Here is a 120,325-nt window from a genome sequence, read left to right on the forward strand (position 1 = left end):
ATCAGCTGCAGCTTTCTAATATATATTTTTTTGTGAGACCTGTGAAGACACCATTGCAGTGTCCAGTCTACTGAAGATAAAGGCATGGACAAGTTTTTTTTTTTTTTTTTTTCAAATCCTGCTGTGACATTAGTCTTTCAATCCTAGATATATTCTTTAGGTGATAGTAGGCTGATTTAGTAACTCTAAATCACTTACACGTGTGTGTGTGTGTGTGTGTGTGTGTGTGTGTGTGTGTGTGTGTGTGTGTGTGTGTGTGTGTGTGTGTGTGTGTGTGTGTGTGTGTGTGTGTGTGTGTGTGTGTGTGTGTGTGTGTGTGTGTGTGTGTTGTGTGTGTGTGTGTGTGTGTTTGTTTGGTTGGGGGTAGCCAGATGTTCCTCTTTGTGCCTTTAGGCCATAAAACCCCCAATGGTCGCTCTGTGGTCTTGCTCAGATTCTCTGCCCCTCCAAAGGTCACGCCTGTGATTGACCTCGGGTGCAGGATTTTAGGAGCAGAGGAAAGGGGAGATTCCGTCCAAAATGCAAACCTCTCCATGACTTGTCTTTAAAACGTTCTTTAAGTCCTGTATTAAGTCTTCTGTTATGTAGCGGAAAATCCCATTTAAAAATGAAGAGCAAAATAGTTTAGTTTACTTCTCTGTCTGTTCGGATTTGGAAATGTTTATGATTTATTTTGTGTGCTCGTGAACGAGAGAAGGAGAAAACAACATCTACCTTTGAACTGCAATTACTTATCTTAAAAATTGCAACATTATACTCCTTAAAAAATTGCTCAATTCGTTTAAACACATTTATTATGTGCACAATAAAACCTCAACAAGTATATTGATCCTGGCTTAACCAGCGCCCTTTACTCTATTGTTCATAAGCTCAGTATTTGACAACTATTAGGATTGTAGTAATGTCTGTATAGACCAATTGTACTAGAAATAATTTGAAACAGTTTAATAAAGAACGTTAAACTATATTTAAACTGTAATTGAACTTCAACGTATATCAATTATCTGATTCCAGTGGCCAGTTGGAAACAGACAATCAACAAGGTTTTCATTTTGCAGCAACAGCGCAAAAGTTTCAATTACTGTCTGACTACATTGCATTTAGCTGACGCTTTTATCCAAAGCGACTTACCTTAAGTACATTCGACTAGGAAGACACAACCTTGAAGAAAACAGAACCCTATAAGTACATCAGGCCTCACAGAGCCAAGCACCTCAAGTGCTTCTCAACTGGCTATAGATAAGCCAGTCCTCATGTCTGAGTCTGGTTCTGTCTTATCTTCTTTGTTTTGGAATGTGTTCAATACATTACGTTTTTTTTTATTATTCATTATTACCATATAATACATAGATTTAAGAATAAATGAAACAAATAATACAACATTGAGCTGTTTGAGCTTTTCATCTTTACATTATTGTTTTATTTCTCTAAAGTCATTTAATTTTGGTGAAATAACTGAAGTTTTAGTTCATTTTACCCTGGCTGTGGACTGATTCATTATGAGTTGTTACAACGCATGCACAAGACGGCGGGTAGACAAACAAACACGAAACCATTATACAAACAAACACTGCAGTTAGACAAACAAACATAAAAACTCTCAACAACTCAGCCTGACAAAAACTCTTCCAGCCTATTTTAATCCGAATTAGGGAGACTTTCAGAGGGGCCACTAATTATGAGCCCTCTATCCTCATAATTCTCGTGTATCTGCAAACACAGCCAAATTCAGCAATTCATACAACATTCTCAAACCACACATTGGGCACTTTCTTTAGTTCAAAAGCGTCAATAATCGCGGATAATGCTGTATGCTCCTTTTTTCTGCATGCAGCTCTCCCCAGGGGGCGGAGAATCGGCACCTCAGCAGAAATGCTATTTATCCTCTGAAAACTCCTAAATTCGGCGATTTGTTTAAATACAAATCTTGCGCAAACACAGCCAAATTCAGCAATTCATACAACATTCTCAAACCACACATTGAGCACTTTCTTTAGTTCAAAAGTGTCAATAATCGCGGATAATGCTGTATGCTCCTTTTTTCTACGTGCAGCTCTCCCCAGGGGGCGGAGAATCGGCACCTCAGCAGAAATGCCTAAATTCGGCGATTTGTTTAAATACAAATCTTGCGACATTGCTTCTAATTCAGAAAATCCACTTTGCTGGTGCATCTCTCAAAAGTTTCTCTGAATATTTGTTGTGTGTAATTGCCTGGTGAGTTAATTCCAAGAAGCACACACAGAGGAGATCGATGAAATTCGATATTCCTAGGTTATCATTAGCCCCAAATATTCTCATAGTTTTCACATAAACCGTGTTTGCTCGTAGACACCTGTCCCAGCAACAAACACGGGGAAATCGGCCAGGACAATATCCCCTTGACACCGATTCCTGAGGTTATAGATTAGCCTCCAGATGTAAATGAGTAGAGAAACCCAAAAAAAAATGCAGCAGCTCAGTTCTCTCAGGTAATTTTAATACACCGTTGATCTCAAACGCTGGCGAGTCAATAAATGTACTCACCAATGTCTGAAAGATCTGAAGGTGCCTGTTCCGTGACGCCAATCTGTGAGAGAGATTTTCTTTTCAGCAATGTAGATGGAAGGAATGGAGGCTGAAGTCCGCTTTATATCAAACACCTGAGTTTATTGAGAGCCACGGCCGGGAGCATTGGCAGGGTTCTCACACGTCTTCATCATGTGATTCCCCAGCCAACACTGAAGATTACACAGAAACACAGCGCAAATCTACACAGATAATCAAGGAGGAGCCTCTATTTCGCGCGTCTTCTGATCGATAATCACAAGAACCTGGATTCAGAGACAAAGACAGTCTGTTAAAGTCCTCTGGCAGTTAGTCACAGTCCCCCAACAGGAAAGCGGAACCTTTAACCCTTTAACCTTTAACCTCTTAAACCCCTGCTCTAAGTTATAGCAGACCTATGTGAAACACAAAATTCTTTTTGGTACAAACACATAAACAAAAATATTTCCTTCACAATTTGAACTGCTAATGTTTCTGGTAAAGAAACACACTAATGTTATGGATTCAAAAACAACCAAAATCACGATACTAACAAAGTGAATGGCTTCCTGGTGATACTGCTTTTACCCGTCAGTTCTTAGATATTATCCTACTGAAAAAATGAATACAGAATTCCCACAAACTGTCCTCAAATGTCTTTCTATTATGAATTTAGATGAAATGTATATCCCCATAATGACCTAAACAATAAAGTCTATGGCTTTTACTTCTTTACCAGGCTAGTTACATGATGTTGTCCAAATTACATTGTGTCTCATTACATTACTATGTTTTAGCTTAACTGTAAATATGTTCTTTCTACATTTCAAACCTCAGTTACTTTAATACCTGTTGAAACATTAGTTGACACATTACTCACAGGTCAGCTTCTTCAGTATTCCATTCTGGACTTACATCTCTCTGGTAGCCCCTTGGCCACTGATTCTTTATCTGTGTTACCTGCTATAACTCAATCAATATTAGAGACATGTCAACATTCATCAAACAGTGTGTTATCCCCAAATATGGAGCAGGTCAATTCTAAAACTGTCAATCAATGGTCAGATTGAACAATCGAGTTGGGGCAGCAGGTTCCTTTCAGTCCCTAAATGAAAAAAAAATGTACATTGTGAAGTTTACACTCCCCCTTTTTTACACATTAACTCATGTGTAAACAAAATCCTGTATGGGAAGAAAACCTTCAGGTCATAATGGATTATAAGACAATACCAAACATTTTTCCCAAATGTACATCCATTATTTCCACAGTAAACACTTCAGTAAGTGTTTCTCTCCATCTTTCAGTCCTAAAAGAAACAGAATCTTCAAATGTCATAGTTTGAGTTTCACATTCTGCAAACCGCCACCTCCTGTGGGAGTGAAATATCAAGTAGGTTAGAAACGGTTTCCCCTTTTGTGCAATGTTAGGAAACCTCTCATTTCACACATTATTATCACACAGAAATAATGTGTTAGTCCAAAACATGCTTGATTAGTCATTGTTTTAAATCATGCAGTTGCACTGATCAGATGCAAACATACACTCACTCACACTGTCAGGTTGTAAAGTCAAGTTTGGTCAGGTACACCTCAGAGTCAGTCATTGACAGTGCCTTCCCAAGTTACCCTGTCGGTCAGGGTCAAAGGTCAGTTGGTCTCAGTCTTTTTGGCCATGTGTCGTGCTCTGCAGAGACTCCGATGTTCCAGCACAGGCCAGCATCCTCCGTCTATAAAAATCTGTATATATGGAGCGCCATCATTTATTAATTCACAATTACAACTATAATGTTCAAGATATCTCTGTTTTCCCAAATTCCCTGAAAAGTGTTAGCCAAAAAATGTCACTTCCTTATTGTACTACTACTGCAGTTAATTTACACCTAATCAATATCAACACGTCTAATAGATGTAATTCAGAAACTTGTGTACATCACTATTATCTTGTGTCAAAACATTATCAGGATCTGTAAAACTCTGCTATGTATTCCATAACTCATTCTATTAATTTATCTTCAATTCTGGTGCACTTAAAGAACAATGTTACCCTCTTTAACAGTGCGTGGAACCCTGGGTGTCCTGAACATGTAACAATCACTCCTTCCTTTATCAAGGACCTAAAAACAGAAGTAATTTCATCAATGGTTTGTAGCTGAACTTAGGAATCATCCCTCATGGTAGGTATGTTTTTACTTTTTAACATCTCTAAATGTCAGTTAATTACTAACTAAATGAATGTCCATTAGGAGGTGGTGCCGCTAGTCCTCTAAACTCATAATCTGGTGCTGTGCGCTTCCTGTGAAGCTGCAAGTGAGATTTTAAAAACCACTGCAGGGTGGGTCGAGTGACCCCTCCTCCCTATTGGTCGTCAATAATATGCATCCTTCTAATGGGTGATTGAAGGCCCCACATCATTTCCCATGTCAGCATCAGCCCTCTTTACTCTAAAATTACTTTTTAAATAGGAATATGTAGAAATGGAACAAATATTCAATCTTCAGAAAAGTTCTTAACCAATGTCTATCTAGTGGATAGCCAACATATTTTAAAATGTCAGATGTATAAAAATAAGACTAAATACTCCCTTACCATCAAAGTCCAAATCTAGACACAAGGTGAACCGTTTTGGTAACGGACAATTTAATCTAAAAACAAAACAAAATTGGACTTGTGTCCTTGTTTTTTGTTCTTCAAAATACATTAGCAAATACCCTGCGAAGTATTCGCAACCTAACTAACCCTCCCTAGGATATGAAATCCATTAATCCCTTTACTCATAGTTAGTTTATATGTCTAAATTACTATGTGTGACCTAATAATCAGATGTCTTGTTTGTCAACCAAGAATATTAAACTTTAATCTTTTCAGTATTCCAGACCATCGTTTAAACAATCAGCCTCCCTTCTCAAACACTAATGTTATTGTTGTACACCACCCTCTGGAATACTCTTGCACAGTTATGCTGTCAAATCATCGCATATTTTCCTCAGAGTCTGAACCGTCTGAGACCAGCCTGTCTCAAGATCTTGTCACAATGTGAACAGTCAGTAATGCGTTGTCCTCTGCAGCTGTAGCCAATAGGATCAATGAAACTCTTGCACTGGGATGTCCTGAGGGGGAAGGCACCTCTGGATCAATGTGCTACAATCCGCAGACACACGTTGTCCTCTGCACAGCAGGAATCCCCCAAAACTGCTGTTCCTCTTCCCACCACTGTTGCCTTGGCAACGAGGTACACGCAAAATGTCAAACCCTCCTCAGATGCGTTCTTTGCACAGTTCTTCTGTTTCTGTAGTGAGCAACTCTTCACCAACACACTGATTCAGAGTACAACCCAAAGGTGGCGCACAACTTTCCAGTGCCGCTGTAAATCACAGTAAATCAGCAACTGGAGATAAACTCAATTTAAATCTCTCCCCCAAAGGGTTACAACATAAAACGGCTGAGTGTCTATATGGTCAGGAATGCTGAAACATGTGAATGTTAAAACAAATCAATGGCAGTAGTCTACCCAGATTCTTTACTCCATTAACAGTAGTAAAACCACATTGTAAAATCTCTTTTGTCTAGTTGAAGTCCTGCTTACTTCATCTTTAAAATCTTCTTTAATTTGAAACCACAAAAGGTCTTTAATGGTATCAATTGTAGACTTCCTTAATATGAATTGTAAATGCAACATATGTTCTCTTTAGAACACAGATATGACAGTAGCTGCTGAAACTGGTTAATAGCAGTTTTCTGTCAACCTAGTTAAGCCTGTTGTTGTTGTTATATCTAGTAAATATATTTTTATTTCATGTTTACTCACAAAACAATATGGCATTATTTAGAAACAAGTTTTACTCTCTTACCAATAGAGTTGTTCATCAGTGAGTTCAACAGATGCAGCCACCCCCGCTTGTCCCATAAATAAATTGGTTGTGGTTACGTCCCACATGGACATAGCCACCTCTGCGTCATATGCATATGCATAACTTTGGTAGTCTTTTCTATCATAATTTAGCGTTAGATGGGGAGGGTCTGGAGGGGAACCATAAGGCCTGAGGAGGTTAATCCACGGCTTCCATTGTTGAAAAATGGAAAATAGTCCTGGCGTGTTGTCCTGGGGCCGGTCGAGCAACCCCCAGTATATAGTGGCATACTGAGTTGCATCTGAGATTGACCCAACAACCTCTGAGAAGCTGCGGCCATCGCATTGGGTGCAACGGGCTGCACAAACTGGCCATAGGGGGCGGCCATCGCATTGGGTGCAACGTGACCCTGGACTTGGTGTTGGGCCTGTGGGGCTGCCTCATGGGGTTTCTGGACATGCTGCACTTCTGCTGTGTACCCTTGTCCATGCCCTCTCTGTCCCCCTTGTCCCCGCCCTCTCTGTCCCCCTTGTCCCCGCCCTCTCTGTCCCCCTTGTCCCCGCCCTCTCTGTGGTGGGGGCCCATGTGGGCATTGCCTGTACCAGTGGTCGGCCTGTCCACAGGTGAAGCACCCCTGCTGTGGATTTTGGTTCTCTCCTGGAGCTGCTACAAACCCTCCTCTACCTCTAGCTCTGCCTCTGAACCCGCCCCTCTGTTGCTGAAAACCATTATTGTAGCCATATTGGGGCTGGTTATAGGACGGACCTTGGTTGGGAAAACCCCCTTTTTGGTTTGGCTGCCTCGGTGCCTGCTCTGCTGGCTCCAAGGGATGAACAATCAACTGTTTGGCACTCTTCATACTCTCATAAGCCCTGACACCTTCTGCAATTAAGTGAAGTATTTCTTCCTGTGTAGGTGGTTGTGCTGGCACGTGCGTCCCTATACTGTCACTAGAGCGTTGAAACTCCTCTCCCTGGGTCGGGGTTTGGACTGCGACCAGGACTGGGGGAGTTTTGGCCGTGAAGGGGGTAACAGCTACTCCGTTCATGGCGAGTGCTGCATTATGACAAAGCCTCCGTATTTTATCTAACTCCTCCTTTTCTTTGTTTAGTTTCCTCCGGCTTACTAATCCGTGCTTTTTTTGGTTTAGGTCACCCAGTTTTTTACAAGTTGTCGTTCATAAACATTTAGAGCTGAGCTTAAATTTCCTAGAGCTTCATCTCCTCCCACTCTGTCTTCTTCTATCATTTTTTTTTTTTTTTGGAGGAACCCAAGGTCGGCACAAGCCTTTTTCTTGTCTCTCTGTTTGAGTCCACTGAGAATCAATCTCTCAGTCTGTCCCCATTTGCTCTCGGAAACTTCCGGGAATTGGGACGTGTAAATCTTTATTTTTAAACTGTCCCTCCATGGTGATTATATCTTATTTATCTGACTAGGTTGCTATGTGTTCAGTGTTATTTATTAATATATTGGACAATACTCGTCGTTACTCCTAACGTAGTTAATGTATTTATTTAACTGTCCTGCCCTTAATTCAAATGTGTAACTATTTTGAGTGTAAAAAACTGAAGTATTACACCCCCACTTTGAATGATGTATATTTATATATATATATATATATTATATTAATCAAGAAGTACTACCAGAAGCACTTATAATGCTATTAACGGACTGGCTTACCGAAAGGCAGTTGAGTAGTACTTGAAATGTTTTGGCTCTATTAACCCAGATATATATTTCAATTATCCTGTGTTCTTATTTTTTATTTTCCTAGTCTAACGCACTTATTGTGAGTCGCTTCGGATTAAAGGCGCCAGTCAAATGGAATGTAATAATGCAAGAAGTACTACAAAATACCTCCACCAGATGGCGGCACCTCACCAGTTCCACCTCACTTGAGGGGAAAGATGCTTCTGAGAGCAACCAGCTTAAACTTTGCGTATTTGTCTGACCTTTTCTCCCTTATTTATTAGTAGTTATTCACATAAAATTATTATTATAGTCTATCGAGCTTTTTTGGTGCGATGTTTATTTCAACAGATAATGCGACCTTAGAATGCGCTTCGTCACGGCTTTTCAGCTATGTGACATCCTCATGGAGCCGAAACCCAGGTCAACAGAATCCTTTATCGTCACGTTTAGCTTCTTAGATTAATAACCCCACAGAACAAGAGAACGAGATTCTGTTCGTTTCAAAATGACTTTTTGAAATTTGCGTATCTCCTCTTAGATTTATTACATATAATACACTCCAGCGTCCTATGAGGCTGAAGAAGTATTATTCAGTTTCGCCCTGGATGGATATAATTTCTTATGAAACCCACTGGACTTCCCCGACTGAAATTGCTGACTTGATTTCTGTAAAAACCAACGGGGCCCTGCACCATTTTCTTACATTTCTCGTCGCTTCATGTGTAGCATATCCCCTAGGTCCTTAACCTTTGCTTTATCATCATGAGTAGTCCATAGTTACCTACTTTATTCTATATGTATTGCATAATTATATTACATTTATAGTCCGTCGTTACCTATCTATGCTAATGTATGCATTACACTATCTTATAAGATCAGTAGTCCGTCGTTACCTACCTATACTAATATATGCATTGCATTATTTTATCATAAAGTCTATGACACTGAGAAATATTCCTGACAACTCTAAAAAATTGGAATATATCCAAATCACAGATTTCGAATGTAACGGGTATCCGTGCTTACCTGTGTTTTTGTATAGAGCTCTGTTTTTAGTTGTCAGAAGTATTTCGAGGTGCCCCCCTGGACTGCTTCGTCCGCTGGCTCCTGATGTGACTCCCTGTGAACTCCCACTCGCTAACGTCGGGGTAGTGTTGTCACGATACCAACATTTTCGATACTTTTCTTAAAAAAAGGGAAACATGGAATATCGGCTTTAAAATTAGGAATAACAGATGATTTTAGCAGTCAGAACAACTAAAGCAGCAGTGTTACTAAGAACAGAAACGCCAAAGAGTCACATCTAATATAAATATATATAAAAGCATTTATTTTAATTGTGTAGCAGTGAGTTTAACATTTTGGCAGCACTGTTGAGCATTTTGAAAATGTATTTTCATGCCTCTGTGCAAGGCTTAGTCTTTCTATCTTTATAGCCACTGGTGTAAAGTAACTAAATTCATAAACTCAAGTACTACTTGGGTACAATTTTGAGATACTTGTACTTTATTTAAGTATTTCAATGTTTCTTTTGCTACTTTGTACTTCTAATCCACTACAGTTCAGAAATAATGGTGTACTTTTCCTCCACTACATGTATTTAATCCCTTTAGTTACTTCACAGATCTGGATGAATGATGTGAAATATAATCAAGTGTTAAATCAGACTTTAGTTCCACCTGGAGTAAATCCACCAGCTACCCTGCAGTCTACAAAGTCATTCAAACTAGCTGCACATTTACCAGCTTTGAGAACACTTTCATGATCAATCATTATAAAACATATCATATATATTATTCTGAAATGGACCAATCTGCACAATGACTACTTTTACTGTCGCTACTTTAATACTTTTACTTGAGCAACATTTTGAATGCAGTACTTTTACTGTAACAGAGTATTCCTACACTCTGGTGCTTCTAGTACAAGACCTGAGCACTTCTACTTTTACTGTCGCTACTTTAACTATACTTTGATGATAATACTTTTGTACTTGTATTTGAGGAACATTTTGATTGCAAGATTGTTCCTACATTCTGGTACTTCTACTTTAACTCAAGTACAAGACCTGGGTACTTCTACTTTTACTCAAGTACAAGATATATAGGCTACTTATACCACCTCCGTTTATAGCCTATGAAAAAAACTAATAGAAAACGAAGGCTAAAGCTAACGTTAGCAGATAGTGATCCTAGTTTGCTAGTTAAGTTTGCTCAACGATAATATTGCGACAGAAAAACTTTTCAGTGCACATCACGCTCTGCTGCTCCGACAGGAAGCTCTGCTCTGAACACCTGAACCGCCCGTTCACAGACTTCTGGCGTCTTTTTTGTCAACAAGCCGAGGCGCAGCGGCAGTTGCACTCCCACTTGCAGCCATGCTTCTCGTTTTCTCACATGCTCTGGCAGCTAGCGCGTGGCCACGTGCAAGAGAGAGGGGAGGGACTTAGAACGTGCTTGAGAGGAGCGGGACAGCAGGCACGGCTGCAGTGCAAGGAGTGGAAGCAGAGCGCTGAACACACACGGCTCTTATTAAACGGCGTTTTTTCACGGGAGTACTTTCCCCCGTCATTCTTAAAGTACCGATACTAATGAAACGGAGGAATCGTACCGTTTTTAACGGCAGGGTATCGCGGTACCTTTCAAGTATCGGTACACCGTGCAACACTTCGTCGGGGTCACCACTTGTTGCGAGGTGTGAGTTTTTACAACCCAACCGCGTGTTGTTTTGACGAGTCCTGCTTGAAATCATAACAGGGAAGGAATTAGAAGACACCAGGATACCAGTTAAACAATAATCCGTTTTAATTAAACAAAGTAGTAATAATGCAATACGATATAATATAATACATTACTATACAATTCAAAGAATCATATAAGCAACGTGTGGAGTACTCCCGCCCTTATTCACGCACTGCGGACATCCTGTCGTCTTGTCAGCGCATGAAGAGAGACCCAACAACCAGAAAAACATTTCCCTAGTGCAAAGAAGGGGTGGCGTTTCATTGGGGAGATACCAAAACGCTATCTCACAGGGAAATCAGCGCCTGGCAGCTTTGAAAGCCACAGGTGTTGGGAAGGCACCTCATTAAAACTCAAGGAAAATGTCCCTCCCCATTTGTAAAACCTATCGATGGTTTAACCCAGAAAACATTATCAGGGATAATCTTTACACTCCAAACAGAAACCTTAATTCTGCATCTTCCTTCTTCACAAATAGCTTAAAACACTATTTTGTTAAACAGGTAAAAAGTCAAAGAAAAAACTATTGTGCTCATCTATTTCTAAGAAAAAGGGAACATTGTTTCAGAAATCTATAAAAAACCTCTCTATATTGGAGAGGAAAAATGTACCTTTTGTTCCTTCAACTATTAACACACAGGAATGTATAAACTCACACATATACTTATTCAAGATACATAGATTTCCTTAAAACCTGGCCTGCCAGAGATCTCAAACAGAATTTCCTCTCCCCACACCACTCACCCTGTGTTGCATACCTCGACATCCCCCACTGCAATAAAACTTATTTTACAGCCCTTTGTCTCTCGCCATTTTAGTCCTCACATTTATGAAAGGATAAAAACAGAGAAATCACTATAAAACACAAACACAGGTATTGCTTGAACAGTATTCACTTAACTGCTACTATTTGATAATTACCAGGGAACTCAACAGACCTCTTTTAATGTCTGGAAATTGCAACAAGACTTTCTGCCATTTCACATGTATCACACTTCTTTGGTACAATATCTCACATCAATTTCCACAGCGTCTGCGCTGCGGCGTTTTTAGCGATTGCGGCCACTCTAGTCAATGGGTGCTATTCCACCAGACCCGCCGCGCCGCGGCTCGAAGCGTCCCAGAAGCTCCTCGCCGCAAGGAATTTCTAAAATATAGGATGAATCCTATTTTTCAGCGCAGCGCTGGAAGTGGAACGTTCATCCAACAACTGCGAGGCTGCACACACGACGCTCCGCTTCCGCAACGTTTTGATGAACACACTAATTTCTTATTTCTGCATATTGTGTGTTATATTTCTTTAACCAGAAATAACATTTGATTGTGTTATATCTGCACATTGTGTGTCAATGACGATTACTGGAAGTACCAGGTGGTGGATATGGTTTTTATTCAAAAATCAAATGCAAGAATACATTCATTGGACATTTATTTACAAGGATTTCATTAGCACAATATCTCATTAAGAAAATAATTTTTAACATTTAAAAACATTAATATTTTTCGAATTCATCAAATGTTGACAGAACAGATAATTCATAAAATCACACCTAAAAAAACCTTGGTTAAAACAAACTTAATCTGCAGCAAACTATTGTTGCATGAACATAATCGTCAAATGTTTAATATCACACTCACTACAAGCAGATGTTATTAAATATTAATATTAAATATACAGTATAGTTTTTATTATGAAAATGCCAAAACATTTTAAGTCTTTGACATTGCGATGTGTTTCCATCCAGCTGTTATCATACAAATATTTAATTTGCACAATATTTCATTAAGAAAGTCATTTAAACATGAGAATTTTAAAACAGATCAGTTTATAAAAGCCCACCTAAAACATCTTATACCTCGGATTCAGATAAAGCTTGTCAGTGCTAAAATCCGAAAGTAGATCAAGAGGTGTAACATCAGCAACATCGCCTAATGTTATCATTTCAAAGTCTTCAGTTTCTTGCATAACGTATGCAAAGAAATGATCATCAAAGGATTGAACTTGCAGTATTCTAATGAGAGAGTGAAATGCCTCACAGTGGGGTATAAGTTGAATCATTTCCCCATAGAAGTTCCCCTTGATGCTGTGTTTGAGGGGGCAGCACAGATCCAGTCCTGTATGTCTGGCCCTGTATGGTCAGCGAATGTGTGACATAAATGATGCTATTCATCGTGACATTTCCATCTAGGGCTGATTTCAGTCCCTCCAGTATAATATCAGCTTTTTTCAGAGAACCAATATTCACAGGGCAGGCATTGTCGACGTTGCACTTATTACTGAACGGGTCACCAAGCTGGAAATGATACATCTGTTGAACCCGATGTTTCTGAGCTAGAGTTTTTGCAATATTTTCCTGAGGACAGGGTTGTGTCTTGCGTCTCTGACGTGTACAATATCATCACAGGATACACCCAGAGACGGAGGGTCCCTGTGAGGCTCCATGTTGAGATTGACCCGCACGTAGAAGGAGTCGACGCCTTTAAAAGAAGGCGAGGAGAGCTGGGAGCACAGCTCGGAGTATCCTGAGGACAGGAATGAGAAACGCAGATGGTTTAGTCTCACAGAACATAAGACTGAGGTTTCAAGAATACAGGAGAACACAGACTCACCCTCTGTGTTGATCCGGTGTTTGAGAGACGGAGGGTCGGCCCACTACTGCAGAGAGAAGTGTGCGGCCTCAGCGGTGCACTGACCCAGCGAGACACTGCCCCAGCCCCCCCCAAACAAAACCCGCTCCAGCTGGACGACAAGAGAGAAAACATGTTATGTTTCAGCCTTACTTTCTTATGTTTAGGTGATTTTATTTCATGCCGTTTACATTTTTGTGAAATCGTCGGAAGGGAAGGCCTGACGTGCGTGACGCTGCGTCTCAACTGCCGTAGCGACAAGAGGCAGATATGATATCTCCCTTCTACACAATATAATATTTGCAAGTATAGAGTAGTGGCTGATGTTTTTAGTCAGAAACAGGTAAACTGTAGTGTACACTTACTACTAATAAATAACTTTAGTGCCGAGTTACAAGAGACTGTATATTAACGCAGCCTCTGTCGGTCTTCTCACTCTCACTTTCCCGCCACATCTGGCCAAACAATGACATCTAGCCAAAGTAGCTAGATAGCATTAAACATATAGCTGCTAATGCTATCAATATAATGCCAAATGAAGAATGATGGTCACAGAAAAGAGAGTAAGCCAAATTAAGTTAAAATAAATATAATAAAAAAAGAAGATGGGCCTAAAGGAAAATAATTGTCATCCAGGCAGCTAAACTCAAACAATATGTAGCTGTTCAACATTGGCAAAACATATTTATTTAAGTTAAAAAATATTTATTTAGACCCCTTGCTCACATTATGACAATATCTGCTCACTTTGTTAAAAACGTTTTGTTTCTGTAATAGCCTACCTAGTGTTACGGAGCGTCCACACTATAGCTTCAAAAAAAGCTTGGAGCTGGGCGTGTCTGTAGCTTGGGGATTTTATTCAAGCAACACGGCCAACAACCAATCACATGAATCTCCCGCCCCCGACATACAAAGCAAAAAACCCCGGGGATTTTATGGGAGCAATATATATATAAACTCCCCAAACAGGCGAAAACCTACCAGTTTCCCCCACTGTCTCTGCCACCTCCCTCCAGGCCTGGTTCCTCCGGTTTGTATCCCGGTAGGTGAAGAGGGTCTGGTCATACAAAACCGGGTGATTTGCTACAGCGATAATTAGTTTCTCCTCCAACTTTTTTTGAAATATAGAAATGAACGGCGGGATATTTCTCCCAGCTTAGACACGGTTTGATTGGCTACGGCTTGAGCTGTCAGATTTTCCAAAACGGGATTTGATTGGCTGGTTCAGCTTCTGACGCCGGAGACGGACCGCTATGCTACCCACAATTCAGTTCGGCGAAAAAGCGAGGCAACGTGACGTCACCCCATTTAAAGTGAATGGGCAGATTGGAGTTGTCGACGCTGTCGACGCTGTAGTGTGGACGGGCCGGACTCTCCTCCGCTGACACATCCATCCTCCACAGCAGCCAGAAGTGAAAAGGGCAGTTTGGATATTTGATGGACAGTTGAAAAATGATACATTTGACATAACTCAACCGTGATTGGGCAGGACAGTGGACACTAATGTGTTGGCTATGTGCATTTTATTTTCCACATGTGTGTGTAAAATGCTTCAGAAATGACACTGAATGTGTTGAATTGCCTTTGACACAGCAGTGTGTTAAAAAAAATGACACATTACTTCTAAGAGTGTAGTTTAGGTAGTTTGAGAGGTGTCTCCGTCCTGTCAGATTAGACTTCACTCACGTTTAGGTCCATATCGAGAGAAAGATAAATAATCTGAATTCAGTGTGCAGTTTACTTTGACACGGGGGTGAGCAGCAGAGGTGGGGAGAGGCGGGGCTATTGCCTCATCATTATCAGAAAATGATCGTAAAGGGCAGGGGTTTTCAACAAAAATTCAACGAAGTCCAGTTAGAGAAAATCTCCCCATGCAAAGGTCCGGAACATCAAAATGTCTAAATTCAGGGTTCTTACACCTTTTCCAAAGTCAAATTCAAGCACTTTTCAAGTTGCATTTTCAAGCTTTTCAAGCAGTTTACAGCTTACACGCGCAGTGCCGGCTGGAGCCGTAAGCGTGACATCTCAGCTGGCTCTAAGGAGCAGCAGGAGATACTCACGACATCCGCCTGGGCTTCTCAAAACAGTTATACTTTATCTGTTCTCACAAACCCAGAGAGAGTCAACCCATATTCTGGAGAGAGAGGTTCTCTCTCTCCTAGAAAGAAGGGTTTTATCTATAATGCCCGCCGAGCAGAGTCAGATTACGCAGACAAATGTCCTCGTAAAGCACCCGCTCAACATGGGTCTCATAATAAAACTAAACCCCGCGCGCCACGGCGTGCGGAGAGTATTGGTTATTATGTAATGCGTAGTGGCACTACACCCGACTTTTCTAGCGCCTACGGGTGCTGTCCTTTCACAGAAGGTGGTCACCACGGACGCATGTCAGACAGGCTGATAGGGTATTTACGAGGGTCGCCCGGTGAGAGGCCTCTAGAGCAGAGGCCTCCAGCGGACGCACGTAAATTACCCGGAGCTTTTAGCGGTGTTCCCCACCCTAAAACGCTTCCTGCCTTCTCTCAGAGGACACCATGTCCTCGTGAGGACAGACAACACGATATCGTGTATGAACCGCAAAGCGAGGTTGCGTTGTCTCCAGTCACACACACTGGCACACAAACTGATCCCTTGGAGCGACAGACGTCTCCTCTCTCTGAGAGCGACACAGGTACCGAGAGGGATGCACCTCGGGACAGAACTACTATCCAGAGGTGCACCACTCTATGCAGACTGGACTCCACATCCAAGGATCGTGAGTCCGCTGTGGGTGCGTTACGGCGGAGCCGCGTTAAATCTGTTCGCATAAAGAAAAAATGCTCAATGACAGCTGTTCTCTTTAATGCACGATTTAAACGCACTGTTAGGCGGGGACGCACTCGTACACGATTGACCTCCGGGTCCTCTGTACGCGTTCCCACGCCTGGCTCTGTTACCCCCAACTCTGGCCAGAGTGAAGGAGCAACGCCACACACTTACTCTGATGTTTCCGCCCTAGCCCTAACGTACGGGCTGGCGGAGATATATCAGCTGTTGTGCGGGCAGCCATGGTGCCATGGCACCACGGGCAGCCGTGGTGGGGGCGGGCAGCCCCCACCACGCAGGGACAGATTGTCTCAGGCGGGGGGGGGGGCAATCCTTCACCCACGCCCAGAGCACGGGGCACTATGGGCCTGACCCGTGAGTGGTACAATCTGAATACAGTGGGACTCCCTCAAAAGGTGATAAACACTATTCAGAGTGCGAGAGCTTCCTCCACCAGGTCTCTTTACGACTGTAAGTGGAGAGTGTTTGAGGAGTGATGCCTTCAAGAAGGACACATCTCTTTTCAATGTCCTGTCGGGGTGATTTTATCATTTCTACAGGACTTGATCGATAAACACAGAGCGTTCTCCACGATCAAGGTGTACCTGGCTGCTATTGCTGCATGCCATGTGGGCTTTGAGGGTAAGACGGCTAGCCAAAATCCTTTGGTTTGCCGTTTTATGAAGGGAGCTCGCAGGCTCCTCTAGGGCTGTAGCGATACACTAATCTCACGATACGATACACGATATTCAGCCAACGATACGATATATATCACGATATTCAGCCAACGATACGATTCGATACGATTCGATATAATTCGGTACACTTATATCATTTTCTGAAAGATTTTAAAGGGACAGTGAGATTTTGGTGACATCTTGTGAGTGTTCCATTGACTTGGATTGAATTAATTCAACTGAAAGCATCAATTATACAATATATGGCTCTGACAGAGAGTCTACAGCTTGCAAATGCTGGACAAAATGAATCAAAAGATGTGGTGAGAAAATTAGTTTCATTTATTGAAACAGTGCAAACTGTAGCTGTAAAGTGCAGTATCACAACGGACAATGGAAAATTAAAAGGTGCAGCAGGTGGCGGAACACGGGGGATTTGAATGGGACTTGTTAGAAATTAAAATCAATGTTTTGATGGCATAAAGTAACATAAACATACCGTCAGTTTAAATGCTGTTTTATACTGAAAAACCAGAAGTTCTTGTGCACAACCAGTTAAGCTTTTATTCTGAAAATCCTTCATCTCCGGTTAGCATTTAGCATGTGGCTAATATACAATTTCCTATAGAGGTGAATTTAGTAGCGATATGACACGGAGTGTTGCACACCGAAACCTACTGATTTCAACACTACAACTATAGACGTCGAGATATTATTATTGCTGAATATTAAATGAAGGTACAGTTTATTTGAATACGTTTGTTTACAGACGTGGGTAGCATGAGACAACATTCGGAACTACCGGAAATGATACCAGCCGTGAGGTATTTTTGGTGTATTGATTACAGCGTTTAAAATGTATTAAATGAAAAGTCATGAAAGAGATAAGGAGGAGAAAAGGCGTGTTTAGTTATATATTTAATGTACAATGTCTGAATCCTCTGTAATGCGCAACAACGAACATTGGAGACGTGGAGGGCCGGCCCCCAGCAGCGCCAACCGGCCCACAGGGAGGAGCCAGCAGAGGATATTTAACAGCTGGAAAGGTGGAGCTCGCTCTCTTCCCTTCGCTCATGAGAGCCAGAACACAGCTGTTTTTCTGACTGAACCATCTTCTTCTTGTAACATTACCGCGCTTTTTATTAATGAAAGTATACATTTGAACATTCTCAGAGACTCAATTAGTCTCCTTTTTAAAGCTTCTCTCCTTGACGCGAGTATAACGAACACAGTATCAGACTTAATGTATCGATACCCGCGGCTGAAATATCGATACTTTCTCGGAAAACTAAATATCGATATATATCGATTAAATTGCACAGCCTTAGGCTCCTCCCTGTCTCCAGGTCGCTGGTGCCCTTATGGAACCTGGCAGTGGTTTTAAATGGGCTCAAAATGACCCCATTTGAACCCCTGGAAGGAGCTGACATGAAACATCTGTCACTCAAGACAGTGCTGTTACTGGCCCTGGCATCCGCCAAGCGGGTCAGCGATATTCATGCACTGTCTGTACATCCCTCATGCACTCAGTTCGCCCCAGGGCAAACGAGAGTGTTGTTGAAACCCAACCCTGCCTTTACACCAAAGGTGGTTGGTTCGTGTACCCCAATTGACATTGAGGCATTTCCTCCGCCGCTGGTTTCCTCCGGGGAGCAGCAGCAGGATCTGTTGTGTCCAGTCCGGGCTTTACACACATATATGGACAGATCAAAAGAGCTTCGTCTTAATGACCAACTCTTCGTGTCCTGGGCTAACCCTCACACGGGTAAGCCTGTTACTAAGCAACGGCTCTCCCACTGGATTGTGGAGGCAATTGCATTGGCCTATACGAGTCAGAATTTGCAAGCACCTTCGGGTCTGCGGGCTCACTCGACTCGGGGCCTGGCTACATCCTGGGCTTTGTTCTGTTTCCATCCAAGACATCTGTGCAGCGGCAAGCTGGTCCTCGCCGCTCACTTTTGTCCGCTTTTACAGGCTAGACGTCTCCGCTCCAAGCGTGGCCCGAGCAGTGCTGGGCACCTTGTTGAGTCGGGACTCCACCTGTTAAATTCTGGTTGATCGGTGATCTTTGAGATAAGCTCGTCTGGCAATACAGGAGCTACAATATCCCATAGTGAGACATCGAACGGAGTGTTATGAATGAGAACTATAGGTTATTTACGTAACCCCAGGCCTCAGAGTAACATGAAGTCAGATGTCTCACCAGACGGCCCTCCTTGCTATGGTGAAGCGAGAAGAGGTGCTTATTTTGAATGACGCATGCGTTGTGGCGCAAGCTACTTATAGGGGGTGATTTCCCCTGACTCTGACGTCAAGATCACCAGCCAATCAGGATTGGCGTAATGAGATTGATGCTTCTGTTTGCTCCGCGATGAGGCGCATCCCATAGTGAGACATCTCACTTCATGTTACTCTGTGGGCTGGGGTTACGTAAGTAACCTATAGATATCTCACCATGACTCACGTATGCATGCATGTGCACGGTGTGGCGTGACCACCAAAACAGAAAGAGATGGACACAAGTTGTGTGCAAATGTATTTAGTATCCTATCTATGTGAACATGATTTAACACTAGAACCGCCAGAGGTCGCTGTATACCTATATCCGCCAACGGGTAAAGTTTACCCGCTATTGATTTCCAAGGTACAATGTACCATACAGAACGGTGAGTTTTGATCGCACAGGGATGACATGTATACCAATATAATCTGTGGACTCTCAGTTTTTCATATTATGTGACCCGCTCTATCAAAATCAGTCGGAAGTCGCAACGGCTCATTTCAGAATAAACGTGGATTTACGTAAACAACTATTTTTTTCAGGGTTCGGGTGTTTTGTTTGATTTTAAACAAACAAAGTCTTGGCTTTCAGAATATGAAACTTTTATTTCCAAAATCACACCATAAATACATTTTTGAAGCTTGTAAAGGGACGAAGACAGGCACCTCTCACTCGCAATCTGCTCTTCCAGCAGCGCCGCAGCGCCGCCCCCTCCCTCCGGCTGAAATTATGAACGTAAGAGTAAAGTAATCATAGATAACACGGCAGGGTCCGTTACAGTTTGTTTTCATCTGATTTAAATTAAACAAAGTCTTGGCTTTCAGAATATTAAACTTGTTTCGGCAAATTCAGATGATAAATATAACTTTGAAGCTTCGGCATAATTACAAGCGGAGAACGGAGTAACTTGACAGCAGGCAGCAGCAGGCACAACAACAGCCGGTGTTTCTCGTGAGGGTTTTCTCTGGGAAACAAACACAATACACACAAACGCAAAAATACACAAACACACACACGTATACACATACACACACACTCGCGAGCTTCCCCTCCAAATGAAAATATCTTCCCTCCGTAGTATTTTGATCATTTTGATCGCAAAATCAATAGCGCGAGGAGCGCTGCATTTCTATGAGGTAAATATTACCCGCTGGCGGAAATAGGTATAAATATCCATTTTTTTGGCGATTTTTTCAATCTGACTTCATATTGACCATTTTTAACAACACAGGGTGTTACATAACACACTTTCAGGAAAAGTCACGGACTGGGAGACTTTAATATTTTATTGAAAAAAAGTTACATACAATAAAAAAACAGCTGCGGGTAAAATTTACCCGTTGGCGGTTCTAGTGTTAAGGGGGTGGGGGGTGGGGGGGGACACCTAACCTCCTCGAGGGGGGTCCGGGGGCATGTTCCCTCGGGAAGATTTCTTTTTAAATATTGAAGTTAAAAGCATCAATCTGGTGCACTTTTTTGTTACTGTCATATAGTATTTTATACCAGTTTTTCATTTAGTCTAATTAATAACTATAATGATCATATCAAGGTGTGCCTTAACCTCACTGAGCTGAGGTTATTTGAGCCTCTTAGGAGAGCTCTCTTCCACCTGGTTGTAGAAAAGCTCTTTAAATTTGTTAGCATAGCTAGCTAACCAGATGCTAATAACAACAGATCGCCACTGTGCTTACAACTAAAGACACAGCCACGCAAACACTGCGGCATGTGTACGGCTCCTTATGGGTACTGCAATATTTGAAGGGCTGGAGCGGCGTTCCGGTGCTCTCTGTCAGCACTCCTTTCAGATGAGACATATACCACGTGAAGACACGTTACGCTCGTGTTGTGTTCAAGTAACCTGTCCTTGGCCAGGAAAATCAGGTACTCGCTTGTTTCATTTCCAAAGCCACCGCGGGGGGGGGGTGCTAGGTGGATCGCCGGAGCTGTATTAGATCAACATTAACATGCATTGTAGTTGTAAGTGCACTGCCTTGCGGCCTGTAGCGCCATCCTTGATGGAGCATGTGTGGGCTGGACCTGTATTTTACAGGAAAGGAGTGAGCAGAGGGTCGAGTTGTCGATTCTTGTTCAGTTTTCTGTGACTATCTCCCTCACTCTCTCAGACTTTCAGTTGCGCGCTACTAAAGAGACGCGCTACCATGGAAACCAAACAATGGTGTAGCTGTATTAAAGTCCGAGTGGAAACAGTCCTGAGTAAATCTGATTTTGTCAGAAATCGGGAGAAATGCGGGAGAAATATGACCCCGGGAGGAAACCGGGAGAGGGCTATGAAATCGGGAGTCTCCCGCGAAAATCGGGGGGTTGGCAAGTATGCTCCACACCCCCCAAAACGAAAACTCTTCGGTTCTCCACGAATTACACAAGTCACCCAAATCAGCGTTAAAAAAGCGGGAGGTGCCGAAAAATCCCCTATTGATGTATTGATTATAGCTCCGGGTCCGTATAGGTCGGCGTCTGGGTCCGGATCCGGACCGCGGTCCGCCTGTTGCCGACCCCTGGTATATGGCGTACACACGGAGCCGTTGGACCCCCCAGAGCGTTGCGTATGCCATTCTATCCACCTTGGGACCCGTTATCGTTTCCGCAGTCGTTTAGTGCCGTATTCGGTCGTCCTCGTGTGGCCGAACAGTCTATATGACACTAAACCAGGGGTGGGGAACCTCCGGCCTGTATACGGCCCGCGAGACAATTTGGTACGGCCCGCGAGGTAATTTAAAAACACACGCAAAAAAGAAAAAAAAATTAAGAAATCTAGACCGCAAAAAAATTAAACAAGCGAGTGCCTGTTTTTCCTGGCCACGGTCAGGGTCCTTGAACACAACACGAGCCTAACGTGTCATCACGTGGTATATGTCTCGACTGACAGGGGTGCAGTTCTGACGGAGAGCACCAGAACGCCACTCCAGCACTTCAGAAATTGCAGTACAGATAAGGAGCCGTACACATACCGCAGTTTCTGCGTGTCTGTGTCTTTAGTTGAAAGCCCAGTGGCGATCTGCTCATCTGTCATACTGATCATACAGTCAATAACTTTGTTGTTATTAGCGTCTGATTAGCTAGCTATGCTAACGAATATAAGAAGCTTTTTTCTACAACCAGTGAGGTAAAGGCACATCTTTATATGATCATTATAGTTGTAAAAAAATAAGAGAATAAAGTAAACAGGTATAAAATACTATATGACAGTAAAAAAGTTGTTATTAATAAAGAAGAATACAGTTTGAAAGGAGAGGGATTTGTCAAATATTCATAAAGAAAAATAAATCTGCTTACAGTTATGTTTCATATGGATGTTGAGAGATGTATCCATAGATCTCCTAATTGTGATCTCAAAGTGCACCAGATTGATGCTTTTAACTTCAACATTTAAAAAAAAATCTTCCCGAGGGAGCATACCCCCCGGACCCCCCTAGAGGAGGTTAGGTCCCCCCCCCCCACTTAAATCATGTTCACATGGATAGGAAACTAAATACATTTGCACACATCTTGTGTCCATATCTTTCTGTTTTGGTGGTCACGCCACACCGTGCATGCATACGCGAGTCATGTTGAGATATCTGGATTAAGAGATTTATTTTTCTTTGCACAGAATGAAATGAATGGGCTGTGATTTTAATTTTTTTAAGCAGAGGTCAATAATTTGTGCGGCCCTCTGAGGATATTGTAAAAATTGAAATGGCCCTTGAGAGGAAAAAGGTTCCCCACCCCTGCACTAAACGTGTGGCTGGGGCCTTAGGAACCTTCCCAAAAGAGTGAAATGACCCGGAAGTCCCTCAGTGACAGCCATGATAAGTGCCGTTCGAATTCTCTAGATAGAATGATAGGAAAGGAGGTTTCAAACTTCCTTTATAACCTCCTTTAACTTAGGAACCACTGGACCTCCCTAACCGAAAGGAGAGGAGAAAATGCTGCCCCACAATTCCTTGCAGCCGCAGCATTTGCGTCACACAACAGTCGGCAGTTCACGGAAACAAACGATTATGACGGAGAAATTATATCATGAAAGTTACGGTGCTTATTAAGCATTTTAAAACGTATGTGGTAAGTTGCCAAAGTGCTTTGTTTTGAACATTCATCAGTATTATAATCAAAAAGAGAAATATGAACGTTAGTTTTTACTGAAATCAGGGTTCTTACACCTTTTCCAAAGTCAAATTCAAGCACTTTTCAAGGTGCATTTTCCAGCTTTTCAAGCAGCTTACAGCTGTTGTAAATTACATAATATACACATACTCAAATGATTATTTCCCTACCTCACATTAAATCAGATGTTCTTTATGCTATAAACAACCAAATGTGTGTTTCGTGATAGCATTCTACACGAGGATGAACAATTAAAGAAAATAAAACTAAGTTTAATATTTCAAAATTAGTGATCTGTACGTAGACTAGGCCTCCCATATAACCTGGCTGAGCCAATAACTTTTCAATACATTATTGATTAATTGTTGAGGTACTTTTAGGTTGGTAGTGAACGCAAGTCAGAGGTACATGGTGTACTTCTACTCCACTGCAGTTCAGAGGTACATGGTGTACTTCTACTCCACTACAGTTCAGAGGTACATGGTGTACTTCTACTCCTCTACAGTTCAGAAGTACATGGTGTACTTCTACTTCTCTACAGTTCAGAGGTACATGGTGTACTTCTACAGTTCAGAGGTACATGGTGTACTTATACTGCACTACATGTATTTAACACCTTTAGTTACTTCACAGATGTAGATGAATGATGTGAAATCTAATCAAATGTTGAATCAGACTTTAGTTCCACCTGGAGTAAATCCACAAGCTGCCCTGCAGTATACTAACTCATTCAAACTAGCTGCACCTTTACCAGCTTTGAGAACACTTTCATGATCAATCATTATAAAACATATCATATATATTATTCTGATATAGACCAATCTGCACAATGACTACTTTTACTGTCGCTACTTTCACTATTTTTTTATTGAGAATACTTTTCTACTTTCACTTGAGGAACATTTTGAATGCAGGACTGTTACTTTAACAGAGTATTCCTACACTCTGGTACTTCTACTTTACTCAAGCACAAGATCTGAGTACTTCTACTTTTACTCAAGTACAAGACCTGAGTACTTCTACTTTTACTCAAGTACAAGACCTGAGTACTTCTACTTTTACTCAAGTACAAGATCTGAGTACTTCTACTTTTACTCAAGTACAATATCTGAGTACTTCTACTTTTACTCAAGTACAAGATCTGAGTACTTCTACTTTTACTCGAGTACAAGATCTGAGTACTTCTACTTTTACTCAAGTACAATATCTGAGTACTTCTACTTTTACTCAAGTACAATATCTGAGTACTTCTACTTTTACTAAGTACAAGATCTGAGTACTTCTACTTTTACTCGAGTACAAGATCTGAGTACTTCTACTTTTACTCAAATACAATATCTGAGTACTTCTACTTTTACTCAAGTACAAGATCTGAGTACTTCTACTTTTACTAAGTACAAGATCTGAGTACTTCTACTTTTACTCGAGTACAAGATCTGAGTACTTCTACTTTTACTCAAGTACAATATCTGAGTACTTCTACTTTTACTCAAGTACAATATCTGAGTACTTATCCAGCTCTGGTAGTGTATTAGCCTGAATTGTAGCCACAAAATCACGCAGAGCTGCATAGAAATAGACTCACAATGGTAACAAGTGGAAAATAATATTTACAAATGTGCACAATGATTTGTAGGTAATTTTTCACCTGACTTATACATCTTCACTGAGATCTAAAGGTTCAAATGGAGCTTTATTCAGTGCGCGTAACACTAAAGCCAAAACCCATTGAGGCGCCAAAGCGCGTGACACATGTCTGAGTCTCTGTGCTCCCCGTAGAAAACGTTATATAAGGCACTTCCTGTCCAGCAACAGCTGGAGGAACAACAGCACAAGGCAGGGGGGCCAACGGGGTCCAGGCTTTTCCCTGCACACCACACGGAACGCTGTCCATTTGGCTGTGTAGGATGTGTGTTCAGCAGCTGCGCTGATCGAACACCTCCCTGGCGATTTATGTAGGCCGCCGCTGCTTTGTTGTCTGTTTGAATCAACATATGTTGATTGTACAGCAACAGGACGAAGTGCTGGAGCACTTTCCATACGGAGAGCAATTCCAGCACGTTTATATGGAGAGACATGTGAGCCAGCCACTGTCCCCCCACTGCCTGCGACATGCACGTTCCTCAGCCTGCGAGAGATGCGTCTGTGAACACTGCGGTGTGTGACGTCACTCTGCTCAGTGGCACCCCCACTGACGTGGACATTTTGCCAGTGGGTCAAATCCAAAACCACGGAAGGAGGAATGTACACCATGCATCTCCTCTGACGCACGGGGTCGATGCACAGGCGAATAAACCACCTGGAGTCTCCTCACTATGAAGGAGACCCAGGGGAATCACCACGTGACCAGCTGATATCATGCCTAACAGCTGCATCACGGAGAGGGCTGTCACCGCACGGCCCTCCGTGAGTTTATTACGACCGTGGGTAGGAGGTACGTCTGAGACGGAGGAAAAATCCATGCTGCCTAAACCCAAAACGTTTAAAGGTAGACGGTATCACGGAGGTGATCTCTGGGCTCATAGATCTCGGCCTCCGTTACGGGTTGTTTAGTTTTTTGTTGTTGAAAAGTGTTCCCCTTTCCCCATGTCTGTCGTTGATTGTGTGCACCTGGTGCCCTGTGTTGTCTCCTCCCCCCTCACCTGTGTCCTGTTGGGTTGGGCATTTAGGCTCTGGGGTTTTGGAGGCAGGGGGTGTGTGTGAGATCCTGGTGGCTGCAGGCTGTGCCCACGTGAACAGCAGCAGCAGGATTGAGGCTATGTGTATTGTGTTCATGCTGCAATAAATGCCCACACCGGGTTATATTTGGGACGTGCTGCCTCTGCCTCCTTGCTTGGTGTGGGCCGCTCAATTGTCAGCTTCACAGACGGATTGAATAGTAAGCCCTGCTGTTTTATTAACCGATAAATTAAAAAACCCAGCCGGCTTAACCGGGGAGCCTTGCTGCTTATTATCTTCCATCTGTCCATTGAACCCACGCGCCGCCACTCTGCGCGCCAACCTGCTCTGGATGTGCTGTGGTTGTCATGGTGACGAGCCACGCCAGAGCCCTCCAGACGCTGCACTTCACACAGGCTCTCATTATGTCCACTGTAACACATTTTCCTGTCAAACAACAGTAAAGCGCCGGCAGTCTCTTCACAGACGCCTGCACTTCACTGCAATACCACTAGGGCTGTGCAATTTAATCGATCCTGCGATATATATATCGATATTTAGTTTTCCGAGAAAGTATCGATATTTCAGCCGCGGGTATCGATACATTAAGTCTGATAACTGTGTTCGTTATTCTCGCGTCCAGGAGAGAAGCTTTAAAAAGGAGACTAATTGAGTCTCTGAGAAGGTTCAAATGTATACTTTAATTAATAAAAAGCGCGGTAATGTTACAAGCAGAAGATGGTTCAGTCAGAAAAACAGCTGTGTTCTGGCTCTCGTGAGCGAAGGGAAGAGAGAGCTCCACCTTTCCAGCTGTTAAATATCCTCTGCTGGCTCCTCCCTGTGGGCCGGTTGGCGCTGCTGGGGGCCGGCCCTCCACGTCTCCAATGTTCGTTGTTGCACATTACAGAGGATTCAGACATTGTACATTAAATATATAACTAAACACGCCTTTTCTCCTCTTTATCTCTTTCATGACTTTTCATTTAATACATTTTAAACGCTGTAATCAATACTCCAAAAATACCTGAAGGCTGGTATCATTTCCGGTAGTTCCGGATGTTGTCTCATGCTACCCACGTCTGTAAACAAACCTTTTCAAATAAACTGTACCTTCATTTAATATTCAGCAATAATAATATCTCGACGTCTATAGTTGTAGTGTTGAAATCAGTAGGTTTCGGTGTGCAACACTCCGTGTCATATCGCTACTAAATTCACCTCTATAGTAAATGGTATATTAGCCACATGCTAAATGCTAACCGGAGATGAAGGATTTTCAGAATAAAAGCTTAACAACTGTTTGTGCACAAGAACTTCTGGTTTTTCAGTATAAAACAGCATTTAAACTGACGGTATGTTTATGGTACTTTATGCCATCAAAACATTGATTTTAATTTCTAACAAGTCCCATTCAAATCCCCCGTGTTCCGCCACCTGCTGCACCTTTTAATTCTCCATTGTCCATTGTGATACTGCACTTTATGTACTTACGTTTCAAAGGCTTGTAAGCTACAGTTTGCACTGTTTCAATAAATGAAACACATTTTCTCACCACATCTTTTGATTCATTTTGTCCAGCATTTGCAAGCTCTAGACTCTCTGTCAGAGCCATATTACATTACATTGCATTTAGCTGACGCTTTTATCCAAAGCGACTTACAATAAGTACATTCGACCAGGAAGACACAACCTTGAAGAAAACAGAATCATATAAGAACATCAAGTTTCAAAGACCCAATCGTTTCAAGTGCTACTCAACTGGCTTTAGATAAGCCAGTCCTTTATTAGTATATAAGTGCTCTGTTAGCAGTTCTTTGTTAGTCATTCTATCGCTCGAAGTGGAGTCGAAAGAGATGAGTTTTCAGTCTGCGCCGGAAGGTGTGTAAGCTTTCTGCGGTCCTGATTTCAATGGGGAGCTCATTCCACCATTTTGGAGCCAGGATAGCAAATCCACGTGTTTTTGCTGATGGGAACTTGGGTCCCCCTCGCAGCGAGGGTGCAGCGAGTCGTTTGGCTGATGCAGAGCGAAGTGCACGTGCTGGGGTGTACGGTTTAACCATGTCCTGGATGTAGGAAGGGCCAGATCCATTCGCAGCATGGTACGCAAGTACCAGTGTCTTGAAGTGGATTCTAGCAGTTACCGGAAGCCAGTGAAGGGAGCGGAGGAGCGGCGTGGTGTGGGAGAATATATTGTATAATTGATGCTTTCACTTTTCAGTTGAATTAATTCAATCCAAGTCAATGGAACACTCACAAGATGTCACCAAAATCACACTGTCCCTTTAAAATCTTTCAGAAAATGATATAAGTGTATCGAATTATATCGAATCATATCGTTGGCTGAATATCGTGATATATATCGTATCGTTGGCTGAATATCGTGTATCGTATCGTATCGTGAGATTAGTGTATCGCTACAGCCCTAAATACCACAGTACTCATACTGTGAAATGATTTTAGCCTTTCTCATTAACAGTAAAATACCGGCAGCAGAGACGCCAGCAATACACTGAAATTATACAGTATTCATACTGTTGGACAATTTCAGTTTATCACTGTAAAAAATTAAATAATTCACAGTAACATTCTGGTTAGGGGGCTGCCAGTAGATTAGTGCCGAAAATCGGCTGGAAAATAACAGTAATTGCTTACAGTGTTAAACTGGATACCGAGGTGCGTTCACACTCAACACCCCTAAGGGATGAGCGGAGCTGTGTGCAGTGCTGTCCTCACTGTAATAATGGCACTCGTGGGCTCATTATAGGGGTGGGCGATATGACGATATATATCGTCGTGACGATATTAGGTCTCCACGATATGCTTTTTCAGAGATATCGTCCTATCGTGATAAAAAAAAACAATAGCGGGAGGGGAAGAGGCTCTCCGTGCGCACCGCAGGGGGCTATGACAGCGGACGGAGAGCCTCTTCCCCTCCCGCTCCCCCAGCCTCACCTACTGATTTTAATTTCACCATATATCAAGCCCGATCGATTTCACAATGTCAGCGCACCTCTGCTTGCGTTCAGTCCGAGTTGTTTGACAGTCTCCCAAAGTCCCCGCCCCCTTTCTTTGCAGCGAGCAACCATAGGGCAGGCATTTCATAAAGGGGCTCCTTATGAAAAGACTAGCAAACGGTGGAAAGACATAACTGACGCTGTGGCGTTTTGTTTTTCCCTTCAGTTATGCTAAAGTCTTTTATTACACTTCAAGTCTACTCTAAAGTTTACATTTTAATTATTTGGCACTGACTTTTCCTCATTGATGTTTTATGTTTTACTTAGTTATGTTTTACCCTCCTTTTCATGTTTATTGATGTTCACTGCTCACTTGTTCATTCAGGGTTTCATTTCTGAAATAAAACCAGCTTGAAATGCTATTTTGGTCTGTTACTCCTTTTTGTTTTAGTTTCTGTTACCTTGTAGGTGCTTGTACTGTTAAGTAACTTGAAAAATAACCATAATAACCGACATGAAAAAATATCGTGATATATATCGTCTATCGTGATACTGCCTGAAAATATCGTGATAACATATTTTTCAATATCGCCCACCCCTAGCTCATTACCGTGTGTAGGAGGTAGGTTTGGGACAGAGGAGAAACACCGAGCTGCCTAAAAACCAATAGGTTTTAAAGACAGCCTATTTATGCAGCGAGCCATGCTGCCTATAACCGACAGGTTAGGGGCAGCCGGCTTACCAGTGCTGCACACGTCCAGTGGGATTACCCAATAGCGATAGCCTTAGAGGGCGAAGCCTCATACGAAATATAACCTGTGGGCTCACGTGCGCCCCCTTCAGTGCGACAGAGGTTATGGCTGCCTCTCCTGGTGCTTTTTTCATTGCCGTTGTATGATGAGACCAGCGGGCCTAAATATCATATACGTGAAATAAGTTATTTAGAGACCATGGATGGCGAGGATAAATGTAATAAAGGGATCTACAAACATTACATTGGTGACATACAGTGAGATGGTGCATGCATGCGCTTAGGGTCCGCTTTCCAGACATTTTCTGTGGGATGACGCATTCTGAGGTGAGGCAGAGCTCATCTGTGCCTCACCTCACCCCACAGTAACTGGCTTGAGCGCGCTCACAAAATAAGTGCCCGCGCTACATTAGTGCCCGCGCTCCAGCCAGTTCTCATGTCTTCCGGTAGTTGCCGGTTTTGAATGACAAATACACACTACCGCCGCCTGCTGGTAAGGAGAGTTATTGCCACTCACGCATGCGCAGTTCGTACGTGCTCGGCGAGTAAAGTAACGAGTTACTTTATGTAGATAGTAACAAAGTAGTGTAATATATTACTTTTTTTTAAAGTAATATATTTTAAAAAATTAGTAACGACCCCATCTCTGGAGTTGGCATTCTCTACTCTGATTTACATGAAGAACAACAGGAGGTCACGGCTCTCTGTTGAACAGGACTTGCGAGTGGCCCTCTCCTCAGTGCCACCAAGGATTAAAACAAATCTGCGCGCCCCAACAGGCACATGTATCTCACTAATTTGTAAATCGGCAACATATTTACAATAGCACATGTTTCAATTCTGATTGCTGAAATGTTACATTTATAATTTGTAGTTCAGGACCATGGACAATGCAGCTTCCTGGCATTGACAGTTCTCTGTGCTGAATTTCTGCTGAGTTTCCTTTGCCTCATTTTTTATTGTGTGACCTGTCTGGTTTAAATGAGTGTGTTGCTGCTTTGATGAAGCCTAATTTGATAACGTTTCAAATACATTTCTGAAATACTTCATTAATAAATATTTCATGAGTAATATAGTTGTCTTTGTCACATTTTATTTGGCATTAGTAAATAATTATGCACATGTACAGATATTTTACATGATATGAGTGATAACACCTGTTATAAGGGCTATTTTGCACAATAGGTGTGCCTTGAGATTTTTACTTGTCCTTTGGTGTGCCTTGGGCACAAAAAGTTTCGGAACCACTGTATTACACACTCCCCTTCAAAACAGATGTCGTCCCGACATTATAATCCACAATATTAGGCCTACATGTCAGCAACATCTATAAACATTTATTAAGCACACTGCTCAGTTTGGCAAAAGTGCACACACTCAATTTACACATTTAAGCCCTTGACTTAGTAGAAAGTCCATCATTGTGTGTGGTGTATATGGTTGTGTCTACCAAGCTGTCCTTCGTCAGTCCATAGGTGTCTGAAGTGTATATGTGTGTATGTGATCACTCTGAATGCTTCTTCAAAAGTCCATGAGTATATCTGGTGTGTATGTGTCTGTGTATAGCAGGGGTGCCCAACCAGTCGATCGCGATCGACCGGTCGATCGCAGCGAGATTCCCAGTCGATCGCGAGATGTGTCTAAAAATAGAACAACAATATTCTGTTTTATCGTTAATGTCCTATAACATAATCTTCCCGTGCCAGAATAATGCACTTGAACGCACCAAAGCTTTGTGATTGGCCGGCGTGACCCCATGTGTGGGGGCGTGGCTGGTGGACAGTGGGCACTATTTCGCTGACGTTCTCCGTGTCAACAGGAGTGACAGTCTGCACACAAATAAGGTCGCAATTATGGCAGAAGCAAAAAAGCCCAACATATATAATTTTCACTCCGAGTGGGAGGATGATCATTTTTGTATCTATTCCAATTCAAAGTCCATCTGTCTCATCTGCAATGCGAGCGTGGCTTTATCGAAGAAGGGTAATTTAGGAGCGGCATTTCAAAACAGTACACAAACGCTACGAGACGGAATTCCCTCTGCCCTACGCTCCAAAAGGGGAGGGGCCTGAGAGGACAGCTAAATGCACAGCAGTCCATTTTCACCAGGCCCAACAACAAGAGCAAGGCTGCTACCATAGCATCTTATCGTGTCAGTCACGTTCTTGCGAAACACATGAAGTCTTTCAAAGACGGCAAAGTTGTGAAAGAAGCTTTCTTGGAGGCTGCCGACGCGCTTTTGGGGAGAGTAAAAATAACAGAAGCATTTCAACAGGTTTTTGATATAATAAAAACTCAAGTTAGATACCATTATTAATCAGCTGTAAGTTTTAATTTGTTTGAACTTATTCATTATAATTATTGTACAAAATGGTATAAGAATGCAAACTTAAATTGATTATAGTCTATTATCAATTCAGTTTAAGAAACTAGTGTTGCTTGCATCCTATTTTAAAAGGCATTTATTTTTATACTCGACTAAAATGCAACAAAAAAAGGGTTTGATTCTATTAATTTTGTCTTTTTTATTGCACTTTGGCAGCAGATTCCTGTGTAGCTTCAGATCTGAGTTGTCTTATTAGTAAGCCTCATTTATACTTTTGTAGCAACACTTTTTTATATAATGGCAAAGAAAGGGTTCAGAGTATTTTCTTTTTTTCCTGTGTCATATGTGGCAGCACTGTTCAATGTTTCTTAAACATTACCCACTGTAGTATGTGTGTGAATAAACTCCAACTCTGTATCAACAACACTGCTGTGTAACTTCAGTTAAATACTTGTATGTGTGTAGATTAGAAAGAGGTAAAATAAAGGATCTGCAGTATTTTATGGAGTATTAAAGGTCAGTTTTATACAAGTAGTGTGTATTTACCTGGCAGTAGGCTGTCAGTAATGGCTACGCCTCTCTATTTGGACTGGTAGATCTCGGCAGACTGGCAACTTTAAAAGTAGCTCTCGGTTCAAAAAAGGTTGGGCACCCCTGGTGTATAGGCATGTCTTTCAGTACCCAGGAACAACAGGCTGGTAGTTAAAACTGCTGTACCGGAGTCATCCATGTACATATGGCTGGCACTGTAACATAGGGCAGTGACGGGTACCAGTATAGGATGCTAGCACTGCAACAAACTGGATTGCCTAGCTGATCGTATGTGAAGAATGTCGTAGGACGTCTGTCTCTCACAGGTCACTGAAATCCAATGTCAGTGTCATTGCGATCTTCATTTTGAACAGGTGAAAGTGGTGCCGGTGTTCTCTTTCCCAAAGCAATTTCCTCTTGAGCCCCTTGGCCTGACATGTCCTCCTCATTTAGAACATCACCTCCGCCCTGAGCCTCTTGTAGCTGGGGTATGCCTTGTTGATGATGCTCTACATCCTGGGATGTTTCTGTAATTTCCATTTCGGGATCCTCTCTGTGGGTATTTACCTGAGGCTGCATTACAGGCAGAGGTTGGACCCTGGGCATGTGATAATATGCACAGTCATCATCGCTGTCACTTCCATCGTCGTCCTGATGTGGTTGTTCTCTGTCCCTACATGTTAGTTGTAATTTCTCTTTTTGAATTTGCAGGTTGTAGCTGTATCTCTAAGGGCAGATGGTCACATGGCAACAGGAGATTACGGTGTAGTATCCGGCTTCCTCTACCCTTCCCTTGCTCCGGCAGAACTTCATAGATGGGCATATCTTTCCCAACCTGACAGATGACTTTGTGGATACAATCTTCCCAGTGGCTCCGCAGTTTACCTGTTCCCCCTCTGGGTGTCAGATTCCTGGCGAGGACACGATCACCCTCGTGTAGTACAGCACTCCTTACTTTGCTGTCGTAGTTTCTCTTTCTCCTCTCAGCACATTTTTTTGCATTTTCTGCTGTGATCTCATATGCCTCTTTCATCTGTTGTTTCCATTTCCTCATATACTCTTGATGGTCTGCATTTCCTGTCTCAGGGGTCAAGCCAAACAATAAGTCAACAGGCAGTCTTGGTGACCTCCCAAACAAGAGATAGAATGGGGAGAAGCCTGTAACATCACAGCGAGTGCTGTTGTATGCATAAATGAGCTTAGGATGTGACTCTTTCCAATTTGACTTCTGCCTTTCAGGAAGAGTCTTTAGCATTTGCAGCAGCGTTCTGTTGAACCTTTCAACTTGACCATTCCCTTCCGGGTGGTAGGGCGTGGTTCTTGAGCCCATCACTCCACAGTTTTTCTTCAGCTGTGCAAATAATTGATTTTCAAATTCACCTCCCTGATCGTGGTGGATTCTCCGAGGAAATCCGAACTTCAGTGCATAATCATTGAACACCTTATCTGCCACTGTCTTGGCGGATTTTGACATTGTGGCGTAGGCTTGTGCAAATCGTGTGTAATGATCGACTATTACCAAGATGTATTCATATCCACCCTTACATTTATCTAAATGCAGAAAGTCAATTGATACCAATTCGAATGGCTGTGTGGTGACAATGGAGGTGAGAGGCGCTCTTGTCTCTCTGTAGGGCTTCTTCTGTTTGAGGCAAGCACAGCTCTGAGACACGTAGTGCTCTATTTCCTGCTGCATATGTGGCCAGAAGAAACGGTCTCGAACAAGGGATGTTGTGCGTTCCCCACCTTGATGCCCCATTTCATCATGGAGTTGTCTCAGAACAGTTTTTTTGTACTTTTCTGGTAGGACCAGTTGTGTCCTGAAAGCAGTCTTTCTGTGAATTATGCCATCTTCATCAAGGCTGAGTTTTTCCCAGTCGCGGAGTAAGCATTTAGTCTGAGCATTAAATGATTTCAGCTCTTGTCCTGCAGGCCTCTTACCTAGCTGTTTAGAGTGTATCACAGGGCCAATGTTTTGATCATCCTGTTGAGCTTGACATATGGTTGACTTTGAAAGAGGTATCAGTGTCCTCTCATCTGTCTCACACTCAATAGCCATCACGGACCACACTGTGTTCGTATCTCTTGCTTCCACTCCTTGCACTGTAGCTTCGATTGAAGGAGACAACATTTCCTCTGTACATTCTTGCATCATCGTTTCAATGTCACAAGGCATTCTTGAAAGGCCATCAGCATCACAATTTTCTCTGCCCGGACGATATCTGAGGGTAAGATGGAAATCTGCTAGCTCAGCGACCCACCTATATCCTGTGGCGTTGAGTTTGGCTGTTGACAACACATAGATAAGGGGATTGTTATCCGTGAACACAGTGCAAGGTGAGCTGATCAGGTAGTCTCGAAATCTCTCAGTGACCGCCCACTTTAAAGCGAGGAATTCTTATTTCCCTGAATGAAGATGGTAGTTTTTCTCAGCTCTGGTCAGTGTGCGAGATGCATAAGCTATTACACATAGCTTCCCCCCCTGTTCTTGATACAACACTGCACCTAACCCTTGGTTTGACGCATCCGTGTGCAAGATAAAAGGTTTGTTGAAGTCCGGGAATCCAAGTATTGGTGGCTCAATCAGACAGTCAATCAATTGTTCCAGTATCTGCTGATGTTTGTCAGTCCACGTTATCAGCTGATGTGAGCTGGCTCCTCCGTTCTTCATTTTTCCTGTCTTTGTTCTTGTGTTGTTGTTTTTTGTAGCCGTTCCAGGGCCTGCTTCAAGTAGGGCATAGAGAGGTCCAGCTGTTTGAGAGAATGTCCTAATATACTGTTGATAGTAACTCAGTAGTCCCATGACTGCCCTCAGCTCTCCCACAATCTTTGGTCTCTTCTCCTTTAAAACGCTCACAGCAAGCGTATCAGCAAGATCCATTTTACTTCCCTCAGCAAGAAACAATTCGCCCAAGGTAGCGAACCTCATTCTTGAACACTTCGCACTTTCTGGGCTTCAGTTTTATCCCATGCTGCCGTAGTCGTTGTAGCACTGTCCTCACATGTTCTACATGGTCGTCGAATGATCTGCTAAAGACTAGGGTGTCATCCAGATACGGGATACATATTTCATCTCTCAGCCCTACCAAATATTCTTCCATGCAGCGCTGGAAGGCAGCTGGGGCGTTCATTAGTCCGAAGGGAATCCTGATCCATTCATAAAGACCCCAGGGAGTCACAAAAGCAGTCATGTATCTGCTCTCTTTGGCCATGAAGCCCTGGTGATAGGCTTTCCCTTGATCCAAAAGCGAAAACCAGGAGTTTCCTCCAAGGCCATTCATGATGTCCTGCACTCTGGGAATAGGTTGGCGGTTGGGGAGAGTTTTTCTGTTCAGTTCCCGGAAGTCAATACAGAGTCTCAAACTCCCATCTTTTTTCCGAATACAAACGACTGGTGATGCATATGGCGAGTTGGACTTCTTAACCCAGCCTTGTGCAATCAGATCATGCAAGTAGTCCTTCATTTCTCTGTATAACGGCTTAGGCACAGCAATGTATCTTTTTGCCACAGCTTCTGTGTCTTTCAGCGATATACATAGTTGCAGGTTCGCGATGCAGCCAATGTCATCATCTGTTTGTGAAAAGGAGGAAGACTCCTCTCTCAACATCTGGTGGACTTTCTCTTGCTCTAGCTCACTAAGGTGGCTCAGCTTCACAGGCGGATCCCATACATCATTAGTAGCTTGGTTCTCTTCAACTCTGATGTGATTAATTGTGCTTGGTGCAGGGCGAAACCCCTCTAGTATTGAGGCTGGGTACACTGCCTGAATTTGCTGGACAGTTCCAATCACAGTTCTACCTGCAAACACTATTTCATGGTCCGTAGGGTTCTGCACACCCACAATAATGGATGGTTTGGTGCCTTTTCTCACCTTTAGGAGCATGTCGCAGAATTCGAGCCCTTCTGCCCAGTGAGGGTTCACATCGGGCTCAAACACTAGCATTATATCATCTTGTGGTGACTGCATCCGCACCTGGCACTGAACTTGGACAGATGTATGTTTTGGTATGCTGATCCTCTGTTTCTTTGTCTTGACAACATATTCACCTGTTTGTTCAGCACTGAACTTTTTCGCAAAGGCTTTTGCTTGAGTTGGCTCCAGGTCAGGGAATACTGCCCTTACTGCATCACCCAGCTGTTCACTGTCAGTAGTGTTTGACTGTTTCAGCTTGCTGCCTATGATGAGCTCAATGTCATTGGAGCCTATTATTGGTCAAACAAGCTTGTTACCTCTCATTACCAGTGTGGGGACAGCAACTTCTAATGAAGGTGCATTCTCTGGAGCTAGTTTAAAGGTGACTTCCACCCAACCTGCATGTGGCATGTTCTCCCCATTTGCTGCCACTATGTCAAGTGTGTCTGCCATATCCAAAATCTCAGAAATGTCTCTTAGTCTCATGTCAGGTAAGTGTACTTCTTTCCACATCTCATCAATAATTGTGACCTCAATCTCGTTTAATTTGGCATATTACTCTCAATGAATATAAGAAAGCACTGCGTAAAGCGAGAGCAGCCTCAGTTTGTACGTGTTAACGATGAATCTTCCACGCAAACCAAAGTTAGCCATGGAGTGCCACAGGGCTCAGTGCTCGGACCTATTTTGTTCACATTATATATGCTTCCGTTAGGCAATATTATAAGGAATCATTCTGTAAACTTTCATTGTTATGCGGATGATACTCAACTATATTTATCAATCAAGCCTGATGAAATTAATCATCTAAATAAAATTCAAGACTGCCTTAAGGACTTAAAAACGTGGATGACCTTAAACTTTTTGATGTTAAACACGACCAAAACTGAAGTTATTGTACTTGGCCGGAAGAATCTACGAAAAAAATTATCTAAAGATATACTAACTATGGATGGCATTAATCTGGCCTCCAGTGACACTGTAAGGAATCTTGGTGTTATATTTGATCAGGATTTATCCTTTAACGCCCACATCAAATCAATTTCAAGGACCGCCTACTTCCATCTACGTAACATTGCAAAAATGAGGCATATCTTGCCTCAAACGATGCAGAGAAACTAGTCCATGCATTTGTTACTCCTAGGCTGGATTATTGTAACTCTTTATTATCAGGGAGTACCAAGAAGTCAGTCAAGTCGCTTCAGCTGATTAAAAATGCTGCAGCTCGTGTACTAACCAGAGTTAGGAAAAGGGACCACATTATTCCTGTTCTGGCTGCCTTACACTGGCTCCCTATAGAACACAGGATAGAATTTAAAATTCTTCTTCTCGCCTACTTCATCTTCCTATTATACACACATGCATTTCCAAACATTTGGACTATCTATGTTGCAAATGTATTATCTTTTCAATGTACACACGGCATCTATTGCACATCTGTCCGTCCTGGAAGAGGGATCCCTCCTCTGTTGCTCTCCCTGAGGTTTCTCCCATTTTCCCCTTTAAACTGTGGGTTTTCTCTGGAAGTTTTTCCTTGTACGATGTGAGGGTCTAAGGACAGAGGGTGTCGTATTGTCATACTGATATTCTGTACACACTGTGAAGACCACTGAGACAAATGTAACATTTGTGATATTGGGCTATATAAATAAACATTGATTGATTGATTGATTGATTGATTGATTGATTGATTGATTGATTGATTGATTGATTGATTGACCTGGGAGCCTGAGTCCCATAAGGCTTGAACCCATTTACCTTGGATGTAGCAGTCGATCAGGTATTTCTTTTCAACTAACGGAACCATTTTAGTCTGTTTTTCTCTTTTAGGGGCTGAGTTCATGGTCATGCAATGGGACGGGGCACATTTTTCTCGATGCACAGCCCAGTCATCCACTTGACATAGTTTAGAACAGTAAAGTACATATTTACATGAGGCACATTGTTTAAATGTAACTTTTTCGTCCTTTTTCCCACAATGTGTGCATTGTTGAGACATTACTGTGTCAGTGGTCACTCCCTGTCCCGTGCGAGTGACCCTTCCCCGTTTAACGGATTATATCCAACCTGTCTCTGCTCTGGAGCTCGACAGCCAGCAAGAAAGTGTTCGCTGCTGCCACATCTGTAACAGTGCGTGCAGTAGTGTTCAGTTCCACGTAGTGTTCAGTTCCACGCTGTTGACAGACAAAACATCTCCTCATATGCCCACGGTTTGGTGGTGGAACGCTGCGCTGTGTGTCAAAGCTCAGATGATATTGCGCATTTTCTTCTCTGTGTCCCGGACCAGGAGTGAACCAATGTCCCTGTGGCAGTCCCTGCCTCTGCTGGCCTGGGAATTACTGAACTGATGTGGGATCTGGCCCTTGTGCTTGTGGCTGTTGCTGTATAGACTCTCTGATTTGAGACACTTCTGCTCTAAGATCTTTCAGTAGAGCCATCTCAGATCTTATCTCTTTAAGCTGCGAGAGTACCATAGGAGGGATTGTATCTATGTTTTTCTGAGCACAATGTTTTTCTATCTTTTCAACAGGAGCATCATTGGACTGAGCTGCATGTATCATGACAGGGCGTTGTTGTCCTAACAATTTTCTTTTACTCTGCGTCTCTTGCTCACAGGCACAAGCTGCATTCATCCGCTCTAGTAACAGTTCATCAGAGATGTCAGTCTGCTCAAGGTATGGTTGGAGATCACGTTTTACATTATCACTCTGGAGACCAGTTAACACAGTGTGAAGGAACATGTTCTGCACTAAGCATGGATCATATTTGAGACCTGACTCAGCTTCTTGGGAGGCAAACAAAATCTTCTGTCTCAGGTCAAAAGCTCGGATAAGGAAGTTCTGTGGGGTTTCCTTGATGCCCTGAACCTCAGAGGTGAGCTGCTTATAGAGGTCTGTTGCACTCTTCTCCTGGTAATGGGAACGGAGTATACGTCTCAATGTTGGTAAGGTCAAGTTAGTTTTCCCCTCCAAATAACTACGGAGCTGCATGACAGGAGAAATGGCTCTTATTACTGCATCCACAATCTCAGGTTCTGGAAACCCTTTACTTAGTCCATGTTCAATTTGGCGAGCTAAACTTGAAAAAGTAAGCTTATCTTTTTGCCCATGCTCACCAATTTGGCCAGATATTTTTAATTCCTTGAACCATGGGGGGTGTGCATGGCTGATGGCTGTGCACTGTGCTGTGTCCTGGCTAGAAGACATATTGTGTGTTTCTTTGTTCACTTTCTTCTCTTTCTCTGTTGTTGTACTTGCTAACTGCAGCTGCAAGGCTTCAATTTCTTTCATTATCTTTTCCCACTCTTGATCCTTCTTAATCTATTCCTCATTTGCCAATCTTTCCTGTACACTTACTTGTGTGTCACTTGTAACAGCTTGGAGTTCTGACATTTTGTCTTGAAAATTAAGGAGTTCAGACATTCCCTTATCCTCAAGCTCATCAAGCTCTTCCCTCTGTATGTGATTTGAAATCAATGTCATGAGAGCTGTTCGACTCCTGCCTGTAACAAACTCAAGCTCTGGACCTGCGATGATTAGAAAGTCACATAACTCTACCAAGGTGTCTCTGGGGAGCACACACAATTTTCCGATTATTTCTAGACTCCATTTCTGCATTAGAACATGGGTTAAACAGTGTGATGTGGTCCCTTTTAACCGTATGTGGGGTTGTTAGCAGCTTTCCTGGTATATAGCAACACCTCAGATTGCATGAACTCCCTCCTCAGGTTGTCAGGACCTGCTCTCAATGTCTGGGTAAATGATGAAGGATGGCGTGACAGTTGGGGACATCTACTTCTTGCAGCAGCCGATCCACAACGCACACACCTAGTGATGGCAAAATGAAGCTTTGAGTGAAGCATCGAACCACTTGGAAAATTGTGTCGGAAATAGGTTCATTTCTCGAAGCTTCAGTTACTGCGACCTCTCCTGGCGAAGTGCAAGGCTGCAGTGGGTTTAACGTATCTTTGCCTTGAAAAATATTTGACACACACACACACACACACACACACACACACACACACACACACAGAATATCATGTTCTATTTGCAATTAAAGATTGATAATTGTGTGTATTGGGTTATTGAGAAGAGACTAGAGTGCTGGAAAAAAATTTGGGCGGAGAGGACCTTTTATCAGTTATTAAAGTATTAAAGTTGAAAAGCAATGATTACAATTGTAACTCTTACGTGCTTTGAACCAGCTGCTCGGAGGACATCGCCACATCCTGGCCGCCGACTCTATCCACTGGGCTATCTATTCCTTAAACTATTGAAGTGTTTTTATATTACTCATAGTCTTTTTGTTCAAAACTTCTCCACATTTCGAAGTGTTTCACGTGCCAGAACGACCTATCTTTCTTCCTGGCTTGCTCTATAATGATCCAATTAAAATGCAATACCAATAACAACTCAACGGCAACAACGCAAACTACGTCAACAACTCACACATTGCGCATTGTTTAGAGCGGTTATAAAGTGTTGAAGCGCTCAAATTTGAAACTGTTTCAACCTGTCACCTGTCAGAATAGAGACGAGGCAGTGCATTGAATCACCTGATTGGACGGCGAACCAGTGAGTTGATTCATTCAGGAAATGAAGCACTTGCTGGTTCGGACGTCACATGTCATGTGATTTGAAGCAGTTGCTGCTTCGGACGTCATATGTCACGTGATTTGAAGCAAGCTTCGAAGCACTGCTTTTATGGAATAGGAAGTCCAGGGTTGAAGCTCCGTTCGAAGCTTCAGTGTCAAACTGCCATCACTACACACACCTCCCAGCAGCGCCTCCAAATGTTGAACCCCTAATTTGGGGGAAATATTAGACAAGGAAACAGAGACGTTTTTAGCTTGCTTCAAGGTCCAATGTATTATGCCAACCAACAACATGGTACACATAGCACTCTGTATAATACAAAACATCGATTCTTGACATAAAACAACTACTAACATCTCGAATTATCAGTAACCGGGCTAGCTTAACGGTCCACAGACTGAACCCAAAGCTAACATTCGGTCGACAGGCGCTTGCCGGTTACTTTTTTGCTTTGCAAGAAGACTGAACAATATTAACACACCAGTTAATATTGTAATCTGCCTCGCCGTTTCTTTCTATCGAAATAACGGTAAGGTTTGATTTTTTTCTTCAAGCTAGTAACATATCTGTTGCTAGTTTTAGCAACAGATGTGTAAAACACACGTGATGACGTCACCAACGAATCGACGACTGAATTAGTTGGCAACTAATTTGGTCGTCGATTAGTTGTTGCACCCCTAGTTGAAAGGTTATCAAAGTGTTGTTGAATGGTTATCAAAGTGTTTATAAATAGTTGTCAAAGCAGTGCTGTAAGGGTGTAATTCTGAATTAAACATAACAGACACTGTTTTTCACATACATAAAATATGTGTTAATGAGATACTTATTAAGCAAACTGTTTTTAAACATTAACAAATGCAATTTCTAAAGATACACTTTGCCGGAAAAAATTATAATTATGCAAGTTCATCACAATCCACTTCCCTTCCGATTTTAATACAAACTAAAATCACACATACTCTATCAGCATGTCCTAAATAACTGGCAGTTTTATGTGCAAAAAGCGTTTCTTTCAAGAGGTCATCGTATAAATATTTTAAAGACATCGACGGACACACTCTTTACTTTCCATGACAACAAAAAAAAGCATCCTTTATTTAAAAATGATTAATCACAGTGAACAGAACGTTTTCTCTGTAACCATGGAGCTCAATGGAAACTATTTTCAAGGTGTTCAGGAGACAGTGAAGCACATGCGTGTCTCTAACATACGCGTCATAACCCGGGAGACTATTTCCATGGAAAAAGTTACATGAACTAATGGAGACCAATATTACGATAGTCCAGTGGCGGTTCTAGAACATTTTACATGGGGGGGCAAAGGGGGGGCAAAGGGGGGGCAAGAGGTCATGCCAGGGTGGCATGGGAGGGCGGACAGTACGTGGTATTTTATACTGTATATAACCTATTTATTGTCAATTCATGCCCGAACACAAGTGTTCTTAATGCACAAGAGAAACAAGGTGTTCAGACAAACAATCGGGTGCCCTTTGAGTCCCCCAAGCTTACTTCAATAATTTTAAATGAAAGGAAACTACAAAATGTATTTTAAAACAATACATTAATGGAACAGGTTGTTTTGCATTACAATGTAAAACTATATATATATATTTTGTTTAAAAAACATTGGTTGTCTTAGACAGACATATTTGCATGTCCTCACTAAAGGCCCTATCACACTGTCCCGAAATTGACACCCGATGGACACACGAATATGGAATTGTGAATTTCGCACGAAGATGGCCCCGAACCACACACGAAGGCAACATTTACATTACATTTAAGACATACAACTGCAATGAAAGTACCAAAAACAATTATGTTACAGTACTATGATACTGTACTGATATCTTCAGACTTTGTTCTTTACTTTATCCGTCTTTATATGTAGAAAATATTACGTTTTCTCCGTAATGTTGTTTCCATAACAACAACAATTTCCTGTCAACTGTCCTTCAAAATAATATATTATATCCTTTTTAGTTTCACAGAACACAAATTGGGTTATTTACATAATATATTTACATGATTTTGTTGTGCAATAAAACAACCAGATGGACACACGATAAAGGAAATGTTCAAATTCGGCTGTGATCGTAGCAACATCGGGCCGTTCGTGAGGGCATCTTAAGCCTTCGTATGACCGCCGGCGGAGTTTCTCAGGCTCCGGCAGCAACTTCGTGAGCGGAGGCAAAATCTTTGGCATGCCAAAAAATTGCCGAAGGACCTTGCGAAGGTTCATTTTCGTGTTGAATTCGTGTGTCAATTTTGCCCTTCGTAAGGCCATCGTGAGGGCATCTTGTTATCCTCGGTGCCATCGGGCATTCGCCCCGATCAGAGTGAATGTGAATGCACCGATAACACGAAGATGACACGATTTGACAAGATGCCCTCACGAGTGCCTTACGAAGTTGCCGCTCACGAAGTTGCTGCCGGAGCCTGAGAAACTCCACCGGCGGTCATACGATGGCTTAGATGCCCTCACGAATGGCCCGATGTTGCTACGATCACAGCCGAATTTGAACATTTCCTTTATCGTGTGTCCATCGGGTGTCAATTTCGGGACAGTGTGACAGGGCCTTTAGCATTACATATTCATTTAATATTAAACAAATCAAAATGGCCAATTATCCCAAAATGTTGCTGCTAATATAATCATATGCTTGTCAACTTTAACTGATCAAAAAGAAATTCTGAAAAAATACTTGAATTATCTATGAAATTGCAATATTGTCCCTCAGTTTGTTTCAACCCCGTCATGCCATACCATTTACCCTCCTATTAAAATAATGGATCAGTCCATGTGTGATCTGCATTGAGGGAATTACATCACAAAAGTGTCAGTTTCTTCTCTTAACTATATTTCAGTTTTTGTATTTTCAGATTAAGATTGACAAACTCAACATTTCAACTCTGTTATATGAATTAATAATAGTAAATAATTGTTTATTACAAAATAAACAATAGTTTTGCAAAATATTACAATTTTGTAATGTCCTTGACTTCAATGTGGTGCCATATCTTTGCTAAACAAGGTCTCATGTCTACTTTTTGTCAAAAACTTCAACCCTGTTACATTTTTTCAAGGAAATTCCAAGTAATTATTTATATGTTGTGCCTGAGGTGGGAACATGTAAGTAGTCCACTACCAGATGTTATGACCAAACATTTTGGTTTCATTTTTCAAAGATATAAAGACCCAAAAGGCACCCGATTCAGAGAATACTCAGAATTCTGCATACTGTAAGTACTTAATTATAATGAAGTACACAAATGACATCACCCATCTCTTCAGAGAGCTAAAGGTGACCTGTGCAGCAAGACATTTCAATCAATATTTGTCAATACTAAGAGCTGCTAGATTGAGCTGCTGTGATGGAATATGTAAGGAGAATAAAAACATACCATGTGGTCCAGCTGGAGTTTCATCTGCCTCCTGATCCTTGCCTCAGTCCCTCTTTCTGATACTTCATCTTTATTCCTCACATATATTTCTTCTTCTTCACTAATGTCTTCATCTCCTCCTCTTCCTCCTGCTCTGACCCTCCTGGTCTCTTCATCTCCTCCTCTTCCTCCTGCTCTGACCCTCCTGGTCTCTTCATCTCTCTTTTCCTTTTCCTCTTTCTGTTCGTCCTGATCACTTCTCATATGTCTTTTTGTTGTTGTTGAATCACTCCTATACTCTGGCCTGCAAGAGTCTACTTGTGAAAAGCACTGGTACAAATGCTTGTATAACTTTACACGTTAGGGCCATGTAGGTAGCTAATATGTAGCATATCATAAATATAACATCAGAAAGTATTTATCAAACGCACACAGGCTCTCTGTTTAGATCCAGTTTTTACGGTAAAGGATGTATCCTGGTTTCATTGATCTGGCCTCGTGGCTGTGATATGTAGTTTACGTGGATTTAACAGTAGGCTACCGCGTAGTTTAGCAAAGTGATCGATCTCCCAGCTAACGCTGTCTGCGTAGTATTTTGTAACGTAACGCCCCAAACAGCGCTCATCTGTTAAACGCTATCGATTCAAACGGCAGCGTTTTATTAATATTTAGTTTCAAGCTCTCGTCCTTAGTAAAAACAAAACTAGTGGAAGGGGAAAAGCTCCCAGGGGAAGCTGATCCATAGGTGCTGGGACAGCTCGCTCCCTCTCTGCAGCTCTGTGAGCCGCGATCTGTGTGAACGCCGCTCCGCGGTTTAATGCAGGGCCGTAGCTGCGTTTTTAACGGGCCTAAAATGATATTTAAAATGATTCACTTTTAACTAATGTAATGCTTGTTTCGTTGCTTGAGAAGCTTGTGGAAATAGTGTAGGTTTGTTTTAGTACAGTTTTAGGGAAACAAAAGTTAGGGGGGCAGCTGGGGGGGCAAGGCTCTACAGTGGGGGGGGGGCAGCTGCCCCCCCTTTCCCCCCCGTAGATCCGCCCCTGCCATAGTCGGCTGAATTAGAGATGATTCATTGACTGACAAAGTCTATTCTTCATATTTCTTTATTTAAATACCTTAACATTATGAAAAACACACTGTAAAAACCACTTGAGAAATATGTAAATTGATTGCAGTGATGTCTGTCATATCAACCCACTCTCTTCAGTCTGCGTACAAATGACACGACTTTACACATTGGAAAATGCGTGCAATAGATACGCTAAATTCCGATTTTGCGTGCCTATCATACGCCAACTATTCCCATTAAGTTCTGAGTCCGAGTTTTGCGTGCATATGAGACGCAAATGGATACAGTCGGGTCTGAGAAGACCGGAAGTTGTGTGGTCCATAAAAACATGTTATTACTCAATATCAAGCCACGATTATTGATTTTATTTTAAATCGTATAATGTCGGACTTTTTTTGCCGTCCGTGGGGAAAAGAAATGGGGCTCAGAGCCTCAGAATACTGAAATCTGTATTTTTTTTAATCTTTTTTTCCTTCGAATTTGTTATCCTTTTCTAAATAACACACTGTTAACTGATTTATATTGTATTGCCTGTGTCTAAGCCAAATTCCTCAGCCTCCAGGGGAAATACATTTTATTTTTCTTTAAGTGTCTCACAAGCAGAGATAATCCAAACATCAGTGTGGGTGTATAAAGTCAGTGATTATATAAAGTGGTACCTCGGGTTTCACTTGAGTGAAATAAAAAGGGATAAGATGTCAAACACTTATTTCTGTTGAAGCACGTTCGGCAACAAAACCTGTACTTCGACATGTAGTACGAACCTTAAATCATTGTTGGATTCCCATTGACCTGCAGAGTGCAGAGATATCTTGTGCAATCCCTTTAAAACTATGTTTAAATAACTAGGGATTAACCATTCAAATGACACATAATATCCAAAAATAGCCCTGAGTACTCCCTCTTCCATTAAAGGCATGGCGGATTTCTAACCGGTAGAACTGTCAGGAGGTGTAAAGGTGACATTTTCTGATAGACCATTTCTATCACCCTCGATCTCCCTGCCTTTTTCTGAGTTTGGGTCTGGCACAGTAGAGTGAAGGTGAGATGAGCCCTCAGCAGCGTAGGAGCCACCTGTGGAGAAACTCACTGGTTGACTGGAATCTATATGATACGGGATTTGTACATTTTGAAGGGTTTTAAGGTTAGGGTAGCTCCCGGACATGGCCATGTCTCGATGCAGATGTTCCCATGTGCTGCTCAGGCTGTGGGGGGCGTCGCTGGCCGCCCGGCACAGTAACTCCGTGTGCTGGCGGAGCTGGGCAATGTTCTGCTCCGTGGCGTTGCTCTGGCGAAGCAGCTCCTTGGTGCGCAGCGTAATGTCCAGCAGACCTGACTGTCGGAGGATTTGTACCGTGTTGAGGAACCTGAGGTGGCGGGTACTGATTGTGCCGTTTTGGTGAGGTCCTCTGGATGTGAGGTTGGACGACGTATGGTGCAAAGTGGACCCAGATGGGGCGCCTTGGCTTGAGGAGACAGTAGTTGGACTGGAGGAGACAGTAGTTGGACTGGAGGAGGATGCACTGGTTGAAGAGGGACATGGCAGCCCATGGGTTAGGACTGCCTCTTTGGGTTGCTCATGAAGATGCTGCTCAGGAAGACTCCTGATCAACGTTTTTTCCTCATTCATGTGATTTGTGCACACCCTCTTACTCAGATTCTGTGATGCATCATTAGATACAGATTTATCAGGCGGTGTCTTGCTGGGGTGTGGGGCAATGCGAGGGTAGGAGTTGAGAATGGGGAGGTAAGTGTCATTTATTTTCTTCCCTATGATGTGGGACTTCCGGGACAAAGGCTTGTGGAGCTCGCGGGAGGCCGGCAATAATCTAGGATGCTGGGAATGGATCATATGGGCGAAACCAGAACTTCCTGTTCCCCGGCTTCCATTTCTCCGGGACAGCTGGACTTTTTTTTCTATCATGTCCGGCTGGTGGGACAAGGAAGAACAATGCGAGACATACATTAAAAACTATATTGACGGTAGAGGGGTATGTCTACATTATGTTTAATCTGATGTTACAATTTCAGTTTCCAGAAATGCTATTTAAAAAAGGCCTTTGCCGTTTTGAGCATGTGTCCAACCAATCAGACTGGGCCTATTGCTTGGCCCCTGCAAGCACTGTTTTAGAAAATTGCTTTTGCGCGATTAGTCCAAGGAAGTGAAGAAGAATTTGGATGTAACTCTAGTATATCCAGTATCTTGCTGCAATGAGCTGCAGCCTTGGCTCGCTTCAGACCACATGCTTGATTAATATAAATATTGAATGTGTCGCATTTCTACATTTGACATTGCACTGCATTGGTTCCCTAGCAATATACTCGCCAAGTGTAAGGTAGAGGGCACTCAAGAGATATCTTGCTTTAGATCAAATTGTAAGATAGGGGGATTATAAATCTTCCCTTGTATCTACTTTTTCCTTGGCATATGCATAATGAATACAGCCTCCATGTCCCCTTTCAGAAAAGTGAAAAAGTCACTATGGCAGATATGAAACACTTTTACAGTGAGTCGCTCTGACATTTAGCAGTTTGAATTTGCAACATTATTTAAAACCTGTTCTCGTTGCACAGCCTTCACACATTCCATCCTTCAGGTCTGTCTACCCACGCTGTGCCAAGTACACTTGTCTTACCTTTTTCAGCACCATGTTATTGATGATGTAGATGGGTTGGAGCTCGCGGCCTGCTGTTTTCAGCATAGGACTCCCAGGATTCCCTTGCTGGAGGTCTTTGGTTTGACCTGTTTGTGAAGTGTTGGCCTGCTCGCTACGCTGGTCCTCCACATCTGTCTGCTGCCAGTCTGAGCCATCTGTAGAAGAGAAGGAACAAGAAATATATGCTGACTTATGAAGAATAAAAACATGCTCCAAGAGATAGTTAAACATTTGTTGGTTGTTGGATTTTTTTAATTAAAATGTATTCAACATATGCTTTTAGTTAACAAACAGGGGAGAGAATAGGGGCGTAATTGCTTCGTTTATATTCATTTAATTCCGCTCCTTACGCTAATCAAAGGACAATACATCATGATAGTGATCCTTACATATTCTCCACTTCCTCAAACAAAACACATTTAATAAAAACAATGACTTAATTTAAGTATATTTTAACTTTCTTCAATTCATTTATGTCTCCTCAAATTTACAGAATTACAATAAACATTACTTACATTCCTGCACACTTCCTCTGATTTGGATGTCCTCACCAGCACATTTGCCTTCGAGTCATGGTTACATTTTAAATCCAAGAACATTTCCTGCACATTCATTGTGTATTTTAATGTTTTTGAACCATTACATTTCTCAGCACTACCTAATCTGACTTGTTCAAATGCATGGCAGTGTTATAAGAAATAGACTATGATACTCTGCAAATTGTTCACCACATTTACTCACCAGAGTAGCCAGAGTCTTTCTCAGAGCTGCAGCGGGAGCCCGTTCCACTGGAGTCGTCTACGTCTTTAGTTTCACGCATTGCCATCAGAGTCAAACTGTTGCTCTTATTTTTAGCATTCTTGCTGGATGAGGCAGAAGGATTGTGCTCGCTCAAGCAAGGCGCTTCCTTCGGCATACTGGAGCCTAATGAGAGAATACAGGATATTTATTACGTGGCTCAAAGCTAAAGATAGAAACAAAGACATATATTTTCCTCTCATGAGACAGAGCTCTGTGGTGGACTGGTGACGTGCCCAGGTTGTTCACTGCTTGACACCTACTGCATTGCATAGTGGGCATCAAATTAACATTTCCATTGGCTATTAATTATTTACAAAGTGAGACATTGTTGCTGTCTTTTTTCACTTTATTTGCATCACAGTTTCTTACAATAAGAGTGTGCTGTTCATAAATAGCTTATCACTTGCTCAACTTCCCTTTATTTGTAAAATAATTGGCTGGGTGTTTGTGCAGTCAATTGCACAACAGCTTTTTACCTCGTCAACTTTGATCCCCTCATGAATCTGAAGGTGCCTGTGTGGATTCATGAGGGGATAATAGATGCCTTTGGGTGGTGTAACTGAGACAACTAATCACAGAAACACAATATGTGTAGTACTCAAGGTAATAGCTTATAATTTAAAAGTGACAAGTAACTGGAGACTGTGGGAAGTTCATGAAACATTTGAGGAAAAACCATAACACAAATGAACCCTTATGAATAAACACCTCACCCCGCCCCGTTTTCATGCTTGTGTGTACATGTGTCGGTGTCCCCAGGTGTATTTACATGGAACCAATGGAATGCAAGGGTCATGTGTTGTTTTCGAGTCAACAGAGAAAAGAGCCTGTAACGTTTAGCGAAAAAAGTGCATTCATTGACAAAATACAAGGCAGAGACCTGGAGCACAGTAAATTCATGCTTTAATATGAATGCATGAGCTCGTTCAGGCTGGACTTGAACTTTAACGTAACCATTTCTTCTCTCACGCATTTGTATGACGTCTGTCAATCTCAAAGGCTCAGCAACCAAAATGAAATCCATAGGCTATGTGTACCACATGCATCTCTGCGTATGGCCTTAATAAAAGCCCTGAGAATAGAAACAAAATAATATCGGAGGAGGGGCCTCAAAATAAACCAACACATTTAAAAGATAACCAGTTTTAACTGATTTGTTGATCACTATTAGTTTGGGTTTATGGGTGTTAAAGAACATGACTTAATACTCCTATCGACACATGGTTCAAGCCAAATAAATCACTTTTGGTGTCTTCCTGTGTCCTCTATATGAGTTGGATATCATCATGTATTTGATGGTGCAAATTAAAATTACAGAAGCACAAGTCAGTTAGGGAAATTATCAGATAGAACACAGGTCTTGTATAATTGACTCTGAATGACACCAGATTCCCTTCGTCTGTAAGGATACAAAAATCAACAATGCAGCCACTAAATGTTACATTGTGGGTCTGCTATCAAATCAACACTGCAGCAACAACATGTAAAGCTCTGCATGAGGCATTTTCATTAGACATGTCCGCGGTATAAGACTTTTTCTCCTGGCCATTTGTGTACAGTCACCAGTGCTTCTCGTATTTTCGGAGGCAGTGAAGGCAACACTGAGCTGAAACAGCGCCCGCCCCTCCTCCTTCCTCTACATTCCCCCTATTATGTAACACCACAGACTATGTAACACCGAACTTCGTGTCCAATTCTCTCTTAAAAACACAATAAATAAAGAGGTTGCTCGGAATAAAGCGGCATTAAAGAGTGCAAAACAAAACAAAAAGTTATAAGAGTCGGAGCTCGGATAGGGAGAGATAAGTCCTTTCAAAGCATGCTTTACATGTTCTGTCTGCAGTGGGAAACGTACCTTCAAATGTAAACTATTAAATCATTTCCACATTTGGTCGCTTTCCCCGCTGACTGGGTACCGAGCATCGCTAACCTGCACTGTCATGTTTCAAATGTTATGCAAGAGTTACAGTATAGAAACGATCAGTTTCCGCTCTTTGTCAAACATGCTGTGAGATAACACTTAGGGACTAAGGATATATATCCGTCAAGTTAGTCAGAACACAAGGCACATTAAATAGTTAGCTTTTAAAATAAAATGGATATCCCCTTTTCTTCTGAATGAATTGCACTCATTAGGAAGACAATTCGTATAATAAGTGTCAATGTTCTGCATAATTCATACCATAACATAAAATCCTCAGTCTGTAGGCCTACATACCTGAACGTTTATCCAAAAAGTGTCCGCTTTTGTTTAGAAATCAGGCAGGCTAATTCTAGCTGGCTTGACAATGTCGTTTGCCACGAAATGGTAAATAAGGAGTAAAGAAAATAGGTATATCGAAGTGTAATGTTATTCGACCTTGTATGCGGCCAAAAGACAGTTAAAAAGTTCCCCGCCGATGACACAATAAAACACGGGGGGGTGATTGTGTTTCAAGTTACCTCATTTAAACCCACAATCTGATGGACCTCCTACCAGACACAATACAAATGATCGCCCTGCTAGCTTAACGCCCATTGGTCGATGAGACAACCGCTTAAGCCAATCACAGTTCAGGGTACATGCAGCAGCGAGCCAGTGTGCAATAAAACAAACAACTTTTGTTTTAGATTCGATTGCATTAAGGCTTTATGATATCGTTCACAGAAGACATTTGAACATATACAATTGCTGATCACCATTTTCATTGAATTTTAGATGATTTAGTCAACTTTGCCACACCCATGGTGTTCCCGGGCTAAAAATGATCGCCATAAAGAAAAGGAATTAGTAACCATCCGGATCAAATAAAACCCTGGATATAAAATACACACTCTGGATGTGTCCCCCCCCCTTATGTGCCCAATCCCCCCATGTGAATCACACCTGGCACACACAAACACACAGAACAATGACACATTTCTCGCTCTTATGTGCCCAATCCCCCCACATGGATCACACCTGGCACACGCAATACATGTTCCGTGTCTATTCTTTGTATATTTACTGCAGTTTTTCATGTATAGCAGTAGTCTGATACAATATGTACAGTTTGAAAGGGTGTTAAAGAAATGTGGTGATGATTAATGGTTTTTGCGTTAATGTAATAGCTGTTAAAACAGGACCGGTCAAATTTGACCGCGAACACCAAAGTAAGGGGGGGGAACAAAGACAATAGGAGGGTTAAGCCAGTCAGCATGTGGGCATGATTGCACATGAGCAGGAATGGCCAATGTGAACAATACCGCCATGCAGCCAGAGGGGGGCTCTGCTGTCATGTAGAAATCGCATAAGTTTGTGCAAAAACAAAAACAGCTGAAACTCAAACAGTTGCAGCGGACACTTTATTTTTACATTAAAAAGTTCAAAAATAACATGATAGACAGCCCACAAGACAAGGACATATCAATACAATTCAAATATTTTTCAAGATTGGCTGCAAGATAAGATCATAAAACAGGTGTCACATACATACATACATACTAAAGTGCATACAATCTTTGGTCAAACAATGTTCTTTTTAAATCTTTCAAACTTCTTCCTCATCCTTTCCCATGGCAAGTCTTCGGGATCCACAGCAAATAGTTGAGAGCCATGCTCAGATTTTTGGAGCACACTAGACAAGTGATACTGGTCTAGCATCAAAGTTACTGAGTATAACATGTCAGGTGCATACACCCAGCAGAGCAGCAATGTTTTTAAGGCCAGGGTGCAGGCTGACATACATGGTTTCTGGGGAGGAGAATTTAATAAAAGTAGCGCAGGTCTCTCGAGTGTGGGCCTTGGCTGCGGCACCGGCCAGAGTGTGCATGATCCTCAGCAGGGCCGTCTCACTGAGAAAAAACAAAAGAATAGTCTCTTAGGGCACTGTGGATGAGATAAATGCATCTTATCAGTCAAAAACACACCTGCCGACATGCACACTGGAGGCTAGACACCAAGCAGCCTCTCCTTCTGGTGTCAGGGGTTCCTGCAGAATTTGCCGGGACAAGCAGAGGACAGATCCTGCCAACTGCAAGGGCAGAAACACCACACACTGGCTCTCCAGGAGAGACAGCTCCAGGAGATAGCGAGCCATCCACACCACCTGTTGGCACAGACAACACTTCTGTTCAGATCTCTACTTACAGTAATAGGAAATACATTGACTGGCTTCCAGTTCGGTTCAGGATAGATTTTAAAATCCTTTTATTTGTTTTCAAAGCCCTAAATGGGCTGGCTCCGGCCTATGCGGCCGAACTCCTCCATCACTACACCCCAGGCAGAGCCTTAAGGTCGGCTGATCAGCTGCTGCTGATCGTGCCTAAGACCAGGCTCAAAACCAGAGGGTACCGAGCATTCGCAGCAGCGGGCCCCAGGCTCTGGAACATTTTGCCCCTCCATGTGAGGTCGGCCCAGACCCTGGAGGTTTTTAAATCAACACTTAAAACTCACTTTTTCTCTCTGGCCTTCTAGGCTTCTCTTATCAAGAGTAACTTTTACCCAAGACCGTTTCCCTCTCTAACCTCACGAGGTTTTATTAGAGGGAAACGGTTTGTAGAGTGGCTTAGACAGGCCGGGGAGTGTTACGATTCATAGACACAGCGTACCTCACTATCTCTCATCAATTTCCAACTAAGGCTCCAGTGGGGACCTTGTTCCCCGAGTGTGCCTCTCCACCCATGTTTCTTACTTGCTACCCTTTGCCCTCAACCTATTCTAAGGGAGTGCTTGTTCTTCCGTCTGTCTGTCTGTCTGCGTGTGTCTGTGTATTCTCTTGTTCCGATAAACCCAGTCAAATTTTCTCTTGTTTTGTGTCTATATCTACGCCGGGATCCGGAGTCGAGGCTGATCTTCTTGCCGTGGTCCTGGATCCTCTATCCTGAGTTCTGGATTAAGTCGTGGACTTCGGGTCGTGGCTAAACCCGTCTCTGCGGTCCTGCCTGGGTCTCGTCTTGCTGCCTCCCTGAAGGCTCCCACAGGATTGTAGTTGACATCCTCGTGGATTCATCTTCTTATTACAGACACATGCATTTCCTAACATTCGGTCTATATGCTGTGAAATGTATTATCTCTTCGATTTACACACAGCATCTATTGCACGTCTGTCCGTCCTGGGAGAGGGATCCCTCCTCTGTTGCTCTCCCTGAGGTTTCTCCCATTTTTTCCCCTTAAACTGTGGGGTTTTCTCCGGAAGTTTTTCCTTGTACGATGTGAGGGTCTAAGGATAGAGGGTGTCATTTTTTATCATACTGATATTCTGAACTATCTGTGCTGTTGTATTTGCTGTAAAGTGTCTCTACTGTAGGCTATTTTTATTATATGTACAGCACTTTGGCTCGACCAACAATCATTTATAAATGTGCTATATAAATAAAACTTTATTTGATTTGACAGAAAAGAGGACCAGGAGGGACCTACCTTAGCACTGCAGCGAGCAATGGAGGCGAGGAGATGGAGGAAATGTAGAGGAGGACAGTAGGACAAATCAAACTTGAGCGCCAAGAGGACTTTACGTTCCATTCGCAGCAGCTGATGCTTCGTGTAGGTGTGGTCCATCAAGTAGCAGAGTCCTGATACCTGGAAAAAGGGAAAAATGTTTCACATTCATTTAAGGTAAAAACAAGAATGACTAGAGTGATTAGGAAATTGGAAAAACTGTTGTCGATTACCTTTAAAAAACTGTTTGATTTATATCTCAATTGTCCCTCTTCGCGCATTAAAGGTCCCATGGCATGGCCATTTCTACTGATCATAATTCCATTGTTCAGAATCAGAAACGGGTTTATTGCCAGGTAGGTTCACACATACGAGGAATTTGACTTGATGTCATGGTGCATACATAAAATATAAAACAACCAATCTAATATAAAACACAAAATCTTTAAGGACACTAATAAAATATAGTTAGATAGCAATAAAATAAAGCAGTAATTTACAGCGAAATACAATGCACTGAATTATAGAATATAAAATAAGAAATATGTGAATATCAAATATATATTTGAACATTGTGTGCATTAATGTAATGCATATAGAGTCTACGTTGTGGCAGAGGTAAAGTGTCAGTGGGGGGCCGGGCCTTGCTTAAGAGGCCGGTAGCGGAGGGGAAGAAACTGTTCTGGTGGCGAGAGGTTTTGGTCCTGATGGAGCGCAGCCTCCTGCCAGAGGGGAGGGGGGTGAACAGTTCGTGTCCAGGGTGGGAGGGGTCGGCCACTATCTTCCCTGCCCGCCTCAGGGTCCTGGAGGCGTGCAGGTCGTGGAGGGATGGCAGATTGCAGCCGATCACCTTCTCTGCAGAGCGGATGACACGCTGCAGCCTGCCCTTATCCGTGGCTGTGGCGTACCAGATGGTGATGGAGGAGGTGAGGATGGAGGTGTAGAAGTTCACCATCATTGTCTTTGGCAGGTTACATTTCTTCAGCTGCCTCAGGAAGAACATCCTCTGCTGGTTTTTTTGACGAGGGAGCAGATGTTCTGCTTCCGTTTGAGGTCCTGGGCGATGATGGTGCCCAGGAAGAGGAAAGACTCCACAGCAGTTACTGGGGAGTCACACAGAGTGATCGGGGCGGGTGGGGCTGCGTTCTTCCTGAAGTCCACAACCATCTCCACTGCCTTGAGAGCATTGAGCTCCAGGTGGTTTTCCCCACACCAGGTCACCAGATGGTCCATCTCCCACCTGTAGGCAGACTCGTCCCCACCAGAGATGAGTGCGATGAGGGTGGTGTCGTCTGTGAACTTCAGGAGCTTGGCGGACTGGTGACTGGAGGTGCAGCCGTTGGTGTACAGGGAGAAGAGCAGAGGGGAAGGAACGCAGCCTTAAGGGGAACCGGTGCTGATGGTCCAGGGGTCAGAGACGTGTTTCGGGATGATGGTGTTGAAGGCGGAGCTGAAGTCCACAAACAGGATCCTGGCGTAGGTTCCTGCTGTGTCCAGGTGCTGGAGGAGGAAGTGAAGGGCCTTGTTGACAGCGTTGTCCACAGACCTGTTGGCTCTGTAGGCGAACTGCAGGGGGTCTAGGAGGGGGTCTGTGATGGATTTTAGGTGGGACAGGACAAGGCGCTCAAAGGACTTCATAACCACAGAGGTCAGGGCGACGGGTCTGTAGTCATTTAATCCTGTGATCCTTGTTTTCTTGGGAACCGGGATGATGGTGGAGGTTTTGAAGCATGCTGGAACGTGGCATGTCTCCAGTGAGGTGTTGAAGATGTCTGTAAACACCGGAGACCGCTGATCAGAGCTTCAGGGTGGAGGGGGAGACATTATCAAGGCCAGCCGCTTTTCTGCTATTGAGTTTTCTAAAAAGTCTGTTTCCATCCCTTTCATTGTTGAGATAATTTGATGTGTCGGGGAGGTCAGTGGTGTGGGAGAGTGGGACACTGAAGGGGAGGGGGACGTGGAGGTGCGAGACTGAGGCCCCGGCCACATGAGGACGAAAACGGAAGAACATAGGAATAACGCAAATGCAAAAAAGTTTCCATCCACACGCAATATTCACCGGATAGTGTCTGTCCACACGAGACAGCTCCATTTAGCGCCAACCGCTGGAGAAGCTGCAGTACATATGAAGGAGCCTGTACGTGGCGCTGTAACTTCCTCCACAAAAGCAGCGAAGAAGCATGGTTGTCATGGTTGCCCTTCTGTTTATTCTCCGCGGTGGGGGCCGAGGGAAGCGGGCAGAGTTTTTCGCCAGTCAACGTGTATTAAAGTTTAAATCTTCCGGACAAAATTATAAAAGTGCCGGTCAAAGGTCTTCTTTGTTATTTATTGAGCTTTAAAACAAATGAATAACGAATCTATATAATATAATAATAAAATACACAGAGCCTCTCTTTTTCCTCCCTCTCTTCAGACAGCGTCAGTGTCTGTTTCATGCAGCAGCTGATCCAGTAATGAGTGAGCCGGCCGACAGTAAAAATAAACATATTTATAACTAGTGTAGGTAGTTTGAGAGGTGTCTCCGTCCTGTCAGATTAGACTTCACTCACGTTTAGGTCCATATCGAGAGAAAGATAAATAATCTGAATTCAGTGGGCAGTTTACTTTGACGCGGGGGTGAGCAGCAGAGGTGGGGAGAGGCGGGGCTATTGCCTCATCATTATCAGAAAACGATCGTATAGGGCGTACACACGGAGCCGTTTGACCCCCCAGAGCGTTGCGTATGCCGTTCTATCCACCTTGGGACCCGTTATCGTTTCCGCAGTCGTTTAGTGCCATATTCGGTCGTCCTCGTATTGGCCGAACGGTCTATATGACACTAAACAGTAACGCAAACGACCGTTTTCGTCCTCGTGTGGCCGGGGCCTGAAGCTGTTGGGAGGTTTCATGGGGGATGGTGTCAGGATTGAACTCTTTGTCTTCAAATCTACAGTATAACTGATTCAGATCGTTTGCAAAGCGTTGGTCATGGAGTGTGAGGCTTTTGGCTTGTAGTTTGTGATCTAGACCACGCCAGACAGAGGCAGAGTCGCTTGCCGAGAGCTGGTGTTTCTCAGAGTATTGTCGTTTAGCATCTCTCACCGCCTTGCTAAAGATGTACTTCGACTCTCTAAAACGTGCCTTATTGCCGCTCTTAAACGCCTCCTCGTTGAGGTCTACTAGAATAGATTTACATTGTTCAATGTTCCAAAATCACATTGGTTTCTCATACAGCATCTCTGTATAGTATGTGTATTTACTCTGTTCTAAACGGCTTGTTGGAGCTCCTGACCCCTCTCCCACTGTGCTCTGGTCAGCTCGCCCACTCTGTTCTGATGAGTCCACCACCATTACAGCGGAATATCAGTGATTATGTGTTACAATGGCGTTTGTTAGCAACCAGAAAATGACACCAGTAATGAAAAAGATATGAGAATGCTGCGAATGGAGCGAAGTGAGTGTGTGTGCCGGCGAAGCTCCGGTGTACCGGGGCTGAGAAAAGATAAGGCTGAGTGAGTGTGTGTTACGTCATTATGACCAGGAAGAAAAAAAATGTAAAAAGAAAAAACTCCAACGAGGCGTTCTGGGACAGCATAGACAGGTATTGTCTGTGTTAGAGTTTTACTCGCTACAGGGTGTACTTTGAGGGTTTGTGGGGGATGCGTAAAAACCGGAAAAGCATGTCATGGGACCTTTAAAACTACAAGCTTGTGTATAAAGTAAAACAAATACCATATTAAATTAGGGTGGGCTGAGCCAGCTTACCTCAGGGAGGAGACACTCTTCCTTCTTTGCAGCGAGGAAAACGCAAACCATGCCGAGGAGCTGCAGGTTGACTGTGGTCACTTTGATCACACGCAAGGAGCGGTTGAGGAGGTTTATGGCCAGATAGAGGGTCTCCTCTTGAAAATGCATCATCTCCTGTAAACCATAAGATACAGGTAATACAGGTATTGAGGTAAAATACAAATAAAATAAATAAGTCTGGTTTCAATTTGTTACATTTCTTAATACACATGTTTTGTAAATATGGGCAAGTAGAGAGGTCCAAGACAGCTGCCCTGGGGAATTCCACATTGTAGTGATTTCATTTGTGACAGGGTACCATTATACAAATACACTGGTTTCTGTTGGATTAGTCCATCAGTGCCGTACCTACCATTCACTTTATGTTAATATGTTATACAACCATTTGTTAAATCGTTTTACGCTGTCCATACAAGTACCCCACACCTAAGACAAATACAGTCTTGCTTTGTTTCGAGGAAAAAGATAGCCTTCATCTACAGCGAGACTTACATGCACTTGAATGAGCCAGTCTACCAGAACAGAGCGAGTGGCGTCAGTAAAATGCCGGGGCAGATCGGAGTTGGGAAGAGTGTTTATTGCTTGAGTTCTCTGCAGGGTGAAAACAGAAAACAGGAGGCACACACTGAATATTTAACCAGATATTGTGTGGTATGATTTTATGCCAATCTTGTAAACATTTAGTGGCGAGGTCTGCATAGAAAACCTTTCCTAGAACATTTTAAAACATAAAAGAAAGCCAGTGGATGATTTATGTCTCACCATCATGTCCAAGAACATATCCCAGGCAAATGTCCTGTCCCATATGAGATCAAGCTTCTCCAGTGCCGTCTCCACTTCATGGCGCAGCAAGCTGGGCACCAGTGCCTGTAGGCTGTGAAAACCCTGCAGCTGAGGGTAAAGAAGCATACTCTCCTCCACACACCCATCTGCTACACAGGATGGAAACAAGGACAAGTAGGAGTAACATTAGGCAAGTAAATACTTTTTCACTCATTTTCTACAATGTGATAAAGTAACCATCTGTGCACCAAAATCCCTCATTTAACAACTACTGTCATTCTGATGCAGAAACCAAGTTAATCCTCATATTAAGTGCATCCATTTGAGACTTTAGAGTGGAAATAATTGTTATATTGATGACATTACCAGCTGTGTCTGTTAAACGGTCTTCATTTAACCCCATGATGATGCTTTCGTTTGTTTGTGCCGATAACCTCCTCTCCTGCAAACAGACAACTCCTTTACACACATGCACTTGGAAGTGGGATTGTTAGGATCATAGCAGAGAGAAAAAAACAAAACAAAAAACTTGACAATCTTAGCTGAGTTGCTGAAATAAGTTTACAGTGAATGAAACATTTCATATTTGGAGATCAACACTACAAACCTTTCCATTACAACAAAGGGCAGGTCCTTCACATCTGGACATCCCTCTAACAAATCATCTATATTTATTTGCTGGAAAAGGAGTTTATACTAGCTCAAGCTAAGATAAGACACTGGTATGTTTTGGGTGAAGATTACGAGCAGGAAAGAAGGCGTACCCATCTGCGATCTGGCTCCATTTTGACTGGAACCATCCTGAACTCCTCTACTTCTACAGGCTGCCAGCGATCTATTGTCCCACAGGCATACCATGATCTGAGGGGGGCTCGCCTCTCATCCGCCTGTAGGGACAACAGAAAGTCTCACTGCTGCAGATGTAATCAGGATTTACCCATTTTATTACCACAACTGAGGCCAAAAAATACTTGATGGAGACTGTAGGTGGCTGCAGTTCATTCTTTTTATTAAAATCATTTTTTTAGCAGACAACAATGTCACAAAATTAATGTGTGCAAATAGTGTTTAACTTCAAGCCATCCCAAGGTCACACTCCACCCATCTAATCAGCAGCTCATTGACACCTGGGATCATGGCAGGTGAATTCAATTACTATCCTGACAACAGAAACATGGAGCTGGCCTGTGTGTTAGAGTTTGAGAAACTGAAGGCAAAGAACATCAAATAAATAAAAGTCTGATAGTTTACAAAACTTGAACTAATAAAGTGTCAGTTACTTTTGGAAATAAAAAAGGAATTAATAAGGAGCAAGGTTTATTAAATGAGCTTTCTTCTGAACCCACCCCTAACTGAACGACGCTGAAGTTGGCTTCCGATTCAGAGCATCCGATTCGGCAGTTAAGGGGAAAGTTAAGGGACATATAATTTACAGCGCTGAGCGAACAATCCTCGTGTTTGAACCTCTTAAATCGCTGCATAGCCGATTTATTTGGACTGGATTATCCCAGAGAGTCTAAAGATTATTTACAACCCAGTTTGAGATTTGTGAAACCTTAATTCTATTTGTGAAAATACAAAAAAGGGAGATTTCAGTGCTTTTTTCGCATCCTGACCACATTAGACCAGGACCTGATCTAAAACCACTAGACCTAGACTCATCAAATCTGGACTGGATTATCCCAGAGGGTCTAAACATTCTTTATAACACAGTTTAAGATTTGTGAAACCTTTATTCTATTTGTGAAAATACAAAAAGGGAGAAACCTTTATTTTAACACATCTACAATCAATTATTTCGAAAGAAAAGTTAAAAACCCCATAATATTTAAATGGTTTTATGGTTGAAAACAGAGAAACACGAAGGAACTTTTTACACATCTTAACCATTTTTTTAGGTTTGGACTTTTTTTTTGTTTGCTAACAAAGTATGATTGAGACTGCTGACTTGAGTCCACTAAGCAGACCCTCACCTTCTTGTGTAAGTCCAGCAGGGGCTTAGAGTCGCAGAAACCAGTCCGGGCCATGGTGACAGCCGGAGACCGAGTTTCGTCCCGCTGCAGCTACTTATCCACGGTGTCGGTCGGCGGAGGCCTGGAGCAGAGAGCAGTCATGCTGCCCGGAGGCGGACAGCCGCTGATAAAGACAGGTGAGCCCCGCTGATTGGGGAGGGGCCACCGGGGTCAGGTACACGGGAGAGGAGCACCACTTCCGGTTGACGTTTCAAAAATAAACCACGTTTTGTGTCCAAAAAAAATATTATTTATCTTGACATAACCAAACTTCAGGCATATATGTTGTTTATGGTTCGTTGTGGAACACTTTCCATGCTCCATAATAAAGGAATATTTTGACATTCAAGATTTATACAGGAAACACCTTGTCACATCTCACACTAAATTAATGTGCTTCCTTCTTATGAATATGCCTGAAATATCAACTAACAATCAGTGTTTTTGGTGTGCTACATTTATTGTGTCTAGATTCATTTGTACATTTTAGGGAGACATTATAATGTAAATATGTGTGTGTGTTATGCAATCACATTAAACACTACTTACTGGGCCAAACAGCCAAAGAAAATCTACCTCCTAAATAAATCACGAGCTGATAACGTCTCATAGTCTGGGCTGTTCTCAAATTGTTTTGTTTTTTTAAAGAATTATACTGATGTCAAATGTTCCTAAAAAAAATCTGTAACTCCTCCACCACATTTTATACATTGATTTGTCTGCTAAAATTAACTTTGTTTTTTTAAATATGTTTCTGGGCCTAAACTGTCCACATGTAAGGATTTTGATACTTAAAAACAAGTATAGGACCAGGCCATGGCCTGCTTCTTCAATAGCTATGGCATGAAGACGGCATCTGTTACAGTGGATTACACTAGAGTGTGCAGGTGTACAGTGTAAAAATAGCAAAAGAAAGACACAGACACAGATGTATTCAGTAAAAATGTTTACTGGCACATTATAGTTGCAAATGTTATAACCATATTGTAGCAGGTATCACCCATTACATTGTGAAGTCTTGCACAGGGGGGCTGAAACTGTCTACCAGGACAATGTCCTCCCCTTATAGATTGCTTTTTTCATTGCCATCTGAGCCTCAACTAACAGCAACCAGCAAAAAAAGAAAAGAAACTTGTTACACCAGCATCAGGTGTGACATTCGTGACAGTTGCACACATTCAAATATACAGAGAAGCAAGGTAAACATAGTAAAGCTGCAAATCAAATACTACAAGCTACAGGCCTCCGACTCTACCAATGCTGCATTCGCCTTCAAGCTTCTTTTTTTTTGGTATTTACACAATAGTGAGGAGGCACTTGTTGTGCCTGTGTATGCCTACAGGAGAGGTCAGGGGTATTAACTTGCATGTTCAGCTGTGAAGCATTGCTTAAAGCGTGGCCAGCAGCGAGGTTCAGAGTATGGCTTCACAACCAATATTAAAAAAGTTCAGCAGCACCCCCTTATGGCCATGATAGCAATGAAGGCAAATCCACAGTGGAGTCCCATCAGTGCAGTGGTTCTGAAATCCCATCCTGCCGTTTCCAAAGCAGGACACTAGGCTAGAGTATGATGGCTGTGCCTCAGCCAGTGAGAAGAGGTGCTGGAGTTGTGAACTGTAAATCAAAGCCATTCGATCACAATATCATCTGCAGGAACTGGGGCCACCTGCTGCCCGACGATCAGTCAAATACCTGCTGCTTTTCTGTGTCCTGATCCCCACTTTCACTCATACATCTCAGTCACGCACACAAACTTAATGAAAACAAATTCATAAGTGACATGACAGGTATCACAGAGAATGCTGATAGAGGTTTTTCAAACCCTTCAAACTGAGTGCTCTGCAGAGAATGGTATCAAACTACTGATTTCATTATTACATTGTTTAAGCATTGCCTGGAAAAATATATTTTTTGTATGTGTTCTGCAGGATGTAGACATGTTTTAACTGTTTAGACGATCTTATCTTTAGTTTAAAAAACTATTATGTGACCAATTTAAATTTCCCTTGATAATACTTTCTTATAAATGTATGCAACATGTATGTTCAGAACTAATGGACATTATAATGCTAACCTTAAATTACCAGCCCATTCAAATTCCAATCATTGATTGTTACCATCTTAGCAAAATAAGCATCCCCCCATTGGAAACCCATTGAAATGAAGAACGTAATAAAAAAAAAAAGAAAGCCATTTAAAAACGTTTAATATATAACTTTTATATAATGTATACTTAAACAAGACAATGTGTCTTCAGAAATTTGAGAAATAGATGGACAAAAAAGGAGAATATACAAAACAATGACAAACAAAAAAAGATCATGATGTTCCTTTAGTGAAGCTCTACGAGCAACCAACAACTCTTCCAGCACAATGGAATATAAAATGCTTGTGTTTAAAATGAACATGTTATCGTGTGTTGTAATGACTCAAAAGTATGCATATTTTCATTTCAACATAACAAAACATCAGCTGGAGTTTTGATTAGTTCCCCTTCTGCGGGTTGAAGGTTGGTCGAACAGCTCATGCAGTGTTTAGTTGGATTGTAAATCTGCAGACTTTTTTCCAAGACATACAACCCCAGCGATTGAAGTGCCTTTAACACAGCAAGAAAAACACACATGAAAAAAAGATCTAAACATAAGATGTGGAATCATTTGAAGTGTTAAACGCTCTCCAAGTCAGTCGATTTTTGGCCTCATTATAAAGACTTAACGATTTAACTCTCATTCTTTAAATACGAGAACATTCAAACAAATATCTTTAAAACTTACACTGATATTACAAATAGATAATGAACAAAAGATTGGTTCCTAACTCTTCAGCAAGGGAGTGAGAATTACTGGATTGAGGACAGCGAATGGCTGCGTGCGTCTATATTGGTCTTTCTTTACACGTCGGGGAACTGCTGCGAAGTCGCTTTCTTTTTAAATCTTACCATCTTAAACACATATTGAAGCGACTGGCCTTAATGAAACCATGCACCAATAACCGGCAGCTAGTTTGTCGTGAAGTCAGTCTGGACACTGTACTGAAGGAAATGACTGCTTGAGTTACATTCATGCAGCTTTTAAAGCAACGGTTAGCAATGCATTGGATCCTAGTTTCTTTTCCTAAGCTCCGAGATGGTCACAGCAATCCTAAATCACATGCTTGTTCCCTTTAGAAAAGGCCATTGAGTGTGTCGCGTAGTGTCCTCTCTAGTTGATGTTCCAGCAATAGTTTGAAAACATGCACGAAAACAGACAAAAATTGATGGTTGAGAATCCAAAAAAATGGTTGTTCATACATCCTCCTGCACATTCACCTGCTCATACATACGTGCAGTGCAAACACAGAAATGGCAACCCTCCTCCCCTTCCCCATCTCCCTTCTACTGTAGGAACGGTCCCACCCATGATTTGTAACAGCAAGTTCCAGAAAGAGCACTTGTTAAAAAAAGAAAAGAAATATGGCCTTACATTTAAAACCGTAACAATCGATGAAATAAAAATGTGCCTTTTAGCACAAATCTTTTTCCGTAATTTGATTATGCTTTTGTTAAAATGCTATCAAGTACGTCTGCGTAGATATAGATGCAGTCTATGCATGGGTTGGTGTGTGTGTGTGTGTGTGTGGGTACAGCTGGTAGAGAGGTGGTACATGCTGGCATAACCTGGTTTTCAAAGTGTCACAGCTTTGATGTGGTGCCCCAGTGCAGCGGACGTCCTGCAGGAGGGCCTAAAGCCCCCCCCCCCCCAGAGACTAAGCTGCCAGTCTCTCCACACAAACCTTCTGAGGTCAGTCATTCACGGCCTGTATGTTCGTCTCATACTCCATGATCCCCGTCTTGTCTGAATAGCCAGGATATGTGTGTGTGTGTGTGTATGTGTGTGTGTGTACACGTGCATTAAACACCCAATGAAAATGTGTCTTGTGCAAGTTTCTGTGTGTGTCGTTCCCCAGCAGTGCAAGTGTGTGTGTGTGTGGGATTGTGATCGTGTGTTAGCCTGCCTGCTTGTTTCAAGAGTCTGAGTGATCATTCCCGTATGCTGGCGGAGTAGGAGAACTGAGGGAAGTGCGTGCGCTGATCCGTGTCCTCTGCGTCTAAACTGTCAACTGGAGTATACAAAAGGAGAGAAGACAGAGATAAACGTGTTAACCCTCAAATAAATCCAAACTTGGAGCACAACAAAATGCACACGATGTACTCACACTTGTCAGGCGGCGTTATTGTTATGGTTTGTGCTGTGAACTCATCATCAAAGTAACGCGTGTCCGTCTCCGATGTCACCTGGGGTTTGAACGGGGGAATGAGCTGAGGAGAAAAAATACAATCGGTCATTTTACATCAAATGACATTCTATTTAGCTAAATGATAGAGGGCTTGATAGATCAAAAGTGACTTCAGATAATTGGATAATTCTATATTGGAAACATATATTGTAGGGCCATACCTATACAAAACATGTCTGTGAAGTTCTTTGCTTAAGATACCAAACAGATCACCCATTGATTGTAGCCGTGATAGGTCCCCTTCAAATCAACCAAGATACAAACTAAAAACTGAAAGAAGTGCTTCTGCATTGGATTCAAATACGCCAAACATTTTTATTATATGTTATATTATATTGGCCACGGTGACGTCATAACGGGTAGGTTACACCCTACAGGGGAAGATGTGTCCTGATATCAATGTGGAGCTTGTTCCAACACTAGCCAGCTTCACACACACACACACACACACACACACACACACACACACACACACACACACACACACACACACACACACACACACACACACACACACACACACACACACACACACACACACACACACACACACACACACACACACACACACACACACACACACACACACACACACACACACACACACACACACACACACACACACACACACACACACACACACACACACACACACACACACACACACACACACACACACAAATGTAATTATATCACTGTATATATATCATCAATAATATGTAAACATTTGAAATGTATGTTAATGTTGTTAATTATTTTGTATTGTGATGCTTTGGCAACATTGTTTAAATTTAACTTTCATGCCAATAAAGCCCCTTTGAATTTGGTTATTGTTCACACCCTGAACATCCTAAGAACTGCCACATCATTTGTTTATTTCCCCAGAATCTCACCTTTTTCTCCAGAACATCCTGCCAGTTGATGGAGGAGAAGAACTTGTGGCTCATCACTTCTTTGGCATCATCAGGGCCGCCCCCGAGCCTGTAAACAAAACAAAAACCCCATCATCATCATCATCATCATCATCTCCACCCACTCAACAGCTACCTTTATTTATACAGATAATTGTGCAAACACCGACGTTACAAATGTACACCGAGCACTTCTGCCGTGTTGTTCTGATAAATGCGTCTCTCATTTCCTCACAGGTGCTGGTGCTGGTAAGGCAGGCAGCGCTCAATGTACTAATTTGAGCAAGCTCTTCGATTGTTCCAAGAAACACTGGGGCTCGACAAAAACAACAATCAATTATGTCTGTGTTCATGGCCGTTGAAAACTAATCAAGAAGGAACAAAGGTTTAATAATGTGGTTACTTATTTGATAGCTGGATTTGTGGGGCCCCTGAGCACAGAAGAAGATTCAGAAAACTAATCGAGTGTTACAGACATGGTGCAACATCGCAGGAAGGAAAGGTCTTTTTCTTGAGCTACACTTACCATTATACAAATTGTAACACTGACAATGTTTGATTTTTCTCCATGTTTGCATGCTATAACGTTACACATACATTTAAAAAAACATTGTCATCTTTGAAATAAGGCGAAAAATAATGTAATGATTTTAAAAAGAGTACATACATGTCCACTGTATTGCCGGCTTTTCTTTTACACTGGCATACCAATATATCTACTTTGATGATATGTTGTGCTCAAGCTAGGGCTGCTCAATTAATCGTATTTGAATCGCAATTACGATATTGGCTTGCAACGATTATGAAAACAACACAATCGAAATTAAACGTTTTTTTTAAAAAAAAAATTTTTTTAGTTGAATTCTAAAGTTCAGGGTAATCAACTGTTAAAAACACACTGTTCACATTTCTTTTTCAATAAATGGATGTTTTCAAAGTAAATGGATAATCGTTTTTAATAATCGTGATATCAATTATTGACCCAAATAATCCAGATTATGATTTTTGCCATAATCGAGCAGCTCAAGCTATTTTTAAACGCTGCCTAATACAGTGACATGTCTTTGTCTCTGTTAAATGGCTTTGGTAAAACGTGATGTTTACAGAAAACTGACCTCAAGAAATATGTAGGAGATTAAATGTCTAGCTTTAATATAACGCAAGTTTTCATTTTGGTTAAATATCTTTAAAAATATCTTTGTGCAGAGCCTTTCGCACTACAGATAATCGTGAGACACATTTTGATCCTGATTATCCAGACACATTGTTATATTTACTAAATGAGGGTTTGATTCCCACGGTGTATGGCCTAGCTGCTAACCACACACCTTTGTTTGGGATCCTTTTTGAGCAGGCCGGCCAGCAGGGCCTTGGCCTCAGGAGCCAGGTTCTTGGGGAAGCGGATCTCCTCCATGAGGATGAGCTCAAAGAGACGCTCGTGGTCCTGGTTGTAGAAGGGCAACCGCCCACACATCATCTCGTACATCACCACGCCCAGTCCCCACCAGTCCACCGCCCGGCCGTAGTCATTGTCCTCCAGCACCTGGCAAGGTAGAACGTTGAGAGAAGAGAGGAATATCATCAAGACACTATTTTTACTTATTTTCTTTTAAAACACTTTAAAAGTCCTTGTTTTTTTTATTTAAAAAAAGAAAGTTGTACTTTCCTTTCGACAGCTACAATCAAATTATTTTCATGTTTTTTATCTGATGGGCTGGTAGGCAAAAAGCCCCCAAAAACAACAACTAAGGTCTGATTTACAATAAAAAAGGTTTATATTTAGCCGAATCATGTAATTGTGTTTCTGTTTCTTTAACTGCAGTTCACTTCAAAAAAGATAATGTCCTTTCAATAGAGATGTATTTTTGGAAAAGATTGAGAGCAGACTTTCTTCTCCCAGGAACCTGTTGATTAGAAATGCTCTGTAGGTCAATTCACATTTCCTAAGTGTTAGTATATTATCATTATGGTAGCCAAAGCTGCCAGCCACCAGCTCTCCCAGCTGAACTACCGTTCATACTGCTTGTTCCCTTAGTGCCCCACGAGGCATCAACAAAGTAGCTCCAAAATGTTCAGACATGAAACTACCGTCCTATCAAAACTTAGATTCCATAGAATAGATTGCATCACCTTCAGCGTATATTTACATAGACATGGTGACAGAAACATAATAATGTGTGATTCCTCAGGCGTGGTGAAGTTACCTCTGGTGCCAGGTACTCGGGGGTTCCACAGAAGGTTTTCATGGTGGCACCGTCCGTGATGCCCTCTTTACACAGACCGAAGTCTGTAATCTTTATGTGGCCGTCCTTGTCCAACATGAGGTTCTCCAGCTGTGCAGGGAGAGATTTAGTTTACAGTCAAATTATTACAAATATTCCTTCAGCTTGTTTGCTAATTGAATACAATACTGTCATACACTTTTTCACCAATGATTTTCAATGACTTCTCCATGACCTTTACCTAATTTTCCATGACCAAAGAAATGACTCTTTCTCAGCGGTACCACTGAAACATTTGGATTTTAACATGGTAAGCTAGAAAATAAGGTCTGCATATGAAACATGTTGTGCCTATCTAAAACAAATCAAACAGTAGGCTAACTAGCTCCTACAGACTAAAGCCACTGGAGACTAGAGGGCGTGATTGTAAAAATCTCTCACCAGCAAAATACCTCGTCAGTTAAATGCCATTTTACGTTTCATCACCATACGATACAGCATTTATTATCATTATAGTATTACTATTTCGGCGATTAGATGAAATATAAATTATATTTGATGCAACTTTGGTTACATTTCCATGACTTTTCCAAAACTTTGGGAAACATAATGTTTTCCATAACTTTTCCAGGGCCTGGAATTTGCATTTCGAATTTCCATGACTCTTCCAGGTTTTTAATGACCGTAGGAACCCTGGTCATAACAAGATCTTACCTTTAAATCCCTGTAAACTACATTGCGTGAGTGAAGGTACTCCAGTGCCGACACTATTTCTGCACCATAAAATCTTGCTCTGTCCTCTGAGAACACTCTGTCTCGTGATAAGTGAAAGAAGAGCTGGAAAAGAATTAAAAAAGAAGGAACAGGAGTAAGGTCATATGTAGGCGTATTAACACATCGGACACAATAGTGGGCCAGGTGAAAGAGAGAAAAAACTTACTTCTCCACCATTTGCATACTCCATCACAAAGCATAGCCGGTCATGAGTTTGAAATGCATATTTTAGTGTCTGTAGAGAGGGAAACATATTTTAACATCCTGTGAGTTCCTTCATTTAGTAAAGTGCAAAATAAGGCAACAGTACCAGCACTAGAAACTCACCGTTAGAAAGGGATGCCGCGTATTTTGGAGAACTCTGCTTTCTGTAACAGTGTGTGCCACTTCATCCTAGAGGAGTACACACAACGTTACATTGAGTACATGCAAAGATAATAATATGTAACATTACTGTTCAAGAACTCTGTGAAGTCTAGATATTACTGTGATAGGCACTTACTTTAGCAATGATGACTTCTTTGCGGAGGATCTTCATGGCGTAGTACATCCCCGTGGCCTTCTCCTTCACCAGGATAACTTTACCAAATGTCCCTTTTCCCAGAAGCTTCAGATAGTCAAAATCACACATGTTCTGCAGGAAACACCATTAAAGAAAAACTGTGACGAAGATGCATATAATATACACATGTATTAGTGCACTACATATGCTGTGTCCTAAAACAAACACAAACTTATTTTGTGCAGATGAGATGCGACATGCTGAAAATGTATTCATATTTCCCCGGAAATTACACAATGAATCCTTTAAGTTACATAAAAAAAGACACCATGCCGAGATCAGAATCGGATTTTTCTGACATTTGCGCTATTGTAGAATAAAATACAAATTATTAAACAAATATATATATTTATATAAAACACAAGTATAAGTAGTAAACTGAAAAAAACAGAGTTAGATATCACTGTAAACATAAGAAGTTAAAGTAATATGTACAATAACATTTTGTAATTGTTTAAAGTCAAGGAATAAATATAGAAATGCTTAATGTTTAGTTTGTTATAAGTCTCCTACATATAAATAATCACAAAAAACATATATACACAAATGTTGCTTCACCCAAAAATGTTGAGAAAGATTTAAAGGCTTAGCGTTTAAACGAGTTGCAAACCCTCGGCTGCCAGGCTCAGCTAGTGCAAATACTGACCACTTTTGTGCGGAGTTTGGACACAGCAATCTCCATCTCCTCCGTGCCGCTGATGTCACTTGGTGAGCCAAATTTAATCTCCATGGGCTCCTCGTCGTGCTGCTGACTCTTCAGGCCGTTTGCCACCGCCTGGATCGATCGCATCCACTCCTCCCTGACCCCGAAGGAAACACACATTACTGTTATCAAATCTAGCCATGTCTACATTGCTCTGAATATAAACATCTGAATTGGCTACTACTACTACACTGTGTACCTGAAGGTACACAGTGTAGTAGTAGTAGCAGCACTGATGTTTGTTTTGTAAACTCGTTGTACTCCGACAGATGGTTCAGACGTTGTGCCAAAATATATATCTTAAAAAGGAAAAACAGGAGTCTAGCGGCCTACATTTGGGAAGTAGAGGATAATCTGGGGGGCTGCTGGGATTTGGGCAGAGCCGATTTCAACAAAATGTGATAACGATTGCTTAGGTTGGGGGGGAATAATCATGTTTAATCTGGAACTGAATTCTATTTCGAGCAGGAGGGTCTTTTCTACTCTTGCAAAGTAAAATGATTTGTTAGTATTGAGGCCCTTTGTCCGATTTTGTAAAAATGTTCTCCCTAGTGTCTTTCTGCCCTTACTAGTTTAACTCATGTTTGATAACAGCTTTACGAGTTCTATTCTCAGCAAATGAGGATGTGGTAGGGTTTAGTAAAACATAGGGGAAACGGTGTTTCAACCATGAAGACAGTTATAGAAAATAAGTAAATGAGACTGTCTAAAATATCTCTGGACTATTTACATTACACACCGGGGAGAGGACACCAGACCGTTAACTGCAGACTACCTTCAAGCTACAAGTAAAGTTACATCTAATTATATAAATAATGATATACAAATAAAGCACAATGTCTGGCAGAAGAGTGCCTTAGACTGAGTAGTGAGTGAGGCAGAGAAGACATGCCATATACATATTGAGGATAATAGTGGTAGTTTACATGTTTATTTGATTAGCTAATCTCAAAATGCCGCTAGCCTGATTGCAGACTCTTCTAAAACTTTTTTAATTTAGATTTTAATTAATTGTATTTATTCAGTCCTGTGTTTATTGACTCTTTTGGCATTTAGTGTTTTAATCAATCGGTTTAAGGACTGGGAGGGGGGTTAGTAATATTTTTTTTGGAGCACCCTTTGTGCATGAAAATTGCTATATAAATAAAGTTTGAATGATTGAAAACAAATGTTCATCTTTGCTGTTTTATTGTATGTTTATATTAATCCGGTTTTTCGTTTAACACCGTTTCACATGTAAATGAATGTGAAATATACTGGTGGCCAACTACAGATGACTCACATTTTAATAGGGTTTTATCTTCAAAACAGACAGAAAATTAAAAAAAGAAAACTCTGTAATTAATTTGTTTTACCTCTCCTCGTTGCTGTCTACATGGAAGGTGCGCTCGATAACAGAGGTCCATTGCAGGCATCGAATGACAAATGTGTTGGGCCTTGGGCGCTCTGTCTTCATCAGCTGGCATTCTGTAAGCAGAGACACATCAGCCAACACTGACCAACTCAAGGCAGCGACAACTAAACATCAAACCACTTCTCGGAGTTTAATCCGCCACTTATTTGCCAGCAAGATGGGAAAACCGACCTGCGACAGAGAAGTTGTTGAGCGGTGGGAGGCTGTGGTCACTGGACACCTCGGGCTTCTCTTTGTAGCCGATGAAGGATCCATCGCTCTTTAAGATGAAGTAACGAGGCCGCCACGTTTTAATGTATTCACCTGGAAGACAGACAGATTTTGATCCAAATCGGTTTTAATGTTTGACACCTTGCTCCTGTGTTGTCAAAATATTATCACAGTGAGGAGACTCCAACTTACAAGCCAAAGAGGGAAGTATTTAATAATAAAAAGGTATAGATTTTTTTATCATACACTATTACATTTATGTCAACCCAGATTATGGATGGTGAACACAAGGGGCCCCCTTACCTCTCTTGTGGAGCCATCCCTCTCTCACAACACTGACTTCATTCATGCTGGGGCAGAAGACTGTCTGCGTTGGGAGGGGCTGCAGACAAGCTGGTGGAAATTGTGCAAACGGTTCCTATTGGTCAAGTCCCTGAGAGTGGCTCAGATAAAAAATATATCATGTAACACCTGCAGGAAAAGGAACAGAAAGAAATACTGTAAATGCAGAATACACGGGTGTCAACCTACCTATAAAAGACAAAAACAATGCTAATCGTAGCATGGCGTAACTTTGACATGTGACTACAACTCACAAACAATGTTATTCATATTTAAAGATTTTTTTTTAATCATGAGCCTGTTTTTTCTTGGTGACTCAGTTTGGACTATTTACAATTTATGGCTGTACAGAATAGTTTGAAGCTTCAATAATAACATTAAAATATGATTTTCTATATTTAACATTTAAATGCTGAGCAGCTTTTATGAGATAAAGATTAGGCTACGATAATATTATTAGTATTATACTATTTATAGAATTATATGCTGAGGCTGCGAAGGATTATATCAGACGAGCATTGAACCAAACATTTTCAATAACTCCAGATCATTGTAGGTGAGAAAAACATATCCCTTACAGCCATTCACTTTTTACATATAAACAGTTTTTTTAAATGAGGCCTGAAGAAGGTTTGAATACAGCCAGGAAGGGGGAGAAGAAGACAAAGTGAAAGCATTTCTGGAAACATAGGAAACTTTCTGTGTATTGCGCTTGATGCCTATCTAAGTGTTGTCACCACAGCACTGCGCTTGAATAAATTCCTCACCTTCACGCACTCTGTTTCCTTGAAACACAACTCCACAACAACGAAAATGGCTGACATCTGCAAGTCTGCTCACAGCCTTATATCTGATCATCTGACACTTAGGACAGTGACACATCCAAAACAGGACTAGCATAATGACTATAATAAGATATAATAAGATCTCATGCAAATCAGAGATGCAGTGTCAAAATACATCTAAATTATATATACAGTACATTATGGGACCTATACAACTGATATAACCATAAGCAAAATGTCTGCAAAGCGCTGTATTTCTAATGTAATAGCCTCCCACAGCTCTTGCTGAATGTGTGTGGAGAGGCCTTGGTGATCCAGGGTCAGCCCTGAACCAACAGCTTATGTTAGATAATAGGTTTAACAGAATTTCACAATATTTCAGTGAAAGTGATGGGGTTGAATATTACAGTGCATACAGTTACCAGAACACAAAGTCTGTTTGAACTGCTTTGTTTACAAAGATAAAAACAGATAAGGGTTCCCACGACTTCAGACTCTGTTATGACCATCAGAGGTGCATCCACGGTTGTTCATAAATGTACTCATTATACAAATCCCCAAATCTGAAGGGCTAATATAATACGTACTGCTATTTGAGAAATATGAAGCACAACTGCACGTTGTACACCAATAAGCAGTACTCAGATCCTTTACTTAAGTAAAATTACAATTACTATTGTCTTAAGATACTCCACTACAAGTAAAAGCCCTGATTGCACAATGTTACTTCGGTAAAAGTATGAGCATTAAAATGTACTTAAAGTACAGAAAGTACTCATTCTGCACAATGGCCTGTCATAATAATATAACATAGTATTATGAGCTTAATGTACTTCAAGTATCAAAGCAAAAGTAGTACGTACGTACACGTTATGCATACTTTTATCTTTACACAGTAATATTCTTTTTAATACATGTCAGAGTATTTTAGAATTGTATGTGGACCAAATACTGTGTAGATTAGTAGTACAGTACTACATTATAGCATATCGTGTGTTTATATGCGTAGTGCGTACAAAGTAACTTTTAGAGTAAGTGCAAGAAGTAGAAAGTAGCAATACATGGAAATACTCAAGTGAAGTACAAATATATCATAAAATAAAGTAAGTACAGTAATAGTAAATAGTTACTTTCCATCACTGCCAATAAGTGACAAAGAGGGCATATACTATCTAGTCAAGCGTAAAAGGTAATTGTCTTCATGTAAAGCTACTTGAGAAAACGTTTTTTTTATTAAGTCAGTAAAAAGCAATACTTGACATTGCTACCCAGTTAGAATATTAACACAGTTAATCAATATCTGAAAAATTACATACCTAACCCTACCACAAGCTTCTCCGCGTAAACATTAACGTAGCGTCAACACATCCTCATCCTCTCAGCGTCACATTTGTAGCTACTAGCTAACTGAACAAGAGTCAACAAACGTTACAAGTCCAAAGACGGGTCAGATGGCTTTTGTATGTTAGCTTAACAGTAAACAAGTTGCCAAAACACTTAAAATAAAGCTGATGAGCTGTTTGGCCAAGTGGTGCGACAGACAAGCAGTGAGGACACTGGCCATGACCGCATTACGACCAAACAAGGCAGCTAGCCAAAATAGCTTTCAAGCTAACAGCTAGTTAGCATATCAGTTAGCAACTTGCGCTACTTCTCCTCATTACCTTACTATGTCTTTCCTTACCTCGACTTCAGCGACAGAAATACTCCCAGCTGGTCTGCTCTTGAAGAGGCTCGGAGGTAGGCTGTGCAGAGCTCTCACCAGTTAGCACTTGAAGCGTGTGTGTATTGAACTCTGTCAATGATCACACAGCTAAGCTGCTCGCTGAGCTTGTTTTCTTCCCTCACAACAACAGCGTCGGCGGCGGCGTGCTTTGGGTCTGTTGCTGCTGCAGTGGCTCACTGAAGCGTATTGAAGCCAGCGAGAGAATAAAGTCCACCGAGCGCCTGAACTTGATGGATATTTATGTCGAACACGAGTACGTATAATGTCCAACTCCTGGGAAGATAAAACCCCCTCTTTATGGGTTTAATGTGGTTAGTCGTCTGCTAAGCGTGGAAGGAAGCACTCCGTCCCAGGCAGACAGTATAGCAGTCCTGCAGACGCACGCAGCAGGAAGTGACGTAGAGGCCGGAGAGGGTCCACTGGTCCACTGCACCTGAACAGTCTGTGTGAAAGTACATCAAGTACCGCAACTGTAACCTTAACGTCCACACAAAGCTGCTGGAAAGATTCTCTGACAGATAGGCACTGCGAATAAGGTTTAGAAAGTCGTGTAAAGTGTCCTGAAGAGGGTGTTGTTAGCCACCTTCTATTTTAACCCTGATCCTAGCAGCATATTTGACATAGCTACATGACTTATGTAAAATACTTTTTTTCATTTTAATGGGGTGATAAACATGGATATTCAGAATTCCCCTTAGTAAAAAAAACATTCTGTTCCAGTAAAATATGAACATTATTAATAAAGTAATGCCTGCTTTGCATATGTAAACATTTCATTATTGTTGGTGCAACTATTAACATGTTGAACCCATTTCCTGTAGTGTTATTCCCCTTAAAGCAACAACATTGTTAAATCCAAACATTGTTAAATCCAATCCATACTGTACACAACAACCATTATAGAAAACAAACTTGCAAACAATATTACTTGTGTAATTAATGACATCTGAAAACGTATTATTATTATCCTATTTTTGGAGGCAATAGCTTGCAATACTTTAAATGAGGTGTCATGGTAAACATTTACTCAATTCGTATTTCTATCCATTAAGTTTAAAATGGCAGACTTGAGAATATTTGAATCAGGGGTTTTAAGGACCCCAATACATGGTGTTTTATTTAAAAGAACTTACAAGGGTAGTATTAAGGTAAATCCACTCACTGTTTCATAATAAAACTGAAAGTTACTTTGGATTTGAACCTTGTTGAAAGAACTGTCATACATGTGTATATATATACATACTTATAAAGCATTGTTTGTGAAGTGGAGAGATTAAAGAAGTGTAAGGCAATTTTATAAATGTAACAAATGTTTATTATACAGGAATCATTTACAAAAATGCTTCTTTGAATCTTGTGCCTAAAAAGAAAGAACTTTCCGTCAAAGAGCTTTATTTTTGTTGTCTTTGTTGCTTTCTCTGCAGGTAGCGTGCACGAGCATCGCCGACAGCGGTTTCGTTGTTTCGCTTTTCCAGCTTCTTCATTACGTCCTCAGTAGAAACCTCTGAAAAAAGAAGAATACATGTATTATGTTATATATGACTTAATTCTTCAGACACTGAATTGTAAAACAACCAAATGGCCTTTCAATCCACCCTGTACAATAGGTGGACCTTTAACTTGATTATTTCATCAAATGGGACCATAAACAGGAACCATTAAGCTGTAGAAATCACACATTCAAAACTTATATTAAATGAATTCTGGAAACCTGCTGGTCTTTTGGCTGCTTCCCTGCTCTCCCATTTCTTCATCTCCTCCTCAGTCACTTCTTCTCTCGCCACACTGCTCAGCTCATAAACGTCCACTTCATGGAGTTTAGGTAATAAGTCCTTCACCCACTCGTATCGAATAGGACACGCCGTCCTGACGTACATCCGCGAGGTCACCAGTACATCGTGGAAGATAATCCAGTTCAGCTCACCCTCCTGGTCAAACAGCTGAGAGCAAAGAGGGATAATGATCAAAGTAGGAATTCAGAGAAAAGGCATGAAAGTGGTGGCAGGGATGCAAACTCATCAGGCATGAAAAAGGTGACAAGGATCCGAGCCCCCCTACCCCACGGAATATCGGCTTTAAAATGAGGAATTACAGAGGATTTTAGCAGTCAGAACAACTAAAGCAGCAGTGTTAATAATAACAGAAATGCCAAAGAGTCACATCTAATAGAAATATATAAAAGCATTTATTTTAATTGTGTAGCAGTCAGTTTATAATTTTGGCGGCACTGTTGAGCATTTTGAAAATGTATTTTCATGCCTCTGTGCAAGGCTTAGTCTTTCTATCTTTATAGCCAGTGGTGTAAAGTAACTAAGTTCATAAACTCAAGTACAATTTTGAGATACTTGTACTTTATTTAAGTATTTCAATGTTTTGCTACTTTGTTCTTCTTCTCCTCTACAGTTCAGAGGTAAATGGTATGTAATCCCTTTAGTGACTTCACAGATGTGGATGAATGATGTGAAATATAATCAAGTGTTAAATCAGACTTTAGTTCCACCTGGAGTAAATCCACAAGCTACCCTGCAGTCTACAAAGTCATTCAAACTAGCTGCACCTTTACCAGCTTTGAGAACACTTTGATGATCAATCATCATAAAACATTATATATTATTCTGAAATGGACCAATCTGCACAACGACTACTTTTACTGTCTCTACGTTCACTATATTTTGATGATAATACTTTTGTTGGCTACTTTTATTTGAGGAACATTTTGATTGCAGGATTGTTCCTACATTCTGGTACTTCTACTTTTACTCAAGTACAAGACCTGAGTACTTCTACTTTTACTCAAGTACAATATCTGAGTACTTCTACTTTTACTATAGTACAAGATCTGAGTACTTCTACTTTTAATCAAGTACAAGATCTGAGTACTTCTACTTTTAATCAAGTAGAAGATCTGAGTACTTCTACTTTTACTCAAGTACAAGATCTGAGTACTTCTACTTTTACTCTCGTACAAGATCTGAGTACTTCTACTTTTACTCAAGTACAAGATCTACTATACTTATACCACCTGCGTTTATAGCCTATGAAAAAAACTATTAGAAAACGAAGGCTAAAGCTAACGTTAGCACATAGTGTCAATGTATGCTAGCTAGCTAGCTCAACGATAATATTGCGATAGAAAAACTTTTCAGTGCACATCACGCTCTGCCGCTCCGACAGGGAGCTCTGCTCTGAACACCTGAGCGGCCCGTTCTAACAGCTGTTCACCAGCGGTCCAGTCTGTGACTGTGCCACAGTGACTCCGGACCACACAGTTAAAATTAACGAACGCACCCGTAGGTAATGTAGTTGCTGAAGCTAGACCATCATCGCGGAGCAGCAGAGCCTTATTATACATCCATGAGCAGAGCCGACAGGCAGGAAGACTCGAGCACACAGCTCGCGCTTCATTATAATATATACAAAAAGAACACCATGCGTGTCATGATGGCACATAACAGCTCGCGGCTGCAGATTACTCCGGGTCCTAGACCCCCCCCATACCCCAAAAATATTTTTATTGCAGATCTACATGAATCACACAAACGACCTATTTTGGGTTCAAAACGGCGAATTTCGCCGAAAGGTGACAAGTTTGCATCCCTGGGTGGTTCCAAAAGTATCCTCAATGAAACTGTGTTTTATTTATAAAGATATTCTTAGAAGTAGTTACCGATGAGGCTGGATGAATGTGAACCATGGATCCGTGACCGTCCATTGTACAGAACACCTTTCCAATAGACCTATGTTGGGGAAAGAAACATTTAACTGAAGATTTTTTCAAACACAGCTAATGTTACATTACTAAGAGATAATAAAGGAATCCCAAAGTAGAGTTAAATATAGATAATGTTAAATAAACATTGGTGATACCTTCTGGCGACGTTGGTGAAGTATCCTGAGCACAGGCATCGTCTGAAGAGTTCACTCTTGTTGCCGTCAAATGTTTCTTCAGGGAAATCTCTCTTCTGAAAGAGAACAAAAGTCACACTTAAATGAATGTGTGATGGCAAACAAACTAAATCATTCATAAACTACAGAGTTAAATATTGGACCATCACAGCTATCTTCAAAGAGCTCCATACAAATAATGATGCAACACTGATGTGTGGAGCAAGCATGATATATCACAGCTAAGTATAAAATAGGCAGGATTGCACATTTGTACATTACAGAAATATGAAGGATCTAATAAAGCATGGGCAACATTCAGTTAATGATACTGTATGAAAATGAGTTGTGTAAACCTGTTGGAGCCGGAGGAGAATATCTCTCAACTGAGTCTCCACACTGAAGGCTGACTTCAGCGCCCTCCAGTGGACCCAATGATCTTTACACCACGCTGACGGTCTGTCACTGCAAGAAGCAAGAGAAGGCTCACACTTACAACAGATGTGAAGATATATCATCATGCAGTATAACGTCGTGAATACATTGCAAGTAGGAAACTAACACTGACATTTCTGACATATAAATAATGTATATTGTGGCATTAATGAGTTATCTACCTGGATTGACACGACTGAAACACACTGAGGAGAGTGGCGAAGTCGTTCATACTGCCGCTCTTGGCAGCCAGTGCTTTGTGCTGTTGATCTGCCTCCTTCTGCTTCTCCGGGTGGCCTGCAGGCAGGAAGAGAGTCGTCACACCACACCTCCTGACACATTACATACATCTATAATATCTGATACTAGACACTTCCTTTAATATCACCTAAATATTATGGATTACAATTATTTATTTTATATTTCGTTAGCTCCTTGTATTTTCCCGCTTGTAGTTTTTCAATAGAACACTTCTTTTTGCACTGGGACTTCACCATCAGAAGCCAAACACTGTGCAATTCACCTTTAATATTGTTGTTACCAATACCCCGCTGTATATATTGTAGTATACATGTTTTATCTTTTAGTAACAAGTGCATATTTTTACTTTATATAAATATTTTTATTCAATCGTTATAGTTTAACCCATGTTTATAAAAATAATATTTTTTCAATTTGATTTTGTTCCAGTGGACATTTTTACTTTAACTATTTATGTGTATATGAATATATTTATATTTGTATTGCACATCTTTACATATAAGTGTATATACATATTTGTATTCTATTATTTTATTTATTTATTTTTATGTAATTCTAAAGAGAGACTATCTCAAACCCCATTACCCCCAGGATAAATCTATATTGTTATTCAGAATTTGTTTTCCTTTAAAAGCTACATGTACTGACCTGGCCTGATGAAAATGTTCTCCACAGACAGCATGGCGGCCACAGGCAGCAGCAGGTCCTGGCAGCCCAGCGAGGCGGCTTTGAGCAGGGCTCTGGTGAGGCCGGGATGCAGGGGGAACTCCACCATCAGCTCCCCCAGCCGGGTCACTCTGCCTCTCCTACAGCCAGCACACCACACAGATAAGGACGCATGACATTTCATAGAGAATTACTCAATCCCAGTACTGCGGAGCGTAGAGAGTCCACAGGTTTTCCCACTCACCTGTCGATGGCATCAAATTGGTAGAGCTGTTTTAATGCCTCCAGAATAAACCTCTCCTCTGGACAATCCGGATAAGGAAACCTTAAAATAAATCAAATCATTACAAAATAATAATAAGTATTTAATTGGACATTTGTTACACCTGATTCTATTGTAAATGTATATCGTTTATTTATTACTGCATTTTACTGGCCTCATTGTGTCACTTGCAATATTTTATATCTATTTCTTTTGAGGTCTTATGTATATGGTATGTTTCACTGTTAGAGCCTGGGACTTAAGCTTTTAATTTGTAACAACTACACTGTAACTATCGTGAAAGGACAATAGAACCTTTGAATATTTGAAAAGGTAAAACAAAAAAAGCATAAAGAAATGATAAGTATAAGAAATAATAATAATAATGCATTTTATTTATATAGCGCTTTTCACAACTCAAAGACGCTTTACAGTATGAGGGAGGGTAGACAAACAAGGACAATAAGACAGAATAACCATACCTAATGACATCATGAACACCCAGGCACTTGAGGGTGAGAATCACTGCGGTCAGACTCGTCCTCTGGATTTCTGGCACTGTGTATTCAGGCATGCACTTCTCCCAGAATTCCTTGTTGTAGATTCGAAAGCATTTCCCGGCTGATGTTCTTCCAGCTCGGCCTGCTCTCTGCTGAGCCTCGCTCCTAATAACAACAACAACAACTTTTTAAAAATGTGTCTGCAAGCTTTCATAATGGCATGGGTGTCAGCAGGAAAATTGCTTTTAGCAGGTTTGAAATGACATGTTAATTATTCCAAAACTCACTTTGAAATCGGCACCACCTCCAAGATATCCATGCCCACCCGTGAGTTGTGGTTGAGCTGCTTCACAAACCCGCTGTCAATTATGTACCTTTATGGGTAAAGATTTGGATGATTATATATTTTGCGCAAAATATTTTAATAATGTTATTAGACACACAAGTATTGTTATATATCTGATAAATGCTGCCATGTTTTCAGCCAATAAACACACTCACTTTATGCCATCGATGGTGAGAGATGTCGCTGCGATGTTAGTTGCCACTACACACTTCCTGATTCCTGGAGGTGGAGGCTGAAAGATCTGCCTCTGCTGATCTATGATGAGATCAAAAATAATAGTTCATTTGGGGAAACAAAATATATGGAATTGACTTGACAATAAATCAGATGTATGTATTTACCAGTGGGCATGGATCCGTAAAGGGGCAAAATAAGAAGGCCCTCCACGGTTTGGTCCTGCACATCGTAGCGGTAGTCTATAGACTCAGCTTTTTCATACAACATGTCGCAGGCGCGCTCAATCTCTGACTGCCCTGTGATGTGACACATGGAGAATTTAAATAACTCAATGCCTCAGGGTTAAGTTGTACTGCGATCTTAGAGATTGATAGTTATGACTGACCTGTCAAAAACACAAGAATATCCCCTGCCATTTCACTGGTGTGCACATCAAGGGCCACTTTTACCACCTGAGGAGCAAAAAAGAATTAAGCTATAACAACACATTTAATCTTGAATGTTGAGGTATTGTTGTAAAGTTTCAACCTTGAACCATGAATGAAAAACACCTAATGTATGCTGAGACTCAGTACCTCTTTCATATAACCAGTGCTCTCAAAGTCTTTAGGTCCTACAGCAAAACCAAATGTGCTGGTGACAGGGAACATCCGCCCAGGAATAGCAAAGACGGGGCAGTCGCCGAGAAAGGCGGAGAGTTTGTCAGTTTCTAAGGTGGCTGACATCACCACCACCTTCAAAGGAGAAGCCCGGCCCTTGGGAGCTTTGGCGGGGTTAGAAAACCTTTTCTTCAACAGACCCAGGAGAATATCCTGCAACGAATACAAACCCTTACTACAAGTGCAGATTGAAACATAGACAGAAATAACTACATTTTGTAAGCTAACAAATGTCCCTTTGGAACTCACTCAAAAACACATCAGATGTTGTGTCTCCCTAGCATGTTTGAGCAATTGATAAATACAATGTTTTTTTATTATACATTATTTGTTTTAAATTGCTCAACATAATGGTATAATAAGTACATCAAGGATAACTAAAGGAAATGGAATTAGGATAAACAACAACATATTGTTCTATTTTTAGAGTTTATAAGGTAAAGTGTCTTAATATATTCATTAAATTCAGATAAAATAATTAAAATAGGATTGGTGTAACCTTTGTTATTTTATATTTATGTATGTTCAAATCTACCATATCAAATGATTATGTTTAATTAATTATTATATGTCATGTCATTTTTTAAATTACATTTTTGATATTTTGATTAGTTTTACACATTATATAATCTTAAAGTCATACATTAATGTTAAACATCTTGGATCAACGTCATATGGACTCACTGTGTTGAGGCTGCGCTCGTGGACTTCATCCAAGATGACCACGCTGTACTGAGGAAGGATCGGATCAGCCAGGATCTCTCGGAGCAGGCAGCCGTCTGTCATGTACTTCACCTCCGTGCTCTGGATCAAACACAGTCACAGTTTCATGTCAACACATATTTAAAGAACTACATTATAGTTTATTCAGGGGATTTTTGCCTGTCTCACCTCTGATGTGCAGTCATCAAAGCGCACTTGGTAGCCAACCTCTCTACCCAGAGTGCATTGCATCTCATGGGAGACCCTCTGGGCCACAGTGATGGCAGCCACTCTGCGGGGCTGGGTGATGCCAATTTTGCCATCTTTACAAAAACCTGCAAAAAGTAAGAGGAAGGGGTTCACCTTAGTGCAGTGGTCTCATGTGTGACCGCTGTGTTAATAAATGCCAGACACTTTTTACACAATTTTGAGAGTATGGGCTATTTTTTCTTCAGACAACTGTAAATAAAGTACACATTTAGTTTTTTATTTTACAACAATTTGTTTCTTTGAATCTGTAGATGTATCCTACAATCAGCATTAGTGAAAGCCTCTCTAATACACATTTGAAAAATCATCAGGGGAAGTTTGACAATGTATGTAATTTTTCAATACATAACTTTAAAGGACAATTTGTCAAACATATGTGTGTCTTCTTTCTCATAGCCTACTCTGAGCCAGACATCTTCGCTTTAGCAGTAAGGTACTAACATAAAACAACATTCCTTCACATTTGTATTGTAATTATACATTTTTACTTTGCATTATATGTTGTTTTTTTTATTTAACATTTAAACCCTTTTTAGAAGTAGTGTATCTCCCCTTAAACCACAAATCACATGTGAATGCTGTCATCTAACTTTATAACTTTAAAGTTTGTTACATAGTAGTTCTGATCCATGTAGTTTGTGCATTAGCAATAGCAAACCTCATATAACCACAGAGGAAGCAGCTAAAAGACAGCTTACCAGCTTGATGAAGGTACTTTGGAAGTTGTGTGGTTTTCCCGCTGCCAGTCTCACCGGTAATGACCAGAAAGGTGCTGTCTTTGACGGCCTGAACCAGCTTGGCTTTGTGCTGATAGATCGGCAGGTTCTTCGGGTTATTTTCTTTCGGGTCCAATCTCGTTGACTTGGACATAATAACAGACAACTCTTGAGTACCTTTACCCGCAGAGAACAGTGTGAGGAGCTGAACAGACGAAGCTAATACCGATGTTTATCACCCGATACACGGTTTAGTTGGAGTTATTTGCCCACTGACGGTTTAAAACTTTACAAAATTAAAGTTTCTTTCACATTTCTGTGTATCGTTTCAAAGACGACACGCTCGCTGAACAACTTCCGCAAACTATCTCATTCTGTGTTTCTATTGGTCGAGGTGGGAGCACATGACCGAAGAGCCACTGCCATAGAATGTAATACAATAGGTTCACAATTCTATTTGCTTTCTTAAATAACAGTTTTCTCTGTATGAAAACAAAGTTAAGAACCAGTCATTTAGTATTTGTGAATGTAAACATATTCCAGGGATCATTATGTTCCTTATGATGTCACATTTGTTAGGTATTTGTTTTTTTAAATGTCACCAAATTAGTTGAATCTAGAAAATGAATCAAGCCATTATAGTTTGTAAGAGGTTTATTTTTGAACAACAAATCATTTTTTGCTTGAACATTTCTAAAATTTCTAAATAGCAGGGTTTTTTTTCTGGTTATTTACAGATAAATAAGAGGTCCACCAGAGACAACGCTGTAAAGAATGCTCTGTTCTGGTCCTGGTGCGATTTGTCTTAATTTACGGCTTTCTGAAAGACATGGAACAACAAACAAATATTTTTGCAGTGTTAGATGCAATGTAACAAAGTGTGTGATTCACTAAACCAACATAGACTGAATCATAACAGGTTAAAAAGTCTGAAAATCCACTTACTGCAGGATTGTAAGTAATCTGGTCCCTTACTTATCTCTATGTCACAGTGGAAATATACCTGCAAGGAAACATCCTATTTTAAATACATCCCCAAGCCTAAAAATGTTATTGTTGATCTGTTTTTTTAATTTGTCTTACATACCAGGTTTTCAAATGCTGGTGGCTTCACAAATGAGAACATCTTGACCACAAACCATTTATGAAGAGAGGGATATTTGAGCACCTTTGGATCAACTGGCAACACACCAGTTTGGTGGCTATCACCACTGAAAGGACATCTGGATTGGATAAGGGAATTCAGTTGATCAGTACAGGCAAATATGTTAACATACGGAGCCTTCTTGGATATTGAACTATATGTCTGTGAAGTCACCCTTTAACCAGCAGGTTCCATCTTTGTGGGTCATATGGGTTTTTAGTTGGTGTTGCCCAGCAGTCTTCAAGCAAGAGCACCAAGTCCTTGTCTTCATGTTTGAGAACAAAAACGTCCACATACACAGGCTTGCCAAGCTCAGTCATTGTAGGAGGGTCTCGAGAGGAATGGAAATACTTGTAGTTGGAATCTGTAGATTAATGATGATTGAAAACAAATAACTAAGGCTTTAGCAAATCTGAAATTGTCCATTCAAAGTAAAAGCAGTTCATTTATTTTCATGTCGTGCATTATCACTTTTTTGATGGGACTTTGAAGACTTTGTGTTGGATAAAAATGTACAAACAGACACATACATTTGAGATAGACAACAAAAGTAAAAACAACAGGAATGTATAGCAACAATTTGACCAACCTTTGGCAAACCTCATTTCCGTCCTCATTATTCCCTCACTCCTCAGTGTGGACGGGTACACCGATTTTCCTCCCTTAACCTCGACACCCAGCTGACTGATTTGTGCCAGTGCAAAGCTGCAATGCACAGTATGACTACGAAACAATTGAAAAGTAAATGAATAGCCATTACCCTCATACAGCAGGAAAAGTGGGTTATTTTTAATTTCTTACAGGGAAGGAGTATCACCGAGAATAGGGCCTTCATGCAGATGTTGCTTCACCTCAATGTTGACCCAGTAGTTCATAATCCCTTCGGATATCTGCAAGACACAGCGAATACAATACTTTTTGTTCTGTAGAATATCACTGATTTCTCTGATGATGGGAGGTTATTTAATTGAATTAACCTTGGACTGAGTGCCACAATCAGTGAATGGAAAGCTGAATGTGACAGCTTCCTTGGATTTAAATGTAGGTTTACAGTTGTCACTTTGACCAGAAGGGATCCAGACAGCATCCAGGTTCAGAGGTGGGACTGTGGCATTTTGATGAATGGTAATGTTGAACCCATCCTTGTTGCAGAATGTATTTGTTGACACCAGTGGTTTATCATTTCTCCTCACCTCTGTAGAAAACAGTGAGAATTAATAATAATCTAACTCCTTAAACATGTTGGCATTATATTTAAATTAAAGCTAGGATTACTACCTTTGACTTTCCGTTCACAGATCAGAGGTATTGACTTGACAATGTCAACTCTTCCTCTGTCTAGTGCTGTGATGACAACAGTCAGACTTGTGACATACTTCTATTGAACAAAATGGTAAGATTAGAATGTGAAAAATACAAATCAGCATTAAAAGTAAACACACACTTGTAAACTTACTTGTCTTCTCACAAAGCATCCATTTGGAGCAACTGTTAGGACAATGAAGGTGTCAGCCTCTCCAAGGAAGTAGTGGCACTGTTTTGCTATAGAGATGGCTTGGTAATACCCGCTGTGCTCATCTGTGTGTACATTTAGACAAAATCAAAAGCATAGTAAATTCGTAACAAGCTGTGTATCATGATCCATACATATTTTGCAAATGTCTGACTCACCTTGAACATAAATATTGAAACGGAGATCAGGAAATTGCATCTTTGACAGGTAAACAGACATGAACCCATCGTGGCAAATGGATGTATGATTACTGTTAGTGTTAGAAACTGCTGCTTGGGGTAGCTTTGTAGCAGCATGAGTTTTACATTTCAAAATTAGCAGTGATAATGAGACTAAAATGAAGTTTGTGCTGTGTAGCCACATCTTTGCAAAGTGTGACAGGTGCAGCAGCTGCTTCTCATTTGGCGTGATTGGCACGGCTCTCAGGAGAGTGAAAGCAACTCACTGAATCTCCACCTTAAAAAAACCCGTTTCAGGGACATTTCTGCAGTTTCTCACTGTATTCTCCTGCAGTTGGAAGCTTTGCAAATTGATGTGACTATTTAGCACAATTCTGCACCATACTTCATCCTTTTTATTTTTTGTACAAATGTATTCATTTCATAATAGTTTTTATTGTATATTGTTTGTAATATTACTGTGTTTTCAATTCCTTGTATGTGGCAACCTATTTTGCAATAAAACTGATTCTGATTCAGTTTACATTTATGCAGGAAAAACCCCTCTAAACTGGCTGAAGGTGTCAGTGTGGTTTGGTTAAAAATAGGCTACATTTTTTCTGCAAGTCAACCTGAGTGCATAAAAGCAATTTATTTATATGGTACAAAAGTACTGTTTCAAATGCATTTAAAACCTTTTGCATACACTGGGTTGTCTTATTAAACAAACATACCGAATACTACTAGATTTTATGTTAGGACTTTATTTGATAAACATCACCCAACAACAATGTGTCATTGTCTTATAGAGGTACAGGAAAAAAATGGTACTATTATGCAGTAAACAAGACATGTATCAAGTTATAGTATGATAAAATAGTAAACACAACCATGATTGGAAAGGATGTTGATACTGCTAATATCTCAGCAGCTGTTTAAACTCTCTTTAATTCTCTATAGGTGTTTGAGCTGGTCTACGTTCCTGTTGTATATCGGGTTTTTGAATTCAGCATCTGACAGGGAAACAATGGAGAAGTTGGAGAGAAGTTGAGCAGATATTATTTCATCCTGAACATGCCAACAGATCAGCACTCACTTTCTTTGGCTTTCTTCTTCCCCAAACCTGCAGCCAAACACAATAACAAACAATCAAACGGATTACATTGTGTGCATTCAACTTTTATTTCTCACACTCACACTCAAATTAATATTAAATGTAATCTAAATACCTCTGCGACGCTTCTCCTCCAGAGTTGAACTGGCTTGTTGTTGCCTCATTTCATCTTGGTTAACTGTGTAATGAAATGAACAGGTGAAATTCCTGAAAACATTGAAATTATGTGATTTAATAAAACATACTTATATTACCGTAATAAGGGCGCTTGACACTTGCTTGCCGTAATCTGTTGAAGAGATCTGGAGAGGTGACAGGAGACTGATTTACTTTAGTTTGTCAATATACAATTGACCATTAGCATGGTTGAATGCATGTAAGTACATTTGTTCAAGTACTGTTCTGAAAAATGTGAGGTACTTGTACTTTACTTGAGTATTAACATTTTCTACTTTTATCTACTACTACCTCTAAAGTGGGAAACAAATACTTTTTACCGCGCTACATTTGTTTGACACTTGTAGATACTGGTACATTTTTACATAAATAAAATATGTTAACTAACAATCTACTCAGCAGTATACAACATATGCAGACTTTGCTCTAGATTCACATGTATCTGTTGCAGATCAAAACAAAATACTTTAATGATCTATATTAATATAAAACGTTTCAAAAGAACCATTCTGCATAACAAATAATTGTATTTTTGATACCTAAAGTGACTTGTACTTATGGAGTTTTTTCAGACTGCAGTATCATTATTTTGACTTAATAATATAATCTGGGTACTTCTTCCATCACTTGTCACCAGTTATACAAACAGTAGTAATTGTGCTGGATGTTAAGCACCTCTATGAAATCTCAGTTTAGTCCTCTGACTCTCCGTCCTCTGGAACGGGTTGAGGTTTGGATAAATCCCACTGCTGCTGTCAGGGTGCAGAGTCAGGTCGGGATGAGGCATCGCTCCTGAAACTGTGTTGCAATAATCTCCGGGTTCCTCCTGCTGGTTGAATGGGCCTTGGTCCTCATTTTCTGGCATTTGAAAATATAATACAATGATGATTTTTTTTAGGTGTGATAACAAAGACATTATCTTTTAAAAATCCATGAAAAAAGTGAAGAAATAGAGCAGTGTGTACTCACCATAAACAAGATTAGGATTGTGTGCACCTGTAGGGAAATGACACACACACAGTGTACAGGACAGTTACTTGTCAAGAAAAAAACCACATATATATTACTTTCTTTATTTTCTTTATCACATGTCTTAACATAAATGACTTTGTTTGATTACCTCCCTGCTGTTGGCTGCCTGGCACTCTGCCTGTTTCCTCTTGTGAAGGACTGACACCTGCAGGGGGACATTATAAGGTCAAAGGTCAAAAACCTAGAAAAGTCTGTCCAGTCTCCTCTATCCAAAACATTGAACCCATAACTGTCCATCCATTGCAGGTCTCCCTTGTAAAAGAGATCCATGATCTCAAGGGACCTATTTGTCTAAATAAAAGTTTGAAATGAAATGAAAATTTGTAGTAACCTAAAATCTCCATGTATATGAGACGATGATCTTTTCTCAACCTATGAGATTATGCTCCCGCAAACACGTTTGAGGGATTTTTCTCTCAGACGGGGGATTTTTTGACTTTCTTAGAACCTCTCAACAACATTTCATGACATGGTGATGGTATCAATCTTCTTGACCTGAAACAATAAAATGTTTTCCCCGAACTAACTAATCTTTTGAAGGACAGGTGGTAACTGTTTATTTTTCTACAATGCTATTTAACCCTGTCTTTTGCCAGGGTGCTCTGCTGTGGACATTTTGTCTTAAATAACAGATGCAAGTTTTCACAACACATGTATTTTAATTTAAGATGCCTTGCCTGGCTGTACTATATTCATGTATTTTATGTTAGAGTATCTGCCTTTATTTTTGACTGCAACTGTGTATTGGGCAACATTTTACAATAGGCCTTTCTAACTTAAACGGTAAATTGTTAAAATGGTTTCTTACCTGCACCTTCAGGGTTGTACGAAGCTGTGTTTTTACAGCAGACTGAAATTAAAAAAGTTTTTATTTGAATCAACCATCATTCATCCATAAACCCATTGAACAAGCAAAGCACTTCTTATTCAATGAACTGTTTGGACTAAAAGTCTGACTGGGGCAGTACTCACACTTCATGCAGCAGTAGCCACCGATGCTCATCAGTATGAAAGCAGCCACACCAGCACTAATGTAAATCAGTAGCATCATGTTCACGCTTTGAGCACCTGCACGACAACATGTGGTTTCACAATGCTGTACTTCACAGGAAACTGTCACTCACACACTCGCCCTCTCCGGCTCACAACGTTTGTGACCATGGAAAGGAAAAAACATGATCTTAACATAGGAATTACCTTACCATGTTCAGCAACCAACTCCACTTGAAGACAGTCATCTCCTCGTGTACAGACATAACACCCCAGGTCTGAGTTGTTTAGCTCATTGATGCTGATGGAGAAGTTCCCCTCTTGGCCCTGGTTTGGAAAGGCCTTCACACGACCAGACCTGGGGTTCAGGAACACGATGCGACCTGCAGACGTGAGCTGCAGCAGGTGCAGATCGGGAGTTTGGGTCCATGACACCCTGGTGACGTTACTTGGTTTAAAGTTGCATGGGAGAAGCACAGAGGAGCCAAGCTGAGTGCCGAGTGTGTGCATCTCACACACATCTGGATCCTTCACACAAGACGTCTTATTGTACGGCTCGTCTGAGCGGGACGAAAGAAATACAAGAAAAGGTTTAAGCCACATATCTCATAAATAAATACCCAACAGCAGTTACTCTTCCTCCTTAGCAGCGTTCAGTTATTATGCTCCAAATATCTGGAACAAACTCCCAGAAACCTGCAGGTCCGCTACAACTCTTACTACTTTTAAATCCAGACTTATCTTTTTGTCGCTGCTTTTAATTGAAACTGAGCCGTTGTGTTCATCAGTAAAGTGGAACTTCTGTGTGAACTATTCATATCTTAAACCGCACTGTAACTTTTTATTCATGTACTTTTTATTCATGTATTTTTTCTTTTAATGTTTCTTTTATTATCTTTTACTGTTTTTAAAATGCCCAAAAAAGAAACGTATAACATTGAAACTAAAAAAAGGAGAAGATTATTTAGACAAAAAATACCAACTTAATAATTATAATTTTACCTAGGGGGGAAATGAAGATTAATCAGACAAATATATTAATAAAACATTTAACATTGAAGAAGAAAAAATATGTATGTAGTAATTTATCATTATTGAATTATTATGACATATATTTAAATATATTAATAACATTGTAGTCATGTCTTATCTTGAAGTCAACAGATTTGGTATTACAATTTAAATAACCAAGCCCAAGTTTGAAAGAATAAATTGATTGATTAAATAATGTCAAAAACGCGGTATTTTAATTATTTAATTTCACAAGAGGACTCACCATTTGAAGTCACACAAATAAAGTGAAGCGCTAAAAGGAACATCCACCCGTCAGTATCCATCGTCAGAATCTCTCACAGTGTGAGCAGCGCTGTAGTTGTGCTCAATGCAAACCCCTCTAAGCATCATGGGACAAAACCACAAGACCATTACAGTTCATCTGCAGAGGCACTTTGATGTCTTTCCGTTTCACATGAACGACAGACTAACTGTTTGTCACAATGTCACAATGTTTCTCTTTTCTTAAGATCTAAGTGCATCATGTCAAACAATATATTCAAATCAAGAAGTATTGTTCTCTTGGCACAATGATAGATGAATATGAGTAATAACAACTTGATATAAATGCCTCCACCAGACCACTTCCTGTACTGTAGATGCTTGGCCTTGGTGTGAAGGCCAATGGAAAGGTTTATCACAAAGCCCGTGAAAGTAGAAGAAGCATATTTATACCTACATTTAATGTTCAATAAATATAATTGCAAAAACTGTTGAGTTTTACTGCTTCACACTAAATTTGTCGTTATTATTTTAGTTTTTTTAATGTATTTAATTGTATTTATTCATTTTGTACTTTTTTATTATCTTACCTTTTTTACCTTTTTGTGATGCTTGAATTGTCATATAATGTTTTTATGCTGCATGTGTGCAAAAAAGTTTTGACGTTTGACCTGAAGTGACTTTCTTGTTCTTTGTTATCATTTGTGCCGTGTTGTTAAAGCACTTTGAGCTACACTTGTATGATAAGTGCTACACAAATAAAGCTGTATTGTAATTATGATTACGATTATTAGTATTATTACTGTGTGTGTCCGTCTATTTGTGATAACGACTCAATACATTTCAAAAGAAAAATATATAGGTTACAGGTTACCTACCATGGCGGCTTTATTCCTTTTTAAAAGATCATACTGCTATTTATCTGAAATTAGATCGGACTTGACCACCTGAAGTATCAAAAAGCCGACTCAGATGTAAATCAATCAATCAATCAATCAATCAATCAATCAATCAATCAATCAATCAATCAATCAATCAATCAATCAATGTTTATTTATATAGCCCAATATCACAAATGTTACATTTGTCTCAGTGGTCTTCACAGTGTGTACAGAATATCAGTATGACAATAAATGAGTAGCCTCCTCTCTTTCATCAGTGCGCCTGCATGATGATTTGTGGTTTTACTCAGGAAACTACTGTGTAACACCTCTTGTTCACGTGTTCGGCCTACACATTTTGTGACCATGGAAAGGAAGGAGGCCACAGATGACTTCCGCTATACGAACAGAAACCATCTTACCTCTTTATCATATTCTATAGAGGTTTCTCGATACTCTTTTTAGTAATGTAAATGTGCTGTTATTATGACCTTCAACATGGCGCGCTGAAATTAGAGTATTGAGAAACCTGCTTAACAAAGAGCACCACCAACAGAGGTGACTTCCTTACACTGAAACATAGTCCAGCAAAATATCTACAGATCTCATATTTAATTTTGAGCCACATTTTGCTTGAACTAGCACCCATGCATGCTACTTTTGCGGCCTATCAAAGGCAGTCACTCTCTTTGTTACAATGACGCATCATTTGCACATGTCAGTAATATCTAAGAAAGCTTATTTTTGTGCAATAAAGCTTAGTCGTTTCTGGATTGCATATTCCTTTTTAAGAAATCCAGAAATCTACTTTCATATCAAGCATCAAATTAAGAGACACTATAGCTTCTAATTTGGGTATATGTCGATATAAACTGAAAACAGATGTGCCAAAAAGTTGTTGCTCACTGCTTACTAAAGCAAAAAGGATGAGGACCTCACATTGCTCTTTAAATGGTGCCCCTAAAATCAAACCACTAAAACGGCCCCTTCTACCATTCAAAAGTCAAGCCTAATGGCAGTATGCTTGTAGACTTTTGGTTTTAATTAAAAAACAATCTTATAGTAGTCCTTTCCATCAATTCAAATTAGAATCTTCAAACCACCATGATGTCTTCAAGATAATACCGGGTGTCTCTTTTTGACCTCATTGGTAAGAAATCCAGTTTTATTTAGAAGGTCCCAGCCGGGTAAGTTGCCTGTTGATGCTGACTTGACGCTGGTGATGTTCGGTGTAAACGTGCCACTGCATTTTTATCCTCTGACATCCGAGTATCCGCAGAGTTACAGCAGCAGGATGGCCGGGAGCTTCTTCAAAGGACGCTTCCTCTCCTTATTCGATTATAAAACGGAAAAATACATTATTGCCAAAAATAAAAAGGTTGGAGTTTTGTACCGACTTATTCAGTTATCTATCATTGGCTACATTATAGGGTAAGTCAGTTCAACTTTTACAGTTTTATAACCTCATTGCACAAGTTAGAAATTACTATAAGAATACAACTGCCTTGTTAACCATGAGAAGGTAAATCATAGTATTAATACAGGGGTTTATGTTTACTATTATCAAACTGTAGGATAAATATTTAGCATAAATAATAATAATAATAATAGATTTATTTTGTTAGCGCTTTTACAGGTGCTCAAAGACGCTTTACAGATATAGTGAAAATAAAATAAAGGAACAACAAATAAATATATAGTTAAAGTTAAAGTCAAATAATACAAAAACAATCACACATTAAATGACCAATATACCAAAACTTTGTTAAGTTTACAGAAGTGTTTTATAGAGATGATGTGCTTCAGTCAGTGCTGTGAGGCCAAGTGACAGAACAGGGTATTTTTTACATTTTAAAAGTGTTCAGTGTACCTTTGTGGCTTGTTCCGCGCCCTGTAGCAAAACCCATACATTTAAAAGCTGTAAGCATAGATAAAACTAACTTTTTCAGTCACAAGTGCTTTATTATAAAAAGCTGTCAGTCATTCATTCATAAAATAGTCCATAAGAGTACAACCTAAAGGTATAGTTACCCAAAGGTATTATAGCAGAGCTTACTCAAAGCGCATATACCTGTTTTTCTGAGTATGTATCTTTATTGCACTTATTGTAAGTCTCTTTGCATTAAAGTGTTTGCTAAATGAAATGTAATCAAATGTAAAAGCTTGTAGTCTTAAATAAAAATAATATTCCGTGATTAGATATACCACGTAAATGTTCCACTAAATTCAAATGGAAATTCATCACAAAAGGAACGACAAATCTGTGTTAAACGTAATGTTTAAGATGAACAATGTGAAAATCAAAATGTCAAAAGGACGCTTTAAACATACATTTCAGCTTATACATCTTTCCTCTCACTCACAGCTGGGTATTTGTAAGCAAGAAAGGCTACCAGGAAACAGACACTGCCATCCAGAGCTCTGTGGTTACTAAACTGAAAGGAGTTTCGGTGACTAACACCTCGGAGTCTGGTCGGCTGGTGTGGGGGCCGGAGGACTACGTCATCCCACCACAGGTGAAGCTTTTAAGGTCACCTATTATGCCAAATCTATAATGCACTTTTATACATAAGCATGTGTCCCCTCTGTGTAAAGAGATTCTGAAAGTTTCAGGAAAAAAGATTCTCTCTCTTTTTGTTCTGATCCATTTATATAAAAACGAGCTGATCAGATTTTGGCCACTTTATGATGTCATAGCGTTTTTTTGGCTTGTGTAACCATTAGCCAATAATCAACCAAGAGAACCCCCCCCCCCCCCCACCACACACACACACACACACACACACACACACACACACACACACACACACACACACACACACACACACACACACACACACACACACACACACACACACACACACACACACACACACACACACACACACACACACACACACACACACACACACACACACACACACACACACACACACACACACACACACACCTTATCACCTGAATCTCCTCCTAGAGCACCATTGTGTTCTTTGTAACCAAATCTCTCTCAGAGGGGCGTGGGGAGGGGCTCCTTATTTTCATCTAAAGTAACAGACAGAGAATCAGCACTTTGGAAACAGGGCTGAAACAGAGGGGATTATGGGTAATGCTGCAATGATCTGTTTGGTATTTGGAGACAAACACTTCAGAGACATGTTTTGTATATATCTGAGACCTATAATATATTGATGAAAAATATTATAATGGGGGACCTTTAACCCAGAGCACCACACATCAACACTGGGTGAAAGACACACACATGCTAACTACATAGGGAAGTTAATACAGAATGTTTTTCATTTTTGATACATGCTTAGTTATGTCTGCTTGAATTTATGGATGAAGCATGCAGGTGCAGCTCCATAAGCATAATGGGCCAACAATGTAAAGTGTATCACTAATGGAGACCTTTATGTTTGATTAGTCTGTCGATTTCTTTATCAACTTGTTGTTTTGTCTACAATGGCAACAAGTGGGGACATAGGATATAGGTGTTTGTCAATGCAAAGGATTACATCAACAATGATCTTGTTTTGTGAACAATATAAAGACATTGAGTTTAGTGTCGAAGAGGATTAAAGAACACGAAATATTTAAGAAGCTAAATAAGAGATTTTTAACCAGTTTTACATAAAAAATAGCCAATTACCATTTTTAAATAATTTGTTGGTGTACTATTGATCCAAATGCACATATTTGTGATGTAAACATAAAGACAAATTCACAGTGTTTTCTCTACAGGGTGAAGCGGTTCTGTTTGTTGTCACCAATTTCTTAGAGACGCCAAACCAGAAGCTGGGTTACTGCGCTGAGGTAAGGAAACAGAACACAGGTACTTTCAGTGATTACAATAGGAGCTGTCAAAAATAAGAAATACATATATTTTTTGTTATCCTCACATTTGACAACAATGCCAGTCGTAACAGCAACGTATCATGTAATGTGGAACTGGATTTAACATCCATTTTGACTCACCAATTCAAAGCTGTTTTCTGTCAAAAATTATCTTTCTCATTTAAAAAAGTAAAAGATATCAAATTGCAGATAACGTAAAGATATATATCAGCCAATATTAGTGTTTATAACCAGGTGAATGTTCACTCTAGAGTGTGTGAGGCATTTGAGATTCTTTATTTGATTTTTGCGTGAAATATAATTTTTAAATTATTAATTTAAGGTTACTGCAAGAGTATCAAAGTATGTGCCACCTGACATTTTAAACAAACAAGATGATAACCTTGAACTTTCATCCATTATTAATGAAACTATCTTGTTTAGTGATATTTAAGTGAGCAAATTGTTCCTACATGTGTTTAGTTTCATTTTCACACACGTGTTCATGTATTTTATCTATTGTGATGGCCGTTGTCTTTATTGCACCGGGATACATGGCATCGAATTTTGAGACATTTCAACATTAGGAATTGAAGTTGTTTTAGTATTAGCCACAGAGCATAATGTGCTGTTTAGACTGTGGAGAAGACACTGCTCAGCCTGTAGTTTCAAACTGTCTGACACTAACTGTGTTTATTTTAAAGAAAAGTTTATTTACTTTGCACTGTTTGAGTGCTGATAATCTGGAAACTATTCCAAACAGCCATGATTCAAAGTTACAGAGGGCCACCATGAGTGACCGAGTTTAGGGAAGAAATTACACAAACTCAATCTTCTCTCTGCCCTATCATTTTGTTTCAATGAAACATAGAAATACGCTTGTTTTCTCTCACGATTAATGGCTTCTTGAGCAAATTAGCTTTACCGAAAGCTCCACAAATCAGGATGAAGAACACAGTTACACAATGTCAATTCATCAATAGTGTGCCAATTATTCTGTTCATCCTCTCTCTCAGCACTATCTTTGGCTGCACATTTACAGAATGTGTCCGGTATGTAAACTCAGTCTTTTTTGGTCTCTTGTGTCACTGCAACATCCAGGAAGAAAGTGGCACACAGCCATAAAACACTGCTCTTGTAAACATTTCGGCTCTCACCAATCGCAGTGCCCATCTGAAAGGCTGCCACACTCAAGCAGGGACCATCATTCATTATGTTCTGCCAGGCAGTCAAAACTCACTTAAACAAGAGGTTCACATCTGTTATGAGCAGGGCCGCCCCTGGCCAACTTGGGGCACCAAGCGACATTGTGAGATGAGGCCCCCCCAACCGACAGGAGTGAAAACATTTTTTTTGGAAACAAAGTAGGCTACTTTGCAAATATAATTCCTGTTTATTATTATTATTATCAACACAGTTACTTTTTTATACAGTGAGGTAAATGGTAAATGTGCATGTATGTCGTTCAGTATGCGTTTACAGGTGAATACGTCTGCATTTCCTGCCAAATACTAGCCTCAACAAGATTACAATATAATTAATGCAAATAAACTACTTCTACTACTACTAATAATAATAATAATAATAATAATAATAATAATAATAATAATAATAATCAATTCAATAATATAAATACTATATTATTTTTATTATAATATAGTTGTAATATAGTCAAGACAAAACATGCTCAAAAACTGATATTTCTTAAATCTGTATTCTAGTTCTGTCAGCAATGTACCAACAACTACACACACATTTCTATAAGTATTTCTCTGTGTTGTGGTTGACATGATGATGACTGTTAGGAGTTAAGGGGAGAGGCTGAGCATCACCATGAAATGTGCAAATTGACATAAAAATGAATAAGAGGGGGAAAAATGCTCCATGTTTTTTAAGCTGTAAACTTTAACTGTTATGTAAGTCAACTAGACAGACAGTGTATCACTCTTCCTCCTGTACATTAGTAGATAAAAGGCATAACATACTTCAATGAATGTTAAATAAAGAATGCTGGAAATAACTGCATCTCCATTAGCCTATATTCTATGCAGAGACTGTCTTCTTCATGTCGTGAATTGCAGCTGATGTTTTAATATGGCAATTGGCAATTTGACTTATACAATATTTGCAAGTTGTACATTTGACTCATACAATAACCCACCTTCGAGTGATGCTCTAGTTTCTTCATGTTTTGTTTTTTTCCCCTCTTGCTTGCGCCGGACTGAAACTGTCTTTTCACCGACATCTCTTCACCTGCACTAGTGGCCGTATCAAAGCCGTGATTGGTCAGATGTCGATTCATTGCAACGGTGTCAGGTTACAGACTGCTCCCCTTGTCACCTCTCACTCTCGCGGGGGGGCGGAGAACTGAGCGGAGAACTGCACACAGCAGCTGAGGCCCTCTGGGCGGGGCCCCCTGCGCAAGGCGGGGCCCCATGCAGCCTGCGTGATTGGCCTGTAGGGAGGGGTGGCCCTGGTTATGAGAAGTGTCCATATTTGTCCATAAACAAACCCGAGGTACATTTTTTACTTTCATCTTAATGGTGTTGCGATTAAACTGCTTACCCTTACTCCACGGGACCCTACTGTTTCAAAGTAAGCTAACCTTGTTGTGTCACCAGTGTATGGTCACATCATCTTTGAATGTTGGGATTTTTCATAAAATGTATAATTTCACAATGTTTCCCAATAGATTTTCTAAAAGCAACAGCCAAAATATGATATGTAAGGTAGCCCTTACAGGAAAGGCACAATGTCCGCTAACTCACCATTGTATGTCAAAGGTGTGAGGGAACCTCATTTAAATGATTAAAAGGGAAAAGTATAACATGGTAAATAAAAAGTATGGTTTCATATAACAATTAGTAAGTCATATTCAAGTCGATGAAGAAGGCATAATGTTTTAGTATTTTTTATTTATTTCATTCATCTATATTTACATTTTCTTGGCTGAAATGGGCTTCCGTAGTTCATTGTTTGTGTAGCCCTTTTTGTAACACCTGAGAAAGAACAGGCAATAACTATGGCAAGCCGATTTAGCTTGTATTCATTTCTGGAGGATATCAAAAAATATCTCTTACTAGTTAGAATGCAAATTCTTGATATCACAAATTAAATTGTAACTAGTTGTAATGTGCATTTCTGATATCACAAATGTGATTTTAACTAGTGAGATTTACATCGTTTTTCTCATTCATTTCAATGGGAGTTGGAATTTGAACTATAGTTCAAATGCCAATTTCTGATATCAGTAATTCAATTGTTGATATCAGAAATACAATTTGAACTCATTCATTTGTTACTAGTTACAATTAAATTTGTACTAGGAAAAATACCAATTTCTGATATCAAGAATTCAATTTGAACTAGTCGAAATGCCAATTGTTGACATCAGAAATACAATTTGAACTAGTTCAAAATCCTTTTTTGATATCAGGAATTCAATTGTTACTAGTTATAAATCCAAATTGAATTATAACTAGTAACAATTCAATTCCTGATATCAAAAAAGGATTTTGAACTAGTTCAAATTGAATTACTGATATCAGAAATCGGCATTTGAACTAGTTCAAATTCCCACTCCCATTGAAATGAATGAGAAAAACGATGCAATTCTCACTAGTTAAAATCACATTTCTGATATCAAGAATTCACATTCTAACTAGTTATAATTATATTTTTGACATCAGAAATAAACATTATTACTAGTAAGAATGTAGTTTTTGATATCCCCCCCCCCCCCCCCCACGAAAAAAACAAAACAGTAGATGGTGGTTTGATACTTTTATGTGGCTATACTAGCATGAGGAAAATGATGGGTACATTTTGTAATTTCATCCAGTAGTAAAGAAAGGAAACATATTTGATTATTAATTCAGAGCCGTCTTTGAATTAATAAAAAGCAGTTTAAATGTCCATTTTTTGTACATTTATATCCAACAATAAATATGTGTGAGTGCATTGAGAGATATTGTTGTGGAGAGTCATTTATATATACATCGCAAAAAACATTTGTGAATCCTTCTGTGAGCATTTATTAACATTGAGACTGATCTGACTCCATACAGATGTTAAGTTCACCTAGGAATGGTATCATTGACTTAAATGTTGCTCTTCTGTCTATATTGGTCATATGATGCCCCTTGACTGAAATGCTTCCTGTTCAATATCCCCACTGATTTCCTTAAAATTCTTGGATGAGAGTCCACATCACAATTTACTCTAAACTGTCATTTCCCTTGCATCACTCACCTCAGCAACGGACCTCTCTCCACTGTCCCTGTGTTCTGCCTCTGACTCACTCTCAAGCGCCTAGATGTCAAGAGAGGTGGTGAGTGATCATTATTTATTGAGCAGTATACTCTCTCACATTGAATCATAACAAGTCATACTGAATGTAAATACAACTGACTCTAAAGTAAGTCCCAGTCTGTGACATTGGACATTTTGAAGACTCAAAGTCCCAAGCAGTAGAATATTAGCTATCTATGTAATGTGCACAGAAAATAAATAGTTAACTGAATACTGGGATGGAAATTGCCTATAAGCACTCAGTAAAACATAAACACACACAAAAAACTTCTCAATGATAAGGAGTATAATTAAAACATAATTCACATTACCATTTTGAGAGAGAGTACCGAAGTTAAAGAACTCAGAAAATAATCTCTCATCGAACTGAGGCTCCAGTAAAACACACTGACTGCTGCGTCTCTAAATGGACATCAGTAAGCCGTTTATGAGTATTATCCCGGTTATGATAATATTGGGGATATGGTGTTTACATGAGCACAGAGAGATCGGGTTATTCATGTTCCCTGTTTACATGATAAATACTAGTAACCTGGCATTTCGATGCCTTTTCTCATCCAAACTATTCAATATGTGTATCTCTCTATCATGAAATAAAGACAAAACTCCTCTCCAGAAGTGAGACGCTTTTGCCGCCGTCGCTGCCATCACTGTTAACTGATTAACTGCTACCAGCTGATGACTTACTTTCTTCTTCTTTGAATTTTTTTTTTCTTATGTCCATGTTGTCTGGGGGAGAAAACATATCAAACCAAGAGATCGTCAGCTTTGATTTTTGCTGTATTAACCATTTCCTGAACACTTGGTGTGTGTGCGCCTTACCTCTGCTACCGGCATCGCTTCATACAACAGATCTGAGCTGTCAACAACACTCCTTGACCATGGGCGCGCTTTGTGAGAATCTGCCTTGGTACAAAGTAGCAGTGAAAACATGGTACGGAGTTTCATTGATTTGGGCATTCTCTCAATAAGCAAGTGGAATGGATTTGATAGTGAATCACTGACACAGCGCTCTACAAAGTGCGGGGAGTGGATAGACCGATTCACGGACTTTCCACATGGTAAAAGTGGGGGGGTCTAAACTAATCATTTGAAAAATTGGGGGGGACTTGTCCCACCCTCATATAATGGCTGCGACGCCCATGGTCAGAGAGGAAGGATCAGGAATACATGCTGTTGCACGTTTTATAATGCAGAAGACCATTTAGCTGCGAGGTTAAGGAGGCAATGGGAAGCAGGTGGGTGTGTGAGGCATTCAAAGAGGTAAGGCCTACTGACAGGGCCGTCCCTCCCTACAGGCCGATCAAGCAGACTGCTTGGGGCCTGACTTTGCGGAGGGGGCCTCAACTGAGCCGATGATGCGGCGCACCTACTGTATGCGCTTATGCGCAGAGAAGGGGTCGTTACTAAAAAAAAGTAATATATTACTTTAAAAAAGTAATATATTACACTACTTCGTTACTCTCTACATAAAGTCGTTACTTTACTCGTTACTTTACTCGTTACTTTACTCGCAGGGCCGGCCCGCCCCTCCCTGCAGGCAGATCATGCAGACTGCTAAAGTTTCAAATGTTCTCTTTAGTTCAGTTTCCATTGTCGCATAAGACTGATCCAGATAGCTCCTGAATGTTTTCCTATCTGACCATGGCTGTCCTCTGTCTCCTGCTATCTGACCGTGGCTGTCCTCTGTCTCCTGCTATCTGTATATTTTGCGCAGTCTATCTCTGCTCACGCTGTTGCGTCGACGTGTTCTCCTGCGTGTTGGCCATGTGTTGCACTGGAGCCAGACTTCAGCCGAGCACGTACGAACTGCGCATGCGTGAGTGGAAATAACTCACCTTACCATCAGGCGGCGGTAGCATAGACATGGGCGGTAGTGTGTATTCGTCATTCAAAACAGGCAACAACCGGAAAACAGAGAAGAAGAACAGACCACGTGATATAAACAAACAACAAATAGCTGTGCGTTAGCTTCACCTTAGCATGTGTTCTTTGCAGGTGTTTGTTGAGGTTTGATTATGACTGATTTTAGAAAGTAACGAAGTAACACGTGTCGGGGCAATGTTAGTAACTGTAGTGTGATTACTGAATTATAAAAGTAGCGCGTTACACTACTCCGTTACCGACAAAAGTAATATTATTACAGTAACGCGTTACACCCAACTCTGCTTATGCGGCGCAATTAGTGTGACGCGGCACGGTTTCGCCGCGCCACATCATATAACTTTGCGTGGGGCCTCAGGCAGGGTCTTAATGAGACTAGGTCAAAGGAAAACCAGGCAATATTACTGCATAAACACGGGAGGATCGGGAAAATTCCTAAAAATGTATTACTGTGTCTTTTGTTCTCAGAGCCCAAAAGTGCTGGATGGTCACTGCAGAGACGACGAGGACTGTGAAGAGGAGAAGATGGTAATAGCTGGTAACGGTAAGAAAGTAACATTGTCGGCTTAGCTCCATTTTGAATGATGGGTTAAATATAAATTCTCTTGTCACTATGTTTTGACTCAAATGAAAATGAGTTCAACATTTATGATGGTAAACCAAATTAGGTTAGGATAAGTGTCTTTCAAGCCTTTGTGATTGTTTTTTTATCTCTTTTGAACTGATTATGTAAGTTCAATATTACAGTGTCTTTTCATATGTGATAAGCTTTGGGAATTTCTGTTTTTCTCAAGGAATTAAGAGTGGACGATGCTTAAGAAAAGATGAAAACTCCACTGGTACCTGTGAAATATACGGCTGGTGTCCCATTGAAAGAAAATTCAAACCGCGGTAAGCAATCACAGAGAAACTCTTGCAATTGTATATAAATATTTGATGTACTGTAAATTGGTTCAACAAAATCCTCAAGGCATTAGCTTGTTTTGTTTGTTTTTTTACAGTAAACCTCTGCTGTTAAACGCTGAAAACTTCACCATCTACATCAAGAATTTCATCTTATTTCCCAAATTCCAATTTTCAAAGTAGGTCAATATCTATCCCTCTGTGTGTAACACTCCTTGTACTGCTAGTGTCACAGAAGCAGTTCACATTTATATTCTCACTGTATAACTGTGTGTGTTTTTCAACTATAAGGTCCAACGTCCTCGAAACGAGTGACGACTCCTTTTTGAAAAAATGCAGATTTGATGAGCAGCTCTACCCTTACTGCCCCATCTTTCGCCTGGGGGACATCACCAGGAGAGCTGGATACAACTTCCAGGACATGGCCACATTTGTTAGTATTGAACTTTTATTTATTTTTGATTGTCTGAAACCTTCTTTTTAATGAAATATCTGCAGGACTTCTGTTTAAGCTGATACACTTTAAGGGTCAACAATTCCCCAACATGTAAAACCTTACCTAAAACCTCCCTAATTCAAAAAAACATTACAGAATGAGTGTACTGTAAGTGTAAAAAACAAAGTGTAAATCTCAACATCACAACATGTCAGGCAATGTCCTCCCCTCTGCCGCCCCCTTCAAACTCCACACATCTCCAAAAAAGGCACTCACACAGACACACAAATGCCTTTAATAAAAAAAGTTGTACATAATTAGGGAGAGGGGTCAAGGCTTAATATTAAAAGGGGAACTGCTCCCCCCTTTACCCCCTTTTCCCCCTTAAGACCCACCATTTTCCATTTGTTTACTATGATTAGTTAACACAGTTGTTTGGTATTGTGTTTCCCAGGGTGGCTCCATTGGCATTTTGATAGAGTGGGACTGTGACCTTGACAAAGGCTACTCTAACTGTAATCCACATTACCATTTCACACGTCTGGACGTCTCCAACAACTCAATCTCAACAGGATTTAACTTCAGGTCAGAGTCACTGCAGACTGTGTTTCTACAGTATGTTGCAAAGACAAATATTTACAATTGTATTCAACTATGTAATGTATTTACAATTCAAATACACATTTGTAAGGAACTTATTCAAATACTACTGGCGCAGACTGAAAACTCATCTCTTTCGACTCCACTTCGAGCAATAAAAAAAACTAAAAACGCACTGAGATACTAACTAAGCACTTATATACTAACTAAGCACTTATATACTAACAAAGCACTTATATACTAACAAAGCACTTATATACTAACTAAGCACTCGTATACTAACTAAGCACTTATATACTAACTAAGCACTCGTATACTAACAAAGGCCTGGCTTATCTATAGCCAGTTGAGTAGCACTTGAAATGTTTTGGCTCTATGAAACCTGATGTACTTATATGATTCTGTTTTCTTCAAGTTTGTATCTTCTTGGTCGAATGCACTTATTGTAAGTCGCTTTGGATAAAAGCGTCAGCTAAATGAAATGTAATGTAATTCAATGAATGTCTTAATTGCGTCTTGTTTTTTTGTAATTCTCATGCCTCTATAATTTCCCATTTGTTCCTCAACAGACACACTCGTTATTTCAAAAATGCTGCCGGTGAGAGCTATCGATCTCTATTCAAAGTCTACGGTGTCAGATTTAACATTATGGTCCACGGAAAGGTAAATGCATTTCTTTTTAGGATGAATACATGAAATACTGCTCTGCTCTGCCAAAGCATGATGATGCAGGTTCTCTTGATAAATAAACAACAGTTATAACCTTTTATATTGGTAATTTTCCACTTTCTCATTCTACATAACTTGTATTTCCTCTGCTTTTCATAGGCGGGGATGTTCAGCATTATCCCAACAGCCATCAACGTGGGTTCGGGACTGGCTTTAATGGGAGCTGTAAGTACCATCAATAATCATTTGCTTTGAAAAGAACTGCACAGGATTTTAGATTTTGCCAGTTGTGACGGTAACTCAGTAAAACTTAATTTCACAGGGAGCTTTCTTCTGTGACATGGTCCTCCTCTACCTGATGAAGAAGAGCAACTCTTATCGAGAAAGGAAATTTGAAGGACCAAAGTAGGAAAAGCAACACATGTGTTGAGATCTATGAGGCATCACAGTGCATATCATACTGTAAAGATAAGAACCTTCACTAGTGCAAAGACGAAGCATTTGATTGATAATATCTGGTTTAAAATGAATTTATTTTTAAAATACCGTTAAATGACACATTATGAAACATGGCTTATCTCAAAAAGCAAATTGTAATTGGTTTTGTTAATAGTGTGCATACTATGTAGTTTAACAGGTATGTGTTCCACAGAATAAAGACATCAACAGCGAAAGACAGAAATGCTGCCACAGTACAGGAGAAACTGACATGTTTTACTTTTTAACACGAGGTGATTTTGTAATTGTTGGTTATAGTGTAAAACAATACATAGAAAACATGTCATGTAAAAAATGACATTTAGAGCAGTTTAATAGTATGTGAAGCTCCAATAAGAAAAGGCAACAAAATATGAGTCTGAAGTCATTAGTTATCAGTTGCTACTTTATTTTTTAATTTTTAAAAACATATTTTTACATATTTGAAATTGCAAAAACAAAACAAAATCACAACTTTATAACAGGTTAAGTCAAAACGACTAGAATGAAGTTACAGTATTCAAGCTATGCATGTTACTGCTTGATTTGCAAAGATCAATAATTAACGTGAAGGAAAATGACCTCATAAATGAATTGCCAGTTTTCCTCTTCCATCTTGTTTTTGAGTTGTAGATCAGTGACGTCAGTAACAAACTAAACGTGTTACGCACGCACACACACGCACACGCACACGCACACACACACACACACACACACACACACACACACACACACACACACACACACACACACACACACACACACACACACACACACACACACACACACACACACACGCACACGCACACACACTTGCACTACACCATTGTTGCCTACAGATGTTACTACAGGACAGCTTCAGTAGCAGCCTCAGAACCACGTCAACACCATACAATGTGTGAATGCAGTTTTTTTTCATTTTAATTATACATCCCACATTCGAGCTTTGAATAAAAAAAATAGTACAACAACTTTAAAGCAAAAATATACTCATGTGAGGATATTGTTGTCTTCACCCTACAGCATCAGAGCTTTAAACAAGTAGCGATTAATACAACTCTCTTGTTTCCAACTCAGTATGAACTCCTTTACCTGGAATGTTTAAAGTTAATTAAATCTTGTGCCTGCCATTTATCACCATGTTCTCTTTTAATTTGGTGTCAGTTGACATGTTGTCATTAGCATTTAGCTCCTAGCACAGGTGGACTGGAAGTACTTAGGAGTTATTTTAGATTTTCTGTTTTTGCAGCCACACCCCACAGGCTGTTTGGTTTGAATAGATTGATAGATTACAATTGTCCACTTCCAATCCTTTAGAAATAATACAAATCACTGTAATTGAACTGTTGTTCAATAAAATGCAGGACAAAATAAGGTCTGATGCTTTTACAGAATGGACAGTAAAGGCTGCTTTGCTGAAATATATGACATCGTCTAGTTTAATTTGATACAATGTAAAAACTCACATTCTGTTCACAAGTCAGACATAAAGCTCATTTCAGAGATTCAAAGTTTATAAACAGCATTTTCAATAAAATAAGTGGGGGGCTGATCTTCCTGCTACACCTTGTCCACCAGAAATAACATACCTGGTAAACAAATACCTATTTGTTTTTTTTGGTTTCACCTTTCCCTGGAGACAATGGAGCTGAAATGAAAACCCATTTACAGGAAAGGAACACAATTTACAAGGAAGTGCCCAAATAAATAAAAGACTGGTATGTGGAATGGCAGTATAAAGGTGCGAGTGCAAGAGGTTTGTCCGCATACTACCTGGCAACATGAAGGTCCTGCTGTTAACGCTGGTGCTCCTGCTGTCTACCGCTCAAGGTGAGCCATATTCCAATTATAATTATATTAAAGCATCGTATTTTTAAAGAAAATATCAAATATGAAGTAAAAACATTTAATCTATAATGGAAGCATTTGATTTGATCACTGATGCATTACCTAATGCCATTATATTAGTGCCATAAGAGTCTATATACAAGTGATACATCATTTGTAACATTCACCTGTTTGTAACTTATGTATCACTTGACTCTTATGGCACTACTTCTATTTTATTGTACTTGCACTATTTTATCAGTTTTATTGTGTTGCACTGTTGGAGGAGCTTGGGACCTAAGATGTTCATCGACATAACTAAACTGTAGCTACAGTACGAATGACAATAAAAGCCTTGAATCTTGAATTACCTGAGTGCCGACGTACATTATACCGCGTGTTATCGTGTGAAAGGCTATGCAGTACTACCACTAACTTAACATTGATGTTGTCTTTAAAACGTCATACTATTGTAGCAAGTCATTCTAATTGCTTTTGTCTTTTCCCGTCAGTGCTCTCACTCACATGCTTCACCTGCGAAGGAGACGTGAACTGTAAGGCGGAGACAGTTTGCCCGGCATCCTCTCAGTACTGCAAGACCATGGAGCACGGTACTTAAGCTCGTTCTGTACTTTATATCTAATGTGTATGTTTTATTATGTTTGTTTGGCATTTTTAGAGAAGCCATTTTTATCTGGTACAATGTCACACAGATTGTAAACTCATTGTACATTGTTTTTTTTTGTCGACAGGAGAAGAACTTCGTCGAACTTGTGAGGACCTTTGCGGAGATGATGATGACTTCATTACCTGCTGCTCTGAAGACCTTTGCGGACCCTGAGGCCTCCCTACAAGTGCTCACTTCCTCTTCCAAATGAATTAAAATAATACGAGAACAAATAATTACCTGAATCTGATAGAAAATGAGTTGTCAATCTGACACTCCTATCCTGCTTTTACTTTCAATTCAATCTTGAAATTATGATTAATGATTTAGTCTCACTCTTCATTTCACAGCCAAAACTGCACTGGTTCACAGCCATGTTTTATCTTCAAAGATCTAGTGATGGGGAAAGGGCACACACACACGCACACACACAAAACACACACAGACACACAGCCACGCACACACTTAATCCTTCCTGATGTCAGTTAGTGGGTCAGTGCTACGTGGGTCGCTGCCTGTGTCGGCTGTAATGTGAAGTTGGCTGTTTCAAAACATGTAATGGAAATAAAATAAAGCTTTTAATTGATCTGATTTGTTTCAGCTGTCTTTTGTTACAGGTTAGACAGAGGCCTATTGTTCTGATGTACAAGGTTAAACCAATTATACCCAGCAAATGTGTCCCCGTGAGGTTGACATGGGTTTAAAAACAGTGTAGCTCACATGTGCTGACTTCCTCATGATTTAATTGTGGGACGTAATGTGAAACGTAGCAGCAATAGAAGACTGCTGATGTAAACATGGAGCCTTTGAGAATCATGCAATTTAAATATTTTAAAGAATCTGGTGTGCAAATGTTTTATAGGGAAGACAATGCAACCAACATGTTGTATTAAGACTTATTTTCAAACACTATGTCTTTACTCTTGCGTACTGTCGCTATACGGCCAATTGTCTAATTTTTTCATGAAATTAAACTGGGTAATACATTATAGTAAGCCAATTAATTCTGTCTAACATCTCCACATAGCCTTCCAGAAAGAGAGGTGTTCTGGTCTAGTTTGTGTGCATTTATGTGAGCTAATGAGAATAACCCAAAACCAATAACAACGAAACTGAAAAAACAAAGAGACAGATTGGCATTTAACCAAACAAACAGACATTGATCAAATAAAGGCACTTATATGGTAACAGAAATGTGATGAGTATACGAACATTATCATCTGATGATCCTCACCTTTTTCACCCCTGAGCCAGGCACATTCATTATCTTTAAAGAAACAAATCAAACTTATTCACAAAAGTTGTTGTCTCACTTCCTGTTCAGTGTGTGAATCTCGCCTGGCAGCATGCATTCACTCAGAGAACATTCACATGCACGGTGCTGGACTCATGCCCATCAAAGCATTGCGGAGCGTGTTTCATCGACAAATATATGGTTCAACATGAGGCCAGGAATAGTAATAATAACTACAAAGAAAGCATCTTAAAGCTTGGCTTACTAATTAAAGAGGAACGTTACCCTTTGATAATGCTAGTTTGTTTATTTATTAGGCGATACTCCACTTAATCTCCTTCTTAAACGCATTTCCTGTTCACCCAAAAACACAAAGACGTTGAACGATTTAATGGCATGGATTCAAAATACCTCCCAACCTCATGGGCCTCTCGATATCAGGCAAACAACTCTGTAAAATATAGGTCATAAGTGTTCATCTCTCCGGCTGTTCCTCCTTTACATTAGAGCAGCTCAGATGGCAGAGGTGGATGATTGGTGGATCAGTAGATCACAACCTTTTACACTTAACGTGTTACCCATAAATACACACATGTGGTACATGTCCCAAATAAACACAGATGCACACAGAGGACGTTAATGGAATCATCTTTATGTTTTTGAACCAAATTTGGGGGAATCACCCCAAAACAAAAATGTTTACAACTTTCCATGATTTAGAGGAATTATTGAAACTTCTGAAGAAGTCAGTGTGCAGAAAGCCACATTGAGAGCATGAGGGAAATACTACATCTCATCTGCTGCCCACACAGGAAGAGCTGTGCTGCTGAGCGTGTGAGAATTAGCATCATGCCTCATGCTAAGTGTCTTTGTTTTTCTTAAAGGACATGTGTAGAGCTCCAATCATGTTCCTTGAGACATTTCTTGCAACATTTTTGGCACTGCTCCAGTTGGACAGTTTGAAGCTTTGTTGTTACTACGGAGTTTCTAAATCACGTGCTTCTTCTTTATACTGAGATAATAGATAATGCCTTTAAGAATCTCCTCGTCAAAATAACCCTGCTAATATTTCAATCATTAGTAGAACACAACTGTTTTGAACAATGCATGTTATAAAATAGGAAACAAATCCAATAAAATCATAAAGAAGGTGTGTTTTTGTATCCGAACGTATTATATGTGTTTCTTTTGTCTTTTTTCACCCCATTAGTCCTCTCTGAAGGCCAACCCCTCCTGCCAACGGGACCGACTGGATACCAGAGAAGCAAATCATGCAACAGTGAAACACATTGATGCAGCAGTATTAACAACTACAAATGTCATATACATGTATTTATACATTCATTTTTGCTGGGTTTTGGCTGATAATACTATCATATATTAAGATTTTGATTGGAGGACTGTTATTTGTGATTTTATATTTAGTTTTTTTCACATTAGTTTTGATACTTGGGTAAATGATATAACGATTCTTCCATTGCTATACAGGAGGTTTAGGATCCAAAAAAAGAGCATGTCAGCTGCACAAAGCTTCCCCGCTTAAAAAAATAAAGATTCAAAACAAAGACCCACTCTGTTGCTCCACCAATGGAGGGCCTGTTGTCAAGAGTGAGCCCTGCTTTAGCTGGTAGGGTAATGGTGGTCCATCTATTGGATTAGTGGAGGGATTTCACTGTGGTATTAATCTGAGAAAACAGCAGGAGAGCGGGCTCACGCTGAGCTGTTGTGTCTCTCTCTGGCCGTCACTCAGCTCGCTGTTCCAACTCCATCAGACGCTCCGACACGCACAGGACACCTCGCAGCCAACATGAACCTTTTCTGCTTCTCGCTGGTAAGAGACACACTTTTCATTTCTGTGTCTACTTGACAAGCTGTGTGTGAGAGGCTGAGGGAAAGGGAAGTGTTGCCATGTGATTGAAATGCAACCAGTACATTATAAATCTGTTGATCATGGCATGCTGGGTAAGTCATTAGGTTTGGGAAAACAAGTACAATGTTGTTATATCAGCCTCTGAATAAGTTAGAGAACAGTGACATGTAACTATTTAAACTCCTACTATTCTTATTTGTAGTCAGATCATTAACCCACTTATTGGTTAATCATTATAAATATCCTTCTGATATTAAGTTGCTCTTTTCTGCACAACTCTATATGTGAAAATGTAGAAACGCTTTTCTAATCTAATGTTGTTACATTTTCTTTGGATTCACCACGTATGAACTGATATGACTATAATGACCTAATATGCCTATATGTTTGTACTTCAATGCCATAGTTTGTGTAGTAGTTGATGCGTTCACAATGCTAGAGGACAAAGCAGATAGAGTATTGATAATTGAAGCAGTGTAAAAAGCCTTTTCCCATTCCCTCCCACATATGGTCCCCCAGATGCTGCTGCAGCTGTCACGCTAAACGCTGACACAAGGTCATGTATATACAAGCTATTCGATTGGACAGATGTTGGGGATGTTAACCAACAATCAGGATTATTAACTAACCTCGTTCGACAGTCAGAGGCGTGAACTGTGATTGCACTCGTTGTCCTCTCTGGTGCTGTTGATTCACATCACTGTGATGAGTCATAGTACAAAGACAAATGCAACACATATCAAAACTAAGACATATTTTACCTGTAGTTTAGTTTAGGTCATCATTTGGCACATTAATTGAAATTAATTAGTTGAAATAAACGTATAATTTTTTTTATGCAGGACTTTTGAAAGTTTTTTATGGAAACTCTATCTTGAAGGATATCTAAATATAAATAATTTTATAATGAATTTCCTCCACAATTCAACATACGTAAGCGAATTAAGTATTAGTAATTATGTAGAAAGGAACACATGTGGGGATATCTGTATTGTTTCTTTTAGTTTCTTCACATTTCAGTCAGACAACTCACGTGTTTCTTAATATGTTTATTAGAAGCAGCATATAGTTTGAGTTTGGCGTCTAGGCTCGGGCCTCATCACTCCACAGATTTACAAAGAGCATTGAGTGATGATTAGATAACTATGCCCCGAGCCTAGGGGTGGAGCTGGGGTGGAGCTGGGGTGGTGGGGAAGGCAAGCAGCAGGAACATGAACGCAGCAATAGCAAGTGAACACAGCAGCGGCAGCATAGCGAGGCAGAGGCAGGAAGACCTGGCAGCTTAAATAGAGCGGCATGTTTAGAAGAATGTGTTTGGTTGGCTGTAAGAGGGACGAGGTGCGTCACATGTGGAGGCGTGTGGCGCAGTGGAATAGTGCGTTGGTGTTTGGATCAGGGGCGCACAGGTTCAAACCCCACTGCAGTCAGCATGTCGTTGTGTCCCTGGGCAATTGCTCCTGTGGGGATTGTCTACAGTATTGAGTATGTAAGTCGCTTTGGATAAAAGTGTCTAACAAGTAACATGTAATAATAATTAATGTACGATTGGTGCTCGAGTTGACTGCCTGAACTAGCTCGCAGGCTTCGTCCAATATCGACGAGATAATAAACATTATTTGAGATTTAAAACCTAAAAAAGTCATCAACTGACGATGACATCAAATCTCCTCCTTTGTTGCCTCTGAAAATGTCCGTCTGTTCAGTAAAAAGATAAGACGTCAACATACAGACAAGACGAAAGGGATGAAGAGAGAAATTGTTCCTAGAAGGAATCCAAACAAGCCACACACATTTTAATCCTGACTGAAATCTTTGCTGAGTACATTTCAATCCTCCACTACATCCCTGCTTGACAAGCAAATGTAGAGCTTTGGAGCAGCATATCCATACAGTCGTATCAAATCCTCATAACTCTAATTGTACGTCTATTTGAAATACAGCAAATATGTCTTGTTCAACCATTGAGGTATTTCCTCAGTTGTAGGCCCTGGAAACAATCATTTAAGCTGATGTGTGAGCCTGTATGACATTTCCTCACCACTAACAGGAAGTAGGCAACCTACAAAATCCTGCGCAATATGTGGGCACTACTTGTTTCATCATCAGTATTAATCAGATGTAATCCATCAGTACGGAGGAAACCCATTCATGAATCGAGCCTGCTGAGAAAGTTGAACTGAGTGTCTGTCTGTCTGTCTGTCTCTCTGTCTGCCTCTCTGTATGCCCACGTGACATCAGGAGGGGTCCATGGACAGCCTGTATGAGGCGGTGCAGACCTCCGGTGACGGACCCCCCCCACCCATCCCCAGCCGAGCCTCCAGCCGAACATGCAGCCGCTCCTGCAGCCCGGCGGTGCTGCTGGACGACAAGTGGCACAGCTCGGGAAGATCCATCTCTATGGTGAGAGAGTCAGATATCCAGCAATGTATCATTACAGCAAAGAAACAGTGTGGATAACAGCCCAAAATAAGACGAGTAAAGTGGACAAGAAAAAGAGGCAAGCACACGTTTATGAGTTTATAAGTAGCAGCGTTGAACATAAAAGTAATGAGGCATCAGCAAGTGACCACTTTAATAGTGTGTAAAAAGGTGTATGTTGAACAACAGTAGTGTAACAGTCTGAGGAAGTGAAGCAGCAGCCAGTAATAACAAAAGTAAAATCTATATTTCAAAGATTCTAAAGGTTTTATTGTCATATCATGGCAATGAAATGATTTTGACCTGAGCTCCTCCAACAATGCAACAGCTATATACATGTATATATTGCACATAGACGCTCCTACAAAACAGTGTGATATATTCGGTATTGAATGGTGGTTGGCCGGGTGGCTGTGGTGGTTGCCTGACGCTGCAGGGAGAAAGGAGAAGGAAAAGGAGGAACCTACACTGTGTGTCCACTCATACTGTATGCATGACATACGGATTATAGGCGGCCTGCTAACAATCATAACCAGATTGTACGGGTCACTCCACAGAGGAATTGGGACTTTTGGCCTTCAAAATAAAGCTGATTATGAAACGGTTGAAAGCTGCTGCTGAAGCCACACGATTCAGAATTGTGAAATACATGCAATTGAACAATCATTTACTCATTAAATCATTATTTGTGCAGATAATAAACTAACATCTGACTGACAATGCTTTGTTTTCATCCAGGAGATGCCACAGATGCATAGGAACATCTATGATAAAAATAAAAGAAGGTGAGAGTATTTTGTGACTACTCATTATGCTGTAAACAGACACTGAAACTGAATACAACACATTGTAATCCTGCAGGCTTCTACTGTAAAACCTTCTTTCTGTTTCTTTTGTTGAACGTGCGTGTAAACTGCAGAGAATCACGCAGTGAAAGGGCTTTTGTCTCCCATAGAGTCATAATATGGCTCCCTGTTTATTGTCACCACCTTTTACAGTAACACTGGAAATCCTTCCTGCTACAGCTGTGCTCTTCGTCTTATTCTTATGTCTAGTTCAATTGGTCTCGACAATTCAATCATGTATCTTAAGAAGATCCACAGCTCATTAGATATTGGAAACAAATAATATATATTTATTTTGATTGTTAGTAAATGCTCTTTGACAAGCAGCCTCCTGCAAACAGTTGAAAAAGCAGACGGCAGATTATAGCTGGTTGACTAAGAGGATCGAAGGCCCGTTTGCTTACAGTCTGCAGTCACCTCAACACCTTCGCTCCCCGGCACCGTTTGAGGAACAGATCATGCACCTCTGCACGATATATAGCTTGTCATGACTCCTCAGTTTAGTCATGGTATGTGCTCTATGGTGGTTGGGTTTTGTTTTGAAGTGTCTGTCTAATACTTTTTGTATCGGTGGGATTGTTTTGGTTTGTTGTCAGGCTGAAAGGCCAGAATTGTTTTACTTAGCACTTAGGGGTATACCCTAAAAGACTCTTATTAGAGGCAGTTGTGTAATATCTTTGATTATTTTACTTTCAGAACACATATATCCAAATCTGCCTCAGATAACGACACACTAGGTGAGTACAACAATGTCCTTTGTGTTTTGTTAATTCTGGGTATTTATTTTCTTTCAATTGGACCTCTACCCTACACCTTAAGGAAGACTGCAGCACCATATTTGATCTTCTCCAAGTTGGAAAGAAAATACTGTTATGTGGATTATTTAGATTAAAAACCTCCGATGACCTTCTGTGACTCCGAAAACTATTTCATTCATTTATTGTGGATTCATTTAAAACCACAAATGTTTGTGATTTGTCTCCCTCCACGGCAGATAACCCTGGCTGTAATGCTGCAGTTTGGCCGTCCGCCAAGAGCCAAGAAGATTTAGTCTGCATCCCTAACAATCACAATGAAGGTACATTGGAAATAAATAGGTTAATCTCAGCATGACGTCTGGGTTTTCCAACCAATTTTGGCGATTAAATTCTGCACGAAACAAGCACTGTGAATGTTGTACCCGATCATTTCTATTGAGGCACATGAGGAAGGGATGTTAAATGCCCAGTGTGAAAAGAAAGAATGATTACAGCAAAAGCTATTTTAGAATTACCTTATTTCAGTCACGTGTTTCTTTAACATGTTTATTAGAAGCAGCATATAGTTGAGTTTGGCGACTAGGCTCGGGCATCATCACTCCATAGCATAGCATGATGAGTGATGATTAAATAACTAACCCCCGAGCCTACAGGTGGAAGCTGGGGTGGAAGCTGGGGTGGTGGTGGGGCAGGCAAGCAGCAGCGACGTAGAGGTAGCAGCAGCAAGCAATGCATGGAGAGAGATCTGGCAGGTTAAATAGAGCGGAAAATTAAGGAGACTCTGTTTGGTTGGTTGTAGAGTGGCAAGGGAGCGTTATGTATGAATGCAGCGTAAGTGCTCGAGTTGACTGCCTGAACTAGCTCGCAGGCTTCGCCCCATTTAAGATGGACTTGAACAATGGTGCATTTGTCCTTTAATCTTGAGAAACCGAGACATGAATAAATCAGCTTCCTGGTTTTTCTTTTGTTGGGGTATATGTTTTTGCAGTGTTTCACTAACCTGATGATTGTTACATGTTGTTTGTTTGCAGAAATGAAAAAGACTAAACACAAAACAGAAACCAAAGACGGGAAAGGAGCTCATTCAGGCACAAAGAAAAAGGAGAAACCACACTCAAGCCACGTAAGAATAAAACAGAATCACTACAGTCTTCTAAGCCAGGTTCCCCTATTGATGGTAACCTAATGAAAAGTAAAAGTACATTTAAATAGAAATATGTTAACCCCTTGCCTGAACTGAAGCCGACTCCTTTGATTGCTTCTGTAACACAATTCCATCACTATGTCATGTAAATAGAGAGCTTTTTGAACATTAAAGCATGGAAACATGTCACAGTAGAGACAGAACATACAAATATGAACCTCCAAAATGATCATAATATGTCATCTTTAAACAAAATGCTCCCCCTTTATCTCTGCACCACTCTTATTAACACAGCATTAACATACTGATGCATCCCTGACAACCTAAGCATCTATACAAATGTACCTGTTGCTGCACCAGTAGATGTGCACATGTTTGCAAGTGCAGACTGGGGGTCACATGACGCAACAGGCCATTGTGTGTCTAACAGGCGGCCAACTGCTTGTGACATCCAGAGAGCCTATGGTGGCCTAAATGGCACAATTTAACATAAATGCTTATTTAGTATTAATACACAGTGCAGATGGCCCACAGAGGGTACTGTGTAATCTGTGGTCCAGAGAGAGATGTGAAAGAGTAGGACTGTGTGTGTGTGTGTGTGTGTGTGTGTGTGTGTGTGTGTGTGTGTGTGTGTGTGTGTGTGTGTGTGTGTGTGTGTGTGTGTGTGTGTGTGTGTGTGTGTGTGTGTGTGTGTGTGTGTGTGTGTGTGTGTGTGTGTGTGTGTGTGTGTGTGTGTGTGTGTGTGTGTGTGTGTGTGTGTGTGTGTGTGTGTGTGTGTGTGTGTGTGTGGGGCAGCCTGTTGCCAGGTCACTCAGTGCCCATTCTGACTAATGCCCATCATAGTGAGAAGCACACAAAGCAGAGCCTGCCAGTAGTGGATCAGCAGCAGCTCTTAGTGTGTCACAATGCAGCTACTAAAAGGACGAGTGACCCAAATGGAAAGAAGATATTATGCCCGCCCTTTCTATAAATAACCTCTAAAACCAAAACAAATGTCTAAAGCTGTAAGCCCTACCAGGTTGCATAAGACAATGCTAAGATGTTAAACAGGTGTAGTGTTTACTTTGTATTCTTACCACCAGTTCATCATGTTAGCATGCTAACATATGCTGATAAATATTTAAAAGAAATAACAGCTGAAGTGTTTCACAAAAAACTAAAATCTCAACCTCTTAGTGACACTAAAGGAAAGTAAGAGCTAGGATTGATCCTCTTGGGACAATGAATGTGTCTCAAAAATGTGATATCAATTGAATTCAATCTGGACCAAGTTGTAGACCTATCGACAGACACATTCATGCCACGAGCAAGGCGAATTTAGAGGTGGGAGCTAAACATGTTTTTCTATTAGCATAAAGTGCATTTCGTCGAGCAATCAGAAGAGATGTCATCTTCTAACAGAATTAGAAGTTAAAGTTAAAATGTCGTGTGTTGTATTTATTCAGAATCTACACGCCAATGGTGAGTCTAAACCTGCAGCCAAAAGAAACCAAAAGACTGGAAAGAAAGCTGGTGGAAAAAGCGGGAAAGATGGGTCGAAGAAAAACCACAACTCAAGAGGTGAGACAACTTTCTGTACCAACGACGAGATGACTGTGCCGTTTCCCTATTCCCTAGATTCATCTGTCCTTTTGTAACCTCCGTCTCCAGCGAGTGAATGACTCATTTCCAAGACTAAACTTAGTGATGCTTACAGTTGCAGAATAGGATTTCAAGATTGTTCTGCTCTGATGAATTTGACTTCTGCTCTGAAGTTTCTTAACTCCTTCAGTGTAGTTGCCTTCGATGCCTTTTAGTACTCAGGGCTGCTTTAGAGTAAACAAGCATCCTTAAACTACTTATAGCTAATACAGACCACAAGAGAATCTATTTTTCTGTTTGGCCATTTTAATATTCCCTCCTACTCTCTTTCCGGGCTGTTTTATTGAGTAAAGTGGTCTCAGATAATGCCCATTTCCAGTGTAAAAGGTTTCTTCAATGTCTTTTTTAATGGTCTTGCGACACTTGTGATGGTGTTACGACACTTAGTGGGAATTTGCAGAACAATTACTCACTCTTCATTGTGGTAATTAAGTTGTGTGGCAGCAACACCTCGACGTGACGCAGAAGCCTGACTCATGTGTCATTGTCAACATCCCTGAAGTTTCACCAGCCTTAGAAAGTTGTGAATTATCAGTTTTGTATCAGTGAATTATCAGTTTTTCATTTATGCTTCTCTCTGCAGTGAACTCCCCACCATGCGCTATGAGCCCACCCCTGGGACCCCACTATCTGGACGTGCCCTACAGGTCAGACAGGAGGCCCTACATAGGGAAGTCGTCCACCCTCCCAGTCCCCACTCAGGAGAACTCGACCGCGGGCCGACGCACAGACATGATGAGCCTCCCTGGTGGAGCGACCCCCACCCATACGTACCACCAGCGCTGGAGTAACCCAGGCGAGAGCAGCCCTTCCTGGGGGTCCGTGCAGCACACCTGCCGCCGGCCGCTCACAGAGTATCACATGTTCTCCCCTGACTTCAGCACGTCCCCGGAGAAGGAGTGGGAAGAGGGACAGCAGCAGGAAGCGGCCCAAGGGGACAGCTTAAAACGGGACCGTAAACCCCAGACTTCCCCAAACGTGCCACGATCTATAACGGATGTGAATCTATCAGAAGCAGATGTAAGTTTCTAACGGTCACTATGTGTTTTGGAAACCAAAAGTTCTTCCAAGAGCTTTGACATGGTTTGAGTCAGTGCTGTAGAGATTTTGAAGCTTAACTTTGTATCATGCACGTTCACGCATCAGAACAGCTTAGTGCAACTACAGATTTACATTAGTGGTCAATATGCAGCCCCAATGAGGCCAAGCATAAACTTGTATTGCCTTTTAGATGCACTCGTGCCCTAAATGCAATGGTAATAATAATAATAATAATCCTTATATTTATTATAGCGCTTTATCAAAGACTCTCAAAGCACTTTACAAATACACATTACATATACAGATCATACATGTAATGGTCATCTACTGTGGACAATACCCACAGGAGCAAATTCGGGTGAAGTGTCTTGCCCAAGGACACAACGGCCTGACGCAGTGGGGCGGGAGCGGGTTTCGAACTGGAGTTCCCCAACTACCCCTTGATCTGATGATCAAACGCACAGACCACTGCGCCACCCGTCCCTTAAATGCAATGGTCTTGGTTGGATGGGTCTAAAGGATGCTGATAGGCAGAGAGACCCATAGGGAGGTTCTTGTCCATCTGGTGGACACATTTCTGGGATTCAGTTGGTAATTCATTTGTAAACTTATCTTAGTGAGTGTTAAAGCCTTGTTTAACTGAACTTTTACTTAGTTTCTTTTGGTTCTGCCTCCAGTAGGTGTTCTCAGACCGTGTCAAGTGTTGATTGGTTCAATCATTTTGTTAACACCAATATTAGGATGCATATTATGTATTATTGTCATTTCATTGGTTAAAACAACATTTTCTTTCCCTGTTTTGGTAACTGCTAAACTGGTGCCCTTTTTGCATGTCTGCTACTACTGAAACTGTTACATTTACAGATTTTATCGGACCACAAATGTAACAATTAATTAGGAGATAGGTCGCTATCCCATAGGCTCTTAACTCAGAACGTGCGTAGTCTCTAAACTGTGGGGAGTACAGCCGAAGAACCATTGTTTTAACCTATTTGAATTCAGCCTTTGGTAACCTTTGTGAAACATTGAAACGATGCATCATCGTTTGATTCAGAAACTGAACTTTTAGTTGGGAATCTGCCCTTAGATTTTCCCATTTGGATCCTTTCTATCAGTTGCTGTTCAGTACAGCTCGTTCGTCACACAGCGCTAATACCGCTCCATTGTGCGGATTGACCTCTCGGGTCAGTGTCTCTGCAGAGGTCTCTCAGTACGGAGACCTCTGCTGATACCCAGAGAGCGTGTGCAGAGTGAACCCAGCGCGACACAAAGCGGTTAAAGCTTAACCTTACTTTGTGGAAAACTGTCAAAGACATAAAGGATGATCCAGTGTGGAGATTACAAAATCTCTATAGATCTATGGTGTCATTGGTTCTCAGAAATAAAATGTAATTTCATTTGACATCAAGCCTCTTTAGAGTATAGAAGTGATGGTGTAAAGGTCAAGACTCATTGTGCTCCCTATGTAATGAAGTCCGAGCTCTTCGATGCATCCCTTTGTACCATGTGACCTGTATCACATAGTCAAACAAATGTCCAATGACATTTTCCAATATTATAACATTGTAAATATGCCATACAGACTTAAAAAACTAATTAAATCCTCTTCTTCAGTTCTGGTAGAAAAAAAGACAAAACCAACCTAATAATTATATTTTAAAAGATAAGAAGATAAGGATACTTTAAAAAAATAAATGTTTAACTCTATATATGAACAACTGCCTCTCCAGGGAGTCAAGCGCCTCTGAAGTGAAATAG

General features: G+C 40.7%; 9 protein-coding genes across 12 annotated transcripts; 3 read left to right on the forward strand and 6 right to left on the reverse strand.

Moving 5' to 3' along the window:
• Window positions 1–45,502: 45,502 nt before the first annotated feature.
• On the reverse strand, window positions 45,503–51,432 carry LOC117457442 (CLOCK-interacting pacemaker). 3 transcript variants are annotated; one of them, XM_034097539.2, is made up of 5 exons: window positions 51,385–51,432; window positions 48,883–49,065; window positions 48,657–48,704; window positions 48,121–48,296; window positions 45,503–47,414 (listed from the first exon to the last, which is right to left on the reverse strand). In XM_034097539.2, exons 2-5 carry the CDS (start codon window positions 49,055–49,057, stop codon window positions 46,413–46,415), a joined length of 1,401 nt encoding a protein of 466 aa, XP_033953430.1. In that variant the 5' UTR covers window positions 49,058–49,065; window positions 51,385–51,432; the 3' UTR covers window positions 45,503–46,412. The 3 variants fall into 3 exon arrangements, with proteins under 3 accessions (XP_033953430.1, XP_033953429.1, XP_033953431.1); XM_034097538.2 differs by lacking the exon at window positions 51,385–51,432 and adding an exon at window positions 51,161–51,350; XM_034097540.2 differs by lacking the exons at window positions 48,657–48,704; window positions 51,385–51,432 and adding an exon at window positions 51,161–51,350.
• Window positions 51,433–52,248: 816 nt separating this feature from the next.
• Window positions 52,249–61,088, reverse strand: ccnp (cyclin P). Of its 2 annotated transcripts, none has more exons than XM_034097920.2 (9): window positions 60,883–61,088; window positions 59,674–59,796; window positions 59,276–59,351; window positions 58,889–59,055; window positions 58,619–58,717; window positions 58,085–58,240; window positions 54,323–54,481; window positions 52,831–53,009; window positions 52,249–52,755 (listed from the first exon to the last, which is right to left on the reverse strand). In XM_034097920.2, the coding sequence occupies exons 1-9, from the start codon at window positions 60,934–60,936 to the stop codon at window positions 52,587–52,589; spliced, it is 1,182 nt and encodes a 393-aa protein (XP_033953811.1). In that variant the 5' UTR covers window positions 60,937–61,088; the 3' UTR covers window positions 52,249–52,586. The 2 variants fall into 2 exon arrangements, with proteins under 2 accessions (XP_033953811.1, XP_033953810.1); XM_034097919.2 differs by having other exon boundaries at window positions 58,889–59,058.
• A 764-nt stretch (window positions 61,089–61,852) lies between these two features.
• Window positions 61,853–75,265, reverse strand: akt2 (v-akt murine thymoma viral oncogene homolog 2). The gene is made up of 14 exons (XM_034096708.2): window positions 74,804–75,265; window positions 72,296–72,463; window positions 71,954–72,085; window positions 71,724–71,835; window positions 70,312–70,465; window positions 69,606–69,737; window positions 69,431–69,496; window positions 69,270–69,338; window positions 69,044–69,166; window positions 68,312–68,440; window positions 67,436–67,650; window positions 66,090–66,177; window positions 65,116–65,218; window positions 61,853–65,019 (listed from the first exon to the last, which is right to left on the reverse strand). The coding sequence occupies exons 2-14, from the start codon at window positions 72,339–72,341 to the stop codon at window positions 64,940–64,942; spliced, it is 1,449 nt and encodes a 482-aa protein (XP_033952599.1). The 5' UTR covers window positions 72,342–72,463; window positions 74,804–75,265; the 3' UTR covers window positions 61,853–64,939.
• Window positions 75,266–76,143: 878 nt separating this feature from the next.
• dhx40 (DEAH (Asp-Glu-Ala-His) box polypeptide 40) lies at window positions 76,144–84,090 on the reverse strand. Its single transcript, XM_034097396.2, has 17 exons — window positions 83,707–84,090; window positions 82,928–83,073; window positions 82,721–82,840; window positions 81,953–82,189; window positions 81,763–81,829; window positions 81,542–81,673; window positions 81,356–81,455; window positions 81,142–81,228; window positions 80,837–81,019; window positions 80,337–80,417; window positions 80,075–80,232; window positions 79,348–79,462; window positions 79,087–79,195; window positions 78,713–78,807; window positions 78,513–78,582; window positions 76,557–76,785; window positions 76,144–76,349 (listed from the first exon to the last, which is right to left on the reverse strand). The coding sequence occupies exons 1-17, from the start codon at window positions 83,876–83,878 to the stop codon at window positions 76,237–76,239; spliced, it is 2,214 nt and encodes a 737-aa protein (XP_033953287.1). The 5' UTR covers window positions 83,879–84,090; the 3' UTR covers window positions 76,144–76,236.
• Window positions 84,091–84,373: 283 nt separating this feature from the next.
• On the reverse strand, window positions 84,374–86,986 carry LOC117457764 (zona pellucida sperm-binding protein 4-like). The gene is made up of 10 exons (XM_034097992.1): window positions 86,540–86,986; window positions 86,325–86,446; window positions 86,147–86,246; window positions 85,846–86,063; window positions 85,670–85,758; window positions 85,458–85,591; window positions 85,043–85,232; window positions 84,812–84,947; window positions 84,670–84,727; window positions 84,374–84,544 (listed from the first exon to the last, which is right to left on the reverse strand). The coding sequence occupies exons 1-10, from the start codon at window positions 86,742–86,744 to the stop codon at window positions 84,456–84,458; spliced, it is 1,341 nt and encodes a 446-aa protein (XP_033953883.1). The 5' UTR covers window positions 86,745–86,986; the 3' UTR covers window positions 84,374–84,455.
• A 254-nt stretch (window positions 86,987–87,240) lies between these two features.
• Window positions 87,241–91,238, reverse strand: LOC117457641 (uncharacterized). Its single transcript, XM_034097825.2, has 11 exons — window positions 91,129–91,238; window positions 90,065–90,412; window positions 89,835–89,930; window positions 89,671–89,712; window positions 88,951–89,007; window positions 88,800–88,826; window positions 88,506–88,688; window positions 87,908–87,955; window positions 87,769–87,831; window positions 87,636–87,662; window positions 87,241–87,552 (listed from the first exon to the last, which is right to left on the reverse strand). Exons 1-11 carry the CDS (start codon window positions 91,187–91,189, stop codon window positions 87,494–87,496), a joined length of 1,011 nt encoding a protein of 336 aa, XP_033953716.1. The 5' UTR covers window positions 91,190–91,238; the 3' UTR covers window positions 87,241–87,493.
• Window positions 91,239–93,302: 2,064 nt separating this feature from the next.
• LOC117457047 (P2X purinoceptor 5-like) lies at window positions 93,303–105,075 on the forward strand. Its single transcript, XM_034096916.1, is given in 11 exon segments — window positions 93,303–93,439; window positions 94,374–94,524; window positions 95,750–95,821; window positions 102,506–102,581; window positions 102,832–102,928; window positions 103,039–103,119; window positions 103,232–103,373; window positions 103,831–103,961; window positions 104,546–104,639; window positions 104,805–104,870; window positions 104,968–105,075. Coding segments are annotated over 11 exon segments (1,155 nt in total).
• A 1,791-nt stretch (window positions 105,076–106,866) lies between these two features.
• On the forward strand, window positions 106,867–108,207 carry LOC117457778 (lymphocyte antigen 6D). The gene is made up of 3 exons (XM_034098004.1): window positions 106,867–106,952; window positions 107,462–107,560; window positions 107,702–108,207. Exons 1-3 carry the CDS (start codon window positions 106,904–106,906, stop codon window positions 107,788–107,790), a joined length of 237 nt encoding a protein of 78 aa, XP_033953895.1. The 5' UTR covers window positions 106,867–106,903; the 3' UTR covers window positions 107,791–108,207.
• Window positions 108,208–112,967: 4,760 nt separating this feature from the next.
• On the forward strand, window positions 112,968–118,558 carry LOC117457049 (uncharacterized). The gene is made up of 7 exons (XM_034096917.1): window positions 112,968–113,120; window positions 113,877–113,923; window positions 114,680–114,720; window positions 114,978–115,061; window positions 115,773–115,864; window positions 117,331–117,445; window positions 118,110–118,558. Exons 1-7 carry the CDS (start codon window positions 112,968–112,970, stop codon window positions 118,556–118,558), a joined length of 981 nt encoding a protein of 326 aa, XP_033952808.1.
• Window positions 118,559–120,325: the final 1,767 nt, after the last annotated feature.

The sequence above is a fragment of the Pseudochaenichthys georgianus genome, chromosome 13 (assembly GCF_902827115.2).
Source record: "Pseudochaenichthys georgianus chromosome 13, fPseGeo1.2, whole genome shotgun sequence".
NCBI lineage: Eukaryota > Metazoa > Chordata > Actinopteri > Perciformes > Channichthyidae > Pseudochaenichthys > Pseudochaenichthys georgianus.

Coding starts and splice junctions, on each gene's coding strand:
- LOC117457778 (XM_034098004.1), top strand. CDS start 106,904: ATGAAGGTCCTGCTGTTAACGCTGGTGCTCCTGCTGTCTACCGCTCAA. Junction 106,953..107,461: donor CCTGCTGTCTACCGCTCAAG/GTGAGCCATATT, acceptor TTTTCCCGTCAG/TGCTCTCACTCACATGCTTC. Junction 107,561..107,701: donor CTGCAAGACCATGGAGCACG/GTACTTAAGCTC, acceptor TTTTGTCGACAG/GAGAAGAACTTCGTCGAACT.
- akt2 (XM_034096708.2), bottom strand. CDS start 72,341: ATGAATGAAGTCAGTGTTGTGAGAGAGGGATGGCTCCACAAGAGAG. Junction 67,651..68,311: donor CCGAGTACCTGGCACCAGAG/GTAACTTCACCA, acceptor CTACCTTGCCAG/GTGCTGGAGGACAATGACTA. Junction 65,020..65,115: donor AATAACGCCGCCTGACAAGT/GTGAGTACATCG, acceptor TGTATACTCCAG/TTGACAGTTTAGACGCAGAG.
- LOC117457049 (XM_034096917.1), top strand. CDS start 112,968: ATGGACAGCCTGTATGAGGCGGTGCAGACCTCCGGTGACGGACCCCCC. Junction 114,721..114,977: donor CTCAGATAACGACACACTAG/GTGAGTACAACA, acceptor CCTCCACGGCAG/ATAACCCTGGCTGTAATGCT. Junction 117,446..118,109: donor GAAAAACCACAACTCAAGAG/GTGAGACAACTT, acceptor TTCTCTCTGCAG/TGAACTCCCCACCATGCGCT.
- ccnp (XM_034097919.2), bottom strand. CDS start 60,936: ATGGCCCGGACTGGTTTCTGCGACTCTAAGCCCCTGCTGGACTTACAC. Junction 58,718..58,888: donor ATATGTTCTTGGACATGATG/GTGAGACATAAA, acceptor TTCACCCTGCAG/AGAACTCAAGCAATAAACAC. Junction 53,010..54,322: donor TTGCTCGCTGCAGTGCTAAG/GTAGGTCCCTCC, acceptor CTGTGCCAACAG/GTGGTGTGGATGGCTCGCTA.
- LOC117457764 (XM_034097992.1), bottom strand. CDS start 86,744: ATGTGGCTACACAGCACAAACTTCATTTTAGTCTCATTATCACTGCTA. Junction 85,759..85,845: donor ATTGTGGCACTCAGTCCAAG/GTTAATTCAATT, acceptor TGTGTCTTGCAG/ATATCCGAAGGGATTATGAA. Junction 84,948..85,042: donor TGGAACCTGCTGGTTAAAGG/GTGACTTCACAG, acceptor TATCCAATCCAG/ATGTCCTTTCAGTGGTGATA.
- LOC117457641 (XM_034097825.2), bottom strand. CDS start 91,189: ATGGATACTGACGGGTGGATGTTCCTTTTAGCGCTTCACTTTATTTGT. Junction 89,931..90,064: donor GGAGTTGGTTGCTGAACATG/GTAAGGTAATTC, acceptor GTTGTCGTGCAG/GTGCTCAAAGCGTGAACATG. Junction 87,663..87,768: donor GGAGGAGAAGCGTCGCAGAG/GTATTTAGATTA, acceptor GTTTGGCTGCAG/GTTTGGGGAAGAAGAAAGCC.
- LOC117457442 (XM_034097539.2), bottom strand. CDS start 49,057: ATGCCGAAGGAAGCGCCTTGCTTGAGCGAGCACAATCCTTCTGCCTCA. Junction 48,297..48,656: donor CAGAGGAAGTGTGCAGGAAT/GTAAGTAATGTT, acceptor TCTCTTCTACAG/ATGGCTCAGACTGGCAGCAG. Junction 47,415..48,120: donor ATAACATGGTGCTGAAAAAG/GTAAGACAAGTG, acceptor TTGTCCCACCAG/CCGGACATGATAGAAAAAAA.
- dhx40 (XM_034097396.2), bottom strand. CDS start 83,878: ATGTCCAAGTCAACGAGATTGGACCCGAAAGAAAATAACCCGAAGAAC. Junction 80,418..80,836: donor GGTGTTCATGATGTCATTAG/GTATGGTTATTC, acceptor ATTTATTTTAAG/GTTTCCTTATCCGGATTGTC. Junction 80,233..80,336: donor CAATTTGATGCCATCGACAG/GTGAGTGGGAAA, acceptor TGCTGGCTGTAG/GAGAGGCAGAGTGACCCGGC.